The 123,359-nt window shown below is 35.8% G+C and overlaps 12 protein-coding genes across 24 annotated transcripts; 4 read left to right on the top strand and 8 right to left on the bottom strand.

Annotated features, from left to right (window-relative positions):
- Positions 1 to 8,749: 8,749 nt before the first annotated feature.
- Positions 8,750 to 36,032, bottom strand: LOC109852772. Its single transcript, XM_020424256.1, has 6 exons — positions 35,574 to 36,032; positions 33,965 to 34,187; positions 11,437 to 11,693; positions 10,681 to 10,744; positions 10,111 to 10,359; positions 8,750 to 9,856 (listed from the first exon to the last, which is right to left on the bottom strand). The coding sequence occupies exons 2-6, from the start codon at positions 34,166 to 34,168 to the stop codon at positions 9,491 to 9,493; spliced, it is 1,140 nt and encodes a 379-aa protein (XP_020279845.1). The 5' UTR covers positions 34,169 to 34,187; positions 35,574 to 36,032; the 3' UTR covers positions 8,750 to 9,490.
- An 11,357-nt stretch (positions 36,033 to 47,389) lies between these two features.
- LOC109852387 (acyl-CoA Delta(11) desaturase-like) lies at positions 47,390 to 52,505 on the bottom strand. 6 transcript variants are annotated; one of them, XM_020423507.1, is made up of 8 exons: positions 52,256 to 52,505; positions 51,307 to 51,501; positions 50,742 to 51,114; positions 50,030 to 50,235; positions 49,555 to 49,685; positions 49,180 to 49,385; positions 48,922 to 49,101; positions 47,390 to 48,767 (listed from the first exon to the last, which is right to left on the bottom strand). In XM_020423507.1, exons 4-8 carry the CDS (start codon positions 50,223 to 50,225, stop codon positions 48,500 to 48,502), a joined length of 981 nt encoding a protein of 326 aa, XP_020279096.1. In that variant the 5' UTR covers positions 50,226 to 50,235; positions 50,742 to 51,114; positions 51,307 to 51,501; positions 52,256 to 52,505; the 3' UTR covers positions 47,390 to 48,499. The 6 variants fall into 6 exon arrangements, with proteins under 6 accessions (XP_020279096.1, XP_020279113.1, XP_020279122.1 ...); XM_020423524.1 differs by having other exon boundaries at positions 50,952 to 51,114; XM_020423533.1 differs by having other exon boundaries at positions 51,322 to 51,501.
- A 5,041-nt stretch (positions 52,506 to 57,546) lies between these two features.
- Positions 57,547 to 66,001, top strand: LOC109852500 (LIM domain-containing protein jub). The gene is made up of 6 exons (XM_020423708.1): positions 57,547 to 59,990; positions 61,325 to 61,415; positions 63,445 to 63,614; positions 63,698 to 63,760; positions 63,835 to 64,017; positions 64,128 to 66,001. Exons 1-6 carry the CDS (start codon positions 58,095 to 58,097, stop codon positions 64,347 to 64,349), a joined length of 2,625 nt encoding a protein of 874 aa, XP_020279297.1. The 5' UTR covers positions 57,547 to 58,094; the 3' UTR covers positions 64,350 to 66,001.
- A 419-nt stretch (positions 66,002 to 66,420) lies between these two features.
- On the bottom strand, positions 66,421 to 68,338 carry LOC109852452 (protein FAM210A). 2 transcript variants are annotated; one of them, XM_020423641.1, is made up of 6 exons: positions 67,720 to 68,338; positions 67,356 to 67,650; positions 67,133 to 67,278; positions 66,969 to 67,048; positions 66,808 to 66,826; positions 66,421 to 66,646 (listed from the first exon to the last, which is right to left on the bottom strand). In XM_020423641.1, the coding sequence occupies exons 1-6, from the start codon at positions 67,856 to 67,858 to the stop codon at positions 66,588 to 66,590; spliced, it is 738 nt and encodes a 245-aa protein (XP_020279230.1). In that variant the 5' UTR covers positions 67,859 to 68,338; the 3' UTR covers positions 66,421 to 66,587. The 2 variants fall into 2 exon arrangements, with proteins under 2 accessions (XP_020279230.1, XP_020279222.1); XM_020423633.1 differs by lacking the exon at positions 66,808 to 66,826 and having other exon boundaries at positions 67,720 to 68,330.
- A 473-nt stretch (positions 68,339 to 68,811) lies between these two features.
- Positions 68,812 to 72,699, bottom strand: LOC109852369 (angiotensin-converting enzyme-like). 4 transcript variants are annotated; one of them, XM_020423486.1, is made up of 14 exons: positions 72,316 to 72,699; positions 72,109 to 72,158; positions 71,884 to 72,021; positions 71,601 to 71,759; positions 71,421 to 71,520; positions 71,205 to 71,348; positions 70,759 to 71,062; positions 70,510 to 70,662; positions 70,250 to 70,374; positions 69,995 to 70,170; positions 69,733 to 69,893; positions 69,525 to 69,647; positions 69,238 to 69,422; positions 68,812 to 69,155 (listed from the first exon to the last, which is right to left on the bottom strand). In XM_020423486.1, the coding sequence occupies exons 3-14, from the start codon at positions 71,884 to 71,886 to the stop codon at positions 69,034 to 69,036; spliced, it is 1,755 nt and encodes a 584-aa protein (XP_020279075.1). In that variant the 5' UTR covers positions 71,887 to 72,021; positions 72,109 to 72,158; positions 72,316 to 72,699; the 3' UTR covers positions 68,812 to 69,033. The 4 variants fall into 4 exon arrangements, with proteins under 4 accessions (XP_020279075.1, XP_020279056.1, XP_020279066.1 ...); XM_020423467.1 differs by lacking the exon at positions 72,109 to 72,158; XM_020423477.1 differs by lacking the exons at positions 68,812 to 69,155; positions 72,109 to 72,158 and having other exon boundaries at positions 69,233 to 69,422; positions 72,316 to 72,698.
- Positions 72,700 to 73,031: 332 nt separating this feature from the next.
- LOC109852645 (coiled-coil domain-containing protein 113-like) lies at positions 73,032 to 75,660 on the bottom strand. 2 transcript variants are annotated; one of them, XR_002250020.1, is made up of 8 exons: positions 75,489 to 75,660; positions 75,304 to 75,426; positions 74,956 to 75,166; positions 74,643 to 74,879; positions 74,298 to 74,530; positions 74,038 to 74,237; positions 73,468 to 73,888; positions 73,032 to 73,148 (listed from the first exon to the last, which is right to left on the bottom strand). XR_002250020.1 is itself a non-coding variant. In XM_020423988.1 (7 exons), exons 1-7 carry the CDS (start codon positions 75,553 to 75,555, stop codon positions 73,769 to 73,771), a joined length of 1,191 nt encoding a protein of 396 aa, XP_020279577.1. In that variant the 5' UTR covers positions 75,556 to 75,660; the 3' UTR covers positions 73,323 to 73,768. The 2 variants fall into 2 exon arrangements, 1 of the variants encoding a protein (XP_020279577.1); XM_020423988.1 differs by lacking the exon at positions 73,032 to 73,148 and having other exon boundaries at positions 73,323 to 73,888.
- A 1,153-nt stretch (positions 75,661 to 76,813) lies between these two features.
- On the bottom strand, positions 76,814 to 78,325 carry LOC109852710 (fas apoptotic inhibitory molecule 1). The gene is made up of 5 exons (XM_020424139.1): positions 78,251 to 78,325; positions 77,548 to 77,780; positions 77,343 to 77,468; positions 77,230 to 77,279; positions 76,814 to 77,046 (listed from the first exon to the last, which is right to left on the bottom strand). The coding sequence occupies exons 1-5, from the start codon at positions 78,268 to 78,270 to the stop codon at positions 76,885 to 76,887; spliced, it is 591 nt and encodes a 196-aa protein (XP_020279728.1). The 5' UTR covers positions 78,271 to 78,325; the 3' UTR covers positions 76,814 to 76,884.
- A 228-nt stretch (positions 78,326 to 78,553) lies between these two features.
- Positions 78,554 to 81,168, bottom strand: LOC109852446 (fumarylacetoacetase). Its single transcript, XM_020423620.1, has 8 exons — positions 80,949 to 81,168; positions 80,219 to 80,448; positions 79,993 to 80,133; positions 79,657 to 79,910; positions 79,364 to 79,570; positions 79,087 to 79,232; positions 78,786 to 78,903; positions 78,554 to 78,712 (listed from the first exon to the last, which is right to left on the bottom strand). The coding sequence occupies exons 1-8, from the start codon at positions 81,030 to 81,032 to the stop codon at positions 78,636 to 78,638; spliced, it is 1,257 nt and encodes a 418-aa protein (XP_020279209.1). The 5' UTR covers positions 81,033 to 81,168; the 3' UTR covers positions 78,554 to 78,635.
- A 3,885-nt stretch (positions 81,169 to 85,053) lies between these two features.
- On the bottom strand, positions 85,054 to 103,900 carry LOC109852216 (glutamate decarboxylase). Of its 2 annotated transcripts, XM_020423167.1 has the most exons (11): positions 103,696 to 103,900; positions 101,953 to 102,041; positions 100,987 to 101,077; positions 98,220 to 98,456; positions 92,887 to 93,203; positions 92,316 to 92,567; positions 91,671 to 91,738; positions 87,822 to 87,900; positions 86,395 to 86,544; positions 86,055 to 86,249; positions 85,054 to 85,901 (listed from the first exon to the last, which is right to left on the bottom strand). In XM_020423167.1, exons 2-11 carry the CDS (start codon positions 102,007 to 102,009, stop codon positions 85,728 to 85,730), a joined length of 1,620 nt encoding a protein of 539 aa, XP_020278756.1. In that variant the 5' UTR covers positions 102,010 to 102,041; positions 103,696 to 103,900; the 3' UTR covers positions 85,054 to 85,727. The 2 variants fall into 2 exon arrangements, with proteins under 2 accessions (XP_020278756.1, XP_020278764.1); XM_020423175.1 differs by lacking the exon at positions 101,953 to 102,041.
- A 3,649-nt stretch (positions 103,901 to 107,549) lies between these two features.
- Positions 107,550 to 109,954, top strand: LOC109852341. Its single transcript, XM_020423422.1, has 2 exons — positions 107,550 to 107,749; positions 108,228 to 109,954. The coding sequence occupies exon 2, from the start codon at positions 108,228 to 108,230 to the stop codon at positions 109,212 to 109,214; it is 987 nt and encodes a 328-aa protein (XP_020279011.1). The 5' UTR covers positions 107,550 to 107,749; the 3' UTR covers positions 109,215 to 109,954.
- Positions 109,955 to 113,276: 3,322 nt separating this feature from the next.
- LOC109852694 (SIFamide-related peptide) lies at positions 113,277 to 114,801 on the top strand. 2 transcript variants are annotated; one of them, XM_020424100.1, is made up of 3 exons: positions 113,277 to 113,349; positions 114,090 to 114,245; positions 114,508 to 114,801. In XM_020424100.1, the coding sequence occupies exons 2-3, from the start codon at positions 114,116 to 114,118 to the stop codon at positions 114,612 to 114,614; spliced, it is 237 nt and encodes a 78-aa protein (XP_020279689.1). In that variant the 5' UTR covers positions 113,277 to 113,349; positions 114,090 to 114,115; the 3' UTR covers positions 114,615 to 114,801. The 2 variants fall into 2 exon arrangements, with proteins under 2 accessions (XP_020279689.1, XP_020279698.1); XM_020424109.1 differs by lacking the exon at positions 113,277 to 113,349 and adding an exon at positions 113,771 to 113,877.
- Positions 114,802 to 115,719: 918 nt separating this feature from the next.
- LOC109852656 lies at positions 115,720 to 117,879 on the top strand. The gene is made up of 6 exons (XM_020424021.1): positions 115,720 to 115,750; positions 116,520 to 116,658; positions 116,794 to 116,981; positions 117,096 to 117,177; positions 117,265 to 117,361; positions 117,435 to 117,879. The coding sequence occupies exons 2-6, from the start codon at positions 116,607 to 116,609 to the stop codon at positions 117,502 to 117,504; spliced, it is 489 nt and encodes a 162-aa protein (XP_020279610.1). The 5' UTR covers positions 115,720 to 115,750; positions 116,520 to 116,606; the 3' UTR covers positions 117,505 to 117,879.
- The last annotated feature ends 5,480 nt before the right edge of the window (positions 117,880 to 123,359 follow it).

Below are 123,359 nucleotides of genomic sequence, written 5' to 3'. Positions count from 1 at the left end.
GAAAAAAAAAAAAAAAAAAAAAAAAAAAAAAAAGAAATAAGATACCGTTACGAAATAATTCTTTATAAAAGCAATTATATACTTGACTGCTCAATCAAGTGCTTCTCGTTATTCAAAAAGTCGTTCACACATTTAATCAAATCTATCTGGAGTACAATTTTAGAACACGAAATATTGCAAAAAACTTATACTATCTCGAACTTTATTCATTCGAAACATAATAATTATAAAAAAACAAAATGTCGTAAACATTTTCAACATTTTTCCCATACTAATTGGAGCGCAATTAAATTACAAATGAAATGTAGAGGACAAGAATTTTTTTAACATTTACACGCTTTTTTCTCTATTATTAAAAAGAAAAGTCATTACGGATGCATATAATTAAAGGTTCGAGCATACTTTACACATGGATCGTTCAGTCAAAACGATCCTTCCATCAGTACTGATCGAGTCGATCGAAACGATCTTCCAGTGTCCTTGTCCATCGCAACAAATGTGCATAGGACAAATCCTATTCGCGGAATCAGCTCGACGACACTAGTAGACGCGCGAGACAATCGCGTGGGACGAGAAGACCAAACTAGAAAGTGCACTCGAAAGAGTGAAAAAAGCCCTGGGGCCTTAATCCCTGCACCGACTCCTCCCGGGCCCCAAGATCAAATCTTTTCTTCGAGTAATACGGCGATCGGCGATCGAAATCTCAAAACCAAGTATTTTTTGCGATCGCAAAAGAAAAAAACATAAGATTAATGTCGAATATGAAACTTCTAGAAAATTTACCAATAGAAAATAATAAGATTAATTATAATTGAAAAAGTTTGATAATCGACTAGGGAGAAACAACTTACGATCGGATATACCAAAAATTAATAATTGATATAACTACCGATTATACGTAACTGACAAGGAGCTTCAATGACACCTCACAGCGTGAAGATTTCAATTCGATCGTCGATCGTGATAAACGTAGCCACCATAATTATCGCTGCTCCGCGATCGATACGGCTCCGCAATCTCGAGAGAATCTGATTATAGAAATTGAAGTCTCTGTCGCCGAGATTATCACGGCGGATGTAGCTGAAACAACTTAACGATCAATAGTAGTGATTAACTTACCATCTTGATCACGTACTTAAATTATAGACGACCTTATACGTAGAGACGAGGCGTTTTCGGAATGTTTTTGGTTTATATAGCACAGACGATGCGCGCTGGATTCTTTAAAACAATTTTCGATTTCGATCGGGCGCATCGAATGATCTTTCGCGCCGGTATAATGTGTGTTTATAAGTTTTATCATGCAAAAAGGTATATATTGTTACACACACACACACACACATAAACATACACACATACATGTATACTACAGTAAAGAGAAAGCTTTGTGTATATAATATATATATACGTACAAAAATTGTGTGCGCACGCGCGCGTAACAATTCTATCAATATCATTCGAATTGAATTTTAATCGACATAAGAGAGAGAGAGGGAGAGAGAGAAGACAGAAAAGAAGATTAAAGAAAATGACTGTTGAAAGCGGAGATGTGAATAGAAACTATTAGGGTTTTCTGCATGTAATAATAGACTGAAATTATGGATATATGAAATTTGAATTATTGCATTCTCAGCGTAATATACGTATTATTTATCGCTCTTTCTTCTTGCTAAATTATTAAAAAATTCGATTCGCTTCTCGAAGAGAAACATAATCCTGTGAGTAGAAATTTCAATTTTGATATAAGACTTTCGCATATTTTTTTATTCGCAATCTTTATCACTCATTTTCTACTATAAATACTAGAATGAGTACTTTTCAACGAGTGCCGCATTCGAGTATTTGTTTTGCACAGCGATGAAAGACACGCTTTATGTATAACGTAAATTGGCATCTTTGCGTTAAAAAAATAATAACAAAAATTATTTATTGCTTTACGAAAAAAAAACTTTTAGTGACATGCTCATTGCGACTGTCATTTTTAACGCATCGATCGATCCGACTGCGGTAGAAAATAATCAATCGTCGATCAATTTCGCAGGTCACTATAGAATTATCGCATATTACTAAAGAGAAGCGTAATAACAATTGATGAAAATAATCTACGGTGATCTTTAAAGAGTTCTCGAGGCTCGAAAAAGTAGCACGAAAAAAGATCGCGATATAAATTAACGTGTAGGATAATTATAATTGAAAACTTTTTCCACCGTACGCTGTGCGTGCGAATGGCGCACTTTTAATTAGCAGCGTTCTACGTTGTGCGTGTCGCTGTAACAACTAGCATAAACACTAGGCGCGCGGGTAATCTCGAGTCTTTACTTTTTTCGTGTGTGTGTTTACGGGTCAAATTTGTTGCTGTGTCAGTTTGAGAATCGAGATGTAAGGAATCTGTTCTCTTTGCGGGAAGTACTCGTCGTAAGTACGCGATTACGGTCACACGATGTCGATTTATATACAATACATACGCTGTTTTATTCTGAAGCGTTGCAATTTTACACGGGGCGTGAATGCATCTCTTTTTACATTATTTGCAATTGTTTCTCGACGCATTTGCATACGAGAATTGCAAATGTATATCGGATCGTGATTTGAACAGCTCATGTAGAGATCACTCTGTTTATTTGATTGTTCGCTGGTTAAACATTAGACATAGTGTTTGTAGTTGGCAAAACGATAATATGTAGCGTTTAAAACCTGATTTAAATAATAGTGCATAATACAACCTTACTTGATTAATGATCGTTTTACATATACGTAATATAAAATGGCATGAAGTAAAAAATTTATTAGAAAAAAGAATATACAATGAAATAGTTGGATCTGTCTTGGATTATTAAAACTCCTCTTGTAAATGCTTAGTCTTGCCATAGCGCTAGATTGTGACTGAACTAATCGGATCATTAAAAAAATCTACAAACTGATATCTAATTAATTTGCATTAAATGCGGGTACCTAATTTACTTTTTAAAGTTTTATAGAATTTGTTCCAAAAGATAAATGACACGTCTGTCGGAGAGAAGAGTGTCGCAAACCAAATGATGATTTGCACATTCTATAATCATGAGTTCTATGCTCATACGTCTTTTAATATGTAGATAGGGTATATATTTATATCAAATATATCCGATTCTCTGGAGCACGTGAGATTTTGTGCCGACGCGAACTATCGCGCCAATATTGCTTATTATCAGTGTTGAGAATGTGTAAATTTTATCATAAGAGAAAATTTTTGTAAAGAGAAATATAAATATAATTATATCTAATCTCGCGTGTGTTCGTAAGAGAGAGAGAGAGAGAGAGAGCGAGAGAGCGAGAGAAAGAGAGAGAGCGAGAGCGAGAGAGAGAGAGAGAAAGAGAGAGAAAGAGAGAGAGAGAATCGAGAGCAGCGGAAGTTCCGTTTTTCAACAAACGATCGATTTTTCAAATCATTGCTGATTCATCTCGTGAAAAAGTTTGTCTATATATTTAACACATATTTCGAAGACGTTTAATCACGAGATTCTTTCACAGATTCTTGTACATATTAGATAAATACGTTTTTGTCATTATTGCCGTGAATCTCTATGTAAAAGATATTCACGTATTTTGCTTCCGTACGACAACTTCGTTTCCCGCTTCGATTCGCATTGAATTGAAGATCATTCCGAGAAAATGCGAATGGAAGGTGATATTTCTGCTGCAGAAAGAAATCCGCTTTAACTTTTAATCTGTAATCTTATGAGGTTTTTTTTCTATATATTCTTATCTTTTTTTTTACATACATATGTATTACAATTATAGATATTATAGATTACAACGAATTATTAGTTGAAAAGTTAGTGATAGCATTCAAAAGAGGCAAAAAATGTTAAAATTAAAACGTCTTTAAATTTTAATGTGAAGAAAGAGATTTATATAAACACACACACACACAAACACACACATACACAGTAAAGCGGTTTTCTGCAAAGTGAGAATATAAACTTGTGATTGATTATGCTTGTGTTTGTGGACTATGGGTCCGAGCAAAGTGTTGTGCGCTATACATAGTTATAGTTGTACAAGACATATATCTTATAGATATTTTAATTGTTGAAATGGAAATTTTTATAATGTTTTGTAACTCCTCTCAGAGAATAAGCAGCGAACGAGAGAGATTCATGAGTATATATTAAAAAACAAAAAGTCATATATACGTGTACACATATACACATACATACATACGGAAACGTTCCTCTAGAGGAAGTACCTGCGATGAAAATATTTCTAATCCGACTTGAGTTTTTGAGAAAAACTTAGCGGCTTCGATTCATCTGTTTTCCTTTCGGCATCATTAATATCTGATCTACGTAGCGCTCAAATAGCGCTTAGAATTCACTATATAGCTTGATGGAAGTGATCCCCAAAAATACCCGCATTCCTCGATCACAAGTGCTTAGATCAACGCTCGTAGTTTCCGCGTGTAGCTACACAATTGACTGAAAATTTCATTGGAACGAAACGCGTCGCGTCGCCGAATTTTGAAACGAACGAAATTACTTCAAAAAGCTCTTGAGAAATTAAGAATAACATTTATCAAATATTTTCTGGATTGTTAAAATTTTGTATAAAATATATTAGAAATATTGTTTTTATTATATTTTTTTTGCAATACATCAATTTTAAATTATTTCTCGTTGAACATCGCTTGGAAATCATCCAAGAGACGTGTCTTGTGTTCGTGTCTTTCAGCGGTAATCTCGAAATTCAGCGACTCGATTGGATGTGACTTTGTACAGAATATATTTACGTATAGAGAGCCCCGTCGTCTAGACGTTATGCTAGATAAGAAGCTTTGAGACTAGTGACGAGGATGATCATAAGGAAAGGTGAAACACTGAAAGTCGAATTTGGGAACATATGAATTTTCTGAAGACTAAAATGATTCTACAACATTAAGTGAAATGGGAGACGAAGGCTGGAGTACGAGAATTGAATTTTTCGATGTTGTACTCTCTCGTGCAACTTGTGCGCGTGTAAGGGCGCGAACTGATCTGATAAATTGCGTGGGATTTGGTTCGTTGGCTCGCACTGTGTGCACGTAATAGTAAATTAACTCGCTTAGTTAATTCCAGTAATCGCATCGTCAAACGATGCGCACGCTCTGTCGTAATGTTTTTAGATTCAAATATATTTATTTGTTATTCGGAGATGGGAGAAAAGAGAGTTTAACGGTTGATTGATATTGTCTGATTATATAGTTAAATGATAATTACTTGTACGGCTAAGTACTTTGTCGCACCGTGTGCACGCGAATTTGTAAGATGATTTGTAAGACGATGGGGATGTTAGGGAGATCACATTTAGCTTCGAGAACTCGCGATTAAATCTCGAAGCTAATTGCGGATCTGAACGTGACTTTATACAGTGTGCACAGAGCTGTAAAATTTTAGCGAATTTATCGTGGCGAAATCGTCGTCGACGCTCGCTTTGATTATCGAAATAAATTGTCAGAACGATCAAGAGATTAAGAAATCTTTCTGAGACGACACATAATTATTTCCGTTGATAGATTATACGCAACTCTCAGCTAATTACAATCTTGTAGCGCGCGTTTGTAAAATATTTTTAGTCTTGAGTATTTACAAGCGATGATGTTAAAAATTAGAGAATTTATTATATGATTGCAAATTGTTATGAGTCCTCTTCACACGTATAATAGAACAACTTGGATAACACGATAATCTTGATTCGTCGCTTTGTAGTTTGAAAGGTTTAAAGCAGCACATCGAGTCATCGACGACGATTTTCCTCATTCGTCCTATCGACGTGTTCATTGAATGCAACCCCATATGGTTAGAAGGTCCAAACGAGGATTGAGCGCAGGCCTTAAGCACCCTCGTGATCGAAGCGAGGAAGACGTTTGGCTAGTGCAAATCCTCTCGGTATGCTTACAAAAAAAAAAAAAAACACTGCGAAATGCCTGTCCTTGTATCGAGCCTTAAGGCTTTCGTAATAACATTGTTGCTGGTATAATGTGGTTTCGAAAGTATATCTGTATAGTGAAAAGTGGAAATGCAGTATACGATTGCGGCTGCATCGTGTAGTGGCTCGAGTTGACTCTTAAATAAACATATTATAAAAACAAAACAAATTTGATTACAAGTACAATGAAAAATTTTATTCTATCGATGATGTAATTGAGTTTGTGTTTCAATGACACACACGTTTATGTAAAATTGTTCACTAACTTGTGATCCATGAGTCTAATTAAAATTCCAATAGATTTCTTGCAAAAATTAAAATGTCAACAGCGTAAAATCATGATTTAACGACAAGTATTTTTCTTAAAAATCGCGCAGAAGGGTTCTTGTCAACTCGGGCCGACTGTTGCTTGCGCGAGGATCAGATAAAAATTCTGTCGCGTGTGTAGGAATCGTGTCAAGAGAACGATAGACTTCGTGCATGCGCGAGCGTCCTCGATAATTCCCTTTTGTGGCTGGTTCGTCGGATCAAAGATTTTCTCTGTATATTATCTATATTATTGTGACATCAAACGCGCGATCAGTGTCGTTTCACTGACGAGCACGCAAACGTAAATATTTCAGCACGTGGTGAGATGCTCCACGTGATCCACCCGCGATCCATTCGTTTTCCTTGAGAAGAGAACTTTATTTCACTATTGTTGCACAGATAAGAAAAAATTGCGAAAGAGAAGACGAGAGATAGAGAAATATTTGTAAAGCTATTGTGTTTGGATTGTGTCACATTGCTAGTCTAATAATCGTGGTGATTGTAAGATGAATGCAAGGCGACTCACGAGAAAGAGAGAAAAAAGAGAGAGAGAGAGAAAGAGAGAGAGAGAGTATGCGTGCGTGCTTGAGCGAGCGAACGAGCAAATGAGAGGAACTTAATGCGTGTGGTTGTTCGAAGACGGAATTGAGATGTCTAATTAACGAGATATTGACCGCGTTCAGAAGAATTCGGCGCTTTGTGCAAGCTTTGTGCTTATTGTCCGTAATTGGTCGGTTCCTCTGTGTATCTATTGCATATAGATGTGAGAGTACACGCGCCGAATACAGGCATTAAACACAGAAGCGCTGTCTTCTGCTAAACGCGGTCATTGTAAATTGTTCTATAGCAAACGAAAAGCGCTACGATCGTTGCAGCGCGCTCCTCGGGAGTTCTCGAGCCAAACGGGGGTATTTTCGCGCTCCTTACATACGAATGTTCCATCCTCAAAAGCGAGCGGAAACTCGTCAAATGTTCCGGCAACTTTTGAGGAACGAGATGCTCCGATCGTTTCGATGTTGATATGTCAATGCTGTGATGTTATCCTTTCAAACTTAAATGAGAAAGAAATATATTCCCAGCTACCCAAGGCCCTATTTACCCTATCCCCTTTATCCTTATTCCTACAACAGGACGAATCTCCCCCTTGAGAAAAAAACCAAATATTTCTATTATTGTAATTCCGCATAGTCCATAAAAAAATAGCTAGATTTTAATCGTATTTAATGTAAAGATTATTATTGTTACATATGTCAGTGATTCTTTCCTCTGCCGGTGACATCTCGGAGAGACGAAGAACGAGGAAAATTATGTGAATTGCGATAATGTTGCCGTAAGATAAACGATTGGTCGATTCTCTCCTGCATGTCACTGGTACCCAAATTCCTACAATTGTCGCATTTGTAAATAAAATTTTTATCATCACATAAAAAAATCGACGTATTGTGTTACATACAATCCTTTTGTTCTGCTATTATCGTGAAGAAAGCACAAAGTCTCTGTTTGAATGGGACGACGTGCCATAATAAAAGTCTCCAAAAGTTTCGCACTGTACAGTTACTCAACTTACTGATAGGTAAAAGAAAAACAAAGATGATGATTTTGAGAGACACATAAATCACTATATATTCGATATTTTTTCTTACAAAATACGGACACAAATACAAAAAGATATTTACACTCTACGTAGATAGGTACATTAATTCAACGCATTACAGTGCGACATATAAAGTCACATACGACATCGTAACTGACAACATATACGCTTCAAAAAGTTTCGAAGATACATAAACGCACACTTGGCTACCGTGTTCGACGCGCGCTCTATGTTATTCTATATTTTTTTATATACGTATCGTACCCCGACTCTTTGGCAATAAAATATAATATAAAACGCATACGCGACGTGTAGCTACTTCGTTCATTTTCTTCGTCCGAGGAAAATGGCGAAGTCACAAATCCGTCAGTATCGTGTAGCAACACACTCAACAACAAGTTTCGCGCAATTTCGGATGTTACGTCATCGTTGTTGTTTTACAATTAACATTGTTCGATAAAATTGTTTGCCTTAGCGATAACGTTTGCAATCGGCGGTTGTAAGCCAGATTATACTTGATGTTTTACAAATTAACATTCTCCATAATCGCACACGATTAAAAGGAACGATATGTATATATACATTTACTACTGGTTATTACACAAGTGGATTTTTCACAACAATTCTAATCAATTCGCGATAACAAAGCGTGAATGTTACATACATGTATGTAAGAATTCTTCTCGCCAATATAAATATTTACACATCCGGTATATCCTGTTTAGCCAAATTTGGGATAGACGCGGAAACTAAACAAAAATAATTTAAAAAACTGCTTTTAGCAAACTTAACTAAACACTTTTTATACATACATAAATAATATATTTTTTCTCTTGATATTTTCAGTTTAATAATTTTATTTAAGCTGTGTAACAGAAGATATAAAAAATTGTAATCTCAAGATATCTCGTGATTTATATTTCGTTTTTTTGAATGTTATATAAACAAACATATATAAAAATTATAAAAATCAGGCTTGTCATTTCTTACAGATACAGCGCATATTATAGTTTTTTTTTTTCAAATATATGCGTATATATGCGTATGTGTGTACTACGTGTCTAAAATTTCATACGTCTACCTTTGGTTTTTAATTTCCCTCGCTACTAACTAATATCGTAAATTCTCTTTGTTTAGTATTATCGGCTTATTAATCAGCCGAAATACAAAAATTGGCAAACGAGCCTTAAAAACTTATATTTTAGTAGTTTTAAATTTTACTTGAAAAACGTTAACAATAAACGAAAAACGTAAAATTATCTGATCAAAAATTGCAACATCTTTCTTTTCGATGTACATAAATTATCTTGAAAAATTGCGTCAAGTATTATAGTAATAATTATCGGAAGTCAAAATCCTAATCCGTATTGTGAAAAGAAGCGTTCGTTGTTCAATACGTAATTCGAAGGTACACGTTTGCTTACGCCTCATAGTGCTCATAATATATGTGAAGTCTAAAAAAAAAAGTCTAAATGTTACATACGAATACAATTACTGTCGAAGAGAGTTTCAACGTACATTTTTCCTACAGCCAACAAGTCTCTGGTAACTCTGACCGTATCGCGAGCTGAACTTTCGCGATCGACACAGTTTCTCTCAATTTTGATCACTCTTACGCAAGCACAGACGCTCTCACGTAAGCCCTTATATAAAAAGGTAATTCTCGTAGTCGGCGTAGGAGGAGGCGGTTACATGTTTCGACGAGAGCGGCGTCGACGGAACGCTCTGCGGGAGATGCTGAACCCGCGGCAACTGCACCTGCGGAGGATCCGGCTTGTGAGGTAAAACGATTCGCGGCGTCTGATTGATGGAACCCAGCGACGAGTGATGCTGATCCCGATGGATGATATTGTTGTTATTGTTAGAAGTGATGGCAGTTTTTCCGGCCAAATGATGCAGACTTAGATGATTGTTATTGTCGATCCTCGAGTTGTAATGGATAGGAAGATTGTCGTGGAGATCCAGTCTTGACATCGCCATCGTGATGCTCGAGTCCGACGCCCACATGCTCTGAAACGACGATGAGTTGTGTAATGGATTTGACTTTCTATATTAATCTCTTATGAATAATTCCGATGGTGGTGTAATTATACATCGGATTGAATTTGATTCGAGTGCGACGTCTCTTTGTTCGAGTGCGCGCAGTTGCGTATGTTTTCGTATTCTTTGTTGTCTGGAGATCGATGACAAGAAGGATTCGCGTTAAAAGCTGACTCACGTGGTTTTTTTTTTTTCTGTTTTTATATTTGCAAATTCAACAATACCTTTCGCCTGTGCTGATTGTAGTCTGGGTTTCGTCTAATGCGAAGGTGTCTGTCCGCGCTGGTCCACCGTTGTGTGACTTTGAGCGGGGAATCGTCGGGATGTAATTTCCTTTGGTACTCTTCGCCTTCGCAGACCTCGTAGAGAGAGAACTGCTCCACCGGTTCCTTGGAGCTGTAGCAACTCAGCAGCATCTGAATCAACTCGTCTACGGTGGTCTGCTCCGAGACCAGAAGGCTCTTGTATTTAGACTGTAAGTAGAGAATAAAAGTTCTTTGAAAATTGGAATATGAATGATAAAATTAATTACGTAACATTAAGTACAAAGTAAAAAAAAAGTAAAATAATTTAATATTAAAGTAAACAAATATTAAACACGCAATTATAATGAAATTATTTACTTGGAAGAAATATAGATGATATTAATTTTTATATTTTTTACGATTAAGATCTAATTGTTTGTAACTAAGAAATTCTTCTTACGCATATATTATAGCTTACAATGTTCCAGGATATTAAGTTGTAGTCTATAATGTTTATATGTCTCTGTACAAGAATACAGGTTTATTTACCCCGGACATGAGTGCGCTGTCGTATATTTTGACGAGTCCGCCGCGGCGTGTCTGCAACGAAAACCTGCAAACGAGAAGGAAGCATGTGTAAGCATACAAGTTTATGTATGTACCAAAGATTCCGCGTCGTTGATAGGAGTCGGTAAGCTCAAAGGACACCAGCGAGCGTTATACTTCGGTGTAAAAACACCGCGTTATGCTCGGAGACAAACGTTCTCGTCTTGTATTACACATGTACAGCAACGTCGGAAGCTTTCGACTATATCAAGAAAATATCGGCCGCGTCATAATGAACACGAATAAATCGTTTTAACGATTAGAGCAACCACGTTCTTCTTTAGTAAGTCTCTTTAACAGTTTTTTTTTCTCTCTTTACGATGACACATCGTAACTTCTTGCATTGCAACGCATATTTTAAAACGATCGTACGATACCTCTGCTGACGATTCACATTTACGACCGAGACCGGCGCAAAATTTCATAAATTCTATCTGGTTTTGCAAACCGAATCGGCCGTACTTCTATTCCTCGCGAACGTTACATCAAAAAAATTGCAGCGACCCACGCGACTACTTGCACTCAAGAATTACATATCGCTGTGCAACGCGGACGACGTTTGTCGACCATTGTTGCAGCTCGTGTTCAGCGACTCGCAGAACGTGTTTACGGTCGCGAGCCCTGAAATTACATCACGTAGCCGACCAAAACCGAGGAAGGGCCGGTGGTCAAGTACAAAGACGGGCGCAGTAAACGTACTTGGAATCGCCACGGGGATGGCAGGACTGTAGAACGGCTGGCCTTGCGTCCTCGTCAAGTGGCAGAATGGTGCGCACGTTGGCCCTCCTCACGGTCACCTCCATGGTCAGGTAGAACAACCGTGGGTCACGGTGTCTCATGCGATATTTGTTCAGGAGATTCTGCACGACCTCGCGACATGTCGTCTCGTAGGTAATACTCAGGGTTTTGTATTCGATGTCTGGTCGCAAGCAGTTGGCGTAAACCTTGATTGTAGTCTGTAACAAAAAACAAATTATACATTTTCTATTTATATTCGAATATTTGCATCATTACAATTGAGATATAAAATGTATTAATCAAAGCAAGTATATAATTTGGATTAAAGAAGACACAGAAAGTGTTTGGAAGTCAAGTTAAATTCAATGACAGGAAGGAAATCCACGTCCTGTTTTTGGCACGGCAAAAAAATCCTAAAACGCACGGACCTTGACAATTAAGTCCATAATTAACTCAGACAGACGTCGCCCACGCGTGCGACATAAAACTCTATCACCCCCTTCAGATATGACTGGTTACGAGGGGATGCGCGCACCGAAAATATACCAGACACCAGATCACCCCGTTCGCAGATGCCACTGCGATCGCACACACGTACTAACGTTCATCATCGCACGCACACGCAGATTTAAAATATAATTTTATAGACAAAGAAGAATTTACCTAAAACAAATAAAAAAAAAACATAGACGTAACGTTAAATTTATCCGAAATAAATTATCTATTGTCGCATTTTGTTGTAGACTTTTGCGTACAAAATAGAATTCTATAATCTCACACATTTCTCATATATTTTCAGTTTTTCAAGACACGTGATTAAAATAAAGTAACGTTACTTTAGTCACGTGATCTTACTTTAGTCACGATTTTAACGTCAAGTTTTTTCGCGTCGGGACGACTTTACGACTCAAGTCGTTTTATTGCTTTGTCGAAAATCCTTCGATTGGAAACGCATCTTGCGAATGTGAGCTCCCAGTGTGCTCGGAAACATTCATCCGAACAAAGCAAAGTAATATTTCACCAAGGCTTGTATAAATTGAAACCGTCGAGAGGAAACCGGAACCTGAACGTTACGAAATCCATTCGAATCTCAGATTCGGCTGAGCCTTTACCGTGTGAAATAAACACACGACAATTGTGGGATTACTTCAACACGCTTATTACGGTGTCAACAATGAAGTTTATTGCGTGTACTGGCCGTTATCGCGTATTAAGTTGAATTTGTTGAGGTTGCTGTTACATTTTGCTTTATTGTGCAACGTTACAATGATTGTTCGAAGAAAGATACCGAGAAACCGATTTATGATTTCAAAATCGGAAGGAAGTGAGATTAATTATATCTAATTAAACTGCATCTCAAAGAAAATTCACTACAATTTTTATTACAAACATATCGGATAAAGTAAAAATAAATATCGTCCGTATATATTTTTGTGTTTAATGACGCGCATTGTAAATTATTATATACACAAATTGGACATTAGAAATTCGGACGAGTTTATACAAATTGGACGCGAAATTCCCGCTGAATGCTTTCACGATGAACAAGAATCGATAGGGAAACATCGAGCTGGTCCTAACAAGCGGCTGGCCCTAACGAACTCGAAGATATACAGCGTTCGCTTAAATATATACAACAGTGAGATCTGGAGATGCAGAAAGATCTCCGTTTCTCCGCGACAAACCACGCGCGATTTCGTAGAAACATCTCCGGTTGGTTTAAGTGATGCAGCGAAATTTCTGATTCAACGGTTGTTGGAATTCCAATAGGCTTACGTTAATGCCATTTACGCAAATTGGACGTGCATACAGTTCTCTCCTCGACCAAACTTCCTTCTTAACTACACCGCAATGGTGACAAGGTGCAAGGATCACTATGAGTCATTTATTCTCGCGCGTCATTGTCAATTATTTTTCCTTCTATGTTATCTACGTAAATAATACGAGATTGCGAAGAAAAGATCAAGGAAAAAATATTTATCAGCATGTATTTGAACGACTAATAAAAAGGAACGTAACGCGACAGCTTACGGACATGATTCGAGTGTCAAAGCAAGGCCTGCGTTTCGTCAGGATGGAAAAGGACGTGCGACACTTCGTAAACTCCAATATCTCGCACCCGGTTATGCAGGACAGACAGAAATATGCTCCGAGATATTTTGGTGTGGTGTTTTTTTAGAGTCGAGAATATTGCTTAGCTGGCGCACGTGCGATCGATACTGCTCCGTCGTAAACATCGCCTTAATAATGTAACGTTTTTTTTTCATTAAAAAAGAAATTAGAAAAATTAACAATTTTTTTTTTAAATCACTGATTTTTTTTATCGCGTCTGAACTTTTTTGCACCGAACTCACTAAGAGCTCTTTGTTCCGCGAAATATATTCATATCTTGAACGCTTATCACCGTTCAACTCACCTTGCATAACGCACAATGATATCATCGTCGCTATTTATAAAAGCACACATGACGCGGGATTTTGATAACGTAGATTGGTTTTCGCGCCCTTGATCTTACGTTACAGCCCGTAACAAGATGCTGCAAGTTCTTTGCCATCAAGACAATAGCTTGGTTGGTAGTATAAATTACAATCATTTATAAGAAACATATCTATATTAAGACACTAGGAAATAGTAATGCAATACAAAATATTTGTACAGCAAGCTACGTCGTTCGTGAAAAATTTCACAAAAAAGTTTTTCTAATTTTTCTCTCTAGTTTAACTCCGTTAAACAAAAACATAATAATTATACATTGGAAATAGTTCGTCGACTTTGACTATTTTTTTTACTCCTTAATTACATGGCACATGGCTGGATGAAAAAAACAGCTGTATTTACACGTTGCTCTAAAAACGCGTCCGGTAAATCGAAGCTCTAATAGGGAAGCCACATTGTGGAATTCGAAGAAGCGTAGGAAGAGCCGAAAAATCTAGCCGCTAATATGCCGTATCGGGGCGCGCGGCGCGACAAAAAATGTAAACGTAGAGTGGAACAGTGGGTGCCATATGTCAGGAGATGCCGTCGTAATGAGGGGGTCCAATTTAGCAAGAATCCATAAAAATCCCTCACTGCGAAGGGAGAGCGCGCAGCAATTTTGATGCTTTTGTGTCGTTCACTGCGCGTTCAAATCAGACACTTCTGGCTTTCTTTGCTTTCGCGTTTATCAATGATCGTCTTGTCCTACTGGTCGTTCATTGGTTATTCTATATATAGTCGTACGTTTATCGCACATTTATCGTTATCAGTGATTCGGTTTCCAGCGCTCGCTGCGTAACGTCACCCGGTATACGCTATTCTCTTTTTGGAGCAAGGTAAGCGACACCTTTCAACGGAAATACTTTAAAACGAGTTCTCCATTTTTTTTAATTAAGAAATAGACATACTTTTATAATGAGTATAATGAGTTTATATGTAAATATATTGTGCCACGTAAGAAGTAAATATATTAAAGTAATATATTTTTAAATTAAATATATTTAACTCACAAAGCAGAATTCGTTAACGCAGTCTTGTTCATAAGCGATCGTGTATTAAATATAACCGAGAGAAACTAATGTCGAAAGAGAATCACTGAGTGTTGTTTAATGTTGATGATACTTATTGCCTCCTGTATGGCGCCGTCTATTTATAATATTTATTCTTCCAGTTGATAAGATGAGCAAAGTCGCGACGCTACGTTCCGGATGAGCGACGATCAACTTAAATAGCAAAAAAATTGTTTGAAGATAAGAGTCCCTCCGGAGTTTTATTTGAAAATTGCAAACTTAATCGACGTATTATATGTGTGCAAGTCGTGGACCGTAAGTCTCTCATTACACATTAGACTTTTAATGATACCGAGCATAATGCGAGGTCACGTTCAATTGCTTGAATCGTTTGATAATGTCGAAAAAAAAGCAACTTATTGTTTGCTTTCGCGTGGAACAATATATGCTACAAGAGTGCGCGTGTCGTCTCTGCAATTTTTTAATTTTAAATTGTAGAGTTTCAGAGCAAAATTGGCATATTATCATTTCCTGCTTCTGTTAGTAGTACTAAGAAAAAATTTTGAATTACAATTGTTTGGTGAAAATTTATTTATACACATGTGCGCGTATGTTTTATATATAAATTAATTTAAACGGTTTTTATTCCTAATGTGTGTTTAATAAATTATTATATTAAACTTTCGAGAAATATAAACTTCAACAAATGTTTGTTAATAACATAATTATAAGCAAATTTGTCTTTTTGGTCATTTTAGGATATTACAAACACCCTGTAGATTTGACGTTCGTTCATTTCCATACAAATTCACAAAAACCATCACCGATTTCAATGACCATCAGAGAGTGAGAGAGAAAAAGAGAAAGAAAGGGAGAGAAGGGCGTGTTCGTATGTATGTGTGTGTCCTCAGGTAAAAGTTCTTGCATAAAATTTCTTATCCCGGCGCCCCATTGAATCCTGTGTCTCCTTTCTTATGCGCGGCACGTGCTTTTCGGTCCTCAGCTGCTATTTTTCTTCACGGAGTCTTCAGGTACCCGTCGTTACTCGAGCACGTGTCTCGTTTCGCTCATTCTCCACCCGGTTTCCGGCCGAAGATGGATCTCGCGCGAGAAGGACGGGATAAAACAAAACCTCACTTCTAAGTGGAGAGAGAAACGCTTGCGATGTGTGACTCGCTTTAGGGGATCTTGCGGATTGCGGGAATAATTAATAAGAGATAGTCTAGTGAGCACCGCTGCAGTTTACAAATCTGCAAAACGTTTCAATCTGCGAGAGATATTTAATTACTTCTTCTACGTTTTATCGCTTGAACTTCAAATCTCGAATCGTCATACACACAGAGAGATATGAAGAGTTTGATATATTCTAAGCAAGAAATCTCACAGACTAAACATGATAACGTGTATCTGCATATAATTAAAATATTCACTTTTGCTTATCTCCGCGGCCGCAGTTGCGAAAACGATACCTGATGACACCTGCGACACTTGGCGACACAAAGGCTTTGCCTAATCGCACGTAATTCGATCGGCATTCCAAGCGGAATTATTAACTACCTTGAAACATCGTCAGCAGATAATATTCGTTTTCAAGTGTCACAGGCCTTAAGTAATTAGCCAGTCATACGACACTTCATCGTCGCGATAATAGCTGACCTTTCGCACTGCTGGTAGCACGCAAAGTATAGTATAGATACAACATGCTGTTTTCTCCGATGAGAGTCGATGACTGTAATTATACTAATTGAAATTGCTAAGCGCCAGTATTCATCTCGGCATACATTTAATTAAACAACAACGGACTACAATTAAATCCAACAGTTGCCATATAATTTCTCGCAATTACGGGAGATCTCGCCAAACACACAAGCTCCGCACGTTATATGTATATATTTAATTAATCTCACACGATCTATCCGGAACAACGCAGAGTCATTAAATACGGAACTCTGTGATTGATCCGAACACAATTGCCACTCTCTCCTTTTCCCCTCCCACGTAATCCCACGAGAGTGGATCGTCCTTTCAGGATCATCCTCTGCGATTCAATGATCCGTCGAGATTACGTGCGACGCGCGAATCCGCTGAGAAACCTCTCTCGGCAGAGATATCTCCTGCGGGTTCTTACTTTCGCGCCACTTTCCCGCCGCGAGACAATGCCTCGCCACGAAAGCTATGGGAGGTTTAATTGTTGCCGAACGGCGTACAATTCGCACGCTCGATGTGGAAAACCATGTGACTTGGAAACCTCGCGAGGCGCGAGGACTTAACGATGCCTGGCAAAACGTCGCCCCCGTGCGAATCTTCCTTTCTTGTGTGTTCCGCGAGTTGTCGCACGACATGGTTTACATAACTCTGTAATCTATAACAGGTATAACTGTCGCGCGGATTGGGTAATGAGCGCGTTTCGGTGAGCACTTCGACGTCTGCGCGCTATCTGGAAGAAGTCGCGACGCCTCTTTCGAAGAAGCGTCAAATAAATGTAAGAACTTTCTGAATGATATTCGCTAGAACACAAAGTGCAAAAACTAACTCCGAAACAAAGTAACTAATTTGACGAAAAACTTGCGAGAGATTTGGAAAAAAATAAGTAAAAGAGTAATTGGTTTAATATTGCGCTCTTCATCTTTCAAAATTTTAATTTCTCACTTGATACAAATGTAATTCGAGCTTCGTATAACGAGCTCTTGCATCTTGCTTTTTGTGGCAGCCCTCCGCTCGATGTTATGAAGGCGCCAGTTTTCACGGTTCCTCTCTTGTCGAAACGAGAACGACGTTAAATCGAGCGTGTTAGAGTTCAACTGCGAAGTCTCTCTGAACCCTTGAACCGTTGCTCCCTGAGGGAGGGGGTCAAGCATTCCACGGGTCAATCACATTTACTTGCATTATACGAGTCAAGCATGTGTCGGACTTTGTGCAATTTGTTGTTACAGAATTGTCGCTACGAGTTTAATGCGATAAATTTGTGACGATCCCGATTTTGCAATGTTACTTGAATTTGTAAGAACGCGTCGTATAAAGAGAACTCGAAAGATCAAACTGCAACACTAGAAACTCCCGTTTATAGCTCAACATTTTCTCCCGATACGAAACGCGGAATCAGTAAAACCGGAATATTACTGCAATAATGTGCGTGGTTTATGTTCTATTTTCACGGGACAGTAAACTGTGTTGCATTTGGGTTATAAAATTGAGGATGTTACGTCGCATGAATCTGATGGCGGGTAATAATGATGACGAGGCAATGCCATGTAGTGTGGGTCAAGATTATCTTTGCGATCCCCTTTTATGTGGATTACCGTTGTAACGGCAGATTCATCCACTTCCACTTTATCGACAATGCTTTCATCGTTTTGCAAATCCGGATATGAGAGACAGTGTCAAGGAAACTCGCGTGCGAAGAGAAACTCGCCGAAATGACGATATTCGGTATTGTATTAATTGACGACAGATGTCTGAGACGGTGGTGTCTAACATCAACGTTAAATATCAGTCTGATATCAGCATCGCATATTTTTTTTTTTTTTTAGGAATGTTAACTTTTCTGTATTTTTGTATAATAGCAAAACAAAAAGCTAACAATAATTCGTCCTCTAATTAACGAGAAACAAAAGAAAAACTATTCTACAAGCGTGCAAGAGCTGAAAACCGTAAGAGAAACTGCTGCTATTCTCGAATTTCTACTGCGAAGTTGAGACACGTGCACAAATAGAGATGTCAATCGATACTATATTTATGCACACAGTGCGTCTTTAACTGCACTCGTATCCCGATAAAAGATCACTCGCCAAAGGACCACACGCGGGATAGCGCGTCGTCTCGAATTCGCTCGCGGGAGAGGATTCGAACGTGTCCGGCGGTGTAGGACTTTCGAGTAGCTGACAATTGACACCCGTTTCCGGTCTCTCTTAAAGACAACACAAAAGAGAACAACGATGTCCTAAAGAAGAAAAAGGGACACGTGCCCTCATCGCGTGCCCCGCTTTTACGGGCCTCTCCCGATCCGCGTGTTCGTCGCAATGTGTTCTCGGTACACAGAACATAATACGGTCATGGTGGAAAGCTTCCTTCCTGCGAACGCGCCGTCGTGTAAGCTTCTTCTGGAGCCATATGGTATCGGGGCTTCTTCCTTCGCGTTCAAGATGAAAGCGAAACCGCACGTTGTCACTACTTGCTGCGCGGATGAGTGCACGCGCGTGCCGTCGCGAAGATGCAATTCGCGTGACAAACACGCCACCAAACCCATACTTTAGACATACCGAATATGCCTTGGGTTCAAACATTGGGGTCAAAACATTTTAAGAGAAAAGATCTTTAAATTTCGCAATTACTTTGTTTGTTATTTTATGCTGTATCGCTCTGGAATCATATGTCTGGAATATATGAACTGAATTGACTGTCGAAGACGCATCTCTACATTAATTAAGTGCCGTTTGTCGTGTCTGGCGTGCTCTCAATGAGGATTAAAAAATTCCGCAATCATTAAATTACACTTCGTGTCAATAATAAATTGATAAATTGAAAAGCGTGAGATATTTTTATGTCCCGCAAATATTTATTTCAGTAATGACGAAGTCATCAACGTCATTTCAGCGAGTTAATCGCAATGACGCACGTGCACCGGATTATACAACGAGCGAATCGGATAAGTGCGTTACGCAATTAGACGGAAACACGTGCGGTTGAATTAAGCGCAGAAATTACGCGATGTAGTGTGCGATAAATTTTCGTCTTTATTCAAGTTCGTTAGTTTCACCTTCTGCAGGAGAACAAATTTTTCGGCTCGTGCGCACATTCAGTGATGATGTTATCGTTCGGCGAATGGTTGTTCATACAGAAATCAATGAAAGTTCAATCAAAAACAGTTGTTTTACTTTCGTTATTTTTTACATTTTAGATAGGATGAGCCGAGACGGTGTATGAATCGTTCTTGAATTTACATCCTGTCGCCTGTTGAAAGGCGGAACGGACATGGTTAGGTCGCGTGCCGGCTTCGCGTTTGTGAAAAGAATACGACAGCTGGCGAAGTCTCCCTTTTGCGAGGAAAGTGCCGCCGTCTAAGCTTTATATGAAGCACTCTCTTCGAAGTGTCACAAAAGTATTTCATTACAAAGCAAATAAACGTTTCCCGAGGAGAAGGTAAATCGTAGGTAGACACAGTGTAGACATATTTTGATACGTACAACATTTGTTTAAAAAAATAAAACATCCAGAATCACACAGAACGTAAGGAAATACGCCCACCTCACGGGATAGTCTTTCTTTTGCGTAATGCGCAACTTCTGATTGTATGCAAAAACATTAGCATCATCGTGTTTTCGAACCATAACTGTGTTTCCATCAACTTGCAGTAAAAAGTAATTACACGCATACGCATGTGCCGGAATAGCTTCTTTTCACAGGATACGCGAAAGCAACTTCTTCCCTGGAGAAACGCTACGTTGCCAGCGGCGAGCAATTATGCGGACGTGTAATGTAGCTTTGTATACACTTAATGTATAACAACCCAACCAACTTTCGTGAAACGAATGTTTAAAGCGAACTCGCCGCGGAACTATCCGCAACTGAATTATTCGTACAATTAGCAAGCTAGATGAGAGATCGCTTACCTGTTATGTGCACGCATTTGCATCAATTGTATCCACTTTGAGTGGAATTAAAAGTATGCGTTTACCGTTATTAACTGTTGTTATCAGCACTCGTGTGCCAAATGTAAAAAGAGTGAACTCTTTCATAAAAAATTGATTACGAGCGTTTCGCAAAAAATAATTTTTTTGTGGAGAAAAAAGGTTATTAACAAATTAACAAAATTAATAATACATTTGTAATCGATCTGGATTGCACTCGCACACTTAATATAATTAGAATATGTATATGTAATTATTTCCCTCATATTTATTTTATCGATTATGTTCTATTTTTCCATGTTTATATTTTCCAACAAACAATTAATGAACCGTGCGTGTGCATGTTTGTAAGCATGTTGTTTTGATTGCCTACATACTTGTGACCTGGTGTAGCGCATTAAGGGGAACTAGAAGGTCGGTGACAGACGGTCGCAGGTCCGTATAATTGGTCCTTCCTTTCCTGCTGATTGTTTTAAACGAGAACAACTCGAGCAACTTTAAGTCCCCCGTTACCACCAACACGCGCGCGATTATTAGCGACATACAGACGCCGTGCGTGGAACGTTCGCATCCGGTTTGTAGAGTGTGGAAGAGCGCGACCAAGAGAGCATCCTCTTCTACGCTGGCTCGGCGCAGATACGAGCTCTAATCTGATCGAGCGTGTCACGCTGACGATGATCTCTCGAAATAGGGAAACAAGCATAGTTGTCATGCCTGTGGCTCATTACAAACGCTATTCCAGCCGGAAGACAAATTAAAGCGTAATTGTCAGCGTAATGATCGTGTAACATCATGTTTTGAGTGCTACGTACTACGTACTCACGTTATATCTAACCTTTGACCGATTGTTCTGTATTGCATCACTTGTTTGTAGTATGCTGCATGTAACTTTATATTGATTGATAATATATGCAACCGCGCCGATAATATATTATTAAATTATCATTATATGAATATCGCAAAATAAAATTCTAAATAAAAATTTAATAAAACTTTGGTTTCAATAAAAAAAAAATATTGAGATGTAAGTGCGGATTAAAATTGTTTTTCTGCTATACAATAGGTGTGTTGCAGTCATCACAGATTATAAGTTAGTATAAACTTCGTTTAAATCAAATTAGGTTCGCGCGCGGTTACATAAATCAATTCAATGACCTAAATTTAGATTCATGATTAGTCATATTTTATGAGCGGAAGTAAGCATATTATTAAATTTGAGCTCAATTAAATGCGTCGAAGTGTCTGCTACACATTTATATACGCACAATTAATTTTATTAATTGTTTGATCCTTGTCAATTATTATATATTGCATTGTTAAACTTATTTCTGTATAAAAGTTGTAAATTTCTGTAAAAGTTGCACTTATAAATAGTGTAGTTACACGCCATACATGTAAATTCACTCACATATGTGATATCGTTGTTCAGATCTAGTTTAGATGTAGTTCATTTTTGTGGTTTATTTGACGTCAATAGACATTGAGCGATAATATATATCTTTTTTTTATATCAGCAATAATGTGAAGTCTCGAGACTCGTCATTGACCAGTGTGTTCTTCATGTAAACGACACGCGAGTCGAAACATTCATTAAAGTTTTCTGCCTGCGCTTTCTCAAGTGGTAAAAAAGTATAAAATAGTATTGTTGAAACATATGACTAATTTTATACAAATTTGCTCCATATTTATATAAAAAAACGTATGTTAAATATTTGTTAAATAAAAGTATCTATCAAATGTTATATTAATAAAGTTGAGTTTTTCTATATCAAATGTTTGTTAAGAAAAAAGTTTTGTAAAACAATTTGTTCTATTATATCAAAGGAACTGACGTGTAACATTGTGCAAGTTGCAAGAAAACCAAAAAAAAAATTTACCTCATTGTTTTCAAGATGCGTATCGAAATGATATTCGACTCTAGTGTTTATACTTGCGATATATCATTTTTTTAGTGACACGAGCGCACGAGATAATTTGCAGGAGTCACGAAAGGGCTTGAAGGAAACATGGTCGTGCATCCGCGCGTACGATCACGGTCGCCGTTTTCCTTTGTCCTGCTCTCCTTCGGCTTTCGTCCAATCACGTCGCCACACTCCGTCGTACGCCAATTCGCCCTTGTTCCCAGTCAATGCACCGACGGAGAATCTTCCGTTGGACGCACACCTGACTACGTCTGCCACAACAGCGACGATAACACCGACAAGGGTGGATTATCGCGGGAGTTAAAGCACGGGAGTTTCCATGAATAATGCAACGTCAAGCCAGGAACTGCACGCCATGAAATTTATACGAAGAGGCTCCGCGTGCCGATTTTTTTTGGTGAATGATAATTTGTTCCGCTTCTAAGTTTTGTTTTTCTATGCAAAACAAATTAACGCTTAATAAGTTTGTTTTACGGAAAAGAAATTTGTACATTTGTACTGTTACGTCGGGAGAAACTTATTGCGACATTATTTTCTTGCGAGACTTATTGCGAATTCACTTGTGAACAAATCTCACAAATGATTAAATGGAATTCTCTTGTTCTTTCCGCGAAAAACCGTTGCGATTCGAGATTATTGCTTGTCAGTCAAAAATAAACAGGCGGCGAATCGCGATGACGCTTCTCTCATTTAACCCATCCTCTTGACTTCACTTGACCAAGTGTCAATAAGTCGTACGCCACACCAAGAGCAAAATTTACAACAAGAAAGAGAAACTCAACCTTGTACTATGTAATGCTTTTTTCTTGAAGTCATTGAATTTCAAGTTCGATTGTAAATTAAAACTTTTTGTGTCACAGATGACTGTTCGAAAAGTGGCTACTGGCAGTTACGAGAAAAAAAAATCACTTTTCGAGATGGCTTCTATTTGGTCGCTGCTGGGGGCTTGGAAAACGCAGGTGCAACGAGCACCTGCACTTAATACGTTTTGTGTGCAGTCGTAAGAAAACCTATATATAGATTGTCGAACGTCGGAGACTTCGATGACGTATATCTTTGCTGCACTATTTTCAGACGTTCGCTGTAAAACTAATATTGGTGTCGTAATAAACTGTGTGTGACAGAGAGAGAGAAAGAGAGAGAGAGAGAGAGAAAGAGAGAGAGAGAAAGAAGCAACGAGTTCGACGGGTTCATTGCACCGGAAGTGTCGTGTCCGTGCTTTAACTCTTTCGTCGGACTCGGACTAGGGAACTACGGAATTAAAGCTATTTGTCCGTCAACGACAAAAAAAAATATGTTTAAGAAAAACAATCAATCTTCTCCCATTGTTCGTTATCATCATTATTTGAAATCTCTGAATGATAAAATTATCTTTTTCTAAAAGTATTCTTCTGTTATCTAGTGATAAAAAAATGTTTTACTTTAAAAGTAGTCAAAAACAATGTTTTATTTAATATTTTACTGATTCCATTATTTTATTAAATATTCTGCAATTTGACAAATTATATTATTTTTCACGCATTTGTTGTATCTCGCAAAAGAAAAATACGCGATATCTTATGGCGCCACAATAGTCGTTATATCGTTTTTAAGTCATTGATGTGCTTAACGAACGCGCATTTTACTCAGCCGTTTTAAATCCGTGATTGTGCTAATTAATTTTAATCGTTTTATTAAAAATTTTTACCAGAAAAAAAAACAAGTGTGATACTATATTCGTAATGAAGATGTCACTTTATGCGACATCACTCAATTCTATTTACAACCAACAACACAAGTGTTGTTAACACGTTAAATAAAACCTAAACCTATCACAGATATTATAAACTTTTACATTCACGCGCATGTGCATAAACAATCATACATGTGTAAATTAACTTCAACAGAAAAATTTAATTTCACGTAGAAAAGAAGAGCGTGCGTGTGTGTGTTTGCGTTCTCTCGGCAATTAATAATAATTTATCATCTGACCGAACGAGTTGTGGGTGGTATTTATCTTTCCCGACACCCGATACGTGGCCCATAGACGCAGATACGTCATGGTGCTGGCGCCGTGGCTATCATTACGTTGTTTAACTCATAATACGCCGTAACACGTACGCTACTGCACCGTGTATTACAACCGTTTACGCGTTTCAACGACCCGGCTCACACGTGTGCGTGTACAAAGTCAGCGCGCACGAGACACGGTACGCTGACCGTCTAGTCAACACACATAGACGCGCACACATGTACATCGTCATGTGCATCGTTCATAATGCGCTTAGCCCGATTGTCTGGAACGATAAAATACACGCACCAAGTGTATCGACGCTGCGATTACCTATCTCAAGGACTCATTAGTTACTGCCGCGGACGCTGTAATTACGTTTTATTACCGTAATTGCAAATTGCGGCATCAAATATTTTTGGAAAAATCATTTTCCACTTCGCACATAAACACAAGTTACAAAGAAATGCGAATTGTGTATAAAACATTTTTTTAAGTGACGAATGTGATGGAAGAAGAAAATACGTGCTCGATGACGACCTCAATATATCTAAACATGTAGTTTATCGGCGCTTTCATCTCTTCCGGCCGATCCGCTTTGAACGAGTATTATCATATTTGCACGAGACACGCCAAACTTCCGGTTGTCTCAAACCCTTGCACGGATCGCATCCGGTCAGCTTTTGAACATCGGACAGCCGGTCTGTTCTCCGGATCAACCACTCGCATCCTATTCATCTCGATTGTGACGTGCAGTCCTTTGCACCTCATCGGCCGACTTTATGCAATTTTTGCCGATCCTGTATTTATATTTAAATTCACGAAATTTCGAGTTTTTGTATTTATACTCTTATGCAATTTTTAAATACATGTTTTTAAAGAAAGAGTTTTTCTCTTTTTATGTATTTTCGTCGAGACATATTTATATTTTATAGCGACACGAAAGGTGAATTATCACGTCTTCAACTCTTTTCTTTATTTTATTTTTGACCGATACAACACTACATTTGAATGTCAGAGATATAAATCCTCGTCCATGTTATCGCTATATATTTCTGCCGTAATCCCCAGAATTTTCTCCGCATCACTGAAGAATAAACAGTGCCCACGCTCCTTCCGACTTCCCTCAGATTTGATGAAGTCTCAGCGCGATAAACCGGTCGCGTCCATAAAACGCCATGGATTGTCAAAGGTCAGTCGCATGACGGTTATCTCGTCGATGGTCGCTTCCCGTTATTATATAGCCGAGGATTTCTCCTCCTGGTTATTATGAAATAGCAATGGGGACCGGATCGCCCGCGACGACGCCGAGCGGCACAAACGTTCGGGATGCGGCGACGCCGTCAAGCCATCTGGCGCACAGTGCTCCCATTCACTCTTTCATTCGATCCCTCACCATCCCCCTCTCGCACCCTCTTTCCCATCCTTATGCCAAGTTTCTTCATTCGACTTCCCCTTTCTCGTTCGCCGACATTTCGTTCCGACCGCGGCGCGTATCATCGCCGCGCCGCGATATCAACGCGCACGGAGTCGTCGCGATAACCGTGTTTGCGCGCAGTCGCCACATACTTTGAATTATTGCGACCAGAACAAACGTTACGCGTTTGTAGGTTTTTTGTATCATGATCTTCGTAGCGCGAGAAAAGAGGTGAGGCAATGCGAATTAGTTGTGTGATCGCTTCTTTCTTTGCTTCTTGGGTTTTTGCACCGAACTGTTAGTATTGGTGTAAATATAGATATGCGAGTGCAGACAGTGCGCTATATAAGTACGTCAAAGAATTCCGCACCACCTGGTTTTCCTGCTGCACGTGCAAGTGCTGACCAAAGTGCGGAACAAAGTACGTCTTGAAAGTAGGACGACAAAACATTGTTTTGAATAAGCAATTTGGGATAATAATGCGCGATAGCTTTCTTATGTTTTTTTTTGCAACAACATTTTACATGTGAGCGTAATGAGAACGAAATATCAGAACAAAATAAACAGGCGATAGGATTTTAGCGGCGGATTCGTGTACAAATTCTCGAAGAAAGGCAACACAACCGGAGTTTTACAACATCAAAATCTTTAACACCTTTGCTGATCGATGCCGATCAATGCCACCCGTTCACGTGATTCCACTACAATTCGGCATTCACAATGGTTCGCTTTCACCGCTGTATTACGCCGCGTATCATCCATAGAAAGGATGATATGCGGTTTCACACCGCGGTCGTGAACGCACGCACGCGTCCCGGGCGTTAAACTTCCCAGATACTTCGCGACGAAGGGAACCTGTTCGCACATCATTATGCTTTTGACCGAAGCGAGAGAAGATCCGGATCCCGAGATCTCGCATTACTTCCTCCGACCACAGGAATTAATCATCTCGTCTTGCATCCCGTCGTGCTGTATAATTTTTCTTTCGTCACTGCTGTCCGCAGTCGTGTTTTATTCCATCTCGAGAAAAGAGTACCGTTACGAAAGCGGACCTTCAGAGAAATTCGATTCGATTGCAAGTGTACACACACACGTTCGACTATTTTTTGACATTCAAGTAAAACTTTTGTGGAAAACGAATTATAATCGTTCAGATGTTAAATAAAGAAATTATTTTTAACATCGACGATAAAAACTCTGTAAAATTCTGCACATAATATTTTTGACGAAGAAGAAAGCCATTAATTGTAAATGTAAGAAAAACAACTCAAATGTTATTTTTTTACTTCTTCGGTCATATCGGGATCTCTATACCACCCTTTTCCCGCCCATGCGCCATTGTACTACGATGTGTTAAGCCGTTATGCAAGGTCCATAAAGACTCGCCAAGAATGTTAAATGTAACAATCATCATTGTTCGGTATCGCACAAACGAGAAGCTTGACCATCTGTACGAGAAAGTTGGACCACAATTGTTGATCGGCCAGATGTTGTGCGTTGAAAAACGGTCAAGAAAAGATCCTTGATACACACAGTCGTAGAAACAAAGACACGAGTACGAGTGACTCACGGATTATTTCATAATGCAGCTGTGTACCGGATCATTTGTTCAAAATGCTCGTTATATTTTTATTTAGAGAATTATATGTATAGATATTTTTCTTGAAAAATGTTTGAAAATTTTTTGTTCGAAATCAAAAGCGTGATTCATAAGTTTTGCAAGACAATACTGTCAGGCAATATTGATAACCTTTTGAGATAAAACAGGTTTCAGAACTTTCTCACTTATATGAGTAATCAAGGACATGTAGAAGAAGATTCCCAGAATGTAATTTCTCGTCCCACACAATGACACGATTGGATACCTCATGCACTCGTGATAGCGTAAAACTTCTTGACGCCTAGTTGGCAAGTAGCCGACAATATATTGTAAATGCATTAGCACGCGCTTGCCGTAATTCTATGCAAGACCGGAGACGCCAACGTTACAACTTTAAATGTTCCTCGAGGAATTCTTTTCACAGATCGTTAGCATACACACACATTTCCAGGTGCAATCACATAACTAACTAAGTGTGTGATTGCATAAGAAGAAGTAAATTATCGAATACTTTGTTTTTTTATTCTTGCCACATATGTTAATCTTCTAGTTTAAGATAGAAAGCAATATGCAGATTGTTACAAAAGTTACATGAATAAAATAATTATAATTATACGTACGTAAATTTGCTTACATAAAATTAGTTTTCTAACATTATCAAGAAACTTTAACATTTTGCATTCGGTTATGCCATTTACAAATTTTTCTCCGTACGTTTTTTCAATGTTTTTCGTTTTCGCGTATCATCCATTCGTTTTACGAGCGCGCAAGGCATCAACTTTTAACGATGCGTTAAACTGCACTTTCGGCTCGTCCAAGTTTAACCAGGTAATAATTCGCGGTAGCGTGAATGAGTATATGTACTTCACGAACGAGTACTTTCGCGTGCGCGCAAGCAACCCGGCTCTGCAAGTGCTTTCACCAGTAGCCCGTGAACGATTCCTGACGACATTCACGGCTCAGGAATTTGTACGATTAGTCTCATGCGAATGAAATCCGCTTGATCTCGATTTCATATGTCCGGAAATTTTCCGTTTTTTCTTTTACTTAAAACTGTTTTAGTGCTAACTAATTTTTAAGTTAACTAATTTTAAGTAAAAACTTTATTTGTATTAATTTTTCAGTAAGTTTTTCTATCTGTTTTTTATTACAATAGAAAACAACAATTAAAAAAAAAGCAAAATTGTTTCTCTCTCAAAATCGATTCCGACAAATTACATAACATCTATACTCTTTGTATATGACTTTACTACAATCGTTACTTGGAGGAATGTTATAATCCAATCGTGCAAACGCAACGCAATTGTCGAAACGTATGCACTCGGACGTCGTATTGCGTAATGCGACGATTATCTCGGTTAAGCAACGAATTCCGGTTCACTGACGGCTTGAGAGTTAAATCGCGGATGTAGCGCTACGCCATTCCCGCGTGATAATGGTCAAGCATTTCAATTAGGAATTATTATTCGGTGGCATTGAGCGCTTGGTACGTTTTAGATCGGGCGTGCCGGATCAGTTTCGCCGAGTGGAAAAATCCGACAGTTGCTGTAATCCAGGTTGAAACGTCTATTTTCAAAGTCTCATCGAGTCGCGAACGCGCTCAGTTTTTTTGAATATTGTTTTCGGAGAACCAGCGAGATTTCCGACGGTCATCAATTAGTAGAATTTGTAGTCCAGCTCCTGACGCAATAAGCCTAACACATACTGATCTCTCTCTCTCTTTTCTATAAATAAAATCGTGTAATATAAAACGATTTCTTCTTTTCGTTTATCTCACGCCTCTTCGGCGTCTCTCGCGCCCTATCGACGATTTTCTTGCCCGCGCTCTTTATATCACTGCTATTTACCCGTTTTTCCGCGAACTGCTCCCGTATCGTGAAAAAATAAAATCGTTGCTCGTAAGAATAGAACAAGATTCACGCTTCGAACGAGATAAACACAGCGCGACTGACCCACGTTCTTTTTTCCATTCACAGATACTTGCCGCGAAATATGAATGAAACGATTGATGAACTCTCGCAAGTATTCAACACAAAGTCGCTACATTGCTAACTTCGAGTGCGTGCTTCGAAAGAACATTTGTTCACATAAAAAAAAAAAAAAACATTAGATTTCTTTCTATTTGTAAAATCTCTTTGGTTAACTGTTTTCGAAAATATGAAGTAAAATTTTCTCAAAATTTTTCCTATCAATAATAACGTTTCCAACTTGAAAACAATAATCTTATCACATCCATAGCAGCATTTGTTCGTTACATACTTCCGGCCGTAATCGTCAAACGCACAAAGCATTTGCTTCTTCGCCTAGCGCACGCGATAACAGATTGCATCACAACAAATTCTGCACGTGTTAGTAGAGTATATATTTCAAATGAGATAAAACGTCAAAAATATTTTTGCAAAAAAATTAATTTTTGGTGTGGTTGAATTTTTCTTTATCTGCTGTACACGCGCGGGTTATGTCGTGTCACCTCAGCTTTCGCGTGCTTTCATGTGTAAACGAGGTCGATCTCAATCTGGAGAGATTATGGAGACATCATTCCGCTTACGTCAGCGATGAGAAATTCCACACGACCGATGATGAAAAACGGGGTGGTTGTAGTTTCTACTTTTTTTCCGCGGTCCCAAGTGTTTTCATACGGCGGCAGTATGTTTGCTTAAGATCGTCCCATTCGGTAAAGACTCCCAAGCCTTCGATCCGTTTCTAGCAGAGAAAAGAGTTCATCTTTCTTTCCATCCCTTTAAAACGCAAGCGGATAATAATCTATAATTATCTTCGACGTGTAACAGAAAGAAGCGCCGCATCGCGCGTTCGGCACTTTGTAAATAGTGGTTAAAGATGGCGACAGAACCGGATCAGCAAACCAATCGGCGAAGAAGCGCATCCTAATGTGCGATCAATCGAATCCGTCGATCGGGCGTAAACGTGAGATTATTTATTATTATTATTTCTTATTTTCCTTTCAAAAGAACATCTTTTCCTCGGCATCCCACCTGTGGTTATGAAGGAGCTATCCTTGGCCAAGGATCTCTGAGTGAGTATTCTGATTATAAACTATTACGATCCGACGTTCGTCGTTATACGGGAACTCTTTTACGGTGAAAACCTTGAAGAAGACGTTGCTTCGTGATACCCGCTCTTTTTCTGTTGCTTCATTCCACGTATCTTCCTTCTTGTCGCCGTCATGCGGGTGAGGCGGCTTGTGGTAATTAACACAAGTGCACACTTTATTGTAGATTCTTCCTTCTCCGCTTCCGTGAGCAGAGAAATCGGAGTAGGAAGAAAAAAGACAATGTTGGAAATCATTAAAAAATATTACATTAAAATCTAAAACTATTTCGTAATTGAGAGTTGTTGTAATAAATACGTTAAACAATAAATAAATGTTGAAAAAGCAAGAAATGTACGTTGGAAAATATGCAGCGAGGTTTGCAACCGCGCGACCTTGAATTACGATCATTCCGACTGCGAACCGCCATGTCGTACGTCCGATCTTCTACGAGTCACCGATGCGAGAAGTTTCCCCACCGAGAGAACGATGGGACAATGAACGTTTTCGAAATCCACACACAGTCATGATGGCATGTCGCGTTGATAATTTCGTCACTTCCGATTGTCATTTTCGCAAGATAGAATTTACTCCCTCTTTAAGAAAATCAACGAGAAAATACGTAGAGAGAGAGAGAGATAAAACATACACGGAATCATATAATATGCTAAAACTAAAAATGATAAAGTAATGTGACAATAATATAATGAAATAGAAACTGACGATAAAAAAAATACAATATTGCGTCGAATAAAATATGTGATCTACACCACTTCCACAACCGGAATAAAGTTTATCGCAATCGACTGACAAAGACTGACACTGAAGAATCGCAAGCCGGAAACGAGGTCTATCGTGCCGGATATTGCAAGGGCCAGAACAGGCCTGTGACTATAGGAATAACGTAACAAAACTAGATGCAATAGCGAATACAAAATAAACAAATTATTTACTTTAAACTTATGTAAAACAATCGTCATATGAAACTACGTTTTCAGCAATATCAAATATTTGTTATTTAAAATTTTAATAATGTTGAAAATGAAAAAAATCAAAAAGCGTAAATAAATTAAAATTGCACGGGACTGTCAAATTTACGAGTCTCCCACGTATCTAGTATTCCGTTGTTAATTGCGAATTCTGTGAAACTCGCGCGTGTAATTGGTCCAAGGTTTCCTCTGGAAACGTACCGCCTAATCGTGAACGAGCAATAAAAAAAAAGTCCGACCGGCAGAGTACGATTAAGTGGATCCGCCATGGTTACCGCGGGGCTCGTTTAGTTTTTCACTGCGCATTGTGAACACAGTTGCAATATGTGTGACATCACAGTATGCGGGGTTCTCACAGAGAATTCTCGGTTCCGTCGACAAAAACTGCGGGACGATACACACGTATATCTAGTGCCTCAAAAACGGAGGAGGTCCCGCACATCCCTGCTTAATGTTGCCTCCTCACAATAAGAAGATACTTCTCTTGTCAGCATAAAAGACTACTTCGAGAATCTACTTCTCGCGAATACGTCTCACGATTGAAAAATTTATTTCAAAAGATACGAAGTGCGCGTGTATTCTACCGTGGCTTATATTACTTTTGTATTCAGTAGTGGCTTATAATTCTTATCTAATGGAACTGAGTGATTGTAATTTTAATTAAAATGTTAATCAAATGTCCCCAATACATATTCTTTAAATTATTTAAAAGTTATAGTTATGATGTACGATCTCGTACATATAGAGAGGTAATGCGCAGAGAGTCGGTATCTCGGACGTATTAACGGAAGCGACTGTACGTTTGTGACGACCTTTGCAACCCGCGTGCGAAACGGGTCAGACGAGCGCAAATACAATGAAAAGTCTTCGCCGCGTAAGCATTGAGAAGAATCGCGCGTGCAATATTTAGAGCTCGAGTGGAAACGAGGATGAGTGATGTTTGTTGAACGAGTGCAACAATTTTGAATGCACTGACCCTGATCGTAATCAGACGTGCTAAATTGCAAAGACACTTACAATTAATTGTCCCAGAAAAAGTTTGCACTTTATTGTTTACTTTGCTGATGACTTCATTGTTTCATGCTTATTAGAAGTATTCACAAGAAACAATTCTGATACGTATAATAAAATTATGTCCTCGCGACTTGGAAACTCTGTTTCCTCGGTTTCATCTTAATTTTAAATTATTTTTTGTTTTGAACAAGATCAATCAGATTTTAAAAAAATATCACAATTTTCAAAAATAAATTTTTATAAAATTTTTTACTTTTAATTTTTATAAGATTTTTTACTTTTGATGTTTTTGTGAAAATCGAGATTTTAAATGATACGATGCATGTGTGTTGACTACAGTCTGCGCAGATGGCGAAGAAAAATATTCCTTGCCTAAACGTCTTTCCGAGACGAAGGCCCTCGAGAGAGTCATGTTTCTGTTCGCGCAAAAAGGGACGCGAAACCGCACGTTCAGTTCAGTTACACTACAGCATAACCTAAGAGAAGCCGTGAGAAATTATACGCGGTTGTCATTGAAACTGGTCCCAGCTACAAGAGTTACAAACATTCCGAATGTTCAACGCTTCGACCGTCTTTATTACGTAGTTATTACTTTCACGATGTAAAGTGTTATGAAAGTTTTAACAAATCTGCAAACAAAGTATAATTTTTTAATATCATATTCAAAATATCAAAAATACTTATTAATTTTTATTTAATTTGCACATTATTATATTTGACTATATAATCGAGCTTAAAACAAAGATGTGACGTTTTCTGAATTATGAGTAATCAGGATTAAGCGACAGAAATAATCATGGATTAGGCGCGACAAATCTATAAGACGCCGTCACGCAGATACGCACGTGGTCCAGCTGTTAATAAACGCTGAAAAACGTGTTGCTCTCGTTTTCTGCTAAACCGCTTTACGTCACTTGGCGAACCGCCCGCGAATGGCGCTTTATTCTTCTCTCTTGTCTGCTTTATTAAACGCAACATCGTCACTTTTTACACTCTCTCCCCCGCGTTGTTCTTTACTGTCTCCCGCAGGCGACGTGAAACGTACGTTACTCCAAGATAAATAGCGCTACCACACACGCACACACACACGTTCTTTAATATTGCACATATATTAGTCGAGCTATCTATTTATCAATAATTATTTCATAAAAAGTGTTTCATAAACAATTTTAATACATATCGTCAAATATAAATTTGTCTCAAGAACAATGTGTGCAATATAAAAAAAATTAAAACTTTATCAAAAATATTATATTTCTTTCTATAAAAACATATTTCTTTTAAAACGTACAAAGTGCTGGGAGTTCTACTGGAAAAATTCCACGTTTCCGCTTCCAAATTGACAATTTTGCGAAAGTGATCAGCACAAATGCGTGAGAAATCAAAGAGTGCTCACCTGTTGAGGCGCGGTATCAGCCGGGGAGAAGCTCGAAAGGGCGGTTAAGGGTGCTAGGGATGCGCACGAGGACGCTCTCGAGGGTGGCGGTGTGTGACCGGGGGTAGGACTTCCGCTTCCGCAGCTACTCGCGCCGCCGCTGGAAGAGAGACTCACGCTGTCCGCCCGGCCTCTCCATGGCGAGACCGACACGTGTTTCAGCATTCCTTCTTGTTTTCTTTACCTGAAATCAGGATCCATGGATCGTTTACCATTTAGTCGCGAGCATTGAACTAACGTACAAGTACGACCGGCTGTAAACCCGATCAATTGCCGTTCCGATCTCGCGACTCGATAACACACGTTACACGGCGACTTAATAAGTTTCTTAATTCTTCTAATATACTTTTCATTCTTTTGTCCGCAACTACGGTCAGGCTGCTGACTGCATCGAGCGATGAGCAGAACGCGAAGCGATGTGTGGGATGAAGAGATTGACGCGGAGAGAGTGATTCATAGAGAATTCGTTATGTGAGAAAAATGCAACGAGAATAGCAATTTCACGATCTACTTGGAAGTTTAAATTCAGAACCACATTCTATCTCTGAAACGCGCGTTATTAAGAGGAAATACGCGAGTGAAATTGTTGCTTCGAGTTTCACTCGTTTCCGGCAACGTACTCGTTATTAAGACCATTCACATTGGAAATCGCGTATATAGCATCGTACGTCTCAATTTTAATCTCTTTGTGTGAGTTTCCTCTCGCAAGGTCGCAGAAAAACCGTAATTGGTTCGGAGGCCTTTCGATAAGTGGCGTCCAGCAAATGTGATTGCCGAGCTGTACAAACGTGGAAAGTGGCGGGAAGCTCGTCTCCGAGAAAAACCGGACGCGCTCGCAACGGTACATTTTAAGCGCGTCTGTGTAATTTGAAGTCGGAGTGAAACCAGACGGCAGCAACATTCGAGCCGGCGCACGCCTACTACGCGGAAAGCGAGAAAAACCTTTTGTGTAACTTGAATAAACACTACAGAGAGTTTACTGCAGATGCCCGCCAGAAACAGGCAGATTTCAAAATGTGCGGATGTATTTTCGCGGGCTGCGTAACAGACGAGAGATCTGCGAGCGATAATTTTATTCTTCAGGTTTGTTATCATTGTAATACATTGTCTCCGTAGTGTATTCTACAATAGATATATGTATAATAAATTTTATAATATAAAATTTTTATTTAGTTTTAATTTGTACGCAAAACTATTTTGTAAATAAACAAAGTAAATTTTATGTTAAATATACATTAATGTTTTAGTATCTTTTAATAAAACAGGTTTAAACATCTAGCTGTTTTTTATTCAATTTTGAGGAGTATATTAAATTTCAGTCGTGCAATATGCCAATTTTTCGCTTACGTAAGCATAGGTATTAACTGCAAAAAGAGATATCGGTGTTTCTCTCGCGAATGCATCATCAGCGACTTGACATGTTGCGGTCACGTGCAAGGCTGCATCGATCTAGCACTACGAGAGTTGTGGGAGGAATGTAGGAAATGCACACAGACAGAGAGAAAAACGAATGGACATGTTGTCAATATCAAAGATAAATTTTATTCTGTGTTTTATGTCATATACTCACTTTTATTAAACTCGCAACTGAGTGACCGTGTCGATTGAATTCGCGCGTTTCAACACGCGGCAAATGTTCAAATCTGACAAGCGAGTTGCATCGAAAGTATCTCGAGTTATCGAGTTCACTAGAAGAATTCTATGCGGTGATCACAATACACGAAAGGATTCATCCACCAATCACAATCTTGCAAGCATCGTCAGGATGCACAAGTGCATTTCGCGCGACGACAATCGACGTTCAATTTCGCGTAAATAAATCGCTCCGCACATTTCACACGAAACGTCCTCGGTTTGTTCGAAAGATCGTTAATTTGTGTCGACGCGTTGATTTCATCCAAATGCAATAAAAAAATCGTTTCTTTGAAAATAATTTGACGAAGGTCTGATCTTGAGATCTTGGTTTGAAATGCGCGTCGCGGTGTGCGCTGCGCGAGCGTTCTGTCGCGACTGAAGAGAACGCGCGAGTAAGTCGACGTAGTAAGCGTACCGGCGACCAGACGAGGCAGAGGAAAGAGAACGACCTTCTGTACGTACGCGGACCTGCGCTTGTGTGTTTGTTCGCGTGTTTGGTGTTTGTGAGTGCGTGCGTGCGTGCGCGCCGCAGACCTGCGGGGGCGACGACGGGTACCCCGGGATATCGGCGCCGCTCACAGTATGAAGGGTGTGTGTCCACAAAGCTAGCCATTTGCTAGGTAACAGACTGCACTCTCGCTTTGGGAGACTCTTCATTGTCGCAACGTTGCGAATATAAGTGTCCGCGCGTAAGATCGATAATTCTAAAATCGAATATCTGTACGCGCGATGGATAGATAGTTTTACGTCAAAATGACAAAGCTGTGAAAAATATCTAAGTGTCAATAAAAAATGACCAAGTAAAACTCACAAATAAAAGTTAATACATGAAACATTTCTAGAGAATTGCTCAATATTCACAAAAGTGTATAAATAAAAATTACTGATATTACAAAATATTAATATTAGGATTAGAAATAATATTAGTTATTAAATCTAACGTTATGAGAACAAAATATTCGACACGATATGCAAAATATTTTCAAGTCGAAATATTTTCAATCAAAGTTTTGAAAGGATCTTTAAGTAGGGTCTGCTATTTAGGTCCATATCTGTTATATTTATATACCATTTCAGTACGTGTGCAAAAGAATGTCTTCAAGTCAGAGGAAGTTAAAAAAAAAATAATCGTACTGCAAAAATATATAAGTTGAAATTCAAATATTACGCGGTAGTTAAGTTCCGTGTTGTAATGTTGAAAGAGAAGCAACTGGCGTGAGTATCGCGACCGCGTCTTGCAGCGTGGGGAAACAGAGACTGGTAGGTTCCTAGTCGTTACGGATAAGCACATCCGGCAATTTTATATATATTTTCTATTGGTTATATATTCCGCGTACAAAAGATTTTCTGGATTGAGATTAATGATGTATGTAAGAAATTGTCACGTAATGATTGTAGCCCGTATTTGTTAGGGTGATTGTCACGTCGCAGAACCAGAGAAAATCGCAAGAACGATTAACGTGTAAGTCTGTAATGGAATTTTCTTCAAAATCGTTTTTTGCCTACCTTCTCAATTAACTGTCGAGATCATTTGCAACGTGTCGCGCGAATTGATTAATCGATTTTTTTTGTAATAATAACAAGAGGGTTAATCGTTTGCGACAAGATCGACCGGTTGATACTTGGCGATCAAGCCATTCATGGAAGTACGATCCGCTTGACTCGTGCTCGACCAACAAATCTCCATTTCTTTCTCCTCACGGCGATATTCTACGTACACGCCTGTACCTGCCACATTCGAAAAGAACAAAAAAAAAAAAAAATAAAGAAATAAATAAAACGCGAGAGGTGCGTCCTACGTGATCGCCCGACGTGCGACTGCATGGGCGTCGAGCTCACGAAGAAGGGCTTACGTCTCGGCGAGAGAAAAGCGAGAGACGATACGTGGGAGTCGGCTCGATTGGCTCAATGGTGTGTGCTGTGTGTGCGCGCGCGTTTCTCCTTCCGATTCCTTTAATAAACTCGTTACATCGCACGATACGCACGATCGTCAGGAAAAACAATGACTTTCCGCTTGAGAAATTTGTTAATTTCGAGAAAACCGCGTTTATATGTGTGTATTTATAGCGATGCCAGCTGCCATTACGCTCTTTGATCTAGATTGCCGCGCGCATTTGCATTCGCGTCAGCATAGATGCAATCGTGAGCTTTATTCTCGTACAGGAAGAGGGAATAAATTCTCATCTTCCGCCGCGTTACGTGCTGCGATTAAGTTTTCCAGCCATGTAATGTTGCGACCACGCTGCGCTTTCCGACGGTGGTCCTTTAAAGGTGATTTATAATGGGGGCGTGTGTGTGTCACAAAGAAGCACTTGCCGATCAGTAACGCAGGTATTTGGCAAGGTGTGGGTTTCTTGAAAGGGAAGAAGCGCTCGCGCGATTAGACACTTGGATGACATTCCACACAATGCAGCCGAGCGCAGCGTGGGGTGGTCGACATGTGTAATTTGAGGCCAATCTCGGTCATACGTAGGCGTGTCGAAAATGTGGGCTATCTTCGAAAATAATAAACCTTGATGCGCCATATTTTTTAAGCAGAATCTCAAATTACGATGTGTCTGTCAATGCAATTAATCAATTCATTTGTTTTCAAATATCTAACATAGAATTGACGGTTTCAGATGTCACTGGAAACATATATTTTTTGATTGGAGTTAAAAATTCTTATTTTTATATCGCATATATATGTTTCAATCTGCGGTAGTTTCAGGAAAATTTGCGCAGCCCACGCGCGACGCTCGACTTCGCAAATTTTTTCCATCAAGTCTGGCGGGGTCGAGAACCGACGATCGTGGAAAAAACATAGCTCGTCTAACGGCGGCGTATCCGTAAGAAGCGCCGAGCGACTTTGGTGTCGAGCCGGCGCGAGATGGTCGTGTCGGCGCGCCGCCGCAACGCGAGAGAGTTCCACGGCTGCATCCGCGCGTGCTATCGCGATTCGGTCGTTCGCAACACGCGCGCCTTTTGTCGCGAACACAAGGGGCTTCACTGTGAAAGGTCCTTCCACCATCGGTTCTATCTCTCTTTCTCTTTCTGGCTTTGCTCACGACGATCTCGGGGAGAAAATTCAATTAGCTCCGCCACGAGGCTAGATCGCCGCCCGCGCCGCTGCAGCTGCAATCGGCAGATAAGCCTCGCGAGTGCACGCACATCGGCCGACAATGCGAAACGTGTGTGCGCACATGTAAAGAGCGTTGCGTCTCGTAAAGCAGCACGGTCTTATCGTGACATGCAAAAGGTACGAACCACATCGAGCGCCGACCTGTCGCGCCAGGAAGCTCTCGTGACGAATATTTTCGTGCAACATCGCCCCCGGACGTCTCCTGTTTTACGATGAAAAATATGATACGCAAGATTTGTATTATACTGGGGGATAATGCAAGGTTTTATCGATATACTCTTCGCGATATGAAAATCTATAACGGCCGGCAAACATCAAGATCCTTCGGATAACAAAAGTTTCCGAAGAAAATAGAAGACGCTCGAATGTCGATAGAAATAATTCACACACATATTCAAAAAAAACTATTTAAGCACAATCTCACATCTAATTAAAACTAATTTACTTTAATTAAATGTTTTCGAGCTGCTACTTAATTAGAATTTAATTTGAATTAATCTAACAATAAGACAATTCACTCTCATTCAAAATTTTATTTAAATAATTACACAGATATAATGTCAGGACACAGGATGAGCGAATGTGAAAGTATGCATAATTACTTGCGACGATGTTGCACAGTGAAACGTCGCAATCACATTTTTCATCATTTTCAAGCTAAGTGACGTAACAAACTTAAATGGGAGGGAAGGGGATTACATAGCATTACCGCCAAGTCTGCCTAGCGGTTTACCAGTTTAGCCTATGGAACCTGTTTAGGTACTCGTCGATAATACCATACAATTTAACCTCGTTACATCACTTAGACGGAAAGTGATGAAAAATGTGATCGAAATGTTACATTGAAACATTGTCACCTCCATTGTAATCTCCGATCCTTTCACGGTCCAGAGTTTACATTGATTTTATCGATAAGTATAATTATTTGCAATATTTTTATTTAAATGACCATAAAGACAGGACGCGTTATCTCGTACGCAAATTCGTTCCGCGAAGTCGATCTACTCGAGAACCACTGAAGGAGACGCGAGAGAGGAAATCGGAACCATGGTGGTCAGTCACTTCAGCCGTGTACATGTGACCAGTGAGTACGACGAGCATGATGGACTTTGTAGTGTGCGCAGAATGCTATGGAACTTTGGTAGTAACGGCGGTCCAGCCCGTTCGATCCCATGGTGTAGCATTACTTTCCCACAGGCGAGGTTCCTCCTTCGTGCGCGCGCGATTCTTTCCAGTCCTGCGTCTATCGTGCACCTGTACACGGTGATTTCTGCGTGTATGCGTGCACGAAGGGGACAGCGAGGAGAAGACGGAGCGTGTATCTCACCTTGCGAGACGAACCTGTTGTTGTTCGTCAGTCCGCCGAAACCGAAGATCGACGTAACCGAGTGTTACCCTCTTGAAAACTAATTTTCACCTTCTCGAGTCAGCAATTTCGGTACAGTGTAGGAAGAGTCGGGACCAAAATGATGTCTCACAAAGGGAAAAAATAAGGATTCCGGAAGTGAAAAGGGTAGAATTATTATAACTGTTGTGACTTTCTTTTGTTGAAGTGTTGTAACAACAGAGCAAGCGACATTCCGCAACACGTGGGATTTATTTTGAAAAAACTTGTTGTATTTGAAATTTACGGAGTAAAAACTATATCATTGGAATATATATGCGATATGTAAACGCAACATCCGTAGGAAATAGTGGTGCAAGTAATCGATAACCGTGGAGTATACACATTGGAGTTCCTTTCTAAGTACGTGGGACACAGAACTGTTCCGGAAACGAGCTGCGTCACGCAGAACGGAAGCTGGAACCTTGCCGCATCATGGAATCGCCATTAAAGTCACATCGATTGCGGTCATTGTGAATCCTCGATCCAAAAGAAAGAACAATAATTGTCAGCGTACAAATAATACGCATGTTAATATTGTCTTTTTCTTATATCTTTCTTACGTTTTAAAGATAAAAATTTAACTTTTTCACTTTTTTATCTTCTTACGCATTAGAGATAAATATTAAATTTTCTTTTAAAACTAAAAAAAATTTTTTATCTACTTCTTTACAAAAAGTTTTTTGTATGCTGATAGAAGATCATTTAAATCTCATTAACGAAATGAGGATGCAGCAAGAATCGTTCCCTTTGTCTCTTAACAAAAATAAATCTGAAAACAAATTTTTGTGGTTCCTCACATTCCACGCGCGATAACACGCGAGCTGGTAAACATCAGGAAACGGTGTATAGAATCCGGGAATCAAAACCTGTGACAGTCGCATACACGAAGCTTGGTTCACAAGATGAACATTTATCTTGAACTCGGTGGAACACAGAGTTCTTTTTGTATGAAAAGTTTGCTCTCCGTATCTTTCAACTCTTTTAACAACACCGACATCAGCACGAAATGTTCGAGATAGCATCATCATCACTACATGCTATGTGTTGTATATTATTCCTTGATTATTAAAAAATAAGAAATCTCTTATATAAATTTCTGTAATGTAACAACTTCAACTTTATTTAAAACAAAAAAAAAAGATTTAAGATAAAGTCGTTTCCAAGCTCAGGTGTATAGTATCAGCTGTTCATCTTTTCCTTGTTAAACCTGTGAGTCTCAAGAAACTTTTGCAGCTGGTAAACCAAAATATCCTAGTCATCCTACGAAGCTTCTTCCTTAATTATTGATTTCCGTTGATTTGGTACGTAATGTAAAACAAAACCAACTACATTAGATTCAAAATAATGCTGTATTGTACTATCTCTCTAATAATTAATCAATTATTTCCTACCTCACACTGGCAATGATTTGGGAGTGGTTGCGCACATTTAGGTCAGTTCCTATAAGTACTCCTCAGGGTGATTGACTTATGTACATTATTACACGCTTCGTGAACTTACGGATTTCTTAAGACGATTGACAAAAGATAACGAGAAGCAGCAAAGAAATAAATGATGCGATCGTTTTTAACAGACCGGAAAAATTATAATCCGAAAAAAATATTGGTACACGTTAATCACAGTTTAAAAATTACGTTTTTTTTTATTCGTGACAAGAGTTTGATTTTTGCTTCTCGTGTTAGGATTTTATTTTATTGACCTAGAATTGATCTTGTTACTTGATTGTTATTTGTAAATCGCGCGTTTATACATATATTATAATGTAGGAAATAAATACAATGTTAAAAATATGTTAAGGAAAAATAATTTGTAAAAAAGTTATTTTGCGTAGACAAGAACATTGTGCATGACGAATAAACTGTGACTAACAGGTAACTCATATTGTAAACAGTCCATAGAACGTCGAGAAATGTTCTCAGACAATGGATGTTGCACAGAACATAAATCCTCTCCGTCTATCATGATCAAGAGTCGTATGTCACAACGCCGTTTATAAATTCCACAACACACGTACTTTATCATCCAATGATTAAAGTAAGAATCTGTTCATTGTACATGCGACACTCTGCGTAATATAATCACATGTAATTAAGTAAACAGCTCTTTAACAAATAAATAAAATATTATATATAATAATATTATAATAATAAAAGAAACATCATATATCTTATTATTTACATACGCAACTTTACAATTTTTAAGTTTTAAGACTAATGATCTTAATTAAAGCGCACACATAAAAAGTAATCAAATAGACTTTGTAATTAAAGCCTACATTGTGTAAGCATATTTTTAGACCGTAGTTATTAGGGAAATGACGTTAAATTAAATTAGCTTCACCTTGCTGTCACGAGGGATGAAGAATAAGGGTGTCCACACACACGTGCGCGTGTCGTGCAACAAACACCGCACCCTCGAAAGCCGCGCCCTAATCCAGGCGCGGCCTAACATTGCACTTTCCACCCTAGCGATGTGCTATTAGTCTGTGTTTCCACGTGATAAAACACTTCGATATGATTATACCAAGCAAGTCGCGATGAAAGACGAAGCGACGGATTGATAGTCATGTTCGTGGAAAAAGTTAGAGAAGGTTCGTGAGATAGGAAAAATGATAGCGGAATTGCGTTACGGTATAGCGGGAGAACATGCAAAGTCATATAAGTATTGTATCGTACTTTCATGGCGTAATCAACCATAAAGCTAATTACATATCACACTTATATCATACCTTGTTCTTGCTTCTGCCACTACATTTTACGTACGTCACGGTAAGAACGGTGAATGGAGATCGGAATTCAACTGGATCTTAGCATAAAACTCGTTCGCTGATCCCGTGATCTCATTGACTTCACCTTATTGCATTAAATGTTCTGATTGTTCAAGACAAGCCAGTTGGACATTTTACACACGTTTTTTTTTAATTTTATATAAGGGTGGTCTATTTTATCGTTTTGATCTAATCTTCATCTGCCATTACAAAACTTCACTCTTCCGCGTGGCTAATGTACGTATAATTGTATTCTGTTGGAATTGCTATTATCCAGAGACGCATAATTTCCGGTCTCTAGTTCCTGGAGAAAAAAAAATGCAGTATCAGATGTAAAATAAGAGAAACGATCTCAGTGCGGAGTAGAAACTTAATTAGTGCGAGTGCGCTTTATTTTTAATTAATCATCTCGCGGAGTTACTTTCTTTATCTCGCTGAGATCGAATCTTCCTTCGTCAAACATTTTCACTCGTTTCAGGAAACAACGCCACGTACTTCCGCTACTTCCGCAACGCGGCCTCGATTTCGTGACGAACAATAACGGTCTGATCTGTTTTACGTGGTCTTGCCGTGCATTTCCGGCACGACGTCGGCGCTTAATTCGTTTCCGGCGGAACCACACCTATCAAACCATAACGAAATAAAATGGAAATTTGCCATTTTCTCGGACAACTTTGATCTAGTTTTGTGCCACGTAATTATATACGCCTACACACATTGTCATACATTTATTTTCAAGTTTGAATTTTATAATGTCACGATAGTTACACGTGCTATATACTAAAAAATTAAATTTGTTTTCATTCTTTTAGATGATGTAATTAATTTAAATGTTACTTATGTTAATTAAATTTTATTGATTATCATACATCTTTCTTACTTTCTTACCAGCTAATATATAAAGTTCTCAGAGAACCGCACAAGTTGTCGCAACTTCCTACTATCATTTCGTGCCTCGCTGCGAATTGCGCTAGCGATCGTCGGCTTGGGTTGCGTCTACGCACTTGCGTTACTGGATTGTACTCGCGTACCCACGCGCACGATTGTAGAAGCCCGCGCCAAGCTACACGACTGCGGCGTATGGGCACAAAAATATTGTGCAATGTGGCGAGGCGAGGCTCGCGCGTATCCGACAAACGGGAGCAGAATTTCCGCTAAACGGAGAGGAGGACACTTTTAACAATTGGTGGCTCGTGGAGAAACAAAAGCCATACAACGTTCTCTCTCTCTCTCTCTCTTTGTCACTTTCGAAGATAACGGTATACCGGGAAGAAGATACACAAGAGCGACTGGAGTAACACGCGTTGCCATGATGCTCTCATGCAAATATACAAGAATTTCCATTAATATCCGTGAACAGCTTGTAAATAAATTACGAACATAGCGTCGAGTGCGATGAGATCAGTTTTGCAATCAGACGAATGGCATAACTTTCAGTAAACTTTTTCTCAATCTTCATATTTTGCAGTCAGTTTTTTAAAGTAAGTTTTAAAAAGTAAAATATCTTAAAATATACACTAAACTAAACTAGTAATAACTTTTTATGCAACTTTCAAATAATTTTTATTGCAAGATATCGCTGACTGATAACGTGCTCTTTATACAAGATGCATTAACGAGAAGAAGCATAATGAAACAATGTACTTTTCGTTGATTGGCTGGGAATTTCCGATTTTTTTAAGCTTAATTTGATTTAACGGTGAGAAAAATCTTCGTTGCGATAACTATGGAGAGAAAGTCGCGAGAATTATGAGAGACCAGTAATCTAATTAAATCGATTTACCTTTGGCAACTTTCGTAATTGCCTTACAAACTATAAGTTTTATTTTGGCTTATGCAAGGACTAATTGCGTCAGGTTTACGTTGTAAGTACTAAAATAAATATCTGCCGCTGTGTGCGATTTATCGTCGGAGAATTACACGGCTTGTAGGACCTAATGGAAAGCAAACATCGGTGATCCGCAGCTGGATTTACGAGCATTTATATGTGACAACGCTCAGAGTTGCGTGTTGAGAGTTGCAGTCATGCGTTTTGTCACGTTCAGGGACAATTTGTTTGACTGTAAACGTTCTCCAGAGACAATGAACACGCGCCGATAGGAGATAAATCACTCGGCAGTCGCTAATCTCTTACTTAAATCATTGTTCCAGAATCCGTCTGAACTATTGTTTAGCGACTCTAAAATCTATGAGTTATTGTCCTAGTAAAATATAAAATATAAAATAGTGAGAGAGAGAAGTGGAAAAACAACACGTGACTAAAGTCAAGTGACAGGGAAAAGGGTAAAAAAGAGAATATTATATATATTATATGTAATATTCTATATTTATATATACTACACACACATACGCATATATGTATATATATATATATATATATATATACCGTAATCACGTGACTGAAGTCAGTAACACCGCCGCGGTCGCGTGGCCGAGGTCAGTGACTCCACCGCAGTCGCGCGACCGAGGTCATTGACCCCGCCGCGGTCAGTGACCCTCCCCCCCACCAAGGCCGCGCGGCCGAGGTCAGTGACATTACTGTAGTATGTATATAATACATATAATACAATATAAAGTATAATATTATAAATATATAATAAATTATATGTATAATATAATTATAAATAATATTACATATTTATAATTATATGCAATTTATAATTATATGTATAATAAATTATATGTATAATATGTATTATTTAATGTTATATATAATATAAATTACAGTCACGTTATTCTTGTTCTCTTTGAATGAATCGAACATTTTCTCAAGTTGGCCCCGATCAAGCTGATCGCGTGTAAAGTCATTCAAATGATTCATTCTGTAACAAATTAAGTTCCGTTCTATATCATTAAGTAATGAGATCGATTTTTTACGATGAAAGAAAGAGAGAAAATAAAAGTGCAAGTTTTTACTTTCATTCATACTGTAAATATTTTAAACATCTTAAGGATTTCCTAATATTTATCAGAAACTAAACGTTATTAATAATAAATTATTAATAATACAATCTTTTGCTTCTATTTCTTAATCTCCTTCAGAAACACATCTCATATACACTTTCTAAATCAGCACTTTCGATTTTCTTTAACGTATCTATACCGTTTTTGTAATTTCTTTAAAAACGTTTTTATATAATATCCTGTCAATGTTGGAAATACAAATTTTTTACTCACTACGTCATCTATGAATAACTGATTTCTATTTCACACTAGAAGTAATAACGTGTAAGCATGACATAAGTAATATTATAATAAATACAATATAAAACCGATTGATATCGAGCGTGTATCAAATGTTCACTGGCGAGATAGATTCTGAAACACGTTGCCCGCATTCTCTACGAGAGCACATTAATTATCACCACTTAATATTTCAGGATACCGTGAAGTTACGATCGAGTTTTCACTGCAGTTATGCAGTTCCGGCGAAGGCGTATTTGCTCGGTATGCTGAAAATATCACACTCTTGCGTCTGGTATGAATTTAATATTTCCGGTAGCCACAAGTTGCAGACTTTTCCGCGCAATTTCTTTCATTCGCGATTCATGACTCGCGCTCCGGCGAAACAACTAGAGAAAATTGAATGCTTCTGTTCGCCTAACTGACAGACAAATAATAAGAGAAAGCAGAGCGCTACGAAATAACAATAAGAAAATAAAATTGGTTATAACTAATTTGTACTATTTGTATACATTGTAAAAGCTTTCAAAATTTATTAACTTTGCGATTATAAACAAAAATTTACAAATATAAATGTGCATAGTTAATGTTTAATATAATATATTTCATAACATTTATTTATATGTGTCTAAAGTTTTTATTTTTTGTACATGTATTTTATGTGTGTGTTCTGTCACACAGTTTGTTTTGCATTTAAAAGTCTGAATCTATCGACGACAGATTTCAGAGACTGTCCTCAGTGTTTCGACACTCATACCGTAGAACTGGCGGCGCGTGACCGTCTCGTGCGACCTCGACGAACCGAGACTAGTCTCATCGATTCTCGATCTTCAACATTCTTTCGATCTTACATATACGTACATATAAGCAGAGAGAAGAATAAGAGTGGCCACGGCCATAAGAGAATGTGTAATCACTTTTCGTGGACATGGTTCTATTCTGTGCTGAGAACACGAACGTGTAGTGGGGATACGTACACAAGCGAGAACCGCCGTCCGTGTGGGCTCGTGGAAGAGTGCAGACATATGTTAATGTGTGACGGCGGTTCTCGCTTGTGCGTATCTCCACCACGTCGGTGTTCTCATAGCACGGAATAGAACCATATCCACGAAAAGTGATTACACATTCTCTTATGGCCGTGGTCGCTCTCATTCTTCTCTCTGATATAAGCCATGATCCCGTTTTCAGTTATCTTGTCGTAACTTTATTCGATGTGCCATGCGAGACTCGTCTCAGTGTCTCTCATTAACGTGATCCGGCTTGTAAGAATTTTTCTAACAATAAGAAAGTAAGTGGAATGGAAATTGTCATTTATTTTTGTTTAGTAGTATCACATATGAAACCGTAGCATTTACCGTACGTAAAAAACGGTATTGTAAAAATTTCTCACCTAACGGAATAGCGAGAAAATAGTCAGAAAATTTAGTGCAAATTACAAAACAATCGTCTGCTGATGGGATCATAACTGATCCGTACATGTTGGCAATATTTTTACCGTATATATATATTTACGATTGCAAACGTCTGTACAAAATAAACAAACGGTATCGCACATCTGCCGCGATATAACGTGGGAAGCGTCCTTCGCGTATAACGGCCTTCCTCTGAATCGCGTGAGAGAACCAAATTAAGTTCTTCATAACGTGAATATCAAGAAACACGGTAGTGCCTCGCGCCAAGTTCACGCACAACAAAGTCGCGTTTTTTCACAATGTTGAAAGTTTTTATGTTCTAAAAAGTTCATCCTAAAATGTGGAGAAGTTGATAAAAAGCTGTAATACTATTTATTGCATAATGTCAAAGCTTCGTCGCCATATAGTCCTACGAAAAGACACGATGATAATTTGTGGCAGGCTTTGCCGCAAGTCAGAACAGCGACAGTCACGATTTCGACAGAAGTAATGAATTTGCACGAAGAAAGTGGCACGTAGTTTTTGAATCACCGTGATACATCAGTACTTAAACTTGTTACTCTCCTTCGATACATCAAATAAACTAGGTTCACATTTTACAAGTATCATATCGCACTCATCTATACGAGATTCAACTTGGAATAAGTTTCAGAAACAATGCGTAGGTATTTGCGTATTGAAAAACAAAGAACTGTTTTTATTACAGTGTTTTACTATGTCCCTAGTATTTAAAAACGTAAATTCTTCACTGATTTATTACACACTTCACATCTAGAAATAGTTTGCTTTTGCTATGGGAACATCATATTTTTCAATGTTATTTTAGAGTAAACAAGAATTCAGAAATCATTTACAAATTATGTAAGATTTTTTTATCCCATACCATAAAATTTTAGATTTATTATTTTAATTATACATATTTTTTTGCATACCCATGTACATATACCAAGATAGATTCTTTCGAACTCATATATTTAATATATTTAATGTCTTATTCGAAACAGTTGCTGTTTTTGGTATCATTAGTGTCTTTGTTATTTCGAAGAATACGGTTTTTCACCATGTCGGGAGATGCGATTTTCAGGTCATAAGCCCACCCTATAAGGGCGAAGAAGTCAATAAAAGCTGTAGTAATATTCATCGAGTAATTTCCAAGCTCCGATGCTTTATAATCCCAAGGAAAGACGTGGTGATAATTGTGCCAACCTTCGCCGGTAGTCACAAAAGCGATAATCGCGTTTTCAACAGGAGTGATAGATCTGCGTAACAAAGATGTCATATTTGCACCACACTATTTGATTATAATCAGTAATTTTCATATAGTAAAACCGTTGATTAGATTTAATGGTGCTAAATAGGTTGCGCTAACTTATATTCGCGCAGAAAAAAGAAAAAACATTACGGATACGTTACTTGTCATATGGTTTCATTCCCCACATGTGAGCCACCGAGTTCACCAACCAAGTACCATGGAGAGTGATGCAATATCTGGTGACATTTCCGACAAATGAATACCATAGAGATTCGTTCCACATCAACCAGGGCACCATTACCGGCACGATAAAAAACACCGTCATTAAATAAAAATAATATCTACAAACAAAAATGAAAAAAATAATTTAGATACACCGTACAAAATACATTGACATGTAGGAGATATAAGTATCTTACTTTTCCTGAAAAGCCACAACAAAATCGCGTTTGAGATCGCTGAAATCGAGAAGAGTCATTTTTCTCGTGACTTCCGGATGCTTAGTTATTACAAGCCAACCCATGTGTGAAAAAAAGAACCCTCTGCGTGCGTTGTACGGATCCGCGTCGGTGTCGGTAAATTTGTGGTGCAGTCTGTGCTCTTGGGACCACTGAACAATGTGATGCTGAAAAATAAATAAGTCAAACCGACGATACTGTGATTTATTACGCAAAAATCTCACAACGTGTTTAACTGCTGTTAAGACAAAAGATAATTACCGACACACGAGAATTATCACAAAAAAATTAAATAAATAACAATAAAACTAAGAGAACAAATAATGCAAAACTTACTCCATAAGCAAGAGTTTGAAAAATCATCAGAATCACTCGTAGTGGCCATTTTGCTTTGTAAGCACGATGAGCCCATAGTCTATGAGAGCCAGCGGTAGTACCGATTATGGAAAGTACATAAATGACGAAGTCTGAGAAATGACAAATAATCGATCACACAACTTCTTACTTTAAGAAAGTGACTACGATGTCGCACACGATTGATAGATTACTACTTGTGTTTTTGTAAAATGGTCTTATCACAAGTAATGATTTCTCAGTCGATATGCAACTTTTACTGTTTTCCTGAATATAATCAATGTATTTAAGTCGCATTACCATTGTATCAAGATACGTAAATAACGACGAATCGCATAATCGTGGACGCATTTTCACCGACTTGACAAACTTTTTGTACAAACATTATAATTTTCTTAGAACATCGATACATCTTATAAATATCATTACGAACGAAGAAGAGACAAAAGTTACGTACACCACATAATCGTCCACTTGCTCATCCTTAAAATATGTAGCAATCCATAAAAAGAAATCGCATGAATGTACAGAAAAACAAAAACGCTTTCCCATATAATATTCCATTCGTAAGGTTTTGGCAATTCTTTTTTTGGTGCGGAATCGATCACAGTCTCATTGGTTTTTATTTCACGTAATACAGATTTCGATGCCATAGTGCACAAACTGAAATATATGAGAATAATCGAATTTATTCGATGAATTCTAGAATATAATTGTATACTATAGTCTACATTGAACCTCAATTCCTTTTTTTTTTATGTAGGAGTAAGAGAGAAAGTAGATCCTACTTTGACGCTGCTATACGTCCGAAATTTCTTTTTTTTCTGCTAAAGTTTTAAAGTAAGGTTCAATTCTCAGATCAGGCTGCGCATTGCAGGCTCTGATAGGCTCAAAATAGGCTCTGATAGACTCAAAGTAGGAGTAAGAAAAAAAGTAGATGCTACTTTGACGCTACTATACGTCCGAAATTTCCTTTTTTCAAAAATTGAGGTTCAATGTAGACGCTAAATTTCGACTCAGGATAACAATAATGATAATACGTAAGAACTATCGAGATAAATACGTGAACATTTTTGATAAAACAATATTCATTCAAATAACAATAATTATACAATTCTTAACCGAGCGCGGAAATGGCTGTCAAAACTGATTGAAGCAAAAAGACTCACCTTTGCAGAGAACAGTATCCCCAAAATTATATTAAAATATCGTTTGTGTCAAATGTGAGAATGAAATTGTACGAGCAAAAATAATCGAGATCACTGTGTGAATATTACGTGTTACGTGCTGATTGAAATTCGTGCACGTTTACACCGTACATGTACACGTAATATTTAAGTATGTATGACAGAAAACAAAAAAACAAATTTATATCATACTCTGTAGAAATAAACTTTTATCTACGCTGGTCGTCATCGAATCGAACACGGCTCTCCACTTACTGCCAATGTCCACTCCACTTGCACGCAGATAGCTTTTATATACTTTTCTACTTACAAGATGGCCGGCAGAACGAAATTAATGCAGCAAAAAAAACGTTTCCTAGAGAAAGAAAAATAATTTTTTTTGCAGCGGTTATTTCAATATAAAGATTAATTTACAATATATGTCGTTCCTAATACCGATGCGTAAATATTTTATAAATAAATACATCAAAATAATCTCACATACACACAGACAGAGCAAGAAAACAACTTATTTTTATACTTTATATACAACATGATACATACTAACTTGTTTTTTACATACTAACAGAAGAAGTTGTTTTGTCGGGACCACCTTTGTCCTCTATCACTGAATAAGTAACATATGATAATGCCATGTGAATATCTCCGTACTTAGTTTTGCAAATATAATTATTGCTTTGTATTCCCATACAGTACAAAACGTTTCAATAACATTGCAAACTTACATTGCAATCTTTCGATGCTGTATGGGTTATTAAAAGAATATTACTTGTGTTTTTTGTAAAATAATCTTATTACAAGTAATAATTTCTCAGTCGGCATGTAACTTTTACTGTTTTTTCTGAACGTATCAGTGTATTTAAATAAATATATCAATATATTTAAATAAATAAGTCGTATTATCATTGTATCAAGATACGTAAATTGCGACGATTTGCATAATTGCGGACGCATTAGAGTCGACTTGACAACTTTTTTGCACAAACTGTACTTTTTATAGAAAACCGATATCTCATAACCTCAGATAATTAAGATCGACTGAGCATGTTTTGCTAAGTCTGCAATAACATATTATACCAGTAGACAGCCAGCATTCAAACATTATCTGTTATTCCGATAACCTAATGTCGACAGAAAAGCAAAAACCAAAAAAAATATAAATGTATCATACCGTGATGCAATTATTATTGCATCAATTTCGCTGCGTGTTGCTATTATAACAATACATCATAATATATTATAACAATAATAATAATATGCAAAATTCAATTTATTTCGACATTGTGACGCAGATCCGAATATATAAAATATAAATGCTAATCTAAACGCTAAGTTTGTATAATAAGATAGCACGGAACACACAGATAAAAGTATCGAGACAAATACGTAAATTGTTCTAATGAAACACTACTCATTCAAATAACAATAGTTATAAAATTCTTAACCAAGCGCGGAAATGTGTGGCTGTCAAAACTAATTGAAGCAAAAAGTCTCACCTTTGCAGAGAACAGTATCCACAAAATTATAGTAAAATATCGTTCGTGTCAAATGTAGAATGAAATTGTACGAGCAAAAATAATCGAGATCACTGTGTGAATATTATGTGTTACGAACTGATTGAAATTCGTGCACGTTTACACCGTACATATACACGTAATATTTAAATATATGTAACAGTAACTTTATATCATACTCTCTAGAGACAAACTGTTATTTACGCTGGTCGTTATCGAGTCGAACGCGGTACTTCAACTACTATGTCAATTTGCTTGCATCGGATTGCTTTTATACAATTACTCCCAAGATGGCCGTTGAATTGAAATTAATGTAGCATGAAGAATTTCGGCTTTTAAATTGCAAATTGACAAAACGAAATTTAAATAGTCATGAGAGCCTTACGTTGAATGTTGCAAAATAAATAAATAAATAAATAAATAAATATATATATATATATATATATATATAAATATATATGTACAGGGTGTTTGACAATTAATGTAAAATCTCTCGTAGGCATGTAGAAAGAGTAAAACTGAGTCGAAAAGTCTTGAACCATTTTTGTCTATTACATATGATAAAGAAGTAATTATTGAATAAATCAAGCCAATCAGCGCCGACCTTTAGCCGGGCGCACGTCAGAACCACGTGCCTGGTGTGCGAAGCACTCACGCGGAGCACTCACGCACACCCAGGCACGTGGTTTTGATGTGCGCCCGGCTAAAGGTCGGCGTTAATTGGCTTGATTTATTCAATAATTACTTCTTTATCATATGTAATAGACAAAAATGGTTCAGGACTTTTCGACTCAGTTTTACTTTTTCTATGTGCCTACGAGAGATTTTACATTACTTGTCGGACACCTAGTATATATTTTTTTTTCATGTAAATTTTTACACGTCAGTTTGAAATAAAATTTTAATTCCTAAATTCATATAGAATGCTACTTTTATCACGTATATGAGGAATTCCCGTTTACTCTCTTAATTTTAGAATATTGCGAAAAAGATACTTTGACCAGAAGTCGAACTTTGAATCTCCGGCTTTCCGTGTCATCGCCTTCCCATTCGGCCACCGAGACACTTTGTTTCGCAATATTCACATATCAAAAAGTTCTAAAAATAACGCCAACTTCCACCAGCGTGAAATAACAATTCATAAAGACTTTCGGCTCTTAAGTTACAAACTGACAATGCGAAATTTAAATGAGGATTTCTCATATACGTTATGCAAAATACTATCCTATAGAACTTTAGGAATCGACTTTAAGAGTGGATTTCCATCAAAAAAAAATTTAGTCAAATTGTCGTTTATGCAATATCTATCAAACTAAATCAAAATATTCTATAAACTTGCAAAAAATTTGACAAACAATAATATGTATATCCCAAATAATTTTAAAAGAAGCGTATTTTTTGTGATATCTTCTACGGATCTGTTTGATTGATCTCACTCATTTTATTCTTCTCTTTCGTCATTTATTTTGTGGATTGCTCTCGGCTTTAAGACTGCAACGATCAAAAGCCAGTCACAACTGGTCGTGGCTCTAGCTTGTATAGAACTCTGAGAAAGGAAAGCGGCCTCCTCTCTTTGTCAGGTGAGTCTATTGTCTTCCTGGGATCGGATGGGAACAGCGGTCGTGGATACTGGATGTTTCGGGATTATTTCCTCCGACATTTACACCGCGACACGTTCATCAATAATGACAATCAAGCTCATGCTAATTTCGACTTTTTATAGTGTCTATCAAGTTAAGCGATTAAAGAGCATTGCATAATTTGTAGTTAATATCACGCATGAATGACAATTTAAATAACTTAATTTGAATTGACAATAAATTTTATGAATTAAAACTAACAACAATAAAACAATAAGATATTTTTATCTTAGTATCTTATTTCTATATCGTTTTTCAGTTTGACGTGCAACAAAGATCATTCTGGATATAGTTGTGTAAATCACGACAAATCCTATCTAGAGAGAAAATGCGCGGAAATTTCGCCACATTATCAATCATTATCTCCATTAAAGTTCAATTTTGTAATTTCCTTCTTCTCATGCCTATATCTTCGCCGACATGAATGAACTTTTTTCGTTATTAATCAGAGGAAATATTCGCAAGCCGACTGTGAAACTACTGAAGTAACGGAGGCGTTCGAGACAAGTTAAGATTATCGTTTTCGTTCGCTTTGAAAACTCCGGTATCAGTTCCGCGATGCGTAAGAGATCGTATAGAGGTACATACGCGTTTTGCGAGTGTGAACCGGTTTCGAGCCAAATTCTTGTCAAGGTAATAACTAAGAAGCGAGATATGTATCGACACACACGTATGTGTAAACCGACACCAACGTGAGTACTTGTACACGCACGCGAAAAGGAAACGCGCGCGTGTGTACTTGCTGTTGGAACGCAGAAGACTTCCGCTGTTCGAAGCAACCTGAAAGACGCAGGAATTTGATTTGACAACACACAAACCGGTAACGGCAAAATGCAGTGTCGCTGCATAAAGAAATGGGTTGCCAAGGGCTGGACATTGTGTCAACGAAATTTGCACATAGCGGACGAGCATTTGTTTCATAATCCACATTTTACGATCATATATCTCGCATACGTTTCCATTTTTTGTTACACTCTGTTTCCTCGCTCAAATGACTTGCTTAGCTTTGCGCAATTTGCACGTTTATTGCAATAAGTCCGTTTTTTTTTGTTTTATAACAAGAAAGAAGAATTTTCATCATCAAATTGAATTGTCGTAAGATTGTTTGTTGTTCAATCATGTGTTGAAAAAATTAATGTACGTAAAACTGCTTGTATAAAAATGATTACATGTGCACGAGCGTGTAGTTTTACATGTGCGTAGACATGTTTGTACAAATGCGATCAGCTCATTTATTGTCGTATCGACGTGACACTTGTGTCAAGCCTTATGTCATACAAAAGGCGACGGGAATGTGCTGTACGTGTGTCGTGCGTGTTGGTCACTGCACTTCCGCTCGGGACGCAACACGTACTGTAATGCGTACGTGTTGCACTGTGCGTATGTGCGCGCTCACGCGATAACTACCGGAGCGGTCTATCTTGCAACGATAAGAAATTAGATTATATAGTGGACATACTTTTACGTCTTGTCTATAATATTGTTCTGAAAATATCATATAATACAGTTTGCAATATTAAGGGAATTTCACAAATTACGAAAACTTACACAAGACATCGAGACATTATTAAAACTAAAACTGGATGTCTCGACATTTGCTATTGCTATATGGTATATAAACATCGTTCTGTGTCCATGTGTGCGCGTAGTTCACAGAACCTTATTGTTTATAGGCACAATAGAAAGAGAGCATATGGACAGCGCATATAGCTATAGACACCGCTGCGATACTCGCGAATTAATCAGCAATCGAACCCCCGAGAAACTTGAGATTGCGTCACAAGCCGGTACCGCGATCGATCGATCAACCGGTATTAGCCAACGCGGCCGGCTAGTCGCGCAGGTGCCTGGCGAAACGTGGGTGCCGACTGTCTCGTGGGTGGTACGAGAAGGTTTTAAAGGCTGCGTTTTTTCCTCACCTTTCGGAAATATAAGGTTTTCGTTGAGCGAGGTCACGACACCCACGCTTATCGCGCTGCGCGGCGAACAGCTGCGATATACGACGGCTGAAAAGTTGGTTCCTTTCCTGCGTAGGACGAGAAGGAGACGTGATTACAACAAGAGACAGCGACGCGTCATTGCGGTAACAATCTGATCGGATGTACGTAGACTTTTTAATCGGCTCAACTCTTCAACTGCGAGATTAAATGATATCTGTTTTTTTTTTTTAATGCGGCAATGTAACTTGTATTAAATAAGAAATGTACTTTGTAAGTTTTAATTATCACAAGTTTGTAATTTTCTGTATTTGATTTCATTATTTACTTAAGCATATTGTCGATCTCTCGTGATTAAGTTTCACGTTGCAATAATAAGTATAATAAATATAAAGCTACATCCGATTAATTCAAATGTTCGCGGGAATAACTAAATCTATTCATTTGAAAATGTTATAGTTTAGTATAAGAAGAAACAACAAAACTAAGAGAATACGATACATTATGCGTAATTAGTTTCATCGCCGACCTATTTCTCAGAATTCATCGATCACGAGATGAATCGCGCGATTGCACACAAGCCTCCGATTATCCTGAATCTTGAATCCCACTGCAATTGCGCTGGAAATCGCTATCTTTATAGGCCATGCGTGAAAGCTAATTAAATTTAATTAGAATGAAAGCGCATTTAAAAAGTGACGACAAAAGTCCAATCTTAAGGAATTAAAATACAAAATATACGTAAAACAAACTATTTGCAAAATAAATAAAAAAAATTATACCATAGGTATTGCACAAGAAATGTAAAATTGTAATCTATCAAATATAGTGGCAACATTTTTGTAATTTAATTCGGCATAAAACTTTAAAGTTTTATTATTTTTTTTCTCCAAGACAGTTGTACATCGAAGTGTAAAGTAAATAGAAAAAGAGTAAGAGGAATTACATTATTATTCCGTACACAGTAGTCACAACTGCAACACGCGAGAACAGACACTGTTGCTGGTTTCTATTCTAACCTTGGGGTTTTTTTTTAAGAAATCTGTCGTGAACATCGCTTGTCATCGTTTGAATTTCGTTTATCTGATATTGTTGCGTTAAAAAAGAAGTATCTCTTTTCTGTTTTTATTATAAAAATTGCTTTTTAAATACAAAAATTCAATCTACTCTCACTTAAAGAAAAGTACAATATAATTCGCACTCTATGTACATAATGATACATAATGTGTAGTAGCAGTCATAAAAGCAATCAGTAGATTTACAAGAGACCTCGACGACACGTAGGTCAAGATGATCCATCATATCCCCTCTTCGAGAGAGCTAAAAGACCGGATTCAACTCCTCATTGAGCACTAGGCTCGTTAAGTTGGCAAGTTTTGCCTTTTTTCTCCAATTTCTACATCTCAAAAACATCTTCTTCATACATGTTCGGAATTCAGCAATTTTTTGTACATAAAGTGTTTTGTCTGTATTTATCAAATTTAAATATAAACAATAAAACTTGATATCCTACAAACGGTTACACATATAAAATGTCTGCACTTCTCATTCATGCCACCGATGGCACCATCTGTTATTCTATTTCAGAAGTTACCATCAAAGAATTTTCCATTGCTGAACAGCATTGCTTGGAACTTACTTTTAGCGCCACTAGCAAAAGCAACAACTATCTCGCGAACAGAATAGTTGTAAAGCGTCGCGACACCTATCGCAGATTTCTGTCTTGACAGAAGACGATGCACGCTAACTTGTCTGAGCATTGTTACGTGCGTGTTGCGCCGTCGCATAAATTTTCGCAGGTGGTGATTTTTCGGTGTTGTAACGAGAGGAGCCCGAGGTGTGCTCCGATCGGAGTGTCGGCACTTGGGAAGCAGTGACGCGATCCGAAGCGCCTTGATCGAGGGGCGTAGCCCGAAATCAAGGAAGAAATAAGAGCCTTGTTGTTGCGGTTCCGTACGCACGACATACATCTAGCTTTGGGTTTCGTGTTTGTCTCGTGAGATTACGAGAACGCGTATGTAAGAAGAGTTGTAAGCGAAAGAGAGAGGGAAGGAGCATAGTTGGGAGAAATCTGTTTAACAATCGGGATGATGATGAGATATCACAACGTATATAATGTTGAATCGTTTTGAGATAAACTCATCGACAGTGTCTTGATTCTGAGAGTTCGATTGAAGTGCACACAAAGGGTTAGACGACATTCTGAGTCATCCGTTATCGACGTGCCAACAAGAATCTCTGCTAATGTGCAATTCAGCAGATACTTCCTACGTACAAAAGTTAGGTTACTTGAATCTTGGGGATGACACCGACGGTAATACGTCGAATGTGTCCAGAGTATCAGGCTCTAGACCTGAGGGCCAAGTACCTGTATCTAGAAACAGATATGACGGCAGAACGTCCGGTAGACCGGTCGGTGCTATTGAGAGCTTTATTGAAAGCAATTCTTCAGATGTTTCTCGACAGACAACTACCACCGACTATAAATTGTACGAACGTGAAAATATAATAGCTGCTTCACGTTTTGCTACCCCCAAGCCAGTAGAACAAATTAGCGCGCAGCAACAACAGCAGCAACAAAATCAGGCTCGTGGAAATCACCAACAAGCTCCTGTTTATGAAAATATAGATTATTATCCGCAGCAAAATCAGCCTTCTTATTATCATACAATAGAATCTAGAAAAAGTCCCAAAAGCAGTCCTAGAGGTTCGTTGGTTGGCGAGTCGTATGAAGGAAATTTCAGGAAAGCTCAGCCACAAGTGCCAACAGGCAATCGTTACCAAAATGCATCACCAGCAAAAGAATTACCTCCTTATGAGGCTCCGCCAGTATACGAAAATATACAGGAAGTACATTTTTCTGAGAACATGCAAAATAAGCCAGGACCTCAAGTTCCTCCAAATTATTATCATCCAGCGAATATCAATGGCGGTGATTATGTTATTATGACCGGAAAAGTGAATCAGTCTCAACGAATGTCTCAAAATTTATCATATACCCAACAAAGAAGTGGAAGTATACGTGGTCAAAGTTATGATTCGAATTTACGATCGATTGAACCATCTAGGTACTTACAGAGCTCATCCTCTACCTCTTCGGATCATCAGTCTGGAAGAAGCGCTTATGTACCTCCTTCTGAACTACAACCGCCAAACAGAAACTTTAATTACAGCAGCTCTGATCAACAACAGTCTCCTAGATCTAGTTTACCGTATCACAGTGAATCTCCTCCGATACGCTTACCACCAGAACCTCATCATTATCGCAGTTCATTGGACAACACTGTAAGCGGGCAACAAGGATTCCGTGCTACAAATCAGATTGATAATAACCAATCTCCTCAGTATCGACAGGATAATTCACAGAATTACAAACAATATATTGAAGCTTCTTCGAGAACTACAAATGCGAATTTTACAGGAGATTCACAAGCTAGAAATTCCCCGGTATACGGGATTCGCTCAGGAGAACAGACAGCGTGTCGCAATCCACCGTGCTATTCTCCAAATCGAGCAATGCCTCAAAATGATAGAAATTATTATCATCAAGAGAATCGATCGGATTTTCCGGTGAGAAATTCTCCTGTTTATTCTTCAAATCGTTCCACCGAACACTTGAGACTAGGCGCGCTACAACAAAATGACAGAAACTATATATCAGATTTATCAGATACCTCAGCTACGAGGAGTTCACCTCTATATTCTCCAAATCGAAGTGATCCTACTAGAGCTATAATTGCTAACAACAATGCAACAAGAGAATCTCCAAAAACAAGTCCAACGCATGCTCAGATGTCGTCAGATATTGTATCGCAGAATGTAATTAATTCGCCCAGACATGGACTGTCTCTTTCATCCAATACTATTGGAAGTCCTGTACGTGGACAGGTGCAAGCTCCTGTTACTAGTGCTTCGACTGCATCTCATGAAACTGACACCAATACTAGTCCTAAAATCACTAGCCTTCCTCCCGGTGTCACGAGCGGAGTCGCAGGACCTGTATTATCAAACAATGCAGGGATGCATATATTGCAAAGATCTTCCAATCCGGAAGTAGAAGAGAAAAAGTCTGTCAGTCCACCAATCAAGCCTACACCCGGGAAAGGATTGCTACCTTACAATGTCATTTCTAAACCTTCGGTAAATTCGTCGTTATTGTTCGCAAAGTTTCTGTTAAAAATTCTTGCGCTTTTAAAACCTTTGTACTTCTGTATAACAAATTTGTATTTTTTAAAAATCCTTATGCATGTGTATAATTCTTTCCCTGTCTCCTGCATCGCCATTGCACTATCGTTTGTTAACATTGCTGCATGTTTTTACTTTGAGAAAGAACCGGGAATAGCGTATGAATTGCGTTAAGTGGGTTAAGGAAACTCGTTGATCATAATGTACATCAAGTGTGTACACTTTGGCTGAATGCCACAAAGACTATATATAAAATTCATACAAGTGAGATAGATAATGCTGATGCGTTCCAAATTCATCAAAGCATAAATCTTACTTCATTTGAATAACATATGCTTGTCGCAAACAATACGATTTGGATACATTACCGATGTGTGTGTACATTAATGTCATTTGTTCACACAAAGTAACACATTTTCCTAAAGTCTCTGACTAACTACTATATTAAAAAGCATGCTTAAAGCTCTTCTATCTGTGTTATATCAAAGATAATTTTACTAGCATTTTGTGTAATATATATATTTCTCACTTACACATATTTCTATTTTAGAATTATATTATGCATTATTAAAGCTGTTTTAACCATTATTTTTTTCTGTTTGGGATGTAACGGTTATGGCAAAAGACTTAAAGTTAATCGTAATGTTATAATGGTATAATTTAAAACGTAATACGTACGTCTGTAATCACACAACATGGAATTAAGTCAACTATTTGCTTCAGAATATTTTTGCGTGACTCACAACCGACAATAATCTTCGCAATTTTCTTTAACATACATTATTTAACATAAGCTATTAGTAACATAAACTACTAATCATCGGTAATATCTTCAAGAATTACTGATCTTGTTGTAACAATTTTTTGCTGTTAATACGTAGTTTTATCTGAACAAAAAGTTTGGAAAATCGTTTATGATGCCATTCGCAGAATTCTTTCTTCACGCGTTTGGTGAATCATAGCCTGTAAATTGCTCGCCGTTGACAAGCGACTTCCATTCGACGGATGATATTTTATTCATGAGATGGTCGTATTTCCGTGCGTTATTTTACATTTTTTGTATTTCGTTTTTCTACAGCTTTTTGCTTTGTACCGGCATATAAAAATCGATGTAGCAACAACGTAGAAATAATAATGTTTTGCAATATTTTCACGGAATTCATGTCAGATCATAAAGAATAGTACTTCTTGTGTATAAAATCTCTTTAAATGTAATTTAAATAGAGATAACAATATATGTTAGACATTTTTTTAAATAGTAAATTTGACTATAAATTACTTTTGAGCAGGGACCGACAGAAGCAGAAAGGAAAATTGAAGAGTTGACAAGACAACTAGAAGAAGAAATGGAAAAGCAGGAAGAGGAAGGAGAATACTTTGGTGAGAAAAAACCTGCAATATTTATTCGATTGTATCATAAGCTAGAAATTGACACTTTGTAGACATATCTTAAAACTCGCGATTTCTTCGACTCACTAAACAACTCCTCGAGAATAGTTCACAAGTAAGAGTGATCTTTCTCATTCGAAACAAATTTCTCTTTCTCACTTTTTTACGCAAGTGGCACACATACATAAAGATTCATATTGACATAAAAGTAGTCAATCATCACAATAACTATACTTTTCTTATTGTTAGTAGCAACTCTCTCAACAAGTAATACGCATTGCGTATCTATGGTTTCTCCAAAGTTTAACAATCGTATTCGTTTATTGCATCTCAACTTCTGCCCAGTAAGCAAAGTAAAAAAATGCCGATTGACAGCACGTAATCGCTGCCTTTTTGATAACAAATTGTTTGTTTTCAAACAGATTTTACTATCAAAATGATTGCGTGTATTCTTGTGCAAAGCGTTCATCGCTAAATTGAGCGATAAAACGTTTAAATCTGTACTCGCGTTTGTGTTTTTCATATTTTACAGTAAAGGGAAAATTAGGAAAACGCGCGCGCGACTTACTCGAGTGCTTTGCATAACACGATAACCAACGCATATGTGCGAATCCATAATTTTAGATATTTCTGAGAAGCGATAAAGGCGCATGCACGACGATACACACGTCGTCGCCGTGCCAATTCCCACGACGCGAGTTCGCAGTAGACCGGTTTCGGAAAACGGAGTCGAGTTTCGGATGCTTCTTTCCACGATATGTTGTACACTTCGTTGACATTCACTCTTTTGCGCACCGCGTTAACTTCTGCCCACGTATCACTTCGCGCTTCTCCTACGTAAAGGTCTGAAGACGAGTGTACGCCATACACGCGTGTACGACACCATAAGTGCATACACAAGTAGGTTGGCTGCTTTAATCTTACGACTCTTTAAAAAGTTAAAAAGGTAGCGCTCATACTAATGTTGTTGACGCGACGTATTACATCAACAGTGTGTACGTAACGTGGCTTATTTCTGTGGCTTCCTCGCATTCCTCAAGGAACATTTAGCAGTTACGCAATTCATAAAATCAGATTTAATGCAAGAATCAGAAAATTAAAGAAAAATAGTAACAATATTATAATTTTGCTGAATACGTTAGATAAACAGATAAATTAAAAAACAGGAGAGTCTACTATGTATATGTATTACAGTAATAGTTATTAGAAAATGGATGTGAATGCGGCCTAACGCGCGCAATAAGGAACCCACGAGCGGACAGGAACCTCGGTCGAGCGAAGCAATGTCAGTCGAGAAGTGGCAGTCGTTTAGGCGAACGTAATGTGTCCCTAGTCGTGTTTATACTCACAGAAACGGGCAATATTCTTCGTGTAACGTCCTGTACGCGAGGCCGTATTAACGCGGCCACGTTGGCCGGTAACTAATCTCGTTATAGATAGACCAGTTTGACTCGTTGGCTGATTCTACTAGTCGAACTAAGACTGATCCAGTGAAATCAAGTCGCAAAATTGAAACAACTAAAGTTATCGTTTATGTCCGCTAGTTACGAGAACTTGCCGCTTACGATAATGGCAGGATCCCGATTGCCCATTGAGAGCTGTGAGTTCACTTATTTGGTCTCGTTCGGCGAACCGGATGGTTTTTGACTGCAATCGGCTCTGATGAATGTGTCGTATTGTTGCGTCTGTCGATGCGTATATTTTTAACTCTCGGCGCGGTGCACCACGAGTTTCGTATTCTTGAACTCCGCGCGCAATATTGTCCCTCGCATCAAATAATTTTCGAGTTTAGTTTCCACGAAATAATACGACTCTATCCTACTTACACAATTTTACCTTAATTTATAGTTTGCTGTCATAATTTCAATATAAATTACCTTCTTATTACATTTTAAATTCGTGTTTCTAAATTATTGTTTCATACAAAAATGTTACATGCGTATGTCAAAAGAGAGTTAATAGTAGTTGATTACTCAACATTGTTATATAAATGTAAAACTTAGCTAATGTTTGTTGATAGGTATTTGCCATACATGTGGTGAGAAAGTGACTGGCGCCGGACAAGCTTGTCAAGCGATGGGCAACCTCTATCACACCAATTGCTTCATATGCTGTTCCTGTGGAAGGGCGCTCCGTGGTAAAGCTTTTTATAACGTTCACGGAAGGGTTTATTGTGAGGAAGATTATTTGGTACGTAAGTTGTTTAAATAGGGTTTTAAATCGCTCGCACAATTGTCAATTGTCCGCACAACTCATAGAAGTTCGTTTTACAGTATTCTGGTTTCCAACAAACGGCCGAGAAATGCGCTATTTGCGGCCACCTCATTATGGAAATGGTAAGCAGAGACTCGATCGTAATAATTCGCAGGTCTTTGTAATTCAGTAACATTGTATTTTGTGCTTTCCGTAGATACTGCAAGCGATGGGCAAATCGTATCACCCGGGCTGCTTTAGGTGCTGCGTATGTAACGAATGTCTCGATGGCGTTCCTTTCACCGTCGACGTAGACAATAAGATCTACTGCGTAAACGATTATCACAGAATGTTTGCGCCCAAGTGCGCATCGTGTGGCAAGGGAATCACGCCAGTTGAGGTATGTGTGTGTGCGCGCGCGCGCGCTAACAATTAACTCAATATTAAATTACACTAAGACGCGCAACAAGCGCGTCAACAATAAATCTTAATGAAACTTCTTCTTTCCAGGGAACTGAGGAGACAGTCAGAGTAGTTTCTATGGACAAAGACTTTCACGTGGACTGCTACGTTTGCGAGGATTGTGGTATGCAGTTGACCGACGAGCCCGATAAACGCTGTTACCCACTCGACGGTAGGCTCATGTGTCGTGCGTGTCACATCCAACGCATATCGCACACGCAACCGAGAGCGCCGCAACCGGTGTCGGCTAGCTATCAGTTTATGGGCTAAGTTGCACTGATAATCGTGCTGCTATGGGAAATTTCTTTCGAACTGCGCATACACAACGGTCATTTGATAACGAATACCATGGAAACCACGCTGCCAACTGTATAAGTTACACTTGATTAAAGGGGAAGGGGGACAAAAAGGGAGCTCTTTCTATTCGATTGGCGATACGTTAAGAAAATTGTGCCGTACATAATAGAAGATATATCGAATAAAACAATTTACATTTAGGAATATTGCGAGCACGAATAATGGAATATGATACGAGTCCGACTTTGCAAAATATCAATTTAATATAGAAAAGTTAATCGATGATTCGTTTATAAATCATGTATCGCGCAGGACTCTCGCTGCTAATAACTGTTAATCTATTATGATATCTATTATGCTAATAATAGAGTTGCTATTATTATTATACTTTCGTCAAGCGCAAGATATCAAAACAATATATATATATATACATATATATATATATATATATATATATACATTTTATCACTGATAGCTCATAATTTTATACAACACACGATTGATACGAAAGAACAGTCAATTTACCGAGTACTAAGTGTTTTTAAACGAATCTTGAAACATCGCGATTTTAATTAATTAATTGTTTCTTTTACACAAACGTGTCATTTTGACATAAATTTCAAGACTGGATAGAAAATCGAAATTATTACACTGCCCTCTTGGGATCATTTTATCAGTAAACGTAGCACGTAATTACTAAAACACTTGGTTTTAATCGAATCGAAAACCGATGATCTAGAAGTAAGTGGTTACATGTTTAATATATATGCGATTCTTTATTTATTTAGCGAAGGTATTCTTTCCTCGAACGTACTGGTCTTAGTAGGATGAATAAGTTGCGTAGGCAACTGTGATATAATAGCATAATAGGTTTATTGTTACGCAAACTCCATACTTTTTAGCGCATGTATATAATATTCATCACGGTCTTTTTACTACATGTTTATTATAACGGACAAATACGACGAATAAACTTCGGGAACATTCCTATGAATTTTCTCCGTCGCGAAATATTTCATCGTACTTTGTACATTTATAAAAGCGACTTTATTATTACGAATAAAGACATACAAATTCGGTTTTTTAGCACGGCAGTCAACGTGTTGACGGTATTTATTAAAACGATTACGTCGGTCTCACTATAAGAACTGTAATATTCATGTTTACCAATAATTGAATGGTATACTTCGAGAGTTATAGTGACGCGTTTGATATTTTCGCGGCGCACAAAGAACGAAGACTGGAGAAGCGTATGAGTGTAGTATCGATAGTGACAATATTATAGCAATCGTTTGCGTTCAGCAGAATGCACTCACTGTGCAACGGTTTACGATGTTTTTTAACCGTTGATAGTTAAAAAGCTACTGTGTGCAACAGAAAATGACAAAAATCATAAACGGTTGCGTTCTGCCAAACGCAGCTATTGAAAGACGCACAACTCAAGCTGCCAAATAAATGTGTTGTTACTCTTTACAACCTAATTGTTTCGATATAAAATTTAAGTAGAGCTTTAAGTCCGCGCGCGCGTATTGTAGATAGAACTATAACTCTATTTAAATCGCATATAGCATGTGTAAAAACTCGACAATCTTTCAATAAAGACGATTCTACAATGAGCAATTTTATTTTATCATGTGATTGTATTTTTGAGAGATTTTCCGACTTTATTTCTATCTTTAGTTTAAAAAAAAAACAAAGAAAATTGAATCGTGATTAACGGACTCTCGAACCAGTTGCAAGGTGTTATGCATTAAATTCTAATGAAGTATGAATCCAAACGTTTCGACTTTATTATTTAGTCATCATCAGTGGATTGTAATCTATGTTCATTTCTTTGTTCTGACGATAATTGAAGACAACATGCAACTCGATAACTTGTGTGTTGTTTGTATCGCACTTTCGTCAAGACTGAAAAACAAAGAAGTTGGATCCGTATTGACAATCGCGATTCAAACTAATTTGTTTTAAACATTTAGGTGAATGCATTGTATTCATAGGAAATGCATTTCAAAATGAGATACAGAATAGACATAAAATTCAGGACTTCAATTCACATGTATGCTTTATGTCATAATACAGTTTACATTTATACAACCAGAAATATACATAATTATCATATGGTTAATTCTCGAGCTACGCCGAGCCCACATAGGTCCGACATAGTACGAGCGTAAATGTTACGATTTTGGCGGTTCCGTTTGTCGGTCCGTTTTAGACTCTGTCTTGAATTTTGTCTTGTGTTCTGCTGCATACTTGTTTGATTGCACTGGCTACAACACGATTAAAAATAAATTACGGAGCGTATACGTTACGCTGCTAAATAAAACATAAAGAGGTCTACATTATTCACGCGATAAGAACACCTCACAAAGAACGAAACCGACTGAGATCAATAAGATATACTTGAAATTAAGCAAAACCGGTAACCTACTCATAGTCTTGCTCGCAGACTGTACCGTGTGTGCGTGTAAAAAGAAAAGCAAAGGCAAGATAGATTTCAAATATAGACACACAGGTGGTTATATGTTATAACATAGTTTATTTCTTCAATTTCACCAGATGACATTGCATTTCAGGTATAGTATTACTCACCTCTGTTGATTTAAGTTTGAATGATGGTGCTTTTACATAACCTAATTTGCTCAGGTGTCTGATAGCCATTGTTGTTCCGCCTGTGTTTTAGTATTAATATGAGTGCACACAACGTAAATATTTAAATAAATATTTGGTGTATATAAGATATTAAAACTACATACCAATAGTAACAGTATATCGAAGCGGAGTAAATATCTTGTAAAGTGCATAAGTTATGGCCCAGTTACCTGCGCTTGAATTACGTACTAAATCCACATACCTCTCACTAAAATTTAAATATTCCAATAGCTGTACTATGTCCACACCACTGAAAATACGCACATTACATTATTCGTAAATAACAGTGAAATGAACTGTATGCCCTTCAAGTGCATCTATACGTACTTCCTAACAGCAGTATAGAATATAGCTACCCATCCTATAGATGTAATTACGTGTACAGGTATTAAAACATGCCAATAATCTTTAGTCATTTGTTTCATTTTTTGGAATACTGATAGTTTTTTTTCTTTCTCGGGAGATTTGCAGTCACCCTCAGAATTTTGCTTGATATCCGAATAGAATGCCAAAGTGATTTCATTTTTGTTAACATTCTGTCTTAGTGATCTTTGATACCCAAGTATATTATTTACAAAACCTAAAGAATTATACGATGCCGGTCTGTACCGATGATATCTTTCTGCAAGCGAAACAATTCTAATAACGCACATGAATGGCGTTTTTTGATGTTCGGCATGTCTGAGCTTACCGGGAAATGCTGACTTCCACCGTGTTGTGTTCACGCGACACATACAACACGTTGATAACGGAAGATACTTCGTCAGCAATGTCGAGGCATTGCCGAATTCGAAGCTAAATCTCAATCCACGAGTCAAGATTATATCCATGTTTTAAAAATACTGCTGCACGTTTACTAACCAACAATTGTCACACTCTTTCTAGCAAGTTATTTCTCACGTCGAGATAGATTTACATTACACGAAACTTAGTCAATCGTACACTACACTAATCCACGTTTTTCTGTTATAATATTAATATGTGTACATATATATTTCTCACAATAACTTAAGTTAAAATGTTACGTTGTTTTCGGAAATAACCGGACATGACAATCAGATGATCGAACAAGCGTACAAACATACGCAAGATGACGCGAAGAAGAGGAGGGAGCAATTTTAGCGCTACCAATGCCACCATACAACTGATATGAGCGAATATACACCAAAGCAGCAGCAGAGAGAAAACTAATCGCTTTTCCGCCCTGTAAGCCAGCGCATTGTCAATGAGCGATGCACAACTACGTAGCCAAGTCCACGAACGACTTGTCGATATGTACGTTATGTTCAAACGTGGACATGGTTCTATTCCATGCTATGTTCACAATCGTGCGGTTCTATTCCGTGCTATGTGCACAAGTTCAAGTGCCGAGTTGAGAAAGATCGAACAGCCGGCCAGCACCGACAGTACCGAGGTGGTGGGAGTACGCACACAACGTGACTAAAGTAAAGTCACGTGACGTTACTTTAATAAGTAACGTCACGTTTTTAAAGACACGTAACTAGAAAAATAAAGTCACATGATTTTAGTCACGTGTTGTTTTTCATCTCCTTTTTGTCACGTGATTTTACTTTAGTCACGTGTTGGAAAAAGTGTCAGAATTGAGAAAATGACCACATGGTTCGACGCGTCTTGACGAGTTCTAAGAGTAAATTTTGTTTTGATATTCCGCCTGCAACCCATCGATTTTCGCGTTTGAAAGTGTTTTCGATGCCAGCACAGCATAATCGATTTTCTTCAAATACTTTTGTTGTCTTGATATCAGAACTTTTAAGAATGCTATGTCATCTTCGTTATTGCAAAGTCAAAAAAAATAGTAGACATTTTATATAAAAAATATAACGTCGCGCTCAGTTTGAAGTTTGCTTACGTATATTACGTGCACTTTGCAAAAACAGAAATAAAGAAAAAAATAAAAATAAGATCCAATTATTTATAACAACACTGTGCGAAGGTGTATACGCATATAAATATAACTTTGAGTCACCAAAATATGGAATAAACATTAGTAAATAAAAACTTTATAGATTACAAATAATAATAGGGGGAATACATTTCCAATTTCATTGTTCTGTGCACTATTTTGATACCACTGAGCAAACAGTCCTGAAACAAAATGAAAGATTCCTAATTTGAGGAGATATATTTTGCACTTTTAATAGATAATACTTTAAATCGTAACAAACGCGAATATTAATTTGAAGTCAACCTCTGTCGTCGCGACTTGTGATCCAACCGATGACTGGCTGCATTTCGTTCTGTCGTTTTAACCACGCATTTAAAGGCTCAAAATAATTGAGCATGGCACCAGCGTCTATTCTACTCGTTTTACCTCTTGTCATTTGCCTGACAACATCTTGCCATGGTCTAGAAGCTCCGATCGACAGAATGTCTCTGTAAAAAATGTAAATACAGACTTCTCTTTTTCTTCTTCTGATAATATTTATTTTATAATATCTAATATTATCATTTTATATTTTCGTAAATATTACATACGATAATAGACGACCTGCTTCGCGTGACCTATAAACATCGCAAGTATGCAATTCTCCGGTGTGACCAGAAATTTCACATAGTGACTGGAACAATTGAAATTGTAAAACAACGCTTACAAAATACCTAAAAATTAATAGAAACGTAGAAGGGTTTGTCTACATATAATTAATAACATCCGGAAACACATTTATAAGATATATATTCGTACTTAGTATAAAGACTATCCGCTGGAATGTGATACTTCGCTGCCGGATCAAAATTTCTTTCGGTTCTAGGTACAGGTGGGATAATGCCCTGATATTGCAATCTTAATTCCCACCAGCGTGCCGTCATATCTTCAACGCCATCGCTGAAGACGTGCCATCTCCACTAGTAAAAAATAAATAACAATAAATTTGATTATTTTTGAAAAATATAATATTATTTCTATAAATAGTTAAAGAAACTGTAAAATTATTACTGTTAGTTACCTGATCAACTATATAAGCGAATGGCAAATAAGCCACCTTACGGAGTGCCAATAGCATCAGAAAATTTATATTACTCTCATAATCATCCGTTAAGTTACTGTACAATCCGATTTTGTGTAAATGTTGAGGAGTAAATACAGACAAAACAATTGCGTCGCCAACGGCTTCGTAAAATCCTTATTAAAAACTAGTTGGTTAGAAATATTGAGTTCAACAGAATATTGAGTTTCAAAAAACAAAAAAACAAAAATATACCTGGAATCGCTTCGTTTCGAAATAATAACGGATGATCCTTATATTGTAAATAATATTGCAAATGCGCCATTTCATAATGTGTCGATAATAGATCTTCCATTGTTACTCTAGTACACTGCTTTATTCTACACAATGATATTAAGATCATGGTTAAAAAAACAATTTTGCTATTCGATGTAACATAAAGAGAGAGAAGAATTAAAAGTTAAAAAGAATTAATTTAATAACAGATGATTAATAGCAATTACACAGAAGCTGACCTGTAATCAACTTTATTACAAAAATCCCATGCACTAGGAGTGCACTTCACTTCCCTATCAATAGGTTTTTCAAATATGGAAAATTTCCAGAATTCCGGCGGCATCGGTTTCATTCCGAGTGACGTAAAGAACTCCTCCGCTATTTGGAACATCCTTTATTAACCGTAAACATATTCTTTCATAATATCAGTCTTATATTATGAGAGAGCTTGTGTTATAATGTATCGTACAATTTGTAAAAAATCTTACCTTAGCGGAGTAATGTTCTGTATCATCATATCCAAAGTGACATCGAGTTTTCTGCTCGCAGGAAAAGGTTGTACTAGTTCGAATAAATTTTCCCAGTTTTGGGCCCACATATTTCCCAAAATATGAGCCGGTAAAGGTCCATCTTCTCGTATTCTATCACCGTATCTTTCAAACAGTTTCAATCGCACGTAAGTGAAAAGATTCTTATAAAGCGGAGTTATTGCGGACATGACTTCCGCCATATTTTGCTGGAAATATTCGTCTTCGAACAATTCTCTTATCTGATCGCCGGCATCGGCAAAACCTTCGACAGAAAACAATTTCATGATCTTTTAACATAATCTCTCACAGAGTAAAAGTTTATAAAACACGGTTTATAATCTTATGTAAATATTTTATATAGAGTACATGCGTGTTATATTAATCACTTAAAAACTATCATATACCGTTTAATCTAGCTGCTTGATTGGCCAATTGAACATATCTTAAATATTTGTTTACAAGTTGTGGACCGATTGCCTCGTGCCAAGCGTGCCAGTAATACAATAGTTCATCATAGTCCTTTGACTGCGCCATTATGTTATTTATATCTAAAGATGATTTACATATAAAATATGTATATACACATTGTTATTTTTACATATTTAAGTTGAAGAACTCACCATGATCCAAACTCATATTACATTTGACGTCAAATTCTTTGTACGGACATACCCTGGCTTTAACGTAAAGTTCCTTCATCTCGGTTATCAAGCGGTGTATCTGGAAATCAGTAGTAGTGCGTAAATAATTATATAAACAAGATTGCCTGAGCCGTATTTATTTTATCGTTTTATTTTTACCTCGTTAAATTTATCGTCAGTCAAGGAACTCCGACCTTTAGTAGCGATTAATTTAAGTTGTCTTCGCGCTAAAGTATCCGGTATTCGACTCCATGCAAATGTAATTACTTTACGCCAAGAGGCTCTGTCAAACTTTAGTTTCAGTGTTTGTTCATCTATCTGATAATAAAACGATACAAAACATCATTTAACAATTTATATATAAATTATTTGTAAACAATTTATTGTTCATTAATTAGTATAAACACATTAGTGGTATAATTTTAAAACACAAGTGTTGTACCATTTTTTGACGATTTGCCTCAGTAACATTAGTCGCAAAATTCCATTGGGCCGTCGTCGTTGTTGCACATTTTAACAAAGCTTCCTTTTCATATTCTCTGAGAAATAAAAGTGCGTCTCCCAAGTTCACATTAAGACCCTTTAAGTGAGACAAAAAACAGTAAAATGTCAAAACACAAGCTCATATTATCCATAAGTAGCATTTCCTCATAAATATAGTTTTTACTTGATCTCTCGTTGAATCACAGAGTTAAATATAAATACACCTTGCAGTATCTTAAATAGTAAAACATTAAAATACAAAATGCTAATTACAATTTTAAGTGTACCAAATAACTTAACGTATATTCGAGAACAATTATCATATAATTTTTCAAGCATAACCGCAGATTTAATTTTTAAGAAGAAATGCATGAAATTCGCGCTACTTTACCTCTAAATATCTTCCATATATTTCTCTGTGTAACAGAATTACGAGAAACACAATTCGAATTCCTAATGTCGCCATTCCCATTTGCATATTTACCGCTGTACTAGCAATTGACATAACAAGCTGCTCGCACACTTTGAGATATTTTTCATTCTCTTTCGAGAGAAATCTCAACTTTCCACAATGCAAACGGATAAGCACAATGATGATTCAAATATAACATTCAGTACTGATTGAAGAACCGAAGCCTCAATGCTCTCGTCGCGACAAAACTGATTCATGGCAGAAAGACAGACAAGCGGGTCTTTCCGGGACGGATGAGCGAAAAGAGGAAGGGACAGGCACTATCGGTGCGTGAAGCGTAACTACTCAACGCATCGCGGCGCACGCCAAAATCTTCAAACATCGTTTTATCTTCGCAATTACTCGGATAAATGTGTCACAGTAATTAAATCTGCAAAAATCTTTCTACAAGTGTGAGATTTTATAACGCTATTATGGAATAGTGTGTTATTTTATTTTAATTTTCTTACTGCTACAAAAATGTGAACTGTTTTGAAGTGAAAAAATCATATTTTATACATCACGAAGACACCGTTTGTGTATTTATTTTAAAAAATTAGCAATAAAATATGTACAAAAAATATGTACGTAATACTAAATTTAGTTTTTCTTGTAAATAACGGTATGTACATATATATATATCTCAGAACTTCCTTTGTCTTGTAGATAAATACCGTAATTTTAATTATCTTTCCTAGTGGCGCAATCAGTGACAGCAAGACCGTGCAAGAATTGTTGTACGGAGTTGTTTCCACGCTTTATGAATAATCTCTCTTTAATAATAAGGGATTCTTGTAGCAAGGAATATTAGAAACCATTGTAATTATGTTTTTACTAGGTCTTATTGCATTATGTCATATTACTTAATGTATTTTTTGTAGTAAAAGTAAAATAGAAATCTTTTTATTCATAAAATTTATTCAAAGTTTAAATGTTATAGATGAATTATTGGTAAAAAATATTTCTTCACAATATAACCTTTAATTGAAATATTGACAAACAAGCTGCAATCTGTTAAATGTAAGTTTTGATTTGTGAAAGGAATGACCCGGTGTGCTTTGTATCTGTCTTGAAAACATACACATTACTTACAACGGTACATCTATTTTCTACGGTAGAAGTGGACACATAATATTTTTTGTTATGATGAGAGAGAATTCCACGTAACTATGTTCATCATTACGTACGATTTATATATTATTACATGACAGTAGAATATGCAAATATGTCAATTGTTTTTTCTAAACATAGAAACTTAAAAAATTGGAAGAATAGATATATTTGACAACTAAAGAATTTGTACGATGTAATATAAGTACTAATATGATATTGTTGTGCAGCAGAGAGAGAGAGAGAAGAGCACTTTATATTTAGCACATGTATTTCACAGTTATTACTTATTGAATTTTACCGTTACTTGTTGAATCTTCAATTGTCTGCTTAATTGCTTGTGAATTTTATGTAATTTGTCAAGTTCGGCGCGCACTTTAATGAAATCTATGACACTCGGAACCTGCATTAATGATAAGTTTTATATAAACAATTAAGTAACATAGATAATTGCGTATATTTTTTTGTTTTTCTTTTCTAACTCTTTGATATTTTTAAAATTAAAAACATAAAAGTTTTATAAAAATATATCACAATGTTGAGAGATATTACAAAAAAGTCTTTCGATAGTGACGTTATGGACAGTAGTTTCTCTTTTGATTTCTTTATTTCGGTCTTTATAACTTCTTTTTCCGATTGCAATTTTAAAATTTCTTCTTCATTAGAAGCGATCTCCTTTCTTATATTGTTTAGTGTAAATGTTAAGTTATTCAATTTTTCCTTCTGCTTTGCCAACATGACGCCATAATTACCTGCATTAAACGCAACAATTTATATTTTAAAAAAAGATCATAGTATATCCATTTCTTCACCTGCTACTTTCTTCATTTGAAGCAGACACTGAAATTTTTCGTCGATTTGTCGTATGCAAACTTGATTTTCTATGTTCAATTGTTCGAAGTCTATGGCGCGTAGAGCCTCACCCATTTGTTTTCTATGCTGCAGCTGTAGCTTAACTTTCCTTATTTGAGTCTTCACAGTAGCCGTTTTCAACCTGAGTCGTTCTATTGTAATATCAATTTCTTTCAATGATTCCTCTATAAATCTACATAAAATCGAAAATGTATTATATACATTATATATTTATATATTTGTTTTTCTTTTGTGTCTTTAAATAAAAATGAACAAGAATAAATTAATCAAATATTATATAACACCTAATAAACTTTTCAGCTGGTATTTTGCCAGTAATGCTATCTATGCCTTTTTTCACTATATTCTCTTCAAACTCTTCTTTAAAGCTATTAATTTCATCAATGCTAATTTCCTTTTCTTCAATTTGTGCTTGCAGACGTATGTGTTTCTTCGTCCACAGTTCTTCAAGTGTTATCAGTCCTTTTTGCCTTTCTCGAATTTCTGTATTTATCATATCAATACGGTACGCGTACGGAATTCTATAGTTATAATTATTTGAATTGTCGGTAAGTAATTCGAGACAGTAATGAAAATTGTAACGTTTGTTGAACTAACTTTCCTGTTATTTCTTTTTGTATTCCTTTCTCCGTTAAAATACTTGGCGACTTGAGATGTCGACTTCCGGATTGAAAGCTGATAATACTTCCTGCATCTTTTTCGTAAAGATTCAAAACACTTCCGGCTGCGCTCGTAACAGCTGAATGTTGACTGCGTTGAGGAGCGATTTTCTGTATTCGTTTAGCAGCTTCTAAGGTTTGCATTATTGCTAAAAAAGATACGTTAAAAAGAACTTAAAGTAATAATATTTTCTAAATATTATACTTTAAAATATAATATAAAGTGTGTAATAATGTGAATTAAAAAAATTTGATATAGATATAAATTAAATAAATTGTGTATTACTTTGAATACTTTCAGGATCTCGACGCATGAGATATTGTTCGTAAACTTCATTTTCTAACCTTAACAATAAATTCGAACGAACGACAATTTCGATTGCCTCTTGTAGTTCTGCGTCTGTCATGTCTAGAAATCAATAAAACGTTTCAGATATAATTAGATATAATCAGATATGTGTTTTCTCTCACCTTCATAACAGATTTCATCTTGTTTTGCAGATCCGTAACTGTAAACACTGGTTTGTTGTGAGAACATTTTTAGATCTCCAAGTTTAATTTGCTAATATATTATTTGTTAATATGTAACTTTAAAAAGTGTAGGATAGGTGAGTTTTTTTTTTACACTTATCGCATACATATTTTTTTAAATAATTTCTGTTACGTGAATATGTCGTGAAAGTGTAAGTTTTTTTTTCAGTTGTTTTTAATTTTATATAATACTTAAATATTTGAAGCAAAACATACGAGAAAACTATAAATTCACACTTTCTATTAATTATGTTTATTTTATTATACATTTAATAAAAATAGTAAAGATATATTAGATACGTTGTACAAAATTACACACATTACACATGGCACATTAATTAATAATGTCTAAATCTAAAAGATCTTTATCTTTTTTAAGAATAATATTTCTCTCAAAATTATTTTACATTTGTGTGTGTTTGTGTTGTTTTGTGAAGAGACATGTATGATATCCTAGACAGTAAATAATGAAAAGCGATTTTGAGACAGTCCGTCGTATATGTAGAGAAAATTAAAAATGTAACTAAAGTCACGTAACAGGAAAGTGTAGAAAAACAACACGTGAAAATAACGTGACTGTAATTTATATTATATATAACATTAAATAATACATATTATATATATAATTTATTATATATTTATAATATTATACTTTATATTGTATTATATGTATTATATACATACTACAGTAATGTCACTGATCTCGGCCGCGCGGCCTTGGCGCAGTCACTGACCTCGGCCGCGCGGCCTTGGCGGGGTCATTGACCTCGGCCGCGCGGCCTTGGCGGGGTTACTGACCTCGGTCGCGCGGCCTTGACGGGGCACTGACCTCGGCCGCGCGGCCTTGGTGGGGGAGGGTCACTGACCGCTGCCGCGCGACCGCGGCGGGGTCAATGACCTCGGTCGCGTGACTGCGGTGGAGTCACTGACCTCGGCCGCGCGATCGCGGCGGTGTTACTGACTTCGGTCACGTGACGGTATATGTATATATACATATATGCGTATGTGTGTGTAGTATATATAGATATAGAATATTACATATAATATATATAATATTCTCTTTTTTACCCTTTTCTTTGTTAAGTGACTTTAGTCACGTGTTGTTTTTCCACTTCTCTCTCTCACTATTTTTTGAGTTTGATGCGTTATTTCTGACATTTCTCATATGTGTATTATATGGTTTATAAAACGTATATACTATCTGTCATCGCGATGACAGGTTGTGTTCACTGACAACACGTTAAATAAAAATAACAATAGGGTGCGCGTAGCGCGCGCCTGTGTTGTGCTAGTAAATACAAATGAACTATCTAAAATACAGAACAATATATTCTAGTTACGAGATTTCCATTAAAGCTTCTTGCTGTATTTCAACATCATTGACGTACAAAACGTACGCTATACCAATGTCCTTCTGTTCTGAACTGTAAGACCTGATTGTAGCCGGTAAATCGCCAATGGAGAAGAGAATTTCTGCACCACCGTCCGTAAATTCATTCTGTATACCAAATATTATATTCAAAATTTAAAGTAACCGAGGCTTATGCGTTTCGAAAAGCTAATTGAAACATAATTTAGAAGTTTCAAGTGATTTAACAAAGTGCAGACATGTTTCACTAAATAATATCTTAATTAATAATATACATTGTTTCTTAAATAAGATTTAAAATTTTATAATTACCTCGACTTCAATTTCTTGTCCATTTATCCACACATTATGAGCCTGTTTGTCTACAAATATATGAAAAAATCAAAAATTATTTTGATAAATATAAAATCGTTCTCGTTAATTACCTAACACAATTCTATATTCTTCGTTTCCAACTTTGGCTAACCAAGTTTCCAGTATTTTAGATTGCGACTGAACAAACTGCTTATAACTCTTTCCATTTACCCACAACGAGTAAGAATATTTCAGACCTGTATTGAATCGTATCACGATAAAACGATAAAATATTTGTCGTCGCGTGCGAAAGAATAAGATCTAATAATAATCTACCTGGCATTGGATCAACCCTGATCACGAATTTGGTATTATTAAATACAAAGACTTCGTCACCGACCAAGCGAAACATCCAGTCCCTGTGAACTATTTCATTACCATCGATCTTTACCACACGTCGGCCTGTTGCCGTTCCATGTTCGAATTCTACCACATGATTTCCGTCACTTAAAGGAACTGTCCATTTAGCGGTAGGGTCATCTGGTGAGCTTTCCAAATTATGAAGACTTCTACAGAGAAATATAATCAACTAAATAATGTAATAGAAAATAAATAAAAAAGAAATAAACAGTAAAATAATATGTTATTTATACAAGAAAAATTACGCACTTATTTTATTATAAAATTATTATCATAAATATATACATATGTATATGATGTAGCGTTCAATATTTTACTTTTAGAACTTTTAGCATACCTATATTATATAAAAAAGACAGCGCGTGTACATGTGCAAATAAAGCTTAAACGAAACGTATGTTTATTAAGCTATAAAAACAGTTACATTTCCAGTACGTGATCATTACTGCTCGTAAATATAAGTGCAATGTGAGACCTTGACAGTTGCTTATATTTTCAGGAGTGAAACATTAGCAGAGATAAGCTGATATATATAATTTAGCGTATAATAACTTTTTTTAGAAAAATAAAATATATTTATAACTTCTTTTTTAATTAAAATCTGTATAAATTTACTCACCGAAGTAGAACGCCTGCCATGCTTCTTCTGGTTGCACCTGTACTGGCCTTCTTATTGATCCGCTCTGACTATGACTTTTGTTCCAATCAATAATAGAGTTACTTTACGTCGTACCACATATTATTTTTTTAAACACATTCCAGTAAGTTGTTTTCTTTTTAATTGTTTTATAAGGTACAATTGATAATATGTTTCTCTATATACATATACAAATATTATAAAAAATTAATTATTAAATCTTACTACTGACGAAAAAATTGAGAGAATGTACACACACGTACTAGAAGAATTTTATTAAAATGCAAGATAGCAAACATGTATAAACAAATGTGGTTTGTATTTTCATACATTTTTTATTTGATAGTTTTATGTATTTTTATACATTTTACTCTGTGTGAGCAGGTAACAATTTACCCGTGCACGACCCGAAACCGATTCTGTAACCATCACCGACACAATAACCTGGAAGACATTGTTTATAAAAATGACCGTGTAATTTTCAGACATACACCAAATAATTCATATTTGCACTTACCGCGCAGAATTATCTCGTCCCCGTCTTGAAGAAACTTTCTCGTAGTACCGTCTTTTAAAGAAATAGAACGTGTTCCTTTCCAAGATAATTCCAGCATAGAACCATAAGAATCCGAAGTCTAAGAAGATTTTTTGTAAATAATCAAAGCTGCATAATATATAATCGGTTTGGAAAAAATAGATAAAGTATATGATATTTTATAAAACTTTACTGTACAACTATTTATCACATTAAACGTGCCGAGAATTAACAATAGAACAGAAATCTACAGTATAATAGAACAAATGTTTTGAACACACACCTCTCCGCTTATAGTTCCAGAAGCCATTAAGTCACCAGGATTAATGTTACATCCAGTGACAGTGTGATGCGCCAGTTGTTGTTGCGGAGTCCAATACATGTATTTGAAGTTACTTCGGCATATAGTTGTGACTACACCACTTGGAGCTGCAAAACCAAAAATACAACCGTAAGCAATATAAGTAATATAATCGTAAGTAATATAAAAAAAATAGTAAATAATTAATTTGTGCATTCTAAAAAAAAAAAAAGAAACATAAGAAAATATCGATTCTCACGTTTAAGATCTATCTCCAATTTAATATCGAAGTTGCAAGATTTGTCATGCTGCAAATAGGAAAATGGCGTTGGATCTTGGCTCATATTGGGTACTTTGAAGGGTTCTAGAGCTTCCATTGTAATCACCCACGGAGAGATTGTAGTTCCGAAATTTTTTGCGCCGAATGGACCTAATGGAACGTACTCCCACTTTTGAATATCACGTGCTGCAGAATAGAAATTGAATGTAGAAAATAAAACAAACTGAAATTAAATCAATATACATTTCAGCAAAACGTAATTATTATCGCACCACTCCAATCATTCATTAAAACCATCCCAAAGATATGATCATAAGCTTTCGAGGCTGGAATAGTATCGCCAAGATTTGTAGGTGGTCCACCAACGAAGAAAGCAACTTCGAGCTCAAAATCCATCAATCTACTAGGGCCGAAAGCCGGCGCTGCGCCCTCAATCGGAAGTGTCTGACCGCGTGGCCGTCTTATAAATGTGCCTGATACGACAACGGAACTTGCTCTTCCGTGATAGCCAACCGGCAAATATTTCCTAGTTATTTGATATAGAGTTTTAAACAGATTTAAAATATATATAAACCAGCATATATAATCATCTATTGAAAAGACGTTACCAATTTGGTAACAGTGCATTTTCTTTGCCACGGAACATAATTCCTGTATTTGTTGCGTGATGAATAGAGGAGAAGAAATCCGTGTAGTCGCCGATTTTCGCAGGCAAATGCATCGTTGCGTTCTTCTGTGCGATAAACACTCTAAAAACATATTACAAAAATGTTACAATAATGGTTTTAAAAAAATCTATATCTGCAGCATAATATTTAGTTATCTCTGTCTTACTTTGAACGAATAGTTGGATTTTGTAAAGTAGGATTGCCCGAAGAAAGTAACTCTTGGAGTTTCGCTCTTGCTTCTAGCCATGCTGGTCTTCCCAGAGACATAAAATCATTGAGACAGTCACGGCGGAACACATCTTGCTTATCTTTTAACAAAGGGCCATCAAAATAGTTTGCGATAGCGTTCAAATTTAAAATTTCATCGCCAATTGCCACCCCTATTGTCTTTTCAGGCTGAAAAATAATATATTCTATGTAAATATTTATATTTATACATGTATTATACATATTTTATTACTTAATACTTAAAAATTATTGTCATTTTGTTTTAAATCAATTACACGTAACATTTTGTGTATATTTTAAAATTATTCTCCGAACAAATCGAGTGATGATAGTGTACCAACTGGTGGTATTGCATTATGAATACAATCGAAAATATTTTTTACTAGGTGGCGTTAACAACACATTCCATTTATTTTTTTTTTTGCGTAGATATATACAAGCAACATACAATAATTTGTATCTAATATATATTACATATTATTTTTGCATTTTTTAAACTATTATAACGTTGTATGACTGCGAAAAATGTCCTTATATTATAATATATACATCTAATGAAGAAATATTCTAATAATCTATGTCTCAAAGTTACACAATAATAAAATTATGTAATAAAACAAAATATACGCATGTTGACTAGTTACACAATGTAATAACATCTTACTCACGATATCTTTCGTAGAAAAGACTCCGTACGGTAAATTCTCAATCGGAAAATCGCAATCTGCCGAGTAATTGATGAAAGATTTCATGGTTACAGCTGTTACAAACGAACGACTGTTCGACTGTTGACTATTTTCCAGCCCGAGACGTTACGAGATAAGTTCTACGTGTTTGTAGGCTCGCCTCTCTAGGCCAACAGGTCGTATAATATATGTAAATGTATTTTATGCGTTTGTACCGACGAGCCTCCGGTTTAACTGGTTCTGTTCACAAATACAACAAAAACTTCAGTCGTAAACTTCAAATAGCTGATGATTAGATAAAGTTACATAGACAGCATTTAACGCGATATAAGTATTATCACTCACAAATATGTTCTAGTTTACTCTTTCTTTAAGTGATTGTATAAAATTAAGAGAGTTTTCTTTAACAAATTATTTCATTTTGATATTTCATTTTATTTTAATTAAGTTGTGCATCGCGCAGCAGCAATTAACAAACCAATGTTTATTGATTAATTTACTTGATGTGATACTCTCTCTGTATGTATTTCTTACAATACGTTTTGAAAAATAAAAGATAAAAGAAGAGATTGAGATTCACATATTTTAATAACTTGGGATAACAGCAGTTTATTAGACATTGATATACAGTGGATAATAAGGGCGATTAGGTCGATAGGTGATATTCGTGAACAGCGTGGTTACGTTCCAGCAATCATCCCCGCATCGCCGCATACTCTCGCTTCTCTCATTTAACGAAATAGTCGCACACGCATGTACATATATATATATATATATATATTGTCTCTATGTATATATAAATGTATTTCTCATTACGTACAGTATACAAGGACAGCTTTCTCCTCGTATTTCCGAGGCTTTCTCGCTAAATGCTAACCGGTACTCTCATTGTTTTTTGGAAGACTTGGGACTTTGTTGTTTTCTTGCCTTGCTTCGTTACCAACTTAGGCTAATAACTGGATTAACAATTAACGATAACGAGATCAAGGGCTTGTATAGTCGGCGTGATAAATCGCCTCTAAAGGAACTTAGATATATATTATTACGCTTATCAAAGACAGAGTCTCCTTATTTCAATAACATAACGTGAAAGATTGTTTGTTGTTTACATACACACGCATTTCTCGTCGATGTAGACTATCGAAGAAAACGAGCTGTAACGACAAACGTAATCGCTAGCGTAAATTTTGCAAGAAGAAATTCTACGATCTAATAGTAAATGTAATGCGCAGTGAATTCGAATAAATAATATAAGTGTCTAAAAAAAAATATTCAAAAAACACGATCTCAAAGATAGATAAAAACTTGCAAATTGCGCAATTTAAAAAAAACGCGCATAATACATACACTACGTGCAATGTGTGTGCGCGCATAAAATACACTATAAAAATTAAATATAAAGTTTCTCTTGTAAAACAAACTTTATATATATTTAATCCTGTCGCCAATATAATGCGTGAATGTAATGGCATTTTATATATGTATATATATGTATATATATACAAACCTTTACATATTCACAATTCATCGATTAGCTACAAAAAATTATTATACCATGTGCGGCTCTACACGTTGTAACTGTACAAGTAACATAATTTCTGTGTGTGAACAGATCTATTACATACTTTAATGTCGCTATTAGTAACAATTGCTAAACTATCTTTATCTACTTTCTTAAATATACGCTAATATATACGTGTTGTTTATATACGCAACTTAAATAATTGGAAGTCTACAGGGACGAGTATACTTTCCGTACAAATATATCACTCTTTCCTTAAAAAACGATCATTTACACGGGAATTAGTAAGACGCGTATATATAATCTCGGGAAAGATTCGTTTATGAGTAGCATCGATTGCTATGTCGGCAGTGCCAACGACTATGACTAAAAAAACTCGCAACGCCGATAGAATTATGAATAATAAATAACAACAATTTGATATATAGAGTGTTTTCTTCTTTACAGGTATCGGTTTCTGGTCAGATGAATTTTGTTTAATTCGTTTTCCGCTCTAAAAATACATTTTGTCTCGCCTATCGGCTTATAATGATTACAAATGAACTCTGTGTTTGAACTCTGGATCAATAAATACAATTTAATCTCTCGCAGATAATGCAATGTTCTCACAACGTTCTCAGGACACGAGCTCGCGAAATTGTTTTAAGGCTGCTTTATCAAAACTCTAATATTTTTTCATATGATTTCACAATGAGATTTATGAATTTCTTAGAAATGATCATTTTTGAGGATATTTTCACGTTTTTGTTCGATAAAAGAAATCAGAATCTTCTATTGCAGCTTTTTGTATAAAAATATAGATAAAAGAGAATATCTTAAGAAGTGTTATCTCTTCAAAAACTGCTTTATAGCAAAAGATATACTTTACAATAATACTTTCTTTTAATTAAATTACAACTTGGATTCTTTTTTTTTTTTCAATTGTTTGGTTTTTGCCTCATTGATGCAGAGTTCAGCATTATGTAACGCGCTTATACTTTATACATTACGTACCTTTCGTAAAATTGACATCGCCCGATATAATCCATCAGCCAAGCGCAATTATTTCAATTACGTATGATTAACATCTTTGGCATTAAATTGCACGTGTGTATCAGGATATACCGATTATTCTCTACTTTGATTAATCCCACATTAATTTAACCCCAAATATACTAGTAGTACGGATCCTGGATCTAAACTGTGTCTTTGTCCTAAATATGTCCTCTTAAGCTAATTTTTTTTTTTTTTTCATGACGACATCGCAGTCGTCGGCGAAGAAGAAAATGCGATGGGTTCCGAAAATGTACATAAATACACTCATATTCTTTCGTATAATTATATCTAGATATGTTATTTTACTTATATGTTAAATTTCTTTTTCCTTTGTCATACTCTGGCGAGTGAGTTTCTGAAATCTATATAGAATCGTTCGGTAGTATCGTCGAACAGATCGAAACGTTCTCGTGGAGTCGTTCGTAGTGAGAAATTCACTTTGTAACACATTATATAGAACATTATATAGAATTAGTGATATTGAAATGTAAAACAATGATTTGAAACACTAAAAATGTGTAACAATAAAGATTAGAAAAGATTATATCCTATTAATATTTTAATTATGTATGTAACAAAATTATAGTCAAAACAGGAATTGACTCGTTTCTAGAACACTCTAAGTGAATAAATTTCAATATAATCCATGATTCATGACTAGTATTGTGTGATGGGTATTTGTTCGTCTTTAACTTTAACAATAAGATCATACTCTCTTTTCTTCACGAAGAATAGTGTGATTGTACAATGCTAAAATGAAACGATAAGATAAATCTCTAACAGAATCGACAAACCGAAGGGGAATTGTTCGCATAAATATTTGAAAAAGCATGTACTTTCATGGGTTTGTGTTTTTTTTTTGTATTTCTTAAAATTTCAACACTAAATATATAATATATATGCTTTAATATATTTATATATTTATACTTTTTTTGTAATATATATCTATATATTAAATAGTACTCTGCGTTCGATCAGAATTGTTTAACAGTTTAAATTATAATATACGTGTAGGTATTTGTAAAGATGGACGTAATCATCCATCTTTGTAACGTTATCTTCGCAAACAATCGATAAATTATGAACTCCGTCATTATCTCAACATAATAATGCACAGCATTAAATGTATTTTCTATAGAGAAAAATAATGTTATTGTGTGTTATTCAACAGCACCACGGCAATCAAAATTTCCGTAGCATTCGTTGTAACTCGTACAACGGAGACAGAACAACGCTTAAGCTCAGAAAGAGAGTAGCTCTAAGAAGAAGCTTATCATTTACGTTCTAGATAAAATTCTAAACCGTTCGAAAACAACATTCTTGCTTTTTCTTACTCGAAGCGCGTGTCTATTGGGTTGCGATAAATTCGAAACCATAAAGCCTTCTATAATTGTGAACAAAGAGTGGGTGTATAAGCTATTAAAATGTTTTAACAAATTGAGAATTTAACGTTTTCATAAAATTATTATTTTAAACTTAACGATTTTATAAATATTAACACAAAAGAAACATAGTTTTCTACAAATTAAAACTAATTCTTCTTTTATAATTATCACAAGATAATTGTCACAAGAAAAACAATTTATTTAAAAGCCGGATGTACACTATTATTGCTTCGATTTACGAGAGATTACTGACAGTTTTTTTATCATCTCGCGCGGATATATTACTCTATGCATCGAGCTGCAAAAAATAACAAGTTTGCATAGCTTACGGCCGGAAGCATTTTTAACTTTGTAACTTGACCTTTCGTTTCTTTGGATATGCCGTGTATTTTCGTTAAAATCTAGAAAACTTATGTACTATATCTTTTTTAATATCTTTTAACGTTTAGGCTGCTATTACGAACTCTGGCCGCAAGATAAAGAAGCGTTCACACACAAATGCCTCTCATTAGAATCATTCAAATATCCTTCATTGCAATCATTTCCTTCGTTTCGTTTTACCGATGAAGATTCACATGTCGAATTAAATTGTTTCTCTATCATATTAGTTTTAACGGCTATTGTGGATTAAGTTTTAGATTTTTTTTAAATGAAGCTTTGAATTTTTGTTATAGTACATATTTCTTTTATAGAACACGTCGCGAAAAATGTACTCAAGTGGATCACATGACGACGGATGCAATTTTGCCAACGGTGTATGTATGTGTGTATCAGTCGTCTAATTACTGCAATATTGTACGATTAATGTGGACAGATTTCTTACAAGTCATGACCCAATCGATCCATCTCAGCCAAGAGAAAATCGACATCGGCTTCTGTCACGGCGGCACTGGAGATGATATTCCTGAAGAAATTCGGACGTCGATCGTCCGGCTGATAGCCGACCATCAGTGTACCAGCTTGCATCATGCGACCCTTCAGAATCGGGCAAATCTGAAAAGCAACACATCTTTTGTTTAGAAATACGCGAACATACGTGAAAATAATTTATGTTTTATTTAATAAAACTAGATCTCTTGTATTAAATGTATTTATTAACTGCTGCTGATATTTATACAAGATGTTCTAAACTCGTGTCACACGCACCTCGCCTAAGATTTTTATTCTCTCCGCAGTATGGGGCATGTTTCGCACGCGCGTGGGCAAATACCAGAAGCAAACGTTCACCAGTTCAGGCTCGAGAATCAAATAATACTTGTCGGGCATTTGCTTGATCCTTTTAACCATATACTCTGTAAGTTCCATCAATCGATCCATATGCTTCTCGAAACCCTCAGTACCCTGACAGTAAAATAACAGATTTACTCCATGTAAGGCTTTAAATCATAGAACTATAGAGACGTAAGCACGTCGGGGAACGAAAAATCGATGTGTAGCGAGAAAGAGCAAAAGCGGCTTTCCGTAACAATATAAGGGGTTGTTGTACCTTGGCGCGCCATTGCAGCCAAAGCTTGAAAATGTCGTTGTGACGTCCGCATTGAATGACCTTATCGCCGGTGTCGTACCTCACGTCGTACAACTTGTCCGTCATGAACAGGTATTCCGCGGACATTTGGTTACAGCTGATCAGCAGTCCCTGCAAAATGAAAACAGCTCTCGCTTTCAAAACGCCGGGAGAGACGGACGTGCGCAACATTTTTCCGATAACGGAACGTCTCCAGAATTGTTTCGCCTGCTTTCTGATTGACAGGCGTTGGAGGGCCCGTAGGAGGAGAAAGAGGACGAGTCACTGTCTGGATCGATATCCTTTCAACACATGCGCGCGAGGAGGTACACTCAGGATATTGAATTTACAAAATGGCGGACATGCCACGCCAGTAATGTCTTTTCATTACTACTGTGACTAGTGGCTACTATTGTTTAAAATTCAAGCAGCTTAACATTTGCGAATTTCTACATCTGTAGAAGCGAAAAGTACGATTTATCTTGAGAAATATTCTATTTTGATCTTTAAAATTGTACAATATTTGATGTAGTAAATTTTTACATACATATTCTTATTATTTAATGTATTGCTTTTTTTATCAACACTTAACACAGTTGTGATGCGTAATATTATATAAATTATTATATTTACCTAACCTACATTGTTTAGATAAAAAAAATAAATTAATATTTTCACATTTTCTAATTTTGCGCGTCTGTATTTGAACAAACTAATGTGACTGTCACGAAGCGTTTCTTGAACGTTGCGCTTCAACGTCAACGGCAACAGGGCTCAACAAAAGCACGTCGCGTTTTCCCCCGGATATCTCGCGGCAGCCGGTGCGCGGAATTTTAATATCCGAAGGGGAAGTTCGGAGTTAGCAATAACTGAGTTGCGTGGGGGATGGACTCTCCCCGGCGGCGGCGCGTTGTAGACGGACGGCAACATATGTTATCTCTTAGTTTAATTAAATTCCTGTAGTGCCGCGCGCCTCGGCACGTAGATCTACCCTTACGGAATGCGGCTAGTGTTATGTCGTTGCCCTTGCGCGCAATGCAGGAATTTCACCGTACGCACCGAAACAGGCGGAGATATTACCGAAAGTGCAACGTCTTGGACACGTCACAGATGCACTTGTCGACATCTATTCGCACATGCATTTTATAATAAAAATCTATTTTTTTGTAGCATTTTTTTGCAAAACAAAGAAAGAAAGTTCAAATAGGATTTCGGAAATCAGAATACAAATGCTTGATATAAAAATGTAAATATTCAATACTGTAGTGAAACATTTTTACTGATAAAGAATGATTAAGAATGATTCCTAACGTTTACTTTTTTAATTCATAAAAAATCTATAATACATAAAATTTTATATGTATATGTTTTATCTACAGATTAGATACATGAAAAAAATTGTAACTTACATCTTCCTTAAAGTGAATAGTAGAACATTGAAGCAGAGCACCCATAAGTTTATGAGGATTCCATGTTACTGAATCAGCCCTGAAAAATTATTAATCAAAAAATTAGCGTTTTATCAATCTAAAAACTACCGATTTAATTTAAGATGTGAATTTTTATATTTCTGGTAATGTAACTGAGATTGCTACGAACTTAAATCAGAATGTATTTTATTATTTAGTGACATTTTTGTTCACAACAATGAAGTTTTGATTTACTTTTTGGAAACAAAAATTCCATCTTCGGATTCTTTTTTTTTCACAAACTAGAAACATATCTATAGTAACAAGATTTATCGAGTGTCGGCTATATATATTTTTTGTGGATAGTCTGGAAGAATTATTCTTTTTCTCCCGCGTTATCAGCAATCTGTCGAAGCGAGTCGCACCAAACCGACTGAAAAAGCCAGTCGACCTCAGCTGGTCGTCAAACTCTTATCCACTCCCACGGGAACCAATAGGGGATAAAATATGAGTTATCTTTCCACTGTGTGCCGCAGAAGGGGGTCTATCAATTCGAGAGAAGAGCTATTAATATAGCCACGGGATCGGATTTAACCCTCTGGTCTTCTGGGACTCATACTTCCGCGGTAAAAACCTCTAACCCTTCTTAAGCTTTGAAAGAAACTTTGTGATGAGTGAGAACTTTCGCGCGTTTACATTCCTCCAAATGCAACTTTGTGGTATGTCTTATGCGTATAAGAGATCATCGATTAATGATCTAATTAAAATAGAATACAGATAGTTTGAAAGTATATAATAAAATAAAGATAAATATTTAGCATGTAAATAAAATGTATTCAAAATTAAAAATATGTTTTATATACATGATATAACTTAATTGTAACGTCTTGTAATTATGAAAATTTTGTCTGTAAGTGTATGCATCGCGTGCTCCATGATAAACGTTTGATACTTGGCAAGTGACATGTTTATCGCGACACTGGTCTTGCGTGTCAGTTGAATGCCCCGTGGAGGATGCGAGGGTAGTCTTTGAGCACCCTTGAAGCGCGATTCGTGTCGTTAGCAGACGCTGTCCATTATTCACACGTGTGCATCCTCCTTCATGTTGCACATCAACACACTTCTGTTCGTTTATGTTCAATGAAACTTGCGCAATGTTTCTTATCAAATTTACATTTAACTTTTTAGATTTATATTCTTTTGCTACAATAGCGCGCATATATAACTTTGCAAATTTACGACAAGCGATCTCTTTATGTGTTCGCAAACATGTTCTCTTTATATGCTCGAGAATAAGTGAGCATGTATGTGTACGTTTATACGTAACAAATCAATATAGTGAGGTAGAAAATGTTCTTTGTATAAGACGTTCGATAAGTTGAGAAATGCGTGTAAAGTTTGAGTGATTAATGCGATTCGCAGCTGGAGCTGGCGCGCGTGGTAGCCCTCCATTCGCTTTTAAATTCGTCCGAGGTGCCAACCCCAAAAGCTGTGTGCGCGATATATATTACAAGGGATGTTAATTACCCGCACCCCTTGAGCGTAATGTGTGCAGATTACGCTTGCGAAAATTCCATTAGATAGTGCGGATTTTTTATCTTCTGATTCGGTAATGATGATCGAAAGAGAACGTTCAATGTTAAATACGTTAACATTCATATTGTTTTTTAACTTAAAACTTAATCTTATACAGAAATAAAAATCAGGGAATTTCTGTTTTAAATGTAAAAACTTTCCAAAAGATATTTAAGGAGAGAGAAAAAGAAAGAAAGAATAATGAGACTGAAATATACATAACAATTTGCTTTTCTCAAAAGATTAATGATACAAGCTTAAATTTAACCTTCTATAGCCCGATTTTTTTTGTAAGTATAAAAAAATTTGTTTTTATTTATTTATTTTTATGACAATTGCGATAAATAATCTCCATGCTCACAAAATAGAGGTGACAGAACAAGATGCGTATGTCACATTGCGGCTAAAAGTCAAATTAGACTAAAAGAATATCGATATATCGGTATGTGACTTCACAGTCACACGATAGAAGATTAAAATTATAGCAATTATAACACTTTAAAATTAATATATTTGGCGAAAGTAGAGCAGATGATTTGACTTCTGTCCTTGACAAATAAAGACGTAACAATCCGAACTTTACGTATACATCCGCATAGCCTTTCTCAGTTTGCCCTTTCAAGTTCACCGATAATTTCGACTTCACCGAGAAGGTAAAATCACGACGTCCTTTCTACACAATCCGGAACGCGGATGCGAGGGGGACCGAGAGGAAAGAGGACCTGGCGAGCAAATGAGGGAGGCAGTTCCCTTTGTACGAGTTTAATCCAGCATTGTCAAGGCACCAGCTTTTATTTCAGCCTTGCGGAGGAAGGCACGGCACCGCGACGCGTCGATATATAAGAGAAGAGTTCTGTTCTGCAAATGTGCTCCAGGGAACTGATCCAGCTGTTGCTCGTGCGTCGGATCTTTCTCTGCACGCCGTTCGTTTGCCATTTTAATCAAGACTTCCAGGAAGGAAGTTCTCGTCGCAGTACAGTCCGCGTAAAAAAAAAAAAACTCGCGCATTATCTGCGATCAGTATAATAATTTTTGATTCAAACACAATTTTCAACTAAGTTGTAATCACATGTGCGGTGCGTAAAATATCAGTTAGATGAATTTTGCGTAATAAATGGAAAATAAAAATTTGTTATATTTTTACCACACACATTGTCATTATTTATCATAAACACTTGTAAACACATGTAATTATACTGCTTATCAACAACTTTCTGAAATACTGTGACGTTTGACAGACATGGATGTGTGTTTTACTGTTTTGTTTTGTATAGGTATATAAATCATTTCGAAGAGACTCCTTGCACCGCGATTTTCAGGTCAGGGATTGTCCGTTGTTGAATTGGAGGGAGCAGATGCGTCTGGATGCAAATCGTGGATTAATCTCGCCAACCCCACGCATACCTCGCCCGTACCCCTGACCCCTATCACAGCTCGGAGGGTTCAGTCAGTACGTAGATATACAAGGTGAATCAGAAAAGTTGCGCGTGGTTTTTTTCCAAAGATAGATTATTTATAGATTTTTTTTATACAGATTCAAGCAAATTTAAGATTAAACGGTTTAAAATAGTAAGTAAACATTGTTTTATCTCAATTTTTAACATTAAAATTGACAATTAAAATGTAAAACTGAGATATTTTTATCGTTTTTCACAACAAATACTCTATTTTTCTTGTCGACAAGATTTTATTGGCACTAAGAAATCATTCTAGTGCCAAGCTTCTCGTAGAATATTAATCGGGTTTATGGGAGCATGTATTAGGAGATGATTGCCTTCGACTATTCTCATGCAAAATCACTTTCTACGCCCGGCGTTTAAATTGCAGACAACTCAAAAGGGACGTATTGATTTTATCCCGCATACGCGGATACACATCAGGTTGAATACACATCACGTTTTTCAAAAAAGTCCATCATAACTAAATCTATCTAATCCCCAATAAACTATAAAATGCGTGGACCAAATCTCCCCTAAATCGAACATATGTGCACGATACACATAAAAATCACGAAAATACATAAAACAATAATTATACAACAAAAATAAAAATATATAACCGAACTTCAAAATGTACATTTAATATGTTGTATTAAATATTACACATAACGCAGAAAAATATTTAGAAATATTTAAAAAAAAAGATTTAATAACAAAAAATTATAAAAAGAAATTTAATTTAACCGACAAAAGTCATGTTTTGTTTATTATCAATACTTGTCTGTTCGTCAGAAGAGAAATTAATTAAAATAGCTTTAATAATAAAATGATTTACCGTTCGATGCCAGTCAGTCTCGGATGTCTGTACTTTCTCGACAGAAGCAGTCCACCACCCCAAGCCGCCTGCAATAGAAATTAAAGATATGAAATAGATATGGAACACACATATATGATACTAGATATAGAACACATGATAAGTACATATAAAATATAACAAAACAATTTTTTATTTGACAGAGAGATAAATAAGAATTTAAGATTCTGTTGAGCTCTTTTTAAATCTGTGACTTATAAATCAGTGTTTTTTTCCGGTTTCTCCCCTGCAGTTTATCCGCGATTTGACAGAACTTCTGCCGCTTTTCTCGCATTTATTATTTACGTTAAAGCTCTTACGCGTTTGGCATTTACAGATTAAATTGTGTTTGGATGAACTTGATGGTATAAGCGCATTTGGTTCGAAACAAGTCTCACTGCTTAAAGAAACATCTTTTAAAGCTATTCGATTAGAACTAAAATCCTTTTATATTGCTTTATTTAATTGTTTATTTTAATATTTAAATAATTTAAATAAAATCTTTAACTTATATGTGTTATTCATAATTTATTGTTGATATTTTTGTTTTCTTTTTAAACAAAACACATAAAATATTTACGTACGAGATGATTACATTACGTTTCTAGATGAAGAGTCATTACTCACGTCGATGTGCAGCCAGAGTCTGTACTTTTGGCAAATATCAGCAATTTCCGGAATGGAGTCAAACGCACCAATAACAGTCGTTCCCGCAGTGGCGTTCACGAAGAAAGGTATGTGACCTTTAGCCTTGCGTTCTAGAATCAATTCTTCCAACTTCGACGGAATTATGCGACCGCGCTCGTCGCTAGGCACCATGACGCAGTTATCCGTTCCAAGACCACAAACGGAAGCGCACGATTTCACAGAATAATGGCACTGTGGACATAAATTATTCGTAATCTTTTCAGTTTTTTTTCATTTCTTATGTCTTCAAAATATGTTAATTTTTTAATCTCTTGAAATGTCTACGTATTTAATAGAAGATAGAAAGTATTGTCTATCACTTCTATAACTTTTATATATTTTTTTTGTAAAATACAAAGAACAAAATAATTTAATTTCAAACTTTTTTAAAAAATTGTTTTATTGCATAATATTTAACTGGCTAGAGTATATTACCTAACTTTAAAACTTACATTTTTATAAAATAAAACAGAAAAGAATGACTTTGTTAAATTTTTATATTTAAATATACCTGATCGGACGTAAACATAACCAACTGCCCTCCAATGGCGGAGAGTCCTTTCTCTTTGTACGACGGAAACATCCTATGCCTGGCCGCGAGAAAAGCGTAAAGATTGCTGATAGATCCTCCTGGAGCGAGGATGGAATCGCCGCAGTTCCAGCCTATGAGTTCGCGCATTTTTTGTAGAACGATATTTTCCATCAGAATAAATACGGGAGCGATCTCGTAGGTAAACATGTTTGTGTTGGCTGTCGCAGTTAACCATTCGCCAGCCATGGACACTAAATCGAGGCCGCATGACAGTTGATTAAAGAAATGCGGATGTCCTAGAATAGTACAACACAAGAAAATTTTTCAGAAATTGTCCGTTTCTAGTTTCGCGTAACTAACGATTTGTAAAAATTTCGCGAGAATGTTTCTCCTTAAAAATGCGAGATGCAAAAGCGACGAAAAATTAATTATTACCACACCGCCGATAAATCACACTGCCCGTCGCAAGTACAGTGATTGTTGACAAGTGACTCTTAATAGCAAAGTAATTAATAACACTGACGTGGCACGTGTCCTGAGTAGTATTATTACGCGACGTGGAAGTTCGGCGCGTAACTTTTAAAGGCACGCTAGAGAAAAGGCGGCGAGAGAGAGCTTTAAGCTCTTCCCGAGTACGTTGTCATTCGCTCGGGTGAGCATCACGCGAGGATCAGGCCTAATGCTTCTGTTTGATGGGAGCCCAGCCTTCTGATGCAACTAGGGGAGCGAGTACTTTATCTCCTCTCTCTCTTTCTCTCTCTCTCTCTCTCTCTCTCTCTCTCTCTCTCTCTCTCTTTCTCTCTTTCTTTTTCTCCCTCTCTTTTTTTTGGCATAAACACCTATAGCTATGTCAACTTCATAATCCGCTATTTGCGTTTATTTTAAATTAACGTGAAAACCCAGTGTCGAGAAAAGGTGTAAAATGGAAAGACAAATAACAACTCTATTTAAGAAGAACATTTTCTCATGTTTCCTCTTCCCTTATGTTTCATCCGGAAATAATCAATAAAGCAGACATCGTATAAAGGAAACTGCGCGACTGCTATCACCTTTTGGAATAACGTAGATCCCTTGATCCTTGCAGTATGATGGATTCACTTCATTGAATATCCGGTATCGAAAAGACTTTGACCCTTGTGTGTTCGGTACTCTTACGCTTTCCTGCACAACGCATCAACACTGGCATATCAAAGACGATATATCGAAAAGTAAAACAGATTTTTTTTTTAATTTAGTACTAAAAATGTCTAGTAACTAAACATTTTTTTATGTATCAACGCACTGTCTTGAACGCACGTCCAAGTCTTGGATATTTGACGGCAGACGTGTTTTAATCCTCTGGTTTTACGTAATGATTGACACATTGCACCGTTCTCCGTCAATGCGAACATCCTCCCCTTCGCCGACGGCTATCCTGATCCTGGGATTTAGCGCGTGGCAAAGTCGAACCGACGTTAAAGGTCTCTAGAAGGATAATCTTCGATATTTGTCGAAGAACTCACGAACACGGACCATGTGTTTCCACTAAAAGGATTCCATTAGTGAAAACCATTTGAATAAAGCAGCACAGATAATTTTTTAATAAAAATTTGTGTTATTATCGCGGTAAATATTACGTATTGTCTCTTTGTTCATCAGATACGCTTATATTATATCAACGCTTTTTGTCTAAAATGTTTTTAAATAAAAATTATTAAATTTTCTCTTATTTTAAAATTTTCTGTCAATTTCGCATTTTTTTATTTTACTTACAAGCGTTGTAGACATTTTTTTAAATTGTACATAGAAAAAGATTTCAAAACTAATGTAATGATATAAATGCATCTCTACAACAAATTGTCATTTAATTCAAGTAAGTATCTATCAAAGATTCAACGCGAAAATCATCTCAGGCGCGATATCAGACGGTGGGATTTGAGCCGTTTGTCGTACTGTTATTCGCAATTATCTCGGTCCGTGTATCGTGGCACGCGTCCGGTCGAGGGGTGAGAGAGAAGACGATTTCCTCTCTTTTTCTAGCCCGACAGAAACGACAGAATCGCGCCACATTCAAGGGTGGAGAAGGATTCGATGGTCCGAAGCGCCCGCATTTTGCGCGTCATACGCGTCGCTGCTCGACTAGATTGTTTGCAGAGGCTCTCAAACGCTGTACACGGCATTTCGTCTAGGAAAAACAAACACGTGCAACCAACTGGTTCGAGATAAGCCGTTTTCCATTATGCAGATCTGTATCACAATGTTAGAATCATACCAACACTGTAATATATCACCCAATGGAATTCTCTAATTTGAATTTATAATTATTTCATGTTACAAGCGCCGATACTTATTTTTCTTGCATCTGCGCTCTGTGCGTGATATCTAGATATTACATACGTAAATGAAACAAAGATAACAAAGATGCGAAATTGCAGTTTTCTTTAAATTTGTAAATGATTTTCGTCTATTTTTTATCGATAGAAGATTATAACCCACAAATGATGATATTATTGTGATAAGACCTAAACAACTTCTTTCTAGTTTATTTAGTTTGATTTTTCTTTTCTGTGAAATCGTTTTTTCTTAGTTTAACTTGATCCGAACAAGGATTGCGATTTTCTGCTACAATACGATAAATGATTTGTTTCAACTATCGGACAGTTCGTACGACGATTATGCTATCCAGAGAATCATTTTCCGACTAATTTGCTTCTGCCCCCGCATAGCCGAGAGAAAGAGAGAACGTAAGGAGAACCTGCTACGAACAGGCTGTGGTGATATATTACAGGGCTCGGGATTTGTATGGAGCGAAGTGTGTAACTCGGGCTTAACATTAATGCCGCACGATCAATCATATTGCTCATAAAGAAGGAAACATTGCGCCTGGCATTGCTGTTATATTATGCCATAAAAAATTTTATAAAATAATGTGTTACAATATGGTACGTTTACAAATTACCTTGTTCGGAATAGTCGAGAAACTTGCAATCTTTTTTTCACGACAGGAATGTTATGTGTTTCTAAAAAATGAATATATTCTTTACTTATTTGTTATTTTAAAATGTTACTTTTAAAAATATTATTTATTTAGAAAACATTAATTTTGTGTGTGTTGTCTTCGACTTTGTTACAAGATATACTGAAAACTTTGTTGCACTTGAAATCGAGAAAACGTTGAAAGGTAGAAACAAAAATGTATTTTTATAGTCGGACAAGCAAACAAATGTGTATTCTAGACACAATACATATTCTAGACTAGTTGGTATGCTTGAGCTTTTTCAATAGAAACTACCATTGTGCAAACATCCACGTGATACGGGATTTTTCGCGTTCCGTGACGAACCGATTTGCGCATTCCACGACGGAGGAACTATCGATATCAATTTAAATTCCTCCGGTGCTCCACCCCGATACTGCCGCCGCGTGTCGAAAAAGCTTCGCGAAATGTCGCTATTCCTATGGCACGAGCGTACCATCTCCTATAGCTAGGGTTTGCTCCCTATTTACTGTTTCCCCTCGACCTCTTACTGAAGAAAAATCGTGTAGAAATGGCTCTTAATTACACCAATCCTATTGAATTCGTTATTTGTGTGACGCAGTGCAATTACGCAGTATATAAGCGGTTTTTGTAAATCATATAATCACAGATTAATTATATTAAACAATAATTTGTATCAAATGTATGACACTTTGATGTATTGCTTATATTGTTTAAAATTAATTTATTTATAGATTCCTTTGTATTATAAATAGATATTTTTATTATAACTAGATGTTTTGTTTTAATTTGAAATATTAAACTTTTGTTATTTTGTTAAAAATAGCTGCTAGTTCTTGTTTTCCTTTACTACTTTCGCGGTATGTGCTAAAAAAAAACTTTCCTTCACTTATCGTTGCAACTGTGCTAACAATCTCTCTCAACATATCTCTGTTATGTTCACCCTTTTAAGAACGATTTCTATATTGATACATATCGATTAATTTTCCTTCAAGAACGGTTTCCAGTATTTGAGGATCTGTAGAGACTGCCCCCAAACCGATATTCCGAAGGGCTCTCGGAGTCTTGCGGTATATAATCTAATAACGAGTTTTTGTCAGCACGTATCGTGCACGCGCCCTCGTACCGAGGGGATGATCACACGGCCCTCGCTTCCTTTTACATGGACTGCAGTCTGAACGGATTCCTGGCCCAAGTTTGGTTAGGTCTTCTCCATTGTGCATTACCATCCATTCAGGCTGGTAATCGAATCCTATCGAGATAGCGAACTTTCGCACGCGCAAGGGAGATTTGCGGTTGACTCTTGGTATTTCGCGAGACCTCTATCACAACTCAGCTGCTATATCGCAACCAAGCTTAGACACAGATCGATGTTGCTGCTGCAATATTTTTGAGAACGGATATTATTTCGCCCGCTCAAGAAACATTTACTTTGTGTTCAACAGATATTATATACTAAACCGAAATATTTCGAATAGATTTGTTAGATTTACAAGATTTGCAAAATTAATATTTAAAAGCCACCAGCACAAAAATCTAATATCTAATTATTGTCCTAAATATTCAAAACACTTTTTACGTGAAATAAACTGTAATTATGTGCAAATATAGAAATAATAGAAAACCTTATCTAAACATGTTTTATCAAGCTTCTGGTGATACAAAACGTGACTCGACACGTGATACGAAGATATCTCTCAGTTTTTAGTTAACCCCCTGTACCTTCGTCTATTTATTACAAACACGACATCACAGTGTGTATATTTCGAGGGTTGGCCAATGGCTGTCTGGCTTCATTGCCGATGTCTGTCACCACCTTATCTTCGCCCCTGCGTATGCGAAATTGAATATGAAATTATGTGGCTTATCACCCTCGAGAATACGGACGTGCGATATAGGGAGGTGGTAAAATGCCCTTCCTGACAAGGGATGCCTGCATTTTTACAGTATTTTTTATCTGCACTCTCGAAAAATATCGCTATGCATCTTGCATTTTCATTTTTAAAATAATTTTGCTACAGGAACTTTTGCATTAAAAAAATGTTTAAAAGTAAAAGTAAAAAATTTTTTGTAACAAGCAAACAAAACGTTCTTTTTTATTCTTAAACAAACGATAGTAAAAATTATTTACAACTGAGTATAAGTGTATTCGTATATTTTGTGTATTATTCGTATTTCTTTTACGATTAAAAAAAGTACACAAAGTGCACTTCTTTCATAAAAAAATGTACCACAAATAATACATTAACGATTAATTAATGAAAGCAAATCAGCTATTAATTAACAAACAGAACTACATAAAAAAAAAGAAAAGTGTCACGAGTTTTATTCTTACCGGTTTTTACTTGGTACTTCAATGTCATTGAACAATCCAGCAGAAGTTGTTGAAGAGTTAGTCCAGTGTCAGGAATTTCCAAGTCGAGTATGCGCATCATGTCAGCGGGATGATGAAAATCAAGAACCTTAGCATTTCTGTCATTCGTTGATTTGATGAAATCTAACAGGATATCCATCACTTTCATCAAAAATTCTCTGGTCGCCGGATATCCTTCTGCATTCTGTGGCAGGATATCTGTAAACAAAATATAAATATTTCAAATCTGAACGTTTTGGACTTTATTTGATAAAAAACGCAGTGATGATGTACTATAATCGAACTATCTGGGCTGAATCATTGTCATAATTAATAACAAACGTAAATAATAATGAATTAACAATTGTTAAATAACGCGCACTATAATGACATATCTGTGATAACTTTCTAATTGTTGGAATCAAGTGAAATCTCTTCTGTACAACAGTAGTATCGATTGATACCGTATTGACAAAGAACTCCTTTTGCGGCCGTCGCTTCCATGTTCGACCTACCATCGCAACTTTGACATCATCCTCTCGGCGCGACTAGAATGATTTCACCTCATCAAACAATTGAAAGTATAGACCTATATTGACACACTCTCATTTGTTTGGTGGGATGACACCATCTTATTCATGTTCCTCCTCTTCCTTCCGTTCAGCCATCCTTTGTGATGTAACATTGTGTTTCAGTGTGGTAGTAAACATCGATGTTATAATATAAAATACAACGCAAATTATTTTGTAATCATGCATCATGCGATTTTTACAAACATAATAGTCTTGAACTTTAAGTTTATTTAAATTGCAAGAGAAAGAGGGAGAAAGAGAAAATACAAAAACTTCTTATAAACAAATATTAAACAACGACAATAGCTTTGATTGTAGATTATTAACTCATACAGACGCGGGGAAATGAAGACACAACAAAGTCATTGCAACGAAACAGTTTCAATGTGCTTGTGGTAAATCCTCGGTAAATTGAACTGTCTTTCTACCTCGAAGTAACCATAAAATATCCCACAGAGTGCAAACCATCCCCCTCGTTTCTCATTGCATTAAAGTGATCCCATGGATAAACAGTTGAGCTACTATGGGACTTTGCTTTCAAATTATTATTTAGCATTTTAAAACAGCGGGTGTTAAGAGAGATGTGTTGAAGAAGTATAAAATCGCTTTCTTCACTAAACTTGCGCGTTAACAAACGTATAATCATTCTTTATTGCTATATAGTAAAACTCAGCTGATTTGAGGGATTGTCAATTAAAAATTTGAAATTTTTGTAATTTTTTCTTTAGTTCACTTGTTTTTTATAAAGCTAAAGTATAACAACTTTATCACACTTTTCACAATGTATTTGCATATAATAAAAATTAATCCGTTGTTTGAGCGAAAAAATATTATTGAAACAGGTAAAGCGAAAATCAATCAAAAGAATCTCTTTTTCTTGTTCTTCCGGTTTAATCGATAAGAGTATCTTTTTCAATAATCATAAAAGACGAATATAGAATGAAGGGCGTACGAAAACTTATGGTGAATCACCTTGAGCCTATGGTTAGACAAGAGAAATCCCCGGCTTCCAGCGGTCGGATCTAGCTAATCCAGCTCCATCAATCTAACGTTCAAAGACCTTTGTCTTTTTTTCGAGGTTTATAGCACTCTCAAAATACAAATAGTGACGCAATTGCCTATGATTTTATTACGTTAAAATGAATATGTTATTATTTGCACGATACTTTGTCTCATCTCAGTTACAACAATACACAAACAAGTAACAGTCTGTATAAAAAATGTTTTTCTTTAAACGCATAAGCAAATAAAATAACATCAAGTTGTAGATTAGTAATTATTTTATTACGTAATCTTAAAGATTCTCAACTTATTGGTATCCTATAGATTTTCCCAAGCGTATCACTAAGCTCGGACTCCATATATCTACCGCGTGTATAGTCATTTGGCACCAGATGTAGCTAGACCCTCGCATTTCGACTTTAATCAAAGTGCCTTCTGGGGATTGTTACACGTGGCAATTAGTCACGCCGATTTATAAGTCGGATTATGATCTAAATTTATAGCAACAGTGCATTTCGCGTTTACAATGCGTATTCGAATACTCGAAATGTTACGTAAATGTTCGATTGACAATCGCAGATTGTTTCACGTAAGAAAAGATATCGCGTGCATTACGAAGAGCAAGAATTCCTTGAAGTAAGTCAAAATTTTTGCGCGCGTGTCGTTATCGCCCGCTGACACTTCTCAAATGTCAAACACGACAAACCCTTCCGCATCCCTGCGGCGTGTAATCTGTCCTCAGCCACTCTCGAGGTCTGCCTCTTCGGAATAATTCTAAATGCTCTATTATTATGCACCCTTCCGACCCAAAAGCCTCGCGAAATCGGGACAATATTGTGACTTCTGGATCCTGCTGCTCTCTCTCGAAAAGCCAAGCCTAGGCTTTTGGTAAAAATGTACCGATTATCATTGTGATAATTTGTTTCTTGATTTTTATACGTCAAGTTAAACGTCGAATGATTATGCTGACAGTATCATCACGTGTATAAGAAAGTACAGAGAAAAATTTATATAAAATTTACATAAAAATAAAAAGATATTTATACGAAATTCGTGCATATATTTTTGAAGTACGTTTGCAAAATATTAAGTTGTGCGTCAAGTGCATGCAGAATATTTTGATTAACTTAACTGACTAAATACACTCTCAGTGTAATTAATTAATTATAACTTACCCGAGTACTTCAAGTTGCAATGCTCCTTGGAGAGCGCGTAGGTGTTTTCGGAACTCATTAGTCTGGTAGGTGAGTGCGTTCGTGCGAAATTCTGAAATCCAATTCAAGAAGAATCTTTTTCCTTAAATTGCACTCTGCATTTAACGCACCGTTTACATTAGTAAATTTGATCGATTGTTAATAAGAGCAAAATAAACCTATAAGATAATTTTGTCGCAAAAACTCTTAATAAGAGCAAACTAAATCTCACCATTTGTAATAAAGTAATCGAGGCTTAAAGCTAGAAAGAAAGGAGGCTTAAAGCTTGAAAGAAAGGAGCGACATTGTCAGGGAAAACGAAGAGAGAGCATGTAAACGCCAAGATGTAGACCGTTTTATTGAGAACTAAAGCTGTTATATTTGTCATCTTTACAAGATTCGACTGTTTTCCGTTCTGCCTTGCAAGATTTTGTAATATTTTTTTACAAAACTTTTTATCAACGAAACTAAATTGAATTCTTCCTCACGTAAATGTATAATATACCACATAAATTATTATAATAAATATTGAGTAGCAGTTGCCATATATACATATATATAAGAAACTAAAATTGAATTATGTTTTAAACTAAATAGTATTACAAGGAAACTACTAATGATTTTGTCGACAATGTTTTCAATGTCAAAAAACTTCTGCTGTTATATCGAAGTTGATAAACGTGTGTCGCTTAAATACAATTTAAACAAAATTTACGTATTTTGTGAAAACGGAACTTCTGCCAGCTTCGAATAAAATTATTTTTTTTTTAAGACGACGAATTCATTGCTTGCCTGGCCGACTGCAAATTAACAAGTTATAAAAGTGATATTTTGTATGCTGACGGAATGTAACTATTCACTATAAAAACATTGTCGACATCGAGTTGTCACTAAATGAGTGAGACGTAATGAGCACGCGATGTATGACGTGCGATGTGGATGCCTTACATATAAGTATTCCTTGATTGCTGTGATTTTAGTGCCGATCATTTGCACATTGTCCATGTCTCTGCTTGTGTCCCTCGCCTCAACAGTCCCTACAACAGTCAATAACAAGGTTCCGCTTCAGTCACGACGTACTGCGACGCCGAGTCTTCGGCGAGTTTCAGCGAGATTGCGAAATTATTAAACGAGAATGTCATCGCTGTGGCAGCGCGACAGGCTGGGCGACTGAAGAAACATGGACAGAGAGCACAGTTTTTTTTTGTCGTCTTTTATCATATTTTTTATTTATTTTATTCTATTCGTAGAACACAAAGCTTTCGTACTCCAACGTTGCAAAATAAGTTCCAGGTTAAACAATGCACACACAATTATGTCCCATTTTAAATATATGTATGATTTAGGAAAATTACAAGTTACTTGGTAACGTTGTCACATTAACGAGTTACTTGTCAGAAAACAAAACGGTAACGCGCGCGGTAACGCATACTTTTATCAAGTAATTTTCCCATCTTCCTGTTTTTAAATTATATTTGTTTATTGTGAGTCTATAAATCAGCAATGCTTATAATAAGCGAACGTAAACTATCGATCACACTTTGTGTTCTATATTTGTTCAAAAGATGGTCTTCAAACTTTATCAGGCATTTCGGATTGCTTTGCTCTCTGAACTCACAGAGCGTAAGAAAAAGACTGAATACAAGTAAATCATCTAGACATCCATCAGTTCTTCTCACATTGCTTTAAAACATGCAATAGAAAAAGATATGAAAGAGAGATTAAAATGTTCATGAAACATGCACAATTGATGAATGTATTCAAGGAAGAAATGTACCACGTTGATAGTTTAGACGTGCTTGTAGTTCTAAAACATTTTTTTCTTTTTACTATGAAAATGTAAAAAACTACTTTCGGTCTACTATTATTTATCAAATGAACACGTTGAACGCTCGGTAGAAATCATTTTAGGTTTGTGCGATATATATAAAAAGAATTATTGCTGTCAAATAACCCGCGCGAATTCTTGGCAAAGTATTTATTTTACTTAGATGAGTAAAACCGCGTCACATACATAAATAGATAAAAACTTACCCAGATATGAGCAATATGGCGTTTAACGTGTTAAGTCAAATGTGTATTTAAAAGAAGAAATTTTTTTATTTTATGTATATCATAAGAAAAATAACTAGAAGATAACTAGAAGATAAGACGTTAAAAAATACACGCCGTGTCCAACTAAATTACATTTTTATTAATACATTACATCAAATTACATTTGGGAAAGATAAACAGACTGTAGATATTATACGTTATTTTTTTAATAAAAAAGTAAAACTTATGAGAGAGATTACATTGTGAGACTTCTTAGATTTGTGTCATTATTCGTTTTTATAAAAATAGTATTATAGAACAATATGCAATTTTACATATAAACGTTATAATTTCACTTGTGTAATTTCACAATTTGTATTTGTTAGAAACCTCTTTCATTTAACAAATATTTCTTAGTATATACTACATTATTCTACATATTTTAATTCTGCTACACATACTTACATATACACACATTTGATTTGGTTTAGTATAGTTTTTTAACTTCTACTTATATTACATTTTTTCTACTATCAAAAGACATAAAACTGTCAAGTTTTTTATAAAGCATTTATTAAATTTATGATGAGCTTTTAGGTTCTGCAAAAATTGAAGAAGAATAATCTAACTACACTAACATTGTTTTATGTTACTTACCTAATTATGTCTTTTTTCACCGATTTTCCTCACGATCACGTTGCTCGACGTGCTATCGCGAATAGGGGTTGGTTTCGTTTCCGAGCGAACACAGGCTTCAAGGGTAGAATATCAACGGAGTGATGAAGCGACGATAGGCTTCAGGGTGGTTTCCAAGGGACTGCTTCGTGCCGAAAACGACTGGACGACTCTCGAGCTTCGGCCTGTCTCGGTCTGCCTCGAGTCTAGCTGACCTAGTTTCATCTTGCACAACCTACGCAGCCACCCCAACCAGGGGTGCTTTTACGTAGGCGTGGCCATCCGGTCGCGACTGGGTGGGAATCGAAGGGCGAAATGCAGTGGTGGATAACAGGGCGTGTCGCTGCGCCGCCAATCCAAGAATGAACGTCATTCTTGACGTCAGAGAGAAAAAGAGAGTTGAAGAGGAAGCAAGTATGCCAATTTTTCTTCTTGTCTGTTTTTTTTTTTTTGTTTTCGAGTTTCTTTTTGTTTCCTCTGCTCCCGTGGTTTTCACGATGGAACGAATCTGCTACTAACACTTTTGTGTGTTTATATTCAATTCACTACTTGAGACGAGAGATGAGAAAAGTCTCATAGAAGTCGAGATATGAGAATCTTAAGCTCACAGCTTCGGTGATGTGCAGAAATACGGAGGTAAATTGAAGTTTTGGAACAACTGGAAAAAATAATACTGTCGCCTACAAATTTCTAGATTTATTTCAACATACATGCATATGTATTTTTTAATACCTTGTATTTGTCAGGATATTTTGTAGTATAATAAAAAACTAGTACATAGAAAACAGATGTATATATAAAATTACCAAATGTGTGTCAAATATTAAATATTAATCTTTTTATACGTATTCTATCTTATATATTGTAGAAAATAATAATGTAATGACTAGTGTAATATTTTCTAAATGTATTAAGACATGTAGTGTGTTATTTTTTTAAGGTATCGAGATATTAAATGAGTTATTTATAAGAATGTTCATCAAATTTGAAATATAATCTGTGTATCATCGACAAGTCTCACGATACGCTCTAGTAAAATATACTCTTGGTTCACGTTGCTAAAATATATCTAGAACAGAAGGGAAATGTTCATTAGGTTGCGCGCAACGGTTCACCGTAGACAAATCTAATTGCTGATGGTCCAATTTCTGGAAAATGTCGCGACGCCTGCGTCTTCCACTGGACTAGTGGGGTAAATCGGGGGCGAAGAACGCGAACAGGTAGGTAAACAGAGACAACTGTCATTAGAAAAGGAAGAAACGATTATGGTTTCATCGACAGAGGGGATGGAAAGGACAAAATGGACGTCAGCCAATAGGGCGCCGGGACAAAATGGCCGTCAGTGAATTTAATCAATACCGTCCTCCGTCCTTCGTGTAGGTGGAGGACAGGGCGAGACCCAGAAAGGGCCAGGAACGTAACTAGTGTATCGTGCGCGTGCACGTATTTGTCTCGTAAAGTCGACATATCTTAACTTATGTAAATTCTCTCTAAGGAAGCACATGTACTTCTTGTATTGAGAACTTAATGTTCTTCAATTGTTATTCCTCCTGTACCAATGCTTTGCAAAACAAGAAAACTAAGCTCGGAGATTTATAATAAAAAATACGGAGCTGCATGCAATATTATTAACAAAAATATATTATCTAAATGTGATATCGCATTGATGTATACATGTGAAAATATATTATATATATATATATATATTTACGTATTTATTCTAAAAATATTTAATAAATAATAACCCTTGAAATGACAAAATTTGTCTTTAAGTTCTTACAAATTTATTCTAAAGTTGTCGTATTATTATATATTTTGACATATATAAAGAGAAAGAGAGATAGAGAGAGAGAGAATATTATTATTGCGTGAGATTATAATTTAAAAGAATATTTATAAGTTATATTTTATCCTATGGTTATCAGAGACAAGAGTAGGCCGACTAAAACAACAATCGGTTAGCATCAATCCCGCTTCTTTAACCTTTCATTGTTTGGAAAGTAACACAGATATCTCGTCTTTATAAAGGCGCTACCAAACTTCTTGTTTTTATCTTTTGAGAAATTTTGAATTAAAGTGATTATATGATTTAAATAGACAGTTCTCTAAATGCATTATACAATTTCAATAAACAATACAAATACTTGTCTTGCAGTGACTATGTTTTATTAATAATCAAAAACAAATATATTATACATGTAGCTCATGTAAAAACTATCACAAATAAGCAGCAATTTTTAATTTGCATTTAGCGTCTTATATGACTTTCTTTTTATTCTTTTTATTAATACTATTTTATATTTGTAGTTTTTAATTTCAATTAATGTGTGTTTTTATAATTATTTATCTAGCTGAAGAGAATTCAAGTCGGATCGAATGTTCTCTAATTGATAAAACAGATTTTATGTGTATACTTACTTGAAACATAATGTTATTAACATTCTCATTTGTTGTAAAATGAGAAGTCTCTTTATTTCTAATTTATTTTTATACCAGTTAATATATTTTTTTATATATACTACTAATTTTTATAATTTAATACTATATATATTTTATTTTTTGTAAGTAAAATATGATATTTTTTGCAATTATCTAATTGCTGATAATTATTAAAGATCAAAAGACGTAGTAGTCTTTCATACTGTATTGGTAATTTATACATATATATATATATTCATATAAACACAAGACAAACGGACTCGTGCCGAAAATCAAATTTAAGTCTTTAGTATGTTTGACTTTTGTAAACTTATAACGTCTACAATGTCTTATTTGATGTGTACATTTTGAAATGTAGTTTTTTGCGATTTTGTTGGTTTCAATATTTTAAAGGATTTCGATATGATATTATTTTTTGATTAATTTTTTTACACCGTGAAAGAAGAACCCGTGATATCGGAACATTTTGTGTTTTTATATTATTTTAATATCTTATATAAATTAATATAAATGTTAATATATTTTATATAAATTATTTTATATAAATATTTGTGTTCGCTGTGTTTCTCTTTCTTCTCATATTTCTGTATGAATTTGCATTACAAAATTGAACAAATTCTATCTCCATTTTCTTAATACGAAGAGAAGAAATATATATTTATCAACCTGTACTTCTCTATTTCTTACTTTTGGCGTCAATATTTTCTCTCGTCAGAGAATTCGTTTCGTCGAACCATAATAACATTTGACCATGAAAGTTCAACTTGGTAATAAGCGGACGTAGGGCCGTACGAAAAGTGGCTCTAATCTAGACGTCGCACACACGGAAATTCAAAACTTCACATTCTTAAAATAAATTAATCTCTACATAAATATTTATACTTTATTATAAAAGTAAACTATTACATATTATTAAAACTACCTTATTTTTATTATTTTTGTTTTTTAAAGCGATCATTGCTTGCACAAATCGGTAAGTAGTGAAGTACAGTTTTAAAATTGTTGCTGTTCAAAGCTATAATTTTGAAACACTTGTTTAATCTCTTTTAAATATTGCTATTTTAGTAAAAACAAGCAAATGAAATGGATGTATGTGTAAAGATTTTATTTTATCGGTATAAACACATATAGAAGAAAACTTTCTATATTCTATATTCTATAATATGTAAGTATCAAGTTGTTTAGTTAGTAATATTAATATTAACGTCCATTTGTGAACTTTTAATTATACTTATGTTTAAAATAAATTTTTTTTTCTAGTTTTACTTAGTGAAAAAAGTACAAACTCACGGACTTACATTTTTGCACTGGGCTCCGCAGAAGCCATAGACGATTCTGTAACAATAAAGGTATAAAAGCCACGGATGTACGTATTGAAAGAGACAGTGTGTATTTGATATGCGAGGTGATAAATTCGTTTCGAAGAGTATTAGTTTGAGCAAGAGAGTTCTTAGCACGAGTTAAATAATATTTGTGTTGAAGAATTATTGGAAAATTTACTAAATATTTTTGTGAAACTTGATCGCAACCAACCAACGGATTTTTACAAGAGAAAAATTATTTTTGAACTTTTCACGTAATTATTTTTATTCTCAAGGTAAGTACAATTTGTGTTATCGCGATTTATTTTAAGAAATTTTATTCTATGGCATATGGGAAAGAGAAAAACAATAGTGTTTATTATTGAAAACCAATTTTTATTTTTTTAATATAATTTAATGCTGAAATTGTACACATTAATAACATGTTAATTTAATATGTATGATAAACGTCTACTGATAAACGTTTTTTTTTTTTTTTTTTAATTACATCATATGGAATCTCGCAACAAGATTCTGCTATATATAATAACCGTCTTTAGTGCAATCATTTATCGTACACAACCGAATACTAAATTCCGTTCCGATTCTCTGAAATACATTCGCGAAAGCGCGGTCAGACTCCAGGAATTCCTCTTGATTGCATACGCTAACCTCTCTCGATATGCTGGTATCGAGATGCGAGGAAGGGAGAGAGTAAACGCGGATTTCCTCTCCTACATCCCCTTCAGAATATTGATTAACCATCATTTTCAGATGACTCCTTCGTCCCGTTGGATGTTTCTGGGGATGTTGGCGTTGGCGAACATCGCATTGAGTGTCCCGCCTCCTCTCGTAACCGACGCATGCTCCCTGATCTGCAACCCCGGAGCGGAGACCGAAGAGGATCGTTTGCGGGATCCCAAAGTGTTCCCTAGAATTCCCAAGGCGAGTTGTGCGGTCCAGTCCGGTGACGACAACGATCAAGCGCGGATCATTATGAGGCACTGTTTGAAATTGTGCTCTTTCGATCTGACAGTTGACTCCGTGGCTAACTGTGCTGCTATGTTGTCGACCTTCGCCGCAGAATTAGGATGTTACTGTGAAGCTTTGTCACCTTTGAGTCCGAATACTCATCGCCTGGGTGAACAATGGAGACTCGATGCTTTGGTGGAATATTTATCGCAAGATCTCTTTACCATGATCCTCAATTCAGAACTCGATACTCTTATTTTATGCGATATCTTTAATGAGCAGTTTATGAATCGAAAACAAGATCTACAACCAGGACGTATAATTGAGTCATGTAAGGCAATTGAAAACCAAACACGTCAACTCCATTCAAGCAGACAGAAACGAGATACCTCACGCCAGGAAACTCTGAAGGAAGATATGCAGAAAGATGATCCAAAAAAAGAAGATGAACAACCGGCATTTGATTTCTTAGTAGATGATGAGGATAATTTTGAGGAAAGTATAGATGATTTAGAAAAAAGTAGTAAAGACGTTGCTTCGAATACGGAAACCTTATATACAAGTCAAAACCCAGATAAGAAACTTAATCCTGGAGACGAAGTGTACGATTATGTGAAAAATAAGAAGTTAGACCAGTCAGTATTGAAAAAATGTTCAGTAGTAGATGTAGCGGACAGCTCTACTCCTGAAGAAACTACCTTAAAAGAAGCCGTAAAAATGGAGATCTCTAGGCAGAAATCGGAACAAAAAGAAGATTCTCCATTCAAGAAGAATTCCAACAGACACTAACCCACATAACACGTAAATTTGCTTATTTTACATAGATCCATAGTAATTTATTAGATAAACAAATATGGCTGTAATTAAAAGAATTTAAGCAAATTATGCGATCTAAAATATGCTTAATTCTCATTTAATTATATATTTGATTTTTCTTTTGGCAAAATTCAAGTATTGTCGTTAAATTAAAAAATAATTTTTATAGTTTGATTATATAGTACAGTAATTCTTATAAGCAATACGAAGTATTGAATAAATTGTTATATTTACCGGTTATAATATTTTTTTAATGCGTAATATTCAAAGTTGCATAATATCATTGTTAAGTCGATAAATCGCTTAGAGATGCATGCTAAAGGTAAATTATTTTGTTTTTATTATAAAAAACCTTGTTGTTTTTATGTGTAATTTTGTTACATTACATATATCTTTTTGTTATTTGCGTTATTACACTTAAGTTAGGTAACACTACAATATGAAATATCTGTTTAGAAGTATAATATTAAAGCAAGATGTTACAAAAAGCGTTAAACAATATTTTAACAACAATACATCGTATTTTAGTGTGTTACAAATATATAACAAATAATTATACTATAAATAATATAAAATAGTTTATAATGTCCAAGTAACCGATTTAGACTTAATAATTCTACACAAAAATCCGTTCACACGGTACATATTACATTTTGCATGGTGAAAAAAAAGATATTATTTTATATTATTATATTAATTTGTGAAACTAATTTTAATATAAACTTATAAAATTATAAAATTATTATATTAGAAACTTCTCAAATTAAAATGTATTTTAAAGAGTTTTGAGAGAGAGAGAGAGAATATGTTTATTTCTAATTAATACTATTATATCATGTAACAATGTAATCATGATGACATTACAATTAAATACACTATATGTTCTACACTTGTTTTTCACATATACATGTTTTCAGTATATCAATATTAAACAAAATTATAAAAAAACTATATATACAAATATAAATGACATTATATTTATTAGAATGATACGGGTTTACTGTTATATTAACCAATATAAATAAAATCTTGTTTAAATATTGAGTATACAGATATGTATATGAGTTTTTATATTTTTATATTCAAGAAAAGTTTCAAATAATGTAAGAAGTTTATATAATATTAAAAAACTTTTTTATTGAAATTCATTAATTATAATTATTAAATGCAATAAAAAATTCCGACTAAGATTAGTGACGTGTGAACAGGATGTGTAATATGTGTATCATGCAATAATTTCTATTTCTATACACGCACGATATGCAATGTGCATTCTTGCGTTACAATTAACAAAATTTAGAGCAATTTTATGTGATGATAAAGTATTTTAAAGTATATTATAAGAGCAAGTAAAAATGCAACAATACAAAATCCATGTCTTCCAGTATTAATCAAGTACTGTAGTTTTGGCGGTAGTAACTTGCTTCAATACCTTAACATATAAGTAATAATATATAAGTAAAGCGATATCATTAGGTATCATTAAGATATATCTGCATTAACTATAGTTACTCATTGTTTAATAAAATAAGTTTCATCTCGCGATATCTTGTAATAAAAAGAACTATTATCGATTACTGATTAATTACTCATACAGATATAACGTCCATTAGACGTCTATGTGGACGTCTAATAACACACTATGTAATATTTAATGAACATCTAATGGAAATTTGTATAGAATATTGAAGAGTGTTTGTATAGAGTGCTGACTATCTCTAATTGAAATATTATAGCATTAAAAAATCGATCAAATAATTATAACCTGCGTGTTTTGTCTGTTATATCATGTCGATTTAAAAGAAAAAGTTGTGACGCGACAATAAGATGTAGATTCTAGTATGCCTATGTACGATGCATTTTCGTAGCGTGCTCTCGATTATCGATTGACACATATTTCTATAAACTTTAATGTAATAAACATACTCTGTTCTCATGTTTAGTAAATAAGAGCCGCAATTGCAGACAAAGTTACACTAATTGTAAACATTTAAGAAGACTGTTATATAGTTATGATCATATTAAATCGTTGTATAGTAAACACGTTCAATCAACTGATTATTGAGAGCGCGTAAGAAAACTTGGCTACAATATTTTAAATTTTATTTCATAATATCTCGTACATTGTATTTATACGTAATAATATTAATATACTTACTGTATCTATAATTTATATATATATTTAGAAATATAAAAATATTGATTGATTGATTAGAAATATAAACTTACATTGTAATTATTACTAATATATATACATATATATATATATATATACACATACACACATACATATATGTATATAAAGTAAAATACATGTAATGTGATTTTGTGAGAAATATAGAATATCAAGTTTGTCATTTATACATTTACTAAATATATATAATAATAATAATTGTGTTTTATAACTAGTATGCGATATAATTATATAGACATGTAATCTACTATCTTACAAAACTCAAATTAGGCAACAATGTTCAAACAAATTTTCTGATAAATATACATATATGCTCTTTTTCTCTTCATAAATTGTCTTTATACTCTTATAGTTCTACTTAAACTTATATATGTATAGAATGCAAGATTTAATGTATGCTTTTATGCTTTAATATATTATAAAATAATAAAAAATCGTATTTAATAATAAAAAAAAACTATGTTGCAATTTTAAAAATATAGAACTGCTCAACATATGTATAAATAGACGTTAGTTTTTATTATAAAAAACAAAATTTGTGTAATTAATTCTAATATGATTTTACATATATATGTATTGAATACATACTATATATATATATATATCATTTTACAAGTTATATTTGTAAAATAATTTTTTTTAAGTTAAAAGTATTACACATCTAAATATATATCATACAAACTTATATTACCCATACTTCTATTACTCATATTTACCGATAGTTATAACAATGTTTTATCGACTGATAGTACAAGTATTTACAGAAAAAACTAATATAGCAATAGTTGATAACTATTATTTTAATATATCTTTTGTTGGTATGAGTTTCAGTAGTATTATAAATATATTACAAATAATTATATACAAAATTTAAAATAAAAAAAACAATACGGTTCTTCTCAGTACATGACGATGTCTCAATAACAACTTTTATCTTTGACATTTACTCTTACATCGTCAGTTATTGTCGAGTTGGACTGTCCTTTCATTTTAAGATTAATCTATTGAAGATGACTCGGTAATAAAATCGAAACATTTGAATAAGAAACTTCATAAGTAATTTCTTCGCATAACAACACGCTTTTTGTTCGAATTGTTCACTTTATACATCAGTTTAAAAAAACAATTGTAATTATCTGACTGCAATTTATTTTTAATCAATTATTATAAAAAGTTTGTTAAAAGTTTTTTTAAAAGTATTATCTTTATATATATATAAGTAACAAATATCTTAAAAATATAAAAAAAATATTTTAATAATATAAAATATTAAGCAATTTACAGTTATTTTACATACATATATAATATTACATACTAACATGTTACATATTAACATATATAGAGAATTGAAACTTAATATATAATTTGAAAAACCTACATTAAGAAAAAGGTTTTTAAGAATATATTCGTTTTTGTAACATGTATATTTATTGTAATATTATATATTACATATTTTTGTATATTTTTAAAAAATATTTGCTTTTATATTATATATAATAACTCTATTATTTTATTTCTTTATAATAAATTAACGACGAAACTCGAACTTATTAATAATATGTAAATATACGATATATTTACTACATGACGTAAATATTTTAGTTAAAATAATTAAAACAATACTCGAAAATAATTACACACAAATTGATTTTGCATTATAATTACTTTATTTTCAGTTCACAATACACGTGTTCCCCATGCGACAGAAACAATCTTTATTTCCCTGGAGTAAAAATCCACTCAGAAAGGTCCTTAATTACATTACGTTCTGTGATAGCTTATTGCTCTTTTTATATCATACAGTGCATCTTCTATAGCACAAGGATCCTCTTATAAAAGGTGGTCCAACTGCCGATGAAGCATCAGTCGAGTGTCATCTCCAAGATACAATTCATCTCCAGCATTTCTATTGAGGTGAAAACATTATATATCGCAACGTGTCATTATTATAATAACATTATTTTTCAATTTATATACATATATCTCTTACATTGTATTCACATATGTTATGCATTTTGATAAAAAAAATTTGAAACTCTAGTTAAAAAATCTTTAAGATCTTTAAACTCTCGAAAATTTATTTTTTTGTGCACCGCAGAATCTATTTTCAATTCTAATATCTAGTACTTTACTTACGCACAATACGATTTTTTATGACATTTCTGTACACATACAAAAGCTGGTTATCAGATATTATGAATTTTAGTAGTTCGCAACGCGAAAATCAATATCTCGTTTAGACGGATCTCGTAACTTTATTTGCAAATAATGTAGGTCGACTGCGTTTGACAGAGATATTTGTCTTCGAGTTATTCTCTACAGTATAAAAGCTCGCGGCTTTTCCTTTCTTTGCAACATTCGGTAACCGACTATCACGAAACAAACAAGGTTTCCAAGTACAAACAAGCTTTCTCCTTTGGCAGAAATTAATCGTTACTTATCGTAAGTCTTTAAAAACTTTATTAATGCAATAAATTGTCATATATTCTTGTACTTATTGCAATGAATAAATACAAGAACACATAATAACTTATATGTTTTTGCATTGCAGTAAACACACAGAGTGACAATACAAGAATTTTGTAAAATATGAATAATAATTTATAATTTTGTAAAATATAAATTGTCTACACATTTTCTATTTTGTGTTTTAGTCAATAGAGCAATCCACATCGTCGACATGATTTCCATTCGTCTTACTCTCGTTCTTGCTGTTATCATGGTAGTTCTCGCTCTCAGCGTAGATGCCCACAAGACCAATCCACCTTTCAACGGTAGTATATTTGGTAAACGATCCAACACTATAACTGGTAAGTTTAAATTCTGCGTTTTACTTTCTGGAATTAAAAAAATTTTTGTTGTGCAGTAGAGAAATTACTTTTAAAAAATCCACTTTATGTACACATATAATACAGCTAACTTTATCTGTCGAATATCATCTCCAAACTCTAAAATATCTATACATATGAAATATATATAAAATCTTAAAAATATATATAAAATTTAATTTTATAATATATATATATATATATATATATATAATATATAAATTGTTTATTACAATATTTTCAGACTACGCACTTACCAACCGCGCTCTGTCAGCAATTTGCGAGGTTGCTAGCGAAACGTGCTCTGCTTGGATGTCACGCCAAGAATCCAACTTATCTGAAGATAAATAACCGACTGAGTGATCTATGGATTACTAACTAATTAATCGACCCATAAAATGTAATCAACATAGCTTCTGTAAAGATATCTGTATCATCCGCTTAGAAGTTTGTCACATTGTATCTTTTGTCTTTTCTCGTGTGCATTATGTTATATCTCTGATCGTACTTTTGTATTTAAAAGCTTCTACAATTTAGTTATGTTCAGTAGAAGTGTTGAACAAATAAAATATTATAATTTCAAAAGTTAATTAAGGTTTTATTCTATACTTATACCTTCCTTTGTTTTCCAATGTTTCCTTCATTGTCATTTAAGAATGTATCATATGCAATATTGTGTTTTGAATTTTTTAGTTAAAATATATAATAAAAATATAAAATTGCACTTGTAAAAATTTATGGTAATAAAATATTTACTTATCACAATAAAACTCAAATATCTAAACAAATACATCATTTCACAGAGAAAGAAAAGAAAATAGGCTTCTTATTTAAACAATTTATAACGTATGAGTTCTTCTGAAATCTTTTTATATAGATTAAAAGTGATTCAATATGGAAAGCACGTTCTATTCACCTGCCTGGATAAGGGCCATGTTCTGTTGTCTTTGACCGCAAACACGTGAATTTAAATCCATTGTAAAACTATTGACACATATGTGTAATTTAAAAGTAATTTCCATTAATTAATATGTTAAATAAGTATATTCTATATATGTATATATACGTACAGTTTTTTAAATATTTAAAATACAATATTATATACGCAATATATATGTATATTTAACACTATTAACTATCGTTTTAGCAATAATATTCAACAGAGAATAAGATATATAATATGTGTCATTTATATCAGAAACATAACAGTCATTTATCAGAAACATAACAAGAATTACGTATTCACCGAATCACGAATTTATGCCAGACATTGAGGACGATAAATTTTCCGCTGACAAAACCTGACCGAGAAATTTATTTTCCATCCGATAGGGGAGTACAAGCGTGTAGGCGTTACTTTACATGGTGCACATGAACTACATATTTAATCAATCTTTAATCCGATATACATCGAACATTAGGATATATATAAGTATGCGGAACCTGATCGAATTATTCTCAGTTCTACGTTCTACTTATTGCATGAGGTAAGATATTACTTAAATGTTTTTACTAACTAAAGTCTTATTTTATTATACAAAAAGATCTGAAAAACTTCTCAGTGTTAAAATCTCTGACACCGAGTGAGAATAATCGATGTCCTTCTTACGATTTTGAAGGAAAGAAAATATCACATATGTGAATATATGAATATACGATTTTGAATGATATTTTAGAGAAACTGAATGACTGTGCAGTTATATAAAAAGAGTATATAGGTTTTACATACAACTTTTCGAAACCGAAGGCGTTATCGATCGCACGTTAGTTATTTCGGAAACGTTAGTTATTTTCTTATTTACTCTTATTCGTGCAATAGCAGACAAATATATCCCAATACGTCAAACATTTCTCTCAACGTCCCACGGTGTGTCCTTTCTATAAGACGCGTCTCACTCGCTCGCTCGCGGACTGAATATTCGCGCGCGTGTTCGCGAGGACAAACAGTCGGCACGATTCAAATACGATGGGGTTTCTCGACGTGCAAACTCTTTCCTTCGATTCTCCTTCTCGCCCACAATCCTCAAGTACTCTGGTCCACTTTTCGCAGTAATGGAAGAAATCGCGTACTGCGAAAAATCGCGCTCAGTGTTCACCGAACACCTGTGAGATACACGTCTTTCCTGTAGGAATCGATTCTATGATTGTCACTTTGCGCGTTGACCGCGATCGAGAATGTTACGCCGATTGATACGCGTCCGACCGAAATAATAAGTTGTAATAATTGTCACATTTGATTTTGAATCGCGTGACCAGTGTAATGTCACCAGCGCTGCTCCAAGAACGAAGTGATTGCTCTCCAAGACTGAACTGATTCGTTGCAGATATTACAACTTTCTCGAAATGATGCTACACAAAGTGCATACTCGACATATTGAAGGCATCTTCTTTAATGGTAGGCTAATTACGCACATTTTGTATAAAAATTCAATAAATTTATTACAGAAGAATGTTTACTCAGATATAAAGTATAACGTTTTCTTCTATTTTTCAATGTACTGTTTTACATTCGTTTTCGTACAATGTGCAGCTCTTCTTCTTATTGGAGTCACGTTATTGATTTGTCAACATATCGCAAAGGCGGATGAAGTACCTGCATTTTTTCTGAAGATTGCTAAAAACCCTACTCTCCCAAGAATCGGCCGAAGCGAAAGATTTCAAAATTTCTTTTACAAAGCCGAAAAACATATACCTCGTATCGGTAGATATAGTGAACAGGTATACTGTTAATTGACAGAATTGAAATATTTGTTTTTCCTTATATTGCTTCATGTATTTTGTAAGTTGCGCATAATTGTCACATTGAATATTGTTCAATTTGTGCATTTCAAGTCGAGCGATTCCTCACCGCTGCAAAACGAGCAAGAAAATTACTCCAGTTTGACCAAACGACGCATCGATTATCCTTCGAAAGGTTTGAAGATCCGTAGATAATATAAATAATAGGTTTTATGTGTTTGTTTACTATAATAATTCTTTAACAATTTGTTTTGATTGTTAGCGGAAGAATGGACCTGGCAAACTTTTCCTCTAGCAATTGAAGGTCCAAGAGAGCTATGGCGAACGTTGGCTGGATATTCAAAAGATAACAACGATGAGTAAGTTTTGCAAAATAATAATTAAATGATTATGTTATTATCTTTAACTGATTGACAAATTACTCGATTTAAGCATCGATAACGAAGTTTGGCAAAGAAAGAAGAGAACTGAGACTGGGGCCATGACTACGCAGGCAAACTAGAAAAGTTCTTCGTCGCAGAGATACATCGCTTCGGGGATATTAAACGCATATGTTATACGATCTTCGCTGTTATGGTGACGGGAAAACAATCGATAATAATAATAACAAAAAAAAACGCGCAAATGCAGTTATAGCTTACATCCTTCTTCGACTTTTGCGATAATTTTATAGAGTTCTCTTCACCAAATAGTCAGTTCTTTAAATTAAAGTTATATAATGTTTTCTCTTATGCAATATTGTACAATGAAGTGTAGTGTTATAATTACAAAACATAAATACAAAAACATAAATACTTCTTAGAGAATAAAGTGGCTGAATGTAGATTTCATATTTAAACAACTTTACTGACTGTATTTATCAATGTTCAAATATTTATCGGATAACACAATAAAATCTGAAAACATTTTATCTATTATATATTTGCTTCTTCCTGTGCAGCATGCATCTTCAATCAAAGAATATCAGAGTGTTACAAATGCTTATTCTGGGGAAAAAAAAAAAAAAAGAAAAAAGAAACGGTTTTGTAACGTTGATATTACAATATACATTCATACATCTCCAGACGTCAGAAATTATGGACTATAGGATAAAGAGGAATTGCAACGATTGCGGGAAAAAATACTTTTTCTTCGTTCTCTACTGTGTATTTCCGTTTAATTAATCTGATACTGCGTGTTTGTGCAAAGGTACCCGTAATTTCCGCGACTCTCTTACGGAAAATTGCCCGGTGCGATCGAACCGATACTTTCGACTAGCTTTTTCGCTACAAGACGCCTCGCGTGGCGGTTGTTCGCTAAAATTGCAGATACGGGTCCCTCTTCTTCACGTCGGTTGTTATATGCGACAAATAACACAATTCGCGGTGACATTACCAAAACCGTGCATGTAACAACTCCGAAGATCGATGTAATCGACGATTCTCGAACGCGTGCTATGATGTTCTAACGACACCGAGCAAACGAATCTAAGATGGCAGTTGATACTACTCGAGTTAAGTACTTTGAAAAACAAAGCTATCCTTATTTCTCGCTCAATATACACACACACACACACACACACTCACGTGAAACAGGCTGCGATTTGTTTTTAATATATAGTTCGTTAAAGATTATTTAAAGAAAGAAAATTATAATATACAGGTACAATCTTCAATATAAAGATGTTTGACATATCTAAATATAATTGAATTAATTTAGTTTATTTCTCTGTTTCTTTATTCCTTTATCTTTTATTACAATTTCAATTCTCACTTGTGACCCAAATGCGTTTCAAGTTTTTTTTCCGATATTATTAAAAAGATAATTGTCAATAATACACATGAATATAATAAATTAATTTGTTACATATTGTTTTGTAAAAAATATTTTAATGGAACTTTGACGTTTGATAAAGAAATTGCGGAAATCAGCGAAAGCGCACCAAATACGAACACGCTATTATGCCGTATATTGTCCCAGAAACAAGACACGGCACGTAAACACCGCGAGGCGTCATTTAATACACGAGATCCTGATGAGCGATATGCAGCAAGTATAAATAAGAAAGTGGGGAAAGCGATTTACAAGAAGAATAGCGAGATGATTTCGCGTGAAAACAAACGCGTGGCTCCCTCCGGTCGTCACGATTGTGAGCGTCGCTTCTTCTTAAAACCAACTTAATCTTCATATAAGTGGAAGCGATTATGATAATCAAGGGGCAGCGCTTCACCGACAACGTCATTTTCAGATGTGACGATTCGAGCGTAAATCGATAGATTGAACTGCGACAAGTTTTCTTCATATCAACTCTCGCATCCACTGTCGATAAACTTCCTTATATGGTTATCGAGATCAGAGAAAATATGACGAGAATTTTATATTTACGTATACATAATATTGTTACTCTAGATGCGTTGTAAAACTTTTTGAAATTGTACTAATTAAATTTAGGTTTCCTTTACACAAACAATTTTACATTATCTTAGCATAATTTTTTCTTTCTAATTTTTATTAAAAATATATAATACATATTTTTTATTTTATAATTTGTATATCTACAAAAGAGTTGCTGGTTCACATCAGTGTTTAAATCATCTGATCTTTAATGCAAAAATATTAAATTGTTTAAAACTTCTAACCGTTTTGTTCAATGCCATGGACAAAAATAAAAACACAAAAATGGTTCTTATTTAACATATTTATGAAAAAATCTGACTCTTTGTTATATTTATAAATTTAAAGATATAAAAAATTTAAATTAAATAAAAAATTAATTACATTTAGATTTAAAATAAAATGTTTTTTCTGTAAAATAGAAGTACATACATTATCGACAAGAAAACATAAGGTGAAATAAATCTACAACGTTCTATCTTAAATCCCAAGATGTCGCCATCCACGCCATTTTTTATTTGATATGTATACATACAAATAGTTATCGCTAGATAGCGCCATTGATCCATCGGGAATAAGCACTTTACGCCGTTGGCTGCTTCCCGTAACAATAAATTGTTGTAATTACAATAATTCTTGCCTTTACAGCGACGCTTTGTGTTTAAGTCCCGCCGCCGCAACCAGTAATTTTAATTCATTATGCGGTAACCGCGAAAGGCGATTCACTCTTTTGCCACGGTGACCTAAATCCCAGCAAGATTATTGAGGAGAGAAGAATTTTTCTCTTTCTTCTGCCATGTCTTTCACAAGTTTTGTTTTTTCTCTCCCTATGTGTCTTCGATACTTAAATATAATCTAATATTTACGCAGACTTTTATTCACGTTTGTTCATGTTATTGTATCACACACTCGACTTCTAGAAGAAATATAGACAAATTGGGAAAAAAACCTCGACTCTGAGGTATAAGTGTATATCTTATAGTTTTGCTTTTTTTTATGGCTAAATATAGCTATAAGTACATATAGATCGTTTACATTTTAAGATAAGTACAGCTTTTACTTTCAATTGTTTTGTGATTTGATGTGGATATAGGTTCGATTATCTACGGGGTGTAGTTACACGATTGTAAAGAAGATACAAATTGTCTTTTTCCCATTGTAACTTCTTTCCCGAAAAGTTTTTTTTCTTTGCTTACACGATACATATGAATACTTGATTTTCTAGTAAATTTGCGCGGAACAACAACGTCCAAAGAGATATTATATCGAAAACTTGACGAATTCGTAAACGTGGTGATCATCTTTGCATGAGTTACCACGCAATGACGCTAATATTGTGTTACTTAATCGCGCAATAATTACTCCCTCGCTTTATAATACGTATGTATGAATTCTCGAAGCGACCCTTTCGCTAGACTGCAATTAAAATTCGCGCGTGTCAATATTCCACAAAATCGCCGCGCGCACAGAACGCGCGAACTTTCCAAATAATTATCTTCGTATTATTTAATTCAGCTAATTACCACTCGACCGAGCACGACTCCTTCAGCGGAACATCCTCGCGCGTATATCCAATTTTTCTCCCGACGCTTTTTGCATAATTCGTACGTGCACGAAACGCCGTTTTCTCCGTCGCTTTCCTCGACCACGTGCGATTTCCGTGTGCGGCGATTTTTCCGCGGTCGCTCTCTCCCCGCGGCGCGGCGTGCCAACTCGTGCGCGAGGGATGCCTTTTTCGCAAGATGCATCTCGAGGATACTTACGACCCCGCTGCGCCACGTCGACGAGCGTGTACATCGTGCGGCGACGCGGGGCGACCGGGTTCGCACGTAGCAATTTACGGAAACCGCACGTAACGCGCGCTCGAAGCCGAGCCGAGCCGAGCCGACACGAGCGAATGTGTTTCCACGAAGTTTTACGTAACGGATCGACATTTTTCGAAATTGCAACAACTCTGTAAAAGTTACATTTCGCACTTCTATCTTGCTAGATCGATGACCGCAATAACGTATTTTCGAAGAAACATGCGTCAAAGTGAAGTTATGTGACTACGAGTAAAATTCTATTCTAGAGACAGTTTGTAACCACATCAATAACAAAAGTAATAGAAGCGCGAGATACTGGTAAATTTTACAAATTTTGCTGCAATTTTGAAAAATACACTACTTACAATCTGAACTTTATCGAATCATCATGATTTTATATTTTAATTATTTCCCCTCGTATATTAATAATTAATTCAGAATAATGTTTATTTCAAATTTAATTTTGTGAGCATACTATTTGAAATTTTTATTGTTTTGATCGTGAAGTAATGACAATATAATATGACCACGTTGCGTCGTATACGTTGTTCGATCGCACCTTTCCGTAAAACGTATCACGTGGCAGTTCTTCGTGCAAGTCATTCTCGACTTTAGTCCGATCAACAGTCTGTACAATGTTGCGTGAGGAGTTATTTTCCCAGTCGCATTTAGTAATCTATTGAAATGACCGATTATTAAATTTCGGCCTTGATGTTTTGCACCATTCAAGAATGGAAATGATACGTTAGACGCATGATCTTTACAGGTGGTGAGTGGATGTTGCAGCTACTCTCTTATCCTGTCGCATAATTATATTTACAAAGACATCATCAATTTCGTTAGAAATACGCTTATTTTCAAGTAATAAGTTGAGATGTTAGTTTTTCAACTTTAGCAACAAAAAGATAATTTATACATTAAAATAAAAAATATACATATAATTAATGTGTGTTTTATTTACGTGTATACAATTGGTTTTTTTAGGTACACGTTTTGCACAATAAACAACAATCATATACATTTTAATAATGATAATATTTTTTTTCTCTTTAATACTCAAATACTTCGTATCTATTATTGTTTCAATTTTGATAAACACATAGTCAAGAAAACAGAGTATAATCCGACACTCGCGACTGTGTCCTTTCAAAAGATCATTCGCTGCACTTCATATGCAGAAAAAATGGCGTCCGCCAAAGAAGCAAAGAATACAAATGAAAAAACGGTGCGGCACGCGGAGCAAGACCAGCAGGAAGGTCTTCAAGGCGGAAGTTGCATGGCCAGCGTTGGACAATGCATGCGTCCCGCGAGCGGTCGTTTAATAACCCTGATTTGCCGTTTATACGGGAGGTCATGGAGGAGGCGGTCGCGGGAGGCAGAGAGAGGCGGAGGGTGCTGATGATGGGACGAGAGGGTGAGCATCGGGATCGCGCGCAACAACCGTACATAATCACGTAATGCGGTTATCATGCCAATTGCGTAAATATTTGAGCCAATTTGTGGCATGCAACGGATTCGCTCTCCTCGACCCGTGGCTTCGCGAGAGAGACCGCCGCCCGATCGGGGCGACCTATTACGGCCAACTTGTTGGCGTTTACCGACTCGCCGATCTTCGGTCTCTCTTTCTCTGTCTCTCCTTCCTGTTTTCCCTTATTCGCTATTTCCTTCCCGTTTCCTCCATCTCGCCCGTCCGGATGCCGACGGTGGGACAAAGAAAGAACGTCGGTTGTGCCACGCGCAGAAACCGCGGCGACGCGACGGAAATGTTCCGCTTGCAGTAGCTTTTGATCGTAGCACTTTCAGTAACCACCGCGCGCACTCTGAATGCACTCTAAGCCGAATGGATGTTGGTTTAGCATTACGCAATTTGATTTGACCAAGTGGTCGGATGAATTTTGAAGACAATTACCAAGTTTACTGCGAATTATCACGTATATATACATTCGACAGATGTAAAGTTCGTTATGAAGTTTACGGAGAGCGTAGATTCATAGTTCTCAGATCTATAAATTCACAGCCTGTAGTTTTTTCTGAATGAGAGTCCGATTTCATTTCCGACAAAACGCTGAATCTCGAGGGTAGAAGAAAACTAAGGAAAAAAAAAAGAACGACAGGGCGGGAGAGGAACTGGCGCCTCTTCCAAGGCACCTAGTCGTTCTACGTGAACGTGTGTTGCCAG

This window comes from Pseudomyrmex gracilis, unplaced genomic scaffold, assembly GCF_002006095.1.
Source record: "Pseudomyrmex gracilis isolate BER0280 unplaced genomic scaffold, ASM200609v1 scaffold_1, whole genome shotgun sequence".
Lineage (NCBI taxonomy): Eukaryota > Metazoa > Arthropoda > Insecta > Hymenoptera > Formicidae > Pseudomyrmex > Pseudomyrmex gracilis.
Note: the sequence above shows the minus strand (reverse complement) of the source record. Positions and strands in the feature narration are given on the sequence as shown.

Coding starts and splice junctions, on each gene's coding strand:
- LOC109852500 (XM_020423708.1), top strand. CDS start 58,095: ATGTGCAATTCAGCAGATACTTCCTACGTACAAAAGTTAGGTTACTTG. Junction 61,416..63,444: donor AGAGGAAGGAGAATACTTTG/GTGAGAAAAAAC, acceptor GTTTGTTGATAG/GTATTTGCCATACATGTGGT. Junction 63,761..63,834: donor GCCACCTCATTATGGAAATG/GTAAGCAGAGAC, acceptor TGCTTTCCGTAG/ATACTGCAAGCGATGGGCAA.
- LOC109852772 (XM_020424256.1), bottom strand. CDS start 34,168: ATGCTGAAACACGTGTCGGTCTCGCCATGGAGAGGCCGGGCGGACAGC. Junction 11,694..33,964: donor CTGATACCGCGCCTCAACAG/GTGAGCACTCTT, acceptor TTTTTGTTACAG/ACTACAATCAAGGTTTACGC. Junction 10,745..11,436: donor CATCCCCGTGGCGATTCCAA/GTACGTTTACTG, acceptor TCTCGTTTGCAG/GTTTTCGTTGCAGACACGCC.
- LOC109852446 (XM_020423620.1), bottom strand. CDS start 81,032: ATGAAATCTTTCATCAATTACTCGGCAGATTGCGATTTTCCGATTGAG. Junction 78,904..79,086: donor CTGGAACTATAAGCGGAGAG/GTGTGTGTTCAA, acceptor AAATCTTCTTAG/ACTTCGGATTCTTATGGTTC. Junction 78,713..78,785: donor GGACGAGATAATTCTGCGCG/GTAAGTGCAAAT, acceptor AATGTCTTCCAG/GTTATTGTGTCGGTGATGGT.
- LOC109852216 (XM_020423167.1), bottom strand. CDS start 102,009: ATGGACAATGTGCAAATGATCGGCACTAAAATCACAGCAATCAAGGAA. Junction 98,457..100,986: donor TTGCAACTTGAAGTACTCGG/GTAAGTTATAAT, acceptor TTTTGTTTACAG/ATATCCTGCCACAGAATGCA. Junction 86,250..86,394: donor GGCTGCAATGGCGCGCCAAG/GTACAACAACCC, acceptor TTTTACTGTCAG/GGTACTGAGGGTTTCGAGAA.
- LOC109852369 (XM_020423467.1), bottom strand. CDS start 72,429: ATGTCAATTGCTAGTACAGCGGTAAATATGCAAATGGGAATGGCGACA. Junction 71,063..71,204: donor TCAAGCAGCTAGATTAAACG/GTATATGATAGT, acceptor TTTCTGTCGAAG/GTTTTGCCGATGCCGGCGAT. Junction 70,171..70,249: donor TCGAAACGAAGCGATTCCAG/GTATATTTTTGT, acceptor GTTTTTAATAAG/GATTTTACGAAGCCGTTGGC.
- LOC109852694 (XM_020424100.1), top strand. CDS start 114,116: ATGATTTCCATTCGTCTTACTCTCGTTCTTGCTGTTATCATGGTAGTT. Junction 114,246..114,507: donor ACGATCCAACACTATAACTG/GTAAGTTTAAAT, acceptor CAATATTTTCAG/ACTACGCACTTACCAACCGC.
- LOC109852656 (XM_020424021.1), top strand. CDS start 116,607: ATGATGCTACACAAAGTGCATACTCGACATATTGAAGGCATCTTCTTT. Junction 116,982..117,095: donor TCGGTAGATATAGTGAACAG/GTATACTGTTAA, acceptor GTGCATTTCAAG/TCGAGCGATTCCTCACCGCT. Junction 117,178..117,264: donor CATCGATTATCCTTCGAAAG/GTTTGAAGATCC, acceptor TTTGATTGTTAG/CGGAAGAATGGACCTGGCAA.
- LOC109852452 (XM_020423633.1), bottom strand. CDS start 67,858: ATGGATATAATCTTGACTCGTGGATTGAGATTTAGCTTCGAATTCGGC. Junction 67,279..67,355: donor TTCTATACTGCTGTTAGGAA/GTACGTATAGAT, acceptor GCGTATTTTCAG/TGGTGTGGACATAGTACAGC. Junction 66,647..66,968: donor TCAAACTTAAATCAACAGAG/GTGAGTAATACT, acceptor ATCGTGTTGTAG/CCAGTGCAATCAAACAAGTA.
- LOC109852387 (XM_020423507.1), bottom strand. CDS start 50,225: ATGGCATCGAAATCTGTATTACGTGAAATAAAAACCAATGAGACTGTG. Junction 49,686..50,029: donor CAAGTGGACGATTATGTGGT/GTACGTAACTTT, acceptor GTCATTTCTCAG/ACTTCGTCATTTATGTACTT. Junction 49,102..49,179: donor GTTGTGGCTTTTCAGGAAAA/GTAAGATACTTA, acceptor TTTTGTTTGTAG/ATATTATTTTTATTTAATGA.
- LOC109852645 (XM_020423988.1), bottom strand. CDS start 75,555: ATGTTCTCACAACAAACCAGTGTTTACAGTTACGGATCTGCAAAACAA. Junction 74,880..74,955: donor CAAAAAGAAATAACAGGAAA/GTTAGTTCAACA, acceptor TTATAACTATAG/AATTCCGTACGCGTACCGTA. Junction 74,238..74,297: donor TCAAATGAAGAAAGTAGCAG/GTGAAGAAATGG, acceptor CGTTTAATGCAG/GTAATTATGGCGTCATGTTG.
- LOC109852710 (XM_020424139.1), bottom strand. CDS start 78,270: ATGGCAGGCGTTCTACTTCG. Junction 77,781..78,250: donor ATGGCAGGCGTTCTACTTCG/GTGAGTAAATTT, acceptor ATTTCTCTGTAG/AAGTCTTCATAATTTGGAAA. Junction 77,280..77,342: donor AGAATATAGAATTGTGTTAG/GTAATTAACGAG, acceptor ATATATTTGTAG/ACAAACAGGCTCATAATGTG.
- LOC109852341 (XM_020423422.1), top strand. CDS start 108,228: ATGACTCCTTCGTCCCGTTGGATGTTTCTGGGGATGTTGGCGTTGGCG.